The following is a 140,382-nucleotide window of genomic DNA, read 5'->3' as shown; positions in this document are numbered from 1 at the left end:
ACCAGTAGCACAGACTAGTGGTTAGCATATATGCTTTCGAACATAGTGGTCATGGGTTATATAATCATGGGTCCCACTGGTTGCTGCTGGCCAGATCTTATGAGTTATGACTCCGGTTCAATCGTCTCCTATCAGTGTTTGTCAGTTTATCTGGTTTTATAGAAACGTTTCCAACAAATTGGCAACCTTTACCAATTTTCGAGTTTTCAGCATCTCGAATTTCGCTGATTCGTATAAATATGCTGCAAATTTGTCCATAAATGTCTCGCAAATTTAAAGTTTTTCAATTTCTCGAAATTTGACGATTTATATAAAAGAAATATTTATCAATAGATGTCTCTATGATGCTTTGTTAAAATTATTCCAAAAATTGTATATCGATATTTGCAAAAAATTGCCAGGATTAGGCCATATGGATATCTGGTATATATGGATATCATCATAATTAGACACCGGATAGACACATTGCGTTTTCCAGGAATTGGGGCGGTTTAGCTCTATTTACAAAGCTAGAGTCCAAAAAAAAAAAACGTTCGGTGAACCTTTAACAATGCAATGAACAATACGCAGCACCTTATGGCTCCGTTTTTTTTCAAGACGGCACCTTGGTTATCCGGCCTTAAATCATAATCTACAGCCATTCACCATTCATTGCTGGATGAAGGCCTCTCCAACAGGCTTCCACTCGTCTCTGTTTTGCGCAACTCTCATCCATCTCACCTCACAAATTTTTTCCTAATTTCGTCTACCCATCTGTCCATCTTCCCTGCGGTCTTCCTTTTACCCTTTTGCATTCTCTCGGGTACCATTCAAGCACTTTTTTGTCCACCTTTCGTCCATTCTTCTAGCCACGTGGCCCTTCCATTGCCATTTCAATCTCTTTACTCTATCCACTATGTCCACTACCTTTGTCATATGTACTTCTCACCCACGTATTCCGCTTCCTGTCTTTCCTCGTTATGCCGAGCATACAGTGTTCCGTGCTTCTTTGAATACATTGGACTTTGTGTAGCATCTTGGTGTTCAGTGCCCAAGTTTCACATCCATACGTCATCATTAGACTGCGGATAGAGACCGTGCTTTTTCCAGGAATTGGGGCGGTTTGGCTCTATTTACAAAGCTAGAGTACAAAAAAAAGGTTGGGCGAACCTTTTACAACAATTGAACAATAGCATTTACAACAATTGAACAATAAACGGCGCGCTGTGGATCCGGCTCATCACTAGAGCCCGGATAACCAAGGTGCCGTTTATTGTTCAAATGTTGTAAATGCATTGTTAAAGGTTTGCCGAACCTTTTTTACAAAGCATTTACAACAATTGAACAATAAGCGGCACCTTGGCTATCCGTACTCTACTCATCACTGACAAAACAATGTGTTTTGCCAGTGATCGATAAGAATTTCAGTAAGTGTATCGATAAGAATTTCAGTAACCGATACTAAGTTTCAGTTCGATAGGAATAACGGTGTTCAAAAAATGTCCAAAATACACAAACACACACATAAACATTTTTTCTAGACCATGAAAACGTGATCAGTGATCAATACTGAGTTCGAATCATTCAAAATCTCGAGTTTGAATTTTTGCATGATCACAAAACTTCATCTATTGTTACTACGTACATAGATAAAGTAAAAAAATAAAGTACAAACGATGTGCGTTGTTTGCCATCTGATGGCAAATAGGCAAGCTTATGATGATCTGCTGTGAATTTCAGCTCTTTGTGACGAAGGCCACCAGGAAATTCCTTCAAGTTGAGGGTCACTGTTGCACATTATATACTATATTATTTATTGGTTTTCGGTTTCCGAATTTCGGTTCAATTGAAATCGCATTGTAACGGCACACCTGTCTGGACGCATTAGACGCTCATCAACGGTCGAAGTCAGTATGCGCCGGTTTCTTCGCCGAAGCAGCAGCTGGTCTGGAGTGGGCTGGTTGAGGACGTCCAGCACTGGATGCCGAAGCCAACATCGGAACAACTTTTTTTGGTTGGCGACCATCTCCGGCGCGGGCTGTCGACCGGACCACTTTAATTGTTTCGACTGCCGATTCTACAGCCACGGCTGCCTATTCGATTGCACTCTCATCCCTCGGACCGGACTGCTTGATTAATTATCGTTTTGAGATATGCGTGAGGAGCTGTGAGGAGTGCCCCCATTGTTGGGTGGCCTCACACGCCAGTTACCGCTGATTATCACATCACTCGCTCATATGTATGTACTCATACTCGTACCCCGAGGCAAATGTCAGCTTCGTATCAAAACATTTACTAGCTCCGATTGCCTTTTATACATTTGTCTCTTACATTAAGGTTAGTTAGTTAGACCATAACTTTTCATTGTTATAAACTTATAATTAAAAAAAAATCCCCTTTGTGCTTAAGAGGGCTGTACAGCCGAAACCTTAATTTTGTTACCGTTCTTTTCTTCGATATATACATATATTGAGTGTATATATATATTGAGTGAATGCGACAATATATATCAATATATATATTGAGTGAATGCGACAGTTGCCCTTCGACCAGATAAAACGTATTTAAAATTGAAAAAATCGAGGTTTTGTATTCTCCTATTTTCTCCTCCAAAACTGGACCAATTTTTAAAAAAATTTCATCATCGGTATGAGAAAGATACTTTCTGTGCATCTATTGGCGTATTTTTTTTTAAATCAACCGTTAAATAAGCACGCTGGACTCGTTTCGTGGTTGTAAAAAAGAGGCGATTTTATAGATTTTTGGCGGCTCCTAGCTCCTATAAAAAATAATTAATCAGAAAAATAAAACGATAGATGCACCCCAATGGTGGATATCCATAGCATATTAAAAAATAATTTCTCTAGTGCCATAATTGAGGAAGGGAGAAGTATAGTACGTTTGTATGGACAAGGCGCTGCTGTCCAGCCCTCTTAAGATTTCACGTAGAAGTGAAAAAATCATTTATTTCGTTGTCAAAATTGCGTTGTGAATATCATTATAATTCGTTTTGTTCTCCAGCTTCTACGTGATGCCCTTCGTTGCTGGAACAGTTGGGACTTTATGTCCCTAATGTGTGTGGTAGACATCATCATAAAATGGTACCAAACCATTGATAACACTGTTCGACATATGACGACTTTTTTTTTTTGGTTCAGAGACGAAATATGATTTTCCTTGTAGATCTATGCCCAGTGAACACGAATCTGTTAATAAAATTTGTTGATTGGCTCGAGATTCGGATATATGTATATGTGTTTTTTAAATCGTGCGATTTTTCTATATCTTGGTGTTGTTCGGTCGATGTCTCAAAATTTGTCAATTTCTTGTTCAAAATGAATATTGGAATTTATAGTCGGGTATTTTATCTTTCATTTGTAGTACTTTTCAGCTTTTAAATCTCTCTAAGTAGTCGTTCAGTTCAAACCAAAAGTCAGAAGTACGTATTTTTTCCCTTTGTTAATACTATTTCATACATACATATATGAAAAAATATAATAAATAGTTTTAAATTTAAACTTAAAAAATTCTTAATTAAACATGTTTGCGTACTACCTCTAGCTACGGCTGATTATATCGTCATTAAAGTCATTAAAATAAAACAATAATTGTATATTATTTCGTCGTGTCACGGATTCTGGGAATCCCGGAAATGATACAGAGCTGTGGGACTCCCACGAATTGAAAAGATCCAGGTATTCAGAATCATAATTTACATATTTACATTTAGCCAGGAGTATGGCTCAATGGTAGCGTGTATTTTTAGCACCAAGTGATCAGTGGGTTCGATCCGCCATACTGCTGGTTAGATAGGGGGTATTTGTGACTCCAAATCGATCTTTTCTTATCAGAGTTTGCCAATATTTTATCTGATCATTGTTGAAACGGTTCCTCAAAATTGGCAAAAAATCTGTTGTCAGACAAATCTTCAGTATGTATTGTGTGTATAATTTGTAAAAATTATGTACAAATCTAAATCCATAGATGTCTCAATGGATTAATTCTATAATTAATTAATTAATTAATTGCTATTTCGTGTTCTTCAGCTTCTGGAAATACAGTGATTTATGTAATAATAAAATGCTGTATTGTTTGTAATTAATTGTCCAGGAAGGCCTGTCAAGCCTTCCTGGTATATATGTATATACATATATAAAAATAAAAAAATAAATTTAAGTAGAACCATTATGGCATTACAGTACACGGATACTACAGTAGGCACAGGCAAAAAATACATTTATTTTATTTTTTTTATTTTACATTGTACATATTTTCACATACATAGATACAAATATACCAGGAAGGCTTAACAGGTAAACCCCAAATGCGCCATCCTGGTCCACATAATTATTACATAGATACATGTAAATCTAAATATCTGACATCTATGGTCAGTATACATATATTACAAACATCGTATTAATACGATAAATAACGATGAATAACTTTCATGTAACAATACGAATTTTATATTCGATAAACAACCACAGAGACATCTATGGTGAGCAATATGGCGAAACCTAAGATATAACAATAACTAAAGGTTCGCAACAGAAAATTGGGAAGGAAACGCCAATTTTACAGGAATCGTTTCAATGAAAATCAGAAAAATTGGCAAATTCTGATAAGAAACGATCGACCTAGACAAATCAAGGTCTGGCCAACAACGACACTTAGCGGAAAATCGAACTCGTAACATCAAGTACGAAATAATTCAACCACTAGACCACGCTGCTGGTTAATTATATACATTAATACATAATCATAAGAAACAATAGCATTATAATATAATAATAGGAGATAAAGTAAAATTATCAAATAATAAAACACAAAGTAGGGAATGTCCGCAAAAACAAAACATGGAAGAGAGAAGATCAAATTCAAAGCCCGCTTTAAAGGTCAAATAATTCTACGCCTAAAGCCTTCAACATGAGGTGACCACCCCACCAGCAAATACAGTCTAAAAGACCCTTTCAAATATAAATATATAGAAGATCAAACATAAAGTAATAAAAAAAAGATAAAATGGTTAAGGAGCTTAATGCCTCTAATAAATAACAGTGACGAAACCATCAAATTGGTACGTGCCCCAGGAGAAGAGATCATTTTTATATACATATCTAAAGTGACAGATTAAAAATAAAAAAAACGTAATTATGAACATACGTATTTGATTCGATCCCTCGTTATGTGTAGTTAATTTGTTCAGTAACAATCCAGCGAAAAGGTCACGTTTGATCAATGACACAAATCAGATCAAAATCAGTCCATGGAACAGTCATCGATGATGACATAATCAACAAGCCAGTTTGCCGGTGAAAACACCCCATTAGGGCGACACTAACAATTGCAAATTACACGGCGCTTCATTAACAAAATGCTACCGCTTAACGCTTTTTAATTTGATGATCGTTTTAATGATTGTTTTTACTCTTTCGAGCAGATCATTATTTAAATGTGGGACGCGCGCACGGGAGCCGCGTATTAAGCGACCAATGATTGATGGATGCGCCCGCTAACAAAGACCCGGCGCATTATTATACACGGTAAATAAACATGTTGAGATGAAGATTAATTAACTGTTTAATGAACGAGGGAAGGGGGGGGGGGAGTGTGACAGGCCAGAGCTGGTCAACCATGGGCGGTTTGCGATCCCTGACCGGTGAATAATGTCTTTTTGTATACCGACTTCCTATTCATTTGCGAGCAATAACCATAAATGTTTTACAACCCGCCAGTTTCCGATTCAATGAAGCTTTGAGGCTCTTATATTTTGTTTTAATTCCTTTTTTCCCTGCATAAGTATGTATGTATACTCGGGTAGTGTTCGATCTTCGTGGCGACGCTTCTCAAATGGTGTGATTTGTTGAATCTTAAATTTTATATTCACATATCGTCTTATTCCTAATCTACTTATTTTTTAATACCGTCATGATTTTTCCGTTTATCGTAAAATGGTTTTGGAAAATCAATTATAATTAATTGAATATGTATGTATGGGAAGGTGACCGGAAAAATGCACTCGAGATAGTTGCACTCCCGAGACATCCAAACTTTCAAAGATGCTCACGGAGCACTAAGGGCCGGGCCGCACCGTGCAACTTTGTCGGCCGACTAGTCGCGCGACACGAAAAAATGTATGGAAATGTGTGCGACAAACAAGTTGACGGGTGCGGCATGTCCCATCTACCTGCATGCATTGGTCTGGTCGCACTCAACCAAGTTGTTCGCGAGTTGAGCGGTGCGGCCCGGCCCTAACGCAATAGAATTGCACAAAAAATCGTCGAAGGGTATTTGTATGTTATCTGAGGGTGCTAACCTTTTTTTGTGGAATTCTTTTTTTGATTTTGAAATGATTTTTATTGTTCATAAACAATGTTCACAGAACAACTTGGATTTTTTTTTACATAGATATATGCCTTCTTAGATAATTGTTCACAAACATTGCAGCATTTTCTATTGCATAAATCGCTGTGTTTCGAGAGGCTGACGAACACGAAATTAGCTATTAATTAATTAATGAATTAATCCATAGAGACATCTATGGATCTATACTTGTAAATTTTTTTTTACATATTGTACATGAATCAAATTCAGATATTTGTAATATAGCGGGTAGGATGGTTTTTACAATTTGATGGAGGAACCGTTTCAACAATGGAATCAGATAAATTGGCAAACTCAGATAGGAAAAGATCAATTTGTAGTCACAAATATCCAAGTCTTACCAGTAGCATTAAAGATTAGCATGGGATCGAACCCGGTAACTTCTCGGTGTTAAACATAAACGCAACCACCGAGCCATATTTTAATAGATAATGATCTAGTGACCATTTTCTATTATACAATTTTTTTTTGTAGTTTTTATTATACTAAAAAAAAGTCAAAAAGTCATTGATAACACTGTTCGACAAATGCCGACTTTTTTTGGTTCAGAGACGAGATATGACTTTTCTTATAGATCAATGCCCAGTAAATACGAATCTGGTAATAAAAAATGTTGATTGGCTCGAGATTCGGAGATATATGTGCTTTTCTCTTTGTTTTTGTCACACAGCCTTACTTACGTGTGCGCGAGTAGGATACAAGGGGACTCGGTATGACGTCACCTATTCCCTTGTATTCTGCTTGCGCACACGGAAGTAAGGCTGTGCGACAAAAACAGGGAGTATGGAAATGAGTAGTCACGCCAGCAAGAATATGATTTGACGATACTGAGACACGAAAACGTAGGGAGGCTGCTCTCATCCTGAGAATGGTCTCAAAGTGAGGTACGTGCCCTTACACAAACATCTGTCATAGCATGAAGTGTAATTGATAAGTACATATTGATTTTTTCAGTGACAGTTACGATAGAAATGAGAAAAATTATTGTAGTTAAAAAAATGTATTTAATGAGGCCAATTTTGTATGGAACAACCTCAAAAAAGTTTTATATGAAACAAGTTTGAATTAGCAATTCCACTTCTGACACCAATTGTGTTTTAATGTAAATCCTACACACATTTTGCGCAAGCAATATTTTACCTGATAAACGTCGATGTAAAAGTAATTTAATAAAACATCTTAGACAAGATTACTTCGATGGTTTTCCATCGCCTTTTAAAGGAAAAGTAAATTTAATACACTTTCATACTATTACTAGGGTTTGAATCATAATAAACATTTCAAACAAAAAAGCATGCACTTTGCCGACCACGTTATACTTGTCGTTTTGATAAATTTGTAGTTTTACATTCTGGCATATAAATATTCAAAGTAGGCGACTTGTCTTTTTTTTTTGCTCAGTTCGCTTTTCAGCTTGCTATCTCTCTATTGATAGACCGAGAGTGTTATGCAAAAATAAAATAAAGCATTAAAACAGTCTCTCGCTCCGAATTGTTATTTGTCACAAAGTGACTGATTTATTAAGGCTTAGTTATACTATTATAAAGATTTGTACGTCGAGTCGCAGTGTCAAGAATGCCATTAACATTTGAAAATTTTTCGTAAATCGTTTCATAAAAAAAAAAACATTAGTTCGATTTTTCAAATTCTAGTAGCTTGTAAAAATTAACTCGTATTTTTAAGCTAATATTTTATGTTTAATTCAGTTATTTTAATTAAAATTTATACATCTTATTTCAGCTTTGTTTTTGTACCTATCAATTACTATAAATAGTATAGGTACAATTGATGTTTGTACCTATCAATTACTATAAATAGGTACATACATATGTATAAACATAATACATAAAGATGGGATGTGAATACATATTAAATGAAACTACCACTAAAATTTTACTAAATTTATTTACATCCATAAAACGACACTAGTTAAAGTCCTTCCGTAAGATTTATATTTGTAGTTATTTCTAAGAAACTGTAATTTTATTCTCTCTGAGTTAAGATCAATTAAAATTAAAGTATCATATTTTAACATAAGAATTTTCGCTGTAACATCCTTTTGATGAAATCAATTTTAATTTTTGACATTAACATTAAATACACTATCAACTAACAAACAGTAAAGATTAAATTTTTAAAAAAGGAATAAATTCATCTCGATTTGAACAGGAAATGAATGTACATACATATTTATGCAAAATTGCATCACCAGAAAATCATAAAATCAGAAATAGCTCAATATAAATAAAGAGAGTATATGAATATCCTTTTTTTTGTTTTTTTTATATATATATAATGTACATACAATTATCTTATTTATCTCTCTAAAATTCGAGTTTATAAGCATCTCGAATTTGCTGATATTATAAAATGCTACTCACTCTGTTTCTATGATACTGTATAATTGTTTGTAATTAGCCAGGAAAGTGCAACAGAGTTTACCTGCTAGGCTTTCCTGGTATGAATAAAATAATAAATAAATAAATTTAAATAGATATTTACATATCTATATGAAAAACAATGAAAAAAAAATTAACAATGGGGAAATTTCAAGTTTTCATGCTTTCTGATGGTCTGCTTCTTATCTAAACTAATTTACATAAATTCTTAAAAATGTTTACAATAAAGTAATAAAGATATAGCACGAATTTAAATATAGATAAAGGAAAAATGCAGATCCTTTACAATACGGAGTGATATAAATCAATCGCCATTTCAAACATGACGTAGTATTATAACCACAATGCTTTTTATCTAGGCCGAGATAATGATATCCAAATACTCTTTTTATTATTATTGATGAGACCGGAAGTGGTACATTTACATATAATATACACCATCGATGATCGCTTTACAACGTGTACAATGACAATGCAAGACTCGTACATATGTAGGTACATATAATAGTACATACCGGCTACTATTCGTATGGAAAAGAATAGCAGATGTTCGCGGTGTAAACCTACTGTTTGACTAATCTTGATTAAGACACTGTTGTGATCATCAATCATCCTCCAATGACCGGCAAACAGTTCTGAGCGATAGATATTATCAAATTATCAACTTCGGTTGCACGTATTGCTCAACGTATCGGATCAATGGATGCAAAATGTCATGCTATTAGTAGTGTATAAGGATGAAATTTCAAATGTCAACCAGTGTACGTAATATTATATATAGGATACGGACGCTACGTGATATTTATAAGGTCGTTTATATAATTTAATTTATCGTATGGCAACATCCTACGACTTTCTATCGATTCCATATATGCATACATATGTACTTATCTACTTGTAAGTATTTTTTTTCAAATGTTTGCAGTGGTTTGAGAAGCGCTTTACCTGTAAGCAACGACACTTCATTATCTAATTTGTCAAACAGAAAACTGTCACTTGACAAAAGCATTAGCGAAACGTAAAGGCTTCAACATGTCATAAATATTGTAGTGCTTTTTATCTCGTCAACGGAAATATTCAAGCGATTTGGTTTGTTCTCACCAAAATGCAGATACTTGTTCTTAGAATACTGTTGTCAAGCTTCAAGCCTAGGTACGAATGCAGATTATAATGTTGTTTGTTTGTTTTTCTTAGTACAAACTGTTACAATACAATCCGCAAATTCCTATTATACTTTATATATATACAGATGAAACTACTGCAAATTCGATTGTTACATTCCATAATAAGTTCTGGGACAGGTATTCAACCCCCATTAGTAATATTTTGACAACTGTACTTCATAAGTCTTTTTTGTAGTTGACTTGGTTCAATTTTTCTTTCATTTGCGAAAAATCTACATATGTACGTATAGATATAAATATATAATCGAAATGTTACTCAGTGACTTTTTTTAATATATATATATGTAAATACGCCTATATTCGTATGTAATGCGATTTTTTTTAATATTTATAAAAAACATATTCTTATTGAAATAAGTGTAATACAAAATATTTTTTTATAAATTTTATTTCAATTGTTTATAAATATATACATAGGTATACATAAATGTAAATAGAATTTATACATGTGTATGTACATATATGTATACAAAAAATCGTTTTATAATGGTAAATAAACAGTTGTAGATTAAATAATTCTTAATATAATCAGACTTTTTGAGTCTTAAAATTCCTACGTTAATACTGAATGAGAAAAAAATAGTTTTACTAAGGGTTTGGGTTTCTTTATAACCGTTCGTTGAAGTCTCCAATGCATTTTAAGGAAAAACGTAGAAAATTCGAATCCATTTAATTCATAATATACAAATACGAATAAAAAACAATTTAAAATTTATTTATTTAATTAAAATATTCATTTACATTGTATGGAATTGAACATATTATATATAATATGTAAGTATTATGTTAAATATAATATTGTATTCATTATTTCCGTATACCTAATCCTAATCTACATATTCTATATACATTCTCCTCTAGATTTGAAAATGTATTTTAGATCCAATGAAAATATAAAAGTATATCTTTAGATCCTAGAGATATACTTACATTCCAAAGAATTTGTTTGCTCGCTTTTATCCTCCCCGAGGGTACACATCGCATACCCGTATATGAGACTTTTCCTGTATTTATTTTCGTATTTTATTACACACGGAACTTGTAAAATGTCAGTTTGCGTTCGGCCTTCCCGTCAAAATTCACATCTAAATTTTTATTGTGTGTATTCTCGTATATACACGGGGCACACGGTAAATATTGATATTAATCACGGATCACCGCTCCACAATGGCTCCACAATCCACGGTCTCTCGCGGGTGTGTTTCTTCTCGGAACTGTTTGCCATGCAAACGAGACGCCGAGGCACAGTCCGATGACCAAATAGACATATTAGTGGTGTTGCCGTATACTGCGTATACACATAATGTATACCTGTTTCAAAAAATGTGAAAAAAATGTTACCATTGAAATATTTGTGAGCAGAGATAAAATCGGTCGTAAATCTCGGACTCGGTGGCCTTTGTGGCTTAGCAGGACTCCAACGGCTTCATTTCTGGACAAGTCCTTTGTCTGACTAATAACGCATACTGTTATAAATTTACCTCGTGTTGTACGTGAGGGCACATCCAACGTCGTATTTATTTTAATCTCACCTTCGTCCTACCTGTAATAATAATACGAAATCAATATGCGCGTGCAATTGATTCATTAGACGCGAAATGGTATCCTTGTCGTATGCGATCTTCAGGCGGCTCTTATGGCTACCGGACTTTGTCAGATGGTATTATATGATATGTGCAATTCATTTAAAATTAAATACATACTTACATATGCGTACATACATAAGTTTTCCAATTAAATTATCAATATATCGATTAACATATATACACACATTTACATACACACATTTGTATATGTAATATACACATTATATTTACAGCAACATATTTACATACATATGTAGATAATGCTGATCAATCATGGATCTTGGCAGTTGGAAACCCTATCCAGCAAAAACTCGTAAGATAAGTTTCTGTGAATCATACCGATAAAAGGACAAATTTAAATGCAAATACTTATCTTGTTAGTACTGCATGAGATTTTAAAATATACTTATACATTTTTACTTAACAATTCAAAGCTTTTTATCACATTTCAGTAACTTTTGCATTTTATTTAGAAAATAAAGACGCACACACATAGCTGCTTTTTTTTTATAATACGTAAAAAATAATATAGAAATTCATACGTTTCTATAATATAAAGTTTCAAACTCACAATGTTTTGTTTTTGTTATTAAATATGTATGTATTATATTTAAAAATACATATGAACGAAAAGTATTTGTAACATTTTAAAATAAATATGATAAATACGAAAACTTCATAATACAAACCTGTTATTTATTTAATAAGTCATTTTAGTTAAAAATAATTGAAAGGCGTTTGAAAAATTAGCCGCAAAATAGATGCGAAAATCACGTATCTCTTGATAAACTGATATAACCGAAATTCGACACACGTAAGATGTTTTAATAAAAGGTTCTCTCAGTCCAAAATCAATTAAAAAAGTCAAAATCAGAGAGTTGAAAACAAAGATATATAAATGAGAAAAATATACATCAAACAAGCGTAAACGAGAACGCCTTGGCCAAATAACATAGATATAGAATACATCTATGCTGTGGATAATGGATATAGAATATTTTACATCTATGCCAAAGAACGAATGAAGCATCAGCCACTTCAATTTAATAAAAACGTATTTTTATTATTCATAAGATAACCTATTAGTGAAGTAAAAATATATGTATATGAGATATAATGAGAGCCTATAATGCAAATTTTATAAGATATAATGAGAAAAGGATAAATTAAAACTTATAAGCGTTCAAACAATTAAAATCTGACAAAACGAGTAGGGGGTGGGAAGTCAAACAAACAAGGCTACTTACTGGCTTATTATTGGCAATGGGTGAGCTGTCACCTTCTCCAAATTTTTTGGATTCTTAAACGTGTTTAGTACGATTATATTTCACGATCGACTTAGTGAACCCAATTAAAATCTGTATCGGCGGTCAAATCTCGCAAAATGGCAAAGTTTCAAAGCAATTGGAAGAATGTAGGAAGTTTGTCAGACCAATAGGGGAAACTAATAAAAACTGTATAATAAGAAGAGGTTAGTAAAAATGATTAATTTATGTAAAATAGTACGAATACCAAGAAGGGGAGAAGTTAGGGTTAATGTTTCAGGGCCCGAACTATTTGATGGGGCCCCGTTTTGGGACGTTCGACTGATGGATATTGATATTTTATATTATTCTACATAAAAATTCATATATGTATATCTTTAATGCTAAATGTTTATTATTTTTCGATCCGGGCATTATTTGTATCCATGTGAAATCGTACCTCTTATACCATACTTTCTTATTCGGTTACTTCAAACAAATTTTATAAAATATAGAGTGAAAACAGAAAAAGTTATAGGCGTTTAAACAATTAAAAGCTGAGATGGTGACGAAAAGTAAGAAGAGGCTAAAAAAACGATCAATAGCCGTCAGGCAGAAATACGAGTGAGTATTTTCAAACGTGTCTAATACGATATTTTTTCACCATGGTAATGGCGAATGACACTTCCACTTTTTATTGATGACCAAACTGAGCAAAATGGCAAAATATGAAAACGATCGGATAAGAGCCAAAATTTTTTTTGACTAGCGATCGTAAATGAAAGTAAGAAGAGGTTAGTAAAAATAGCATTTAATAGGTATTTTTCTAATATTTTGATAGATTTTTCGCATATTTAAAATATAAGTATAAGGTTTTTTTTTTTGGTTTGTCATAGGGTATGGAATTATTTTTCCAGGGTCCGGGATTCCACTCGCTGGCCCTGCTGATTTATTTAATACCTCAGCAATGTAATCTTGGACAGGATTCTAATAACTTATTAGTGCATCTTTCCGGGATCCCTTATTAGTAGTCACCGGACCCAGAAGGTGCCGCGTATTGTTCAAAGGTTATAAATGCATTGTTAAAAGTTTGCTTTTTTACAAACAATTTACAACAATGGAACAATGGATAGCACTGTGACTATCCTACCTCTACTTATTAGTAATAAGTAGTCACCGGAGCCTGAGGGGGCCGTCTATTGTTCAAAGGTTGTAAATGCATTGTTAAAGGTTTGCCGAACAATGGATAGCACTGTGACTATCCTACCTCTAGTAATAAGGGATCCCGGAAAGATGCACTAAATTGCACTGAATAGTAGCGCAGTTTCGAGAAGTCCTAATTTTAAAAGGCGCTCAAAAACAACTCGGATAACATACAACTACCCCTTGACGCTTTTTTGTGTAATTCTATTGCGTTACTTCTCCTTCAGCTTCTTTGAAAGTTTGGATGTCTTTTTTTTTTGTTTTGAAAATTGTCAAGAAAATCCACCGTTGGAAAATTCGGTTTAAATATAATTCCAATAAATATATGATAGTTGGTTTTAAATTATTATTAAAGGCCGGATAACCAAGGTGCCATCTTGAAAAAAACAGACCCAGAGGGTGCTGTGTATTGTTCTTTGCATTGTTAAAGGTTCGCCGAACGTTTTTTTTTTTTACTCTAGCTTTGTAAATAGAGCTAAACCACCCCGATTCCTGGAAAAAACACGGTGTCTAATTATTATAATAATTAGAAAGGGGACGATTTCTTTGTATAATTATAAAATCTGATTGTAGTGAGATTGGTTTCTATCTGGGACGTGCTTTGCCCGCTTGAGAAAAAAGCCATCGTCGTAATGTGTTGGAACACAATGGAGTGTGCGGGCGAAAGGCTCGATAAAGGGCGAAGGGGAGAAGAAGGGAGGAAGATAAAGCAGTTTATGGTCGGATTAGGAAACATTCAGTTTCTGTCCTTGCGTGACATTAAATATGAAATACGAGCACGCTTTTGTGTCCAAAGTGAACAACACAACATTTGGTAGTTTGTATTTATGGCCACCACCGCCTCGGTCGGCTCTAAATTTCGAATTAAACAAATGCACGCATAAATCAAACGGGGAGAGAATCTTGGAGACAAAGCTTCGGCGCCTCCTTATGCTCCGTTCACACCGGCGAACGCAATTGTGTGTGGACCTTAAAATGGAATGGTTAAATTGGAACGACGTTGCGTAACAGAGAGTCCTTGAAAAATTTCATTTGAATTTATTCTGTAGTATTATAATTGGGTAACTCGTACCTGTATGTATGTACGCATAGAAGGCATAAGGGCGAAATCATATAGCGTGGGATGTGGGACGTGGGTTTTATTTTATTTATTTATATATATTATCTTAACTATCAAGCTAATTTAAAAATACATCTTAATTACTTAACTCTAAAATTTATAATTAACTTATATGTACTGTCCCTCACAGAGGTCTCTCTTCGCACCTCGCAAGAATGCATCCATGGTCTTAGCAGACCTGATGCACTCAGGGAGGACATTATACATGAGCACACCCCTGTGAAAAACACCCCCAGCTGTCTTGTTTTTTATTATTCTACTTACAACTACTTTGTCCTTATTTCTAGTATAAAAACAAAGTATATCTCTATTCCTTATTATATAATCATTAAAGTACTTAGGCAATAACTTATGATCTAACTTATAAACAAAAGACAATGTACTAATATTTAGACCAATTCTAATACTCATCCATCCCAATTCATCTAACATAATTCCAATATTCTTAAATCTACTCACATTCAAAATACCTCTCATAGCTTTGTTCTGTATTTTTTGCATTTTTTCTAAATCTTGGCCACTAAACAAATTAAGCACAGTGGCACAATAAACCACATGTGGCAAGACAATTGAATTATATATTAAAATTTTACTTTTTTTACTTAAAATATTTTTTAAACTACATAATATACCAACTTTTCTAGCCATTTTTTTTATTATATAGTCAGTGTGCATCTTAATATTTAGTCCTGAGTCTATGTATATTCCCAAGTATTTTATATTTTCAACTTTTTCAATTAAATTATCATCAATTCTAATTTCATTCAATATATTTTTATTTTTACCATTCAACTACATCATTTTTGTTTCATTCACATTCAGCTTTAATTTGTTTTCACACAACCAGTCATTCACATAATTTAATTCTATATTTAAAATCTCAGACATTGCATCAACATTCTTTCCAATTATATATATCAATGCATCATCTGCAAACAGATTTAAACATATAGAAAAAAATATGGCGTTCATGGTACCATACCTGGTACCGTTTTCTCAAAACGAAACATTTGTGCTGTTTCGTTGAAATTCTATAGTAGTGTTTAACCTTGCTTGACAGTGATCGATAACGGTGTTTGAAGAACTTGTCGATATTTTACCGAAAATGGTCCAAAGGGTCGTTTTGGTATATATCACTAGAGGTAGGATAGTCACAGTGCTATCTATTGTTCCATTGTTGTAAATCCTTTGTAAAAAAGGTTCGGCAAACCTTTAACAATGCATTTACAATTTTTGAACAATAAACAGCCCCTTCAGATTCCGGGCTCTAATATCACTGTCAGTCTTTAAAGAGAGTCTTTAATTAATATTATGTATTAGATGTATTATGAACATTTATAAGGATTGTAAATAGGTTTTTGAGCTCTTTTTCCTATTATGCTTTAGATTAACATTAGAATAATATAATACTGTGATTACTAACCAAATTAAATTAAAATTGTAAAATAGAAAATGATCAGTAGATTAGTAGCTATTAAAATATATATAAGATGTATTGTGAACATAATTTCGTAATAATAAAAAGCATTTAAAAATCAAAAAAATTAAGCAAATATTCAAAAAATTATTTTTGCAAATTTTTAATAAAGAAACGCTCACTTCATTTTAAGAGATATGTACATTTCATCGTAAAAGGAGTTTCATGCAATGTAACGAAAGTTAAATTTCAAAGTAACGATAATTGCTAGAGTTGCATTTGAATACAAAGCCGGTAGTTCAATTGTCAGACGCTCGCAAGCAAATAACACGTGTTCTTTTAACTGATGTTTTTTAATTCTTCGGTCAAACTGAATATGTTTTGAAGATATCTAGCGAGTGTGTTGCAACAGAGTCGTTAGTTTTATGAAAGTCGCTAATACTTTTTGCTTTTTATTGCATTTGCAGTTGAACACCATTATTGAACAAAGAACATTTCCTCGATACACCCGTTATTCGTAATACCAGTAATTTTATATATTTCTTTAATTGAAAAATCAAATCAAATCAAAACAGATGTAGAAATGCATAAAAATAAAGGGAAGCAAAATAGCATCTGAGAGATTTTTACAGATAATATAATATAATATACATAAAGAAGGACGTATGTACGTAGATATAAAAACTAGATATGAAATTTCAGTTCAATTAACCAAAAGGTTTCTGAGAAATAAATAAAAAAACCTCCAGCTCAGATAAAAATATTTAAAAAATATAAAGTTATAAAGATTTCTAATACAAGTAAAAAAATTTCTGTCCGATTCAGCTATTATTTTGGGGGATAATTGAATTCAAAAACTTAAAAATAGAGGATACCTATAAGGGGAGGTACCATTTCCGGTCAACTTTAAAATTTGAAAAAAATTTACTTCGTGTCCATAAGAATTTCAGTAACCAATACAAAGTTTCAGTTCGATAGGACTAATGGTGTTCAAAAAATCCCCAAAATACACAGACACACACACACCTTTTATAGATTATGAAAACGTAATCAGTGATCGATTCTGAGTTCGAATCAGTCAAAATCTCGAGTTCGAATTTTCGCATGATCACAAAACTTCATCTATTGTTACTACGACATTCGTAGATAAAGTAATAACAAGTACCTATACAATATAGTGTATCAATATTTAAGAAAAAAAAGAAGAAAATAATTATCATGAATATGTATAATTATAAATAATATATGTAATATATTGATAATTATAAAATAGAAATATAAATGGATCAATCAATCGAAATCTCCCAATGGCAATCCTGAATCGATGCAAGGAAACACCGATTAGATCAACCTCGTTTAGTTCCCCGTTAAATATACGATAAACATGCTGTAGATAGGAATATATTAGGAAATTAGTATTGAAAGAATTAAGAGAAAAGAGTGCAGCGTTTCTATTAAACCTAACTGGGATCCTGAAAACAATCTCACTCAGTAAATCGAGACAATCGAGGAAACCATTTAGGAGCTTAAAAAGGAATGTAGCATCAGTGAGTCGTCTGAAAAATTGTTAAAGGATAGGAGTTTTGAAATATTGGGAATAGTTGCAGGGGTGTAGAGAGGAAAACGGTAGCGTAAGGATTTGATAAATTTTAGTTGGAGTACTTTTTCAATACAATTAATATGGGATATATAAAAAGTGACCAGATAATTGAGGGTAAATTCAAGGTGAGACCTTACAAGGGAAAAATAAAGTAATTTAAGTACATGAGGATCATTAAAGGGTTTAGTTGAGCGGAGTAGAAATATAAGAGATTTATATGCATTATTAATAATACATAATTATTACATACATACACATATAAATGGTCAGATATTACAAACATCGTATAAATACGATTAATAACATTTTTAATGTAACAATACGAATGTTTACATTCGATAAACAACCACAGAGACATCTATGTACATATGGTGAGAAATCTGGCGAAAACCTGAGATATAACAATAACTCAAGGTTTGAAACAGAAAATTGGGAAGGAAAAGCCAACTTTCTGTTTCAAACCTTGCCAAGCCAAGAAACGATCAACCTCGACAAACCAAGGTCTGGCCAACAACGAGACTCTAGTGGGAATCGAACCCGTGACACCTTGCACGAAATAATAAAACACTCACCACTAGACCACGCTGCTGGTTGGTATTTACATATGCATATTGATTGTAGCTATTCATTCTGCAGCCGTGTTCAACTGTAAATATTTTAGATATCTTGTAGATAGAAGACAACTAAATAAGTAGATGCTCGATAAAGTGACTGGCAAACACCTGGGTAGGAATATTCATTGACTCGTTTTTAACATCTGTTGAATTCTTTACGCACAAAATATTGAAAATAATACGGCAAATCAAGTAAAAAGCACAAAGTCGCGGTCACAATAGCCATGCGTGTCCCAACCGCGCGTTTGTCCATTTGACACGCTTCGATTTTATACAGTTTTGACAAAAAGGTACCCAGTCCAAACGCGACTCGAATCGAAAGTTCTCTCAACCAGACGATTGGAATGGGTTTTCATTATTCCATTTTATGAGTGCGACACGTATGAAAGCGAAATCTCACGATTTGTGTATTCCACGGCGATGGCTCAGCCTGCGGAAGGTTTGTTTGTAAACTAAAAGGCTTCAAATTTGTCAAAACCTGATGAAAGTCTAGAGAAATTTATTCAATTTTGTTTCAATGCGACTTTATTTAAATTCAAAATTATTTAACCTTTGAAGGACGGAGCGTCGAGATCGAACGAGTGTCCCGAACCGGAGTCGCGTAAGACCCCAGTATTTTTTAATCAAAATACAGCTTTTATCAATACAAATGGGTTCAATATATGTAAGCTATTGTTTTCGTCGCTTTTGGCGCGTAGCTATTTAGTCATGCAGTCGCCTGTTGGCCTTACTTATGTGCGTTTGCATGTTGATGTTAAGAGGGCTGGACAGCAGTGCGTTGTCCATACAAACGTACTATACTTCTCCCTACCTCAATTATGGCACTAGAGAAATTATTTTTTAATATGCTATGGATATCCACCATTGGGGTGCATCTATCGTTTTATTTTTTTGATTAATTATTTTTTATAGGAGCTAGGAGCCGCCAAACATCTATAAAATCGCCTCTTTTTTACACCCACGAAAAGAGTCTAGTGTGGTTATTTAACGGTCGATTTAAAAAAAAATACGCCGATAGATGCACAGAAAATATCTTTCTCATACCGATGATGAAATTTTTTTAAAAATTGGTCCAGTTTTGGAGGAGAAAATAGTAGAATACGAAACCTCGATTTTGTCAATTTAAAACACGTTTTATCTGGTCGAAGCGCAACTGTCGCATTCAATCAATATATATATTGATATATATTGTCACATTCACTCAATATATACATACACTCAATATATATATCGAAGAAAGGAACGGTAACAAAATTAAGGTTTCGGGTGTACAGCCCTCTTAATATTAATCATTTTATACATCAACATAAAAAAGTTTTAATCCCATAGCATGCTTTTGACTATTTTTGTATTAAAAAATAACGACAAGCATCAACATGCAAACGCACATAGGTAAAGCCAACAGGCGACTGCATGACTCAATAGCCACGCGCAAAAAGCGACGAAAACAATAGCTTACCAAAATATAGTTGTCTTTTTCTCTCGCATTCATTCATCGATCAACAAGAATATGAAAGCGAACAGTCAAAAACATGACTTATCGCTACCGCCTTTAAATCATACTTTGGAACGTAGAAATGTATAAATGTATTGTTTTACGATGTACCCTTTTCTAAATCGTACAAAATCTATTAAAATAAATTTCTTATACTTCATTCTAGGAATACAAGAAATATAGGGTGTATAGCTTTGAAAACCACATAGTTATTACGAAAAACGTAAAAATTGGGGCACTTGCATATCCCACTTCGGTGAGGGAGGTTTAAAGTTGATTTGTATGTATAGATTTCTATAAATAGTTTCATACAAAATTGCAATCGCTAAATGTTAATCAACTATTTCTTTTCTAGACCAAATATAAAACTTTTTTTGAAATATACTATGAGAACATTTCATAGCAAATTATATGCTTTACAAGTAAGGATAGCAATATGGTGAAATAATGTCAAAAATCATACCAACAATTGAGCTGTTATATTTCAAAAACACTACATATTTCTGTTTGACTTAAATCACAAATTGTTCACTTCTTTTAATTCAATATGTCCAGAATCTCTAAAAAATTGTCTCAAGTTTCGTGATAAAACCCCGTTCAACCCCGTGATATAAATGTGTTATTAAAACCAATATTTTCAAAATTTAACCTTTTTTCTCAAATTTTATATAAATATATAAGGATGTTAACATATTAAAAATAAAACATACCTTAATTTTACTAAATATTTTAATAAAATTAATAAACATAAAAAAAATTGTGTGATTTTGGTTCTTTAATATTTTTCGATAACAAATATATCCTAGGTTTTATTGAATTCAAAACAGCCAAACGCATACATTTGATTGATTATTGCCATCACAGAAAAACCAGTTTCGCATAAATATGTACGTTGACGAGAACTGAATTAAAATTCACAACGCCTTTGCACTTTACCAATTTACATATGCATCATTTTACAAGGGATTCAAAATCCAAAATCTAATTATTTTCACAAATTTTATTTACTTAATAAAAATATAGTGAAAATATGTACAAAATCTAAATCCATAGATGTCTCAATGAATTAATTCTGTAATTAATGAATTAATTAATTGTTATTTCGTGTTCTTCAACTTCTGGAAATACAGGGATTTATGTAATAATAAAAATGCTGCATTGTTTATAATTAATTGTCCAGGAAGGCGCATTGGGGTCTTCCTATCAAGCCTTCCTGGTATATATCTATGTAAAAATAAATAAATAAATATACCCCATCTCTTTCAAGCACATGGTGTGAGAAAATATAGTCCTACGCCTATACCTACATATGTATGTATGTATGTAGATACTATCATAAGCATCATTTGATGTTGATCATCACTCGCCTTTCAATATGAAGTAGAAGATCTTTAAATGTGTTGTAGTGTATAAAACCTTTCCAAATTGTCCTATTCAGGTTTAGCGGAACACTGGTGTTCCGAGGAACATAGTTTGGGAAACCCTGCAGTATAGGCGATGAAATACTATTCAATAATAGACAGATGAACAGTGAAAGATAATGATCAAAATCTAGCGTACGTATTATATGACGAAAAATATGCAATCATTCATTTCTGAGACGTTTTCAGCGCTAGTTTACCTGGCCGTTTGCACGTCCCATTATTGATAATTGGAATGGACGGTAAATCGAGATTTTATTTTGTGCGTGGCTCTGTATTTTTCTAGTGAAAAATATCCGATACGCATCTTGAAAGGCCATTGTATGCGCTCGGCGTCTTTTCATCGGTCTGGTGCATCGTTTTCTACATGCTTTTGACCATTTTGCGACTCAGCTATCCACAATAGTCCAGGTGACATAAGCCGCTCGGGTGACAAATGTGTTCCGGTGGACGAGAAGTGCGTGAAACGTCAACAAAGACGGGCAGCCATCGTCAACTGGATGTAACGAGAACCGATTATAGCAATGTCCATTATAACATCAACCAGCAGCGTGGTCTAGTGGTGCGTATTGAATTATTTCGTGCTCGATGTCACGGGTTCGATTCCCACTACGAGTCTCGTTGTTGGCCAGTCCTTGGTTTGTCGAGGTCGATCGTTTCTTATCAGAATTTGTCAATTTTTACTGATTTTCATCGAAACGGTTCCTGTAAAATTGGCTTTTTCTTCCCCAATTTTCTGTTGCAAACCTTGAGCTATTGTTATATCTCAGGTTTTGCCAGATTTCTCACCATAGATGTCTCTGTGGTTGTTAATTGAATGTCAAATTCGTATTGTTACATGAATAATGTCATTAATCGTATTTATACGATGTTTGTAATATCTGATCATAGATATCGGGTATTGTTTCGATTTACATGTGTATGTATGTAATAATTATGTATTTATATGTCTCGTTAATTATGAGTTTTCAATGTCTTGTAATAAATTGGCCATAGTGACAACCTGGAGCTAATCTGTAATGCCACTATGGCGAAATTGCAAAAAAATAAGCCAGCAGCATGGCTCGGCGGTTGCGTTGATACTAAGCACCGAGAGGTCACCAGGTTCGATCCAGTGAGCTGACCGCGGTTGAAAAGAATTTATTCCGAGTATAATCTTTAAAGCTGCTGGTCAGACTTGGATGTTTGTGACTCCAAGTCGATCGTTTCCTATCAGAGCTTGCCAATCTATCTGATTTCATTATGGAAACGGTTCCTCCATCAAATTGGCAAAAACATTCCTACCCACTATGTCATCAATATCTGAATTTGATTTATGTACAATATGTACATAAAAAAATATGTACAGTTCTAAATCCATAGATTTCACTGTGCATTAATTCAAGTTTAAATGAATATAAAAGAAATGGTATGTAACTCTCCACATACCTTTTCGAGATGAAGAATTAGCAGTTCTGTCTAGCGAAAAATTCATTACTATTTATGATAGAAATGAAGAATTAATATTACAACGTTGTAAAGAGTTCGAATCAGGTTTAGATATACAAAAATAATTCAAATATTCAAGGACCTATGGCGCACAGACAAACATGAGGCTTGTGGTGACGTGACATGAACAATGAAATCAGATAAATTGGCAAACTCTGATAGGAAAGGATCGACTTGGAGTCACAAATATCCAAATCTGACCAGCAGCATTAACGATTAGTACGGGATCAAACCCGGTAACCTCTCGGTGCTTAACATAAACGCAACCACCAAGCCATACTGCTGGCTAAATAAAAAAAAAACAAATGTAGATGTCATTCATTTGTGACAGTACAGAAAGTATAAAACAAAGAAGAATCAATCATGTGAGTCTCCAAATATGCCGCAATCGTTTATTTATCATGAAATATTATACTCGGTATATTTCTATCAGATAAAATCTAAACAAAAATGTGTCCCTATACTACCTTTAATACCTTTTCCCTCACCCGAATAAATTCCGACTCTCAAACCACCATCTCACTCCAATTTTCCGAACACCGGGACAAGTGTCACTTCCTCTACCTGAGACTCCATTGACGCATTCGCCTTCCTCCATTGTCCTTTTCATCCGAGGGGTTGAAACGCATTCGAGCGTGCAGAATCCTCTGATCCGGCAGCAGGGGATGTTTTTGCCACCGTGTGTATCCATTCACACGCGTTTACAAAGAAAATATTTGCCAAATACGCGCAGCTTTTGTGCCCAGCACGAAACAGCGGAAAGATCAAGGCCTCTGAAAGGACTGGACTGGCCTTTGTGCGTTTCTTCGAATTGCAAAATAAAACCCTCCGAGTGATGATAGATCGATAGGAAGTGGGTGAGTCACGAGATTCCACAAGTTTTGAATGATTTGCGAGTAGTCCTGATAAATGGGTCCTTCGAGTTCGTGACTGCGACGAGAGACATTTTTCCGCGCTATCGTTTCGTTCGCATACACGAAATTCTACTATACGTCGTTGTGTGTTGATTAAGATTTTAAATCATTTACTGTGTAACGTTAAACGAACGATGATGTGGAATTTTTTTCGTCTACATAGTTCTGTTTTAAATTTTGACCACCCGCGATCTTCTCGCAGGTTTCAACGATCTGACTCACGGTTCAATGAATGAATGAATGACATTTGCTAATGTTTAATTCTTTAATATTTGCGAAATTGAATGTGTCGTGAGCGTCAAATGACTGATATTACTCATCGCTAGGAAACAAATAAATAAATTGCTAGCACGAAACAAGAGAACGAATTTCCAAATAAAATTCAAATTTATTTATTGCGATGATATGTAATAAAGTTCGATTGTTTTGTTTTTTTTTTTACCCTTTTAGTGAGACAAACACGATATAATTTGTGCAACTAATCATCATGTAGAAATAAACAGAAAAGGAAACGGGACATACTTTTCGACTTCCATCTAATCTGAATGATTAATTACGAGGTATTTAAGAAATTGGCAATATTAAATACATTCGAAAATAGCAGGACGACATTCCAATCGGTCCATTAAAATACTCATTTTCAACAACGTATACACAAATTAGAAAATTGCTCATTTTTTTACTTACATATATCTACATACATAGACAGTTGATCAAATGGAAACGTTTCCAACTTATCTCAATAAATTACTACGACTCATTTTGATTATTAGTCATTTATGATCACGATACATCTTATATCTATTTTAATAGCTACTGATCTACTGATCATTTTCTATTTTACAATTTTAATTTAATTTTGTTAGTAATTATAGTATTATATTATTCTAATGTTAATGTACAGCATACTAGGAAAAAGAGCTCAAAAACCTATTTACAATTCTTATAAATGCTCATAATACATCTAATACATAATATTAATCAAAGACTCTCTAAAGTCGATGACCTAAAGCAGATTGTGTTTAGGTAATCTGTGTGTTATACCGGAAGGGTATAGACATTTTGTTTTAATCACCGCGACTCTTCACAAGTGTGTTAGTATGGTTGTTAGTGATTCTGTGATATAATCTACTGGTTAGTTTGTTAGTAATGTCTGTAACAAACGGAATATTATTTATGGAATGCAGTTTTTTCAAGTTATTTTTAATTACGACTTATAAAGTACTGCCTTCTACATATTTTAAAGGATCGAAGTCATTCTTTTTCGGTTTAAGACATTGATATATTATATTTTTAAAAGATTTGATTGACACATTTTTACGTTAGCTATCATATCTATAATATATGTTACAGTCGTATTTGTATTTTCAGTTGTAATATATGCCAACTGGCATTTTAGATCATTCGTATTCGAATACAATTCAACAAGTAAATCATAGCTCTTCGAGCCCAAATACACTTTTAACAATGTGCTCCAGTTATAATATAACAATTATTGAGTTTTGACAGTTCTGATATTTTTACAAATGCTTTAGAATTCAATAATGCGTTAATGTTTGCTTGGTATTACGAATTATGGTAATGAGTATCGTATTACGATAGCTCTAAGAATGTGTTAAAAACAAAAATGTGACTTTCCAACCCAATTTACTAGTCGAGTGACGTTTTCACTAAAATCTAACCGCTCCATGTAAACTGGTACCAGCTTATAGTTGAACTGTATTTTCATTTTTCATATATTTCGACAAGTTGGGAAGTATTTCGTCATATGAATCAACTTACGTGGGTGAGATGGAATTTATTTCAACTAGCCAAAATATATCACAACTGAAAATACTCTTCCAACTATAACGGTAGTTGGTACCAGATTAGAAGGAATATATTCCAACTAATCAAAATATATTACAACTTTAACTATACTCGGCTTCGTTCGGTATTTGTAAAATAAACCGCTTAAACATGGCCAATCTAATAGTAAACATTTTATTAAATTTATTTGAATAGTTTCATTTTATTTAAATTTATTTGAATATTATTTTTTTCGATGATGTCACGGATTTATGAAACAACAATAGTTACATACATATGTAGTTACAAAGTCTCTTTCGAAATAATATATTAGATTAGATTTTAACTCAAACTCAAATAGATGAAGTTTTGTGATCAGGCGAAAATTCGAACTCGAAATTTTTTAAGATATGTATGTAGTTTTAAATATATAGAAAAAAATATAGCGTTCATGGGACGCGTATATGGGATAGTCCTTTCAAAACGATACATTCGACCTATGTCCCTTTGGACCATTTTCGGTAAGATTGTATCCTTGCTCGACAGTGATCGATAACGAATATGGGATACGCCGTTAGCGATCACTTTCAAGCAAGTGGTCGAAAATGGTCGAAAATCATTGATGTATAATACACTAGATCCGCCCTCACGTGTTATACTGGTCTCACTTTTGTCGCATGCAAAATACATGGCGCATGCACAGTTTCTCTTAGTAGGTAGGTAGGTACCGCTGCGTCGTAGGGAAAAAAAACCTTCCCCGCTAGTTAAACCCCCCGCACCTCTAGACCAAAATCACACGTCAGGGCCCATCTATGTGTATTATACATCCATGTCGAAAATGGTCGAAGGGGTCGTTTTGGTATATGTAGATAACTGTCAACAAGGATAAATACTACCATACAATTTCAATAGGTCGAATGTATCGTTTTGAAAAGACTATCCGATGCACGCGTCCCATGAACGCCACATTCACCGCTGTCTGATTTCGCCCCCCCGACCGGTGTGTACCAAAAGGGAGACTGCATGCGCCTGAAATGCATGCAACATTTGAATTTGGCGGTCTCGTTCTCGATGTCGTTGTCGCATTTTAATAAAGTGTTCGCCGCGATATCGTTTCGGGCGGATCGGACTGTTGCCAATATGCATTTGCGCATGTGCAGGGTTCAATTTGCTGCCGGTTTTACACGTTTTTTGCCGGCGACACGAGGAATACCTCGAGACGGACGATCGAAGGAACGAGGGAACGGACGGACGGACGGATGGATGGACACACGAGGAAACGGCCAGCCGCTAAATGGCGACGCCAATCGCATACTAATCGCGACACGACCGCAGACATATCTTCATACCAGGACGGGGAGGACGGGGAGGCGGCGCGGCTCCACTCTCCTTCGACTTCGCTCCACTCCACTCTCTCTCCCCCCGTCCCAATTTATTTCTTTATTTGTGATTACGAGACGTTTGGCCATAGCAAATATGAGTTGGAGGAGGCGGTGGAGGAGGGGGAGGAGGAGGAGGAGGAGGAGGAGGAGGAGGAGAAGAAGCCCCGTTCGGTCGGGGTGCGTTTTTGCCGCCCGCTTCGCCGACCTCGATATTTTATTAATGCGACCCGTTTCCAAAACTGTCGCCGGATCGACCGGAGGGTCAACGTTCCTGTGATTGTTAAAATTTTGCAAATATTAAATCGCCTTTGTCGGTGCGATTTTATGGCCGTCAACTTGTACGTGTGCGATAGCTCTTATATGTATATGTACATAATATGTACACATAGGCGTTCGTTCGGCTCTCGCTGTAAAGTTCCCGCTAGGGATTGCATTTTAGCAAATTGTCAATTGTAAACGGTTAATGATTTCATCTATTATCGGTGTACCGGAAGTTGCCGATTAATTAATAATCGTTGATTACATAACTGTGCGTGGTTACTTTGCCTAAAAACGTTAGGCTAGATTGAATCGTAAATATGTAATTAAACAGTGGCGTAGCAAAGTCATGCAAAGCACGAGGGCCTAACTTGACAGGGGGTCCAAATTTATATACATAAATATACTAGTGTTGTACCCGATGAGTCTAGAGGTAGGACAGTCACAGTGCTATCCATTGTTCGGCAAACCTTTAACAATGCATTTACAACCTTTGAACAATACACGGCCCCCTCAGGCTCCGGTGACTTAATTGACATATCATCGCATGGGTGTTGGTATATTAATTTATTAAATAAATAAAAAATTAAAAGAATTGTGTCGTCGGTCATGTGTTCGATCGTCATGCCGTCGAATTTTTTTCAAATACCTTTTAAATATATTTCATTTAATATTTATATGTAATTGTTTAATATTTAAAAAAAATGGTAAAAACTATCTACATATAAACAATAAAAAACACCGATAGAAAAATTGGTTAGTTAATTAATTAAATAAATTAATTTTCAATAGATGGCGGTAAATTCTCTGCCAAGCGGAAACATTAGTAGCGATCAGTAAATATATAATTTTTTTCATTTGTTATTGTATTCGTATATCCATTTTGGTAGTGGTTTAGCTGTGACGTACATATGTATGTACATATGTCAAATCAAAACGACTAGTATAGTACGGTGATCGTCTTCTCAGACAGACACATAGAATAGCGATGTTATATACATATATGATGATATGATAAATCAAAATTTTCGAAACAAAATGAAGACGCATGGAAAAGGACTATGGATTGAACGGTAATGGAATGGTATTATTAGCATGGTCGCTCGGACATATTAAAAGAAAAAATAACTACCCATATTGCTAAAGGGTATAATTTTCGATCGATTATTCGAATATTCGTATAGACGAAAATCAGGCGAATATTCAATTGAGAACCCAAATCCTGTCCAACTTAATACTATCGAAAGTAATAAAAATGACTCGAGTCATACACTTGACCACTTCTTCACCTTTATTTTACGAAAATAAAATAAATGTGAAAGGTCACACACAACTATTTGAACTTATATCGTTGCAGACCATAAAAAACTATTTGGGTTCAAGTGGGATTAATTTATCACGTAATGTCATTATTAAAAAAAAACACTTTCTTGGAATATATTTTGCAAGCCTTAAATCGAGATTATATTATTATAAGTTCATCTAATAGTCTTTTGTAAATATGTCTCAGTGAACAATTTGAATTATTTCGTCTTATATTTTTTTAAATCACGTTAAGGAGGAATGATGGGCGTGGGTTTGGATACTATAATTAAGTATAAATCTCAGGTGAATAATTTCATAATTTTTCCACCTATTGTTAGTTTCATTTAAGTATTTTGATTTTTTAACGGATGTTGTGTTTCAAATTTATGAAAAAAAAATGTAAGAAAATCAATAACGAACCCATCAAAAATTTGAGATGCTTTAATTTTATTTTATTACCTAAGTTTATGCGTTCTGCTGTGCAAATATGATCTTCTATCGATTACATACAATTTGGTAGACTTATAGCCATAGCGCACCTCATTGGTCAAGCAATTGTTTACCAGTAAAAGGTTATAGGCTAAAATACCGACCGGAATCGAAAAATTTACTCGATTTGTCTTGCAAATTCGGTTAGTCGATCGTTGCAAGCTATACTTTGTAATTAATATCTGCATACCTAATTCTTATAATGTGCTTAAATATGTAGAATATTTTCCATAATATCGATTTTGGGTGACCTGTCTGGGAACTGTGGCATAAATGAAAGAATAAATAAAACAAACATGAATTAAATCGAATCATAAAATTAGTGTTCTTTTTTAAATATCGGAAAAAATATTAATAGTGTCAGAAAGGTTTTTTTTAACATACATACATGTGTATGGATTTTAATCAAACTAATCAACAGGAAGTGCACATATGTACATATAATTAGCACACGTCAAACGTGAAAATGGAGTAGATCTATCTGAACTGTTGCACGTTTTTTTCACACAAAGGCGGAGGCATAATACTGTTTAATTTATTTGCATAAATTAACTGACACACCGATATCAATCATGAGAATAATGAATTCAAAATGTCTGCCGCGAATGCAATTAAATAATTATCTAACGACCCCCTTTCCGCTTAAATTGATCAAAACGACAGACGCCCATCCGAATGACAACTTCATGCGATATTTTTTTAATTCGAATGTGCGCGCGAGCCTCGAATGTAGATTAGGATCACCAAACGCGCTTAACAAATTTAATCCGAGGAAAATGTACAGATAAAATGACACATTCTTTCGGAAAATCGCCGGTGAAACTGCAGGCGACCAATTAAAAACTCGACGAAAGCATCCGATATTGGAATTCCACGTCTTTGGCGGCGATGCATATAATAATCATTGTAATTATCGACGATAACTTGCGCAATTCGACAATTTACGATATTCTTTGTCTCGTGTACCAATGTATGTACATATGTATGTATACGATGTTTGCTGTTGATTTTTCTTGTTCTTTGCAAATGCATATGTACATACATAACATTCGAAATACTCGATGACTCGATGAAATTGAATATTTTTGAGAAAATGCATAAAATTAGTTCCTTAATATTTCGACTGGTCAATGGTGGCGTCTTTCAATAAACTCATATGTTGAAGTTTTTCTTAACATATGAACGAATGGGTTTTGTTTATGGTATTGTTTGCTTAGTCAATTTTAAGGGTTGAGGTTCTATTACTATAAATATTTGCTTCGTGTATCGAAGGATATGTTAATTGCATGGTACTAATTTACAAACAGTATACTTCAATAGAAATCATCAAATTATGATGGAAAAGAGATAATAGGAATAATTGAGGTGTTGACAAATCTTGTCAATAAATAAGCTATTATATTCAAAAGTGGCAGCAGTCAAATTTTTAGTTCAAAAACATTATTTCTGTTTGATTGACATTCACAAATTTTTATCTTTGCTTTTAATTCGGTATGTTCAGAATCCCCGAAATGCAAAATAAACGTATTACAGGCCACCAGTATTTTTGAATATAGATAAAGGTAAAACATTATATTTATTGTTTTGTGAAATATTTAACGAAATGAAGAAAAGTGGACTTTTGCCACTTTCAAATATAGCGGCTCAAATATCAATAAGAATCATTCTATCAAACATATTTTTTGTAACTACATATATGCATAGATCAGTGGTAAACATGAAATGCGTTCAACCGAGTGGATACGAGTTCAATATCTGTCTGATGTTGCTGGCCAGATCTTGGTTATGTGACTCCAGGTCGAGCATTTCTTATCAGAGTTTGGCAAATAATCTGATTTCATTGAAACCGTTCCAACAAATTGGCAAGCTTGTCCTATTTCTCACGAAATTTGAGTTTTCAGTATCTTAAATTTGCTGATTTATAAAATTCTGCAAAAATTCTTTTATCAAATTATCCATAGATGTCTCTATGATGCTCTGTATAATTACTGTAAAAAGTGTTTATCGATGTTTATAATTGGCCAGGAAGACGAAGAAGCATTGGGGTTTATCTGTTAGACTTTCCTGATAAATATGTATGTATACATATATTTATGCGACGTATGAACTTAGGATGGAATGCATTTGGAAATGCCATTCTTTCTGAAGGAAAATATCTTCAATCAATGCGTTTTGCTAGTGATGACGTGTGGATGTAAAGACTTTCTACGCAAAGTCCAATGTACTCGAAGAACGTTGCATGCTTGGCATAACGAGGAAAGACAGGAAACGGAATACTTGGGTAAGAAGTATGATAAGGGTAGTGGGTATAGTGGATAGAGTGAAGAGATTGAAATGGCAACGGGCGGGTCACGTGGCTATAAGAATGGATGAAAGGCGGACAAAAGAAGTGCTATAATGGTACCCGAGACAATGCAAAAGGGTAAAAGTAAGACCGCAGGGTCAGGACCAAGATAGGTCGACGAAATTAGGAAAATGTATGGGGGGTGAGATAAATGAGAGCTGCGCAAAATAGAGACGAGTGGAAGAATGATCGACAGGCTTTCATCCAGCAGTGGGATAGTGAATGGCTGTAGATGATGATGATTTTTATGTATAAAAATAAATAAAAGCATATACATTGGCAAAGTCGATTAGGAAACGATCGATTTGGAGTCACAAATGTCCATGTCAGGACCGCAAATCATTCTATTCGATCGAGATCTAACCAAGGCTCGATCCCGGGACATTTCAGTCAATTTACAATACTGAGCTATATGGGATTATATACTTGAAAACCATTGATTAAATTTACTTCCAGAATTTTCAGTTTATATTAGTACTACATACATATAAATGTCGTAGTGATTGACGTGTTTCTACATATGTATGTATGTAGCTTGAGCCAAAATACCAGACAACAAATCGTACCTATGTATAGCTATCGTACGTATATTGTACGTACAATAGATACAATAAAAATGCCGAATGTGTATTATGTATATCTATGTATGTGAAGAAATCCAATGGGATTTTCTCACACGGTTCTTCCTAGAAGTGTCCGCGATGATTTTGATGACGATGTTGAAAATCTTTCATCAGCATTGTCGGTGGCAAATTTGGCAGATCTCCCCGCGTCCGGCTGGTACGGGCCCCATCCATACGAGCCGAGCGGCCCTCAGCAAAAACTTGCTGTCAACTGTTGTAGAATGCATTTACCTGTGTATTTGAATGACTATGGGAGAACAGCAGCCGGAGAGCCACTAACAACACCACCACCACCACCACCACCATCATCAACGTCCACCATCACCATCACTATCGACCGCGAATTTATTCCGGCCGCGCGCGCACTCTGTCGACCACTCATATCCGAAGTGTGCTTTTATTTGACAATTTCCGATTTATCAGCCCATCATAATGTTCATGGGCTGAGCATTGTGTTTCAATTTGGTGATAAAAGTTATGCACTATTGTCATTGGGGCATTTGATGTAACCATTGTCTAGGAATTCTACAAAACATTTTGGTCACATTCGACGTCTCATGTAGTCATGTGTATGTACGTTTCCTGTATTTTTTGGATAGGATGTAAACCATAATATTGAACATCAAATATACTTGTTGAATATGAATTGTTGAAATGTGTTCATGAGTGTCTGTGTAGGTATGTATGTATATGTGTTTGATCAATTGCGTGTGGTGAAAATGAATACTGATTGGTGTATGAATTGAGAGGTATTTGACTCCATTTTTGTCATTATTTCGAATAACATCGTTCGAGGAATGCGCTATGTAGATTTATACTCCGTTAAAAAAGTATTTTGAAGAATTGTAGCATATCTATATTTGGCCGTTCCTTTTTAATTTATTGAAATATATTCAACGACTTTCAACGAATGAGATATCTCAATATGTGTTATTTTTTGGTGTATGTAGAAGAAACGAAAACTGTTGGAAAATTATTCCTATTTGATTCTGTGGAAAATTTTATATTATGCGATGAATTTTTTTTTAGAATCGCAAATAAATTCAGTTTTTTTGTTCAAAATAACTTACAGTGGTTTATTCGAATATAAATCATCAGATAGGTGTAACCTATATATTATATAAGATATGATAATTATGTGAATATTATGACATCACTATTCAAATGGCATTTGAACTTGAACTTTTCTAGTATTAAATAATAATTCATATTATTAACATTTATTTGCTAAATTTTCAATACATACGAATATACATACATAAATCTTTATATGATACAACTTATTTTTTAGCGGATTTCTTAATGATTTATTTAATACTGTACCAAATTTTTATATCATACTTACTACTCTGCTGCACATCTCATTTAATTGCGGCCATTCAAAAAAAAAAAAAACGATTAATTCGCGATTGATATATTATGTCGATCACGTCCTGACAACGATTAAGCTTCGTCGTCGATAATTTCGAACGTTTCAAGCATTTGTCCTTGGTAAAGAAGTTTGAGGGCGCAAAAGCTTAACGATTTGAAGCAGCCTTACGCTTTATATATTATATATGTATGTATACCTATTTTCCGGTGAAAATTCAAAGTTTTCAACCGACAAATATGCACGGGCTTACAATAGTGGCATCGGAAGGCTTCGAAAGCCGTCGATGGACGTCTCGGAGACGTCTAAAAAAATGGGTCGGAGAATCCGCAGATGAAATTCCCTCATTTTTAATTACTCGCTTCTTGTGGAACACGAACCATTCAAAATATGCTGTCGGGCAGGCCGGTGTCCTTTGAGACAGGGGCGGATTCCTGACGTGCTGCCCCGCGGGCCCCCACTGCCCAACCACCCGATAATTTCTTCGGTTGAACAGCAATCAGGGGGACGCTAAAGGCATTCCTGGGAGGATGTGCGCTATGACAGATATTTTATGTGAAAATTGATGTGCGTCCCCCGGGACGGAGGGGACGTTTCGCGAGAAAAACTTTCGGGCATGCTTGTAAATTCGAATGCGACAAATCGAACCGAATCGGAAAAAATGTCGTCGATGGCCAACGTACGGCTTCATATAGTCATATCGTTTACCAGGAAGGACTTTTTAAAACAGGAAAAACGGTAATGGAATGAAGTTTCGTTATCGGTGGTTAATGAAAATTTTTCAATCAAGTTCTTCTTATTATTTTTCTTGGAGAAAAACGCATATGCATGTGTATATATTTTGTAATAAATTCATTAGTTGGTGTACTTTGTGGGTTTTGATTTTGATTTTTAAATGCTTTTTATTATTACTAAAATTATGTTCACAATACATCTTATATATGTATATTTTAATAGCTGCTGATCTACTGATAATTTTCTATTTTACATTTGTTATTTATTTATTAATAGTTTTGGACCATTGTGGCATTACAGGAAGAACCTAATGCGCCACAATGGCCTACATTTAACAAAGATATAAATACAAGTAAAGTTAGTAAAAAACAGAAAAATTAAAAAGAAGAAAACATGGTAAAATAAAATAATAATAAAAAAGTAACAAAAGGAAAATCATAATACAATTAAAATAGTACATAAAAATGTACAAAGGAGATAGAAAAAGTAAAATAAATGAAACAAAATATGAATAAAAAATAAAATCACAGCGAGGCCCAAATCGAAGAGAGTAGATTCTCTTGTATAGGAGTCATTCGAAAGTAGTAGCTCTTGGTATAGGAGTCATTCGAAAAAGAACTGTGAGAGCAGGAGGTACAACTATTAAATTATGATATCTACCACGCACATAACTATTAGGTACATAGGGTCCCAACTGTTCCAGAAACAATGGGCATGACGTATTACCACGCAGTAGCTGGAGAACGAAACGAATTAGCGAGAAGTTTCTCCGAAGTTCAAGGGAATTATACCCAAGCATGCCCAAAAGGAAAGGAGTAGGATAGAGATATGGGTAATACCCAAACTCTTTCTTATATAGAAAACGAAGAAATGCTTTTTGCACTTTTTCGATAATAAGAGAGTAGTTTGCTTCATGCGGATTCCACACAATCGCATTATACTCTAGCTTACTTCTAACAAGCGAGTTGAAAAGCAAGCGAGAAGACATGGGGTTGGAGATTTTTAATTTAATTTTGTTAGTAATCATAGTATTATATTATTATAATGTTAATATGTACAGCGTAATAGGAAAAAGAGCTCAAAAACCTATTTACAATTCTTATAAATGCTCATAATACATCTAATACATAATATGAATTAAAGACTCTCTAAAGTCGATGACCTAAATAAAGCAGATTGTGTTTAGGTAATCTGTGTGTTATACCTGAAGGGTATAAACATTTTGTTGTAATCACCGAGAGTCTTCACAAGTGTGTTAGTATGGTTATTAGTGATTCTCTCATAGAATCTACTGGTTAGTTTGTTAGTAATGTTTGTAACAAACGGAATATTATTTATGGCATGCCGTTTTTTCAAGTTAGTATATATGGGTGTATTATAAATTAATTTTAGGGATTTATTTTGTATTATTTGGAGTTTGGAAAGGTATACTTTGTGGGTTAAGAAATTTATTAAGTATAAAAAGTGTAGGTTTTTGAGCTCTTTTTCCTATTATGCTGTACAATAACATTAGAATAATATAATACTATGATTACTAACCAAATTAAATTATAATTGTAAAATAGAAAATGATCAGTAAATCAGTAGCTATTAAAATAGATGTATTGTGAACATAATTTCGTAATAATAAAAAGCATTTAAAAATCAAGTATAAAAAGTAAAATATTAATATATAATTGTATTGTACGGCCTCATACTGAATATTGCGCTACAGTGCTCAATCTATTTAGTGGATTGTGTATTGATAAGCTGCAGAACGTGGAGAATAGAGCAATGCGTGCAATTTTGAACGTGAGGAAACGTAAGAATGGGTGCTACTTTTGTATGTGGTCTACCTTCACATATCTATGTACTTTAGTATGCGATCTACCTTCACGTTTTTACTTTAATATGCGGTCTCACTGTCTCAGTTCTCGCGTGTGACACTGAGACTGAATAATATCGACCCTAACAACCTAATCTTAAATGAATAGGGCCAACCTTAACTCAACCTAACCTTTCCTGACCTTAAACAAATAGTTGTTCGCTTCTAAGATATCTTTTTTTTTTAGTTTTATTTCATCAATATTTTCACAAAAAACATATCTTAGCAGCCAACACCTATTTATTTAAGGGTCAGGATAGGCTAGGTTAAGTTAAGGTTGGCCCTGTTCACTTAAGATTTGGTTAAGAGATATGTATCTGGTGACGTATTTTGATAGAAATGCTTCGACAACATTATGTAAAATGTAAAATGAAAATGAAAAAACAAAAATTGTAATAAACATTTCGTTGCTACGATACAAATAAAAAAAATAATCAACTGCGATTCAAAGGTAGATCGCACGTTAAGGTAAACCGCATACTAAAGTAGCACCTAAGAATGTTAGAAGTTTGTTAAATGAATTGAAATAATTGGATAATAGAAATAGTCTTAAATTAAGCAGTTTAAAACTTGTATATAAGCTAGATAAAAATCTATTACCCAAATATTTTTATAATCATATAGTTAGGAATAGAGATATACATAATTATAAAACTAGAAATAGGAATAAATTGATTATATGTAGGTAGAGTTAAGAAAGCAAAAACTGCAGGTGTTTTCCACAGAGGTGTTCAAATATACAATGCCCTTCCTGAGAGCATTAGAGGTGTTAGTAACATTGGTGCTTTTTTGACGGGTGTTAATGGAAACCTCTGTGGAAGATGACGTAATTATATATGTAAGTTTAATAAAATGCTATGTTTGGAATTATATTATATTATTTTAGGGTTACTAATTATAGTTTTGTTAATTTAACTATGTTATATTATAGTTGTTAGTTTTAGTTAAAAATTGTTAATTGTAAAATAATTCATTAGCAATTTGCTATTTAATATAATAAATAAATAAATAAGTTGAAATAAATTGTATCACTCGCAAATATTGTCACGTGTGAAGAATATTAATTGATTCATATACTGATTGATATGATTCGTATGTTTTCTTACATATCTTTTGTAAGGAAAAAAATATGAATATAACATTTATTCTTATTGGTTTCATTGTGTAATATTTAAAAAGTTGCCCAGTTAATAAATCAATCAGATCAGATCTAAACTGAAGATTTATGGTTCAAAGTTTGGTAGAAAATGAAAAATATACTAAATTCTTTAGACGATTTTCAAGTATTTCCAACTGTTAATGGGTTTTTGCGTTTTTTCCTATGAAGCATGAAATAATATTATATTATAAATAATAACGAAAAAAATAACGTTCAAAATTGATCATGATCACAGGATCAGTAGCTATCAGATGTACATATTATTAACAATAAAATGCTTTAAAAAATATGGTCTTATATATTTTTTTAAATAAATGTTGATTTTAAGATTATGACCACATTTATATGTATAGGTATATTATATAACGCACTTAACTAATGATAATATATAAGATTATCCCTATAAAAAATTAATTAAATGTACCAATTATTGAATAATTTAAATCGTATTCATTTCACGAACATTTTCTTTTACATCATCGTTTAAATATTAGTGTACATATTTTGATAACCTTAAAAAGCGAACTTTAAATCTTCAGAAATATATTTTTAAAAATTTCACATATACTTAAATAAATAAAGCGTGACGCTAATACATAATGTATCTTTGCTCGGTAGTGGATATTTAGTAAATATCATATATATTAAACTTTACTGATTTTGATGTACCTCCTTATTTGATGTGATTAATGTTTGCATATTTAGCATAACTTGTAATAATACCAAATATATTTAAATTAAGAAAAAACTCTCGCGAATTTTACATACATATGTAGAATGAATTATAGATTTAGCAATGGAAATGTGTCCAGGAATGCGACTCACACGTTGAAAAACGCTGATGGATGTATGTAAGCTCATTCCTATTGCATGTTTACGTCGGTGAAACTAAAAGACAATAAAAGAAGAGTAAAAAAAAAAGCACCGTTTCGATCGAATCTGTCTTCTCTTAATTTCGACCGCGCCAAATTAACATTCATTTCAGCAGCGATTAATAAAAGAGCTTGGAAGCTCGCGTCGAAAACAACCTTGAATAAATTTATTTAATTATGCTCTTTGTTTTAGACGATAAATCTCTCTATTCAAAACACTCTTTACCAATTTGTTAATGAGAAAAAAAATCCAACGTATAGATATATACTAATTAAGCGCGCGAGATAAAACAAAACGCGAAGCGTAACGTAACGTATTGAATTTTAAATTAAAGCCTCGCATTGAATTTGTATTTAATCGATGAGATCCATTAAAACGGTAAGATCCCGACGAGATACAGTACAATGTATGGGCGAACCGTGGCCTTAAAATCTATTATGCGCGGTCGCTATTAACACTTGCAGATTTTATTGCCGGAGCGGTTTTGCAAAGCTGTGAAAAGTGTATTTATTATGAGGCGAGTGCGCGATAAAAAAGTGTGCGAAGCCGGGCTTGCGTTCCGTTGAAGTTTCTAGTTTTTGCTATAAATGTGTGGTGTATAAGCGATCGACGCATTTTACCAGGAAATCGAGTGCAATGGTGTATGTGGAGACGTTTTCTAGGTAAGGCAGACCAAGGAGACCCTTATTTGACGCGGCGGAATCTCATCAGCGGCCATTGTCTTCTAATGAAGTTAATTCCCGCAGCGTGTGCACCCTCAGAAGGACGACAACTTGTCTTCTTTCTCCATTGCGAGACTCGTTTCGCTACCGTGTGTCCGTTCGAAATATTGAAATGTAATGAAATTGAAAACATCATTTATGTATAAACGTACTACTTACATATTGATTAGATTTAGTTTTGATCGATAATTTTTGTGTAATGTTTTTCATTATTTAAACATTTCCATGTTTTTATTACAAGGTTTCAAGTTTTATAATAAAATTATTATTGAATTATACACTAATTATAAGACTCATCAATATTTTTTATGGTAAATTCACAAACTACATAAATATGGGTTTCGTGTTTATTCACTCGTTGAAGTCTCTGTATTTATTTTCTTCGAAGCATTTAACCGGCAGTGTGGACTAGTAGTTGGCATATATGTATTTATTTATTTTATTTTCAATTAATTATGCACAATCGCCTAAAAGATTGCTTCAAAGCGGCGACTGTGCTGAACAGATTAACACTCGAGAAATTATATATTACATATATTAAATACATAATTATTATATACAAACATACACATGTAAATCGAAACAATACCGGACATCTATGGTTAGACATTACAAACATCGTATACAATACGATCAATAATATTTTTCATGTAACAATACGAATTTTTATACATTCAATAAACATCCACAGAGACATCTATGGAGACAAATCTGGCGAAAACTGAGATAAAACAATAACTCAAGGTTTGCAATAAAAAATTGGAGAGGAAAAGCCAATTTTTACGGGAACTGTTTCAATGAAAATCAGAAAAATTGGCAAATTCTGATAAGAAACGATCGACCTCGACAAACCAAGGTCTGGCCAACAACGAGACTCTAGTGGGAATCGAACCCGTGACACCTTGCACGAAATAATACAACACTCACCACTAGACCACGCTGCTGGTTGCTTTTAAACATACATACGTATATAGGGTTTGAGTCCCACCGGTTGGTGCTGGTCAGAAATTTGGTTTGGGACTCCAGGTCGATCGTTTCCTATGAGAGTTTGCTAATTTTTCTGATTTTAATTGAAACGGTTTCAAAAACTTGGCAAACTTACCCATTCTCTCGCAAATCTCGGTGGGTGTTAATTTATATGTATTTATTTAAATAATACTCAAATGTACAATGAAATGTTCTGGCCAGGAAGGCGTATTGGAGTTACCTGTTAGGCCTTCCAGGTATAAATTAAAAGTATAACTGAATTGCACACCATTGTGAATCCAGGTCGATCGTTTCCTATCAGAGTTCCAATATATTGACAACCTTTACCCATTTCTCGCAATTTTTGAGTTTTCAGCATCTCGAATTTCGCCGATTCAAATTTGTCCATAAATATCTAGAAAATTTCGAGTTCTACAGCATTTTGAAATTTGATGATTAATATAAAAAAATGCTCCAAAAATGTAAGTTTATCAAAAATTTATCCAAATACATATCTTTGTGTATGTATATTCTAAAAAAAAATTATATATTACATCTATGTATGTAAATATTCTAAAAAAAATTGTATGTCGTTTGTATGCAATTGACCTTTAAAGTGCATTGGGATTAACTCGCTAAGCCTTCCTGGTAAAATAAAATAAAATTAGCGTTATTTAAGATTTATCATTATTTTGCAAGGAAAGTATTTTGCATGCATTATTTTTGAAACAAAATATACTGGGTTTCGTGAGTATTCACGCGTTGAAGTTACTGTATTTATTTTCTTTGAAGCATTCATAAAAATAATAAGCATAATGAAAACTACATATACAAGATTTTTATATGCATATTATAAAAAATAATTCCTTATAGTTTAATTCGAAACATTTTTTTTATTTAGTTAGTACCTATCTTGTGAACCTTTATGTTTTTCCTTTTAAAATTTTCTTTTAACAAGAATAATTATTTGGTATTATTATGTACATGTATATTTACATAAAAGCCGCTGATGTGTTTATGGTAATATGGTTTTCTTTGAAGTACATACTCATCCACACTTGAACAAGTCCAACACGCTTTTCGAAATTAACTAAGTGTGACTAATGTCGAAAAGGCTGGGTACTTTAAAATGGAAAATTATACAATTAAACTTAGCAAATTTTAAACAGTCAGACAAGCAGTAAGAAAGGAACAAGATAATTGATTCAGAATGGTGAGAATTTATGTGTAATTTTTTTAGTAAAGGCGAAATTTAATTGATGTTTTTCACTCATTTCCATGTAATCATATACATACGCATATTTGATAACAATAAAAACATAAATGGTTACCATTGCGTTAAATTTGAAAGTCGTCCTCGTTTAGCGTACACATGTACATACATACATATGTACATATCGATCGTGAAAGAAAATCTACCCACGCTTTTTCTGCAACACAATTTAGATATAGAATTTGAACTTTAGTATTATATTCTTTTTTTTCGGCGTCGATGATCACGATGTTACGGTTGAGTATTCGCAGTAATGTATTTTGGCAGTAGCTCGTATTGGTCAATGAAAAATGTTCGCGTTTTCCGGCAACGGTGTGTCGCGTGGGAGACGCGCCACCGACCGAGACGGACAGGGGCGCTCAAGCAGAAGCGGACCGAGGGCCCGTATTCCGGTTCTAAGAAAACCGTCCTCCGGTAATTGTCGCAGGTTCAATTGAAATTGTCGTTTCTTGCCGCGCTGCTTTTCGCGGAACGAGTCGCTCTTTACCGTCTTCTTGCACGCAATCCACCTCGTACTGAAAATTTTTCTACACATTCCCGACGAGGATGCTGACCAAAGTCGGAGCGGATGCTTCTGAGACTAATCTGTGGCGTAATTACACAACCTATACGTCTTTCTAGAATCGAATCACCCATTTAATATGTACATATGTGCATGAGAATGATTTTTCATAATAATTCTTATATGTATGAAAAATCGAAATTTTATTATTTTACTAGCTGAACCCGGCATGCATTACAATGTCACAGTAACGCGTGCAATTCCCGTTACCGTTCCCGTTCTCATTCCCGTTCCCGTTTCCGTAGTAGTGCGAAGTAGGCGCGGCGCGATTATTGTTACACTCGCGGCGTGATGCGTTGAAGGCGGTAGGATAGCGTTACTTTCGCCTCAGTAAAATCGTAATTACGAATATTTTTTTTCACAGTAATCTTCCCAGATATGCATACAACAAATCCTGAAAGTTCCATCGTAATCGGTTCAGTGGCTTAGGAGCCTATTCGAGACACACAGACAGACATTTATTTTTATATACATAGATTATATTTTATACCAGGAAGGCCTTACGATGCGCCTTCCTGGCCAATTACAAACAATACAGCATCTTTATTATACAAGTCGCTGAATTACGAGACACTCAAAACTTGCAAATTTACGAGACATCTACGAATTGTACATACATTTTATTGTACATTAATCATACTCAAATAGTGGTGACATAGTAGGTAGGAAGGTTTCTTTAGCCGTTTTTTAATCGGGAACCGTTTCAACAATGAAATCAGAGAAAATTGGCAAACTCTGACAGGAAACGATCGATCTGGATCACAAATATCCAGGTCTGATCAGCAGCACTACAGATATACTCAGAAAAATTATTTTCAATCGAGGTTAGCTCATGGGATCGAACCCGGCGCCTCTCGGTGTTAGGCAGAAGCTTAACGACCGAGCTATGCTGCTGGCTAATATAAGACGAATCAATCTGCACAGCTTATTAAAATTTTTAGAAAAAAAAATCAGCTGTAAAACTGTATATAAAAAATTGCATCATTGTACGACTAGTTAAAAATTAAACTCAATATAATATGTATAATATGAACACACAAGATCTAATCAATATAAACGTATCGTTGCGTATGGGTGGGTGGAGGATCAAAATAAAAGGCCAAAGTCACTTCACAGCATTTATTGGGTGATTAAGGAGATCCACGAACTGCCAGTGCTCCGTCCAGAATGTCTTCATATGGCCTAAGTACCTGCTTATAAAGGGCAAGTCGCTCACTGCATCTTCGACGTCCGTTCACTTCCCCATTGTTTAGGCACGTACACGAATATGCAGTCCCACGGTCCAATGCACTCAGTCCCATGCTTTCGCGCTGTCAGTTCTGATAACTCTAGTGGGAAGCGACTGAGTGCCGTTACCGACCACTTAGTCAATTCGGAGGTCTCTATTGTTAGCCGACTTGCACTTAAGCCTAGAGATAATCCTCGAAAACCAATTAAAACGGCGGCTTCTTTTAGTATATGCAACAGTATTATCACTATTTTATTTTAAATACGTATGTTCCTAAACACGAGGGACGTCATTCGGAGGGGCGGGGGTATATGAAGGGGAGGAATTTGCCTCACCTTGATTTGGCCAGGTCAGGAATATGCATGTCAGCTGATGAGATACCATGAATCTTAATCAAATTGACTATTCCTTACTAAAAATTAAGGCCAGCCGACACTGTATCAAATTGATCAGTTTCTGAAAAAAAAAAGTTTTATGATTGCGAAATGTATTTTCGTATTTTACAACCACAAACTGACTAACATTTGCCATTCTCCCCCCCCTATCCCTCTGGAAAAAGCTGCAATGCGTGACATGTGCTCAAATTTGTTTATCGATTCTGTTAAAGTAGTAAATTATGACTCATGATAGTTCAAAATTCAGTCATCGATATGGTTGTGATATTTATTTAATGTTATTAAAATTGTCAATCTGATTTAACTCCCGACAATATTAGTTCTATTTATAAGCTCTTTATTAACTTCACTCTATTAGTTCTTTGGAATTCCTGTCTTCAGACAGTTGTGATCTGATTTTGAACCACTTTCATTCTTCAGATCGCTTTGATACTTTACCGACGTAAATTATCAAATTGGTTAGTTAAGATAGATATGGTCTCCGACATGAAGCTAGAGTTAAATCAATAAATAACTCTTAATGAGTTATTTATTACATCGAAATTTTGTGTCGGATTGAAGCGAAGGCAGCTAGCTATTCAAACGCGGCTTTATATCACCATTTTTTGCCATTTTTGATGGAGGAACCGTTTCAATGAAATCAGATAAATGGGCAAAATCTGAAAGGAAACGATCGACTTGGAGTCACAAATATCCATGTCTGACCGGCAGCATTACAGATTATATTCGGAATAAATTATTTTCAACCACGGTCAGCCGACTGGATCGAACCCGACGACCTCTCGGTGCTTAGTATCAACGCAACCGCCGAGCCATGCTGCTGGCTTATGTTATTTTTATCATTGCAATGGAAAAATACGCTTTGAAGAGACGTTAGTTGAGCTCCAACCATCACTCGAAACGGGAATTGCATACGTTATTGTGACATTACAACGCCTGCCAGAGGTTCAGGTAGTAGTGAATAAAAATTTGACTGCAAGCATCCTTCTCTATTGAAATACACAATTGTCGAGTTAAATAAAACCATGTAATAAACTTAGGAACAAAAAAAGGTAGTATATTTATAATTTTTTGATTTTGAAATGCTTTTAATTATTATGAAATTATGTTCACAATACATCTTTATCTATTTTAATAGCTACTGATCTACTGATCATTTTCTATTTTACAATTGTAATTTAATTTGGTTAGTAATCATAGTATTATATTATTCTAATGTTAATGTACAGCATAATAGGAAAAAGAGCTCAAAAACCTATTTACAATCCTTATAAATGCTCATAATACATCTAATACATAATATTAATTAAAGACTCTCTAAAGTCGATGACCTAAAGCAGATTGTGTTTAGGTAATCTGTGTGTTATACCTGAAGGGTATAGACATTTTGTTGTAATCACCGAGACTCTTCACAAGTGTGTTAGTATGGTTGTTAGTGATTCTGTCATAGAATCTACCGGTTAGTTTGTTAGTAATGTCTGCAACAAACGGAATATTATATATGGCATGCAGATATATACGGGTGTATTATAAATTATTTTTAGGGATTCATTTTGTATTAGCTGGAGCTTGGAAAGGTTAGTATTCGAGGCGTTATTCCATACAGGTGGAAGTATATTTATTTGAAAGTCGCTGGTCGCCAGCGATTCGGTCCTCTTATTAACCCGGGCGATAAAACGATCCTATTTGTACCGTATGATTATTCGTGTATACAACCAATTTACTCTCCTGATTATACACCTTATAAAAGTCACTGAAAACCGAAATTTACTAATGCCCCCACCAAATTACTGTAATAAAGTCGCATTATCGCCCCGATCGTCACACACACACACACACACACACACGCTAATTCGTTACCAATACCTATCAATAGACACGTATCAAAACCATTATATCAATACCAGTAATTTTCTATTCGATTATTTACACTGGAGATGCTATATCTATCTATGTATGTATATGCGTGCCTGTTTGTTTTTTTTTCCTCTTCTGTCATACATACACCTGTGTGTGTGTGTGTATAATGTTTATAAAACGGATGTCTTTGTAAAAGAGACGCGGTCCACAATTAATCTTCGCCGAACAGATGTCAATGTGTGTAAGTGGCCGCGTCTGCCCTACCAATCTACCAATCCTACCTATTTCACCCATTTCATCTACCTGTGTCCCGACCTCCTGCCCGCTATACAGCCACCGACAACTAACACCGGCATTTTTCATATGCGCTCGTTTATATATTAATAAATAAACAAAAATGACCAGCGCCGTTTAAAAATAAAACACAAATAATAGTAACGACGAAAAGGACGAGTACTGCTCCTCACCCTCCCACGCGTCCGGTCCTCGTTTCGTGTTTGACCTTCCCCGCGTGGTTGGTTGGTTGTAAATCGTAATCGTTCACCCTCGACATAATCGTCGGGTAATTTAAAATAATCGTGTCGATCGATTAATGCAATTAAAGGTGCGTTATTTTCGTGCCGCCGTATACAAAAGGCTCGGTCACACACACAGAAATTCCGGTATATTGTCAAAAAGTCAGTCCATTTAAGCGTGGATTAGGAGAGCCCGTAAAAAAGTAATTAATCATTATATGGACCCCGGCCAGCGGTCGACAACCATTCCGCGGATATTTCGAATGGCTGTATACGTTCAGCATTCCGGGTATATTTACATAGCATAATATATGCAGTATGAATTTAATACACCCAGTGTTGTTCGGATAAAAAAGACGTATGTATTTCTATCAAACTGGATATGTATATTAGAGTGGCTCTCAATTTGCTGAAAAGTTTTATGCTCTGGTTGTTTTTTTTTTTATATAACGATACGATTTCTATAATGTACGATTTTTACGAAATATCTACATATGTATCATCATCAAATATCGACGTTTGATGGATGCTTTTAGCACAAAAAATTGTTCACTATTGTCAATTTCTTGGAAAAACCATGCTTTTTTGCTCTCTTGCTTTGGACACAAATGGAGCGGTCTATTTTTATTTTTATTACATTTTACACCAGGAAGGCCTTACCTCAATGCGCCTTCCTGGCCAATTACAAACAATGCAGCATTTTTAATATACAAGTCGCTGAATTACGAGACACTGAAAACTCGCAAATTAACAAGACATCTATGAATTGTACATACATTTTATTGTGCATTAATCATACTCAAATAGTGGTGACATAGTAGGTAGGAAGGTTTTTAGCCAATTTTTGACCGGGAACAGTTTCAACAATGAAATCAGAGAAAATTGGCAAACTCTGATAGGAAACGATTGACTTGGAGTCACAGATATCTAGGTCTGACCAGCAGCACTACAGATATACTCAGAAAAAATCTACCTTATAAAAATCAAGCTTAACGACTGAACTATGCTGCTTGCTCATTTATTTGAAAAGCATCCATCCAACGACGATCTTTGATCATCGTACAGTCATTCACTAACCCCTGTTGAATAAGGGCCTCCTCAACATACATACTTCCATTCGTCTTTGTTTCGACCAATTATTCACACCTTTGAGCCCATCTTCCTTGCAACCTTTTAAATTCCCTCGGGTATCATTCCAGCAGTTATTTTATCCATTTTTCTGGCTCATTGTCATTTCAGTCTTTTCACTCTATAACTATGTATATCCACTTGTCATACTTATCATGCACGTATTTTGTTTACTATATCTCGTTGTTATGCTGAGCATACAGCGTTCCATACTATATTGATTGCATTGAACTTTACGTAAAATTTTGGCGTTCAATGTCCAAGTTTCACAATCATACGTCATCACTGGCTAAACACATTGATCAACCAGACGCATCCCATTAGAAAACTGTTAAAAAAACATAAAAACTTAAATAAAATGTTTATGTGATAAATAGGAAATATCCTTATTGTTTTGAAGGTGCTAATCTATATATGTATATAAATCAGCTTTTTATTATTTATAATGAACTATTATACATTATTTAATAAGCAGCATAGACTTTCGAACAAAGTGGTCACGGGTTCAATCCCACCAATCGCTGCTGGCCAGACCTTAAATAAGTGACTCCAGATCGATCGTTTCCTATCAGATTTAGCAATTGGCAATTGGCAATCTTTAGAATTTTTTCGCAAAAGTCTATGAAAATGAATTTCATTGAATAAAAATAATTTGTATAAATTTTGCGAATTTGTCCATAGTTGTATCTGTGGATTGAATTGTATTTGCCTTGTATAACACTTACTTGTATAATAGATGTCGTGTTTAATGTAAATATATAATAAATAATTCTTAACCTGTATACCACACTCGTTGTTTTGGAGCACTATGTTAAGACGAGTGTGCATGATTGATTGAACTGAAATAAAATTAAAATTAATTTTATTCCAGACGGGTGAGTGTGCTGTGAAATCCTTTGATATTGTTTGTTTAAAAATGGAATGAATTATTTGGAAATTGAATATAGCACGAAACGATTGTCGACAACTCTCGACATCGCTTCTATGGTCCATTGTGTTATATTTTTTTGCCGCGAGTTATTCGTCGAGCCTACCATCGAGTAGACCGATTCGACCGACTGATTCAGAGCTTTTTTGTGTAAGCTCTTTCTCTCGCCACTATTTATAGTAAAACCCATTCTTCGGATGCTGCCATCTAGTCGGAGTCGTTCTCCTTCTTCTCCTACCGCACTGGGGCGGATTCATCGTCAACACACCGAACAGATTATTTCATCAGTCAATATTGAATTTTTTACAGTGAAATAATGGGAGGAATACGAATAATGCGATTACTGCTGTTCAGATAGCTATAGCCAAAGGGGACGTATTTTGCTTCTGAGGATTTATTTCCCAGACTGAAATTTTGTGGTGCATTCATATGACACATGTCATATGTGTACATTTAAAAGATATGTAATATCCCGCTCCTGATGAAATATTCCTATTCATATGGCTTTGAAATCAACAGAGGCTTATGCTTTGTTTTTTTGACTGCTGGAAATGACCAAACCGATTATCATCTATACAGTTATAAAATTTAATTTCTGATTATTTTGAGCATCTTCTGTCATCAAGCCAGGAGCATGGCTCGGTAGTTGCATTGATATTAAGCAACGAGAGGTCACCTGATTCGATTCCGTGAGCTGATCTCGATTGAAAAGAATTTATTCCGAGTATAATCTTTAATGCTGCTGGTCAGACTTGGATATTTGTGACTTCAAGTCGATCGTTTCCTATCAGAGTTTGCCAATTTATCTGCTTTCTGTTCCTACATCAAATTGGTAAAAAATTTCCTACTCACTATGTCACCATTATTTGAATATGATTTCGAAAATTTATTATCTATTACATACATAGATGTCTCGATAATTTTAGTATAGGTATATAGTATTTGTATTATGCTTATGTGTCTAGTCACAGTGACGCGTTAGAATATTTTGTAATGTCACTGTGGCTAATATGTAAATAAATAAATCAAGTTATCCATTTATCCAATTCTGCATTCAATCGGCTTTCCTTACTTTCTTCCGGATCCTCTTTGATACCACTGAAAAACTTTTTTAAACAGTTCATAAATATGTATTTTAGCCGTGTAGATCTGTAATATTTTCTAACTGCTTTCAATATATATTTACTTTATCTATGTAAGTAGTAACAATGGATAAAGTTTTGTGATCATGCGAAAATTCGAACTCGAGATTTTGACTCAGAATCGATTACTGATCACGTTTTCATGATCTAGAAAAAAATGTTTCTTATCGACATGACGTAAGATTTTCTCAAATTTTTAAATTGACAATGGAAATGGTACCTCCCCTTATAGTTATCCTCTTTTTTTTTTAAGTTTTTGAATCCAATTAACTCCCAAACCGCTAACTGAATCGGACTGAATTTTTTTTACATGTGAAATATTAATCTATATAACTTTATTTTAATTTGATGTTATAATTTTTAACTCAAAATTCAAATCCGATAATATTACAAAAATCAGAATGCATTGATTGAATTTTTCTTGAAACTATATTAAATGAAAATACCTACATATTTACATACATATGTATATACATATATAGATCATGATTAAATACCTTTCTGCTTCACTTCCTACAGCCCCTTCAAAAGACAACGGGAGACCATCTCCTCCTGGATACTTACACAACTACAGCATTCATGGTGAGGAATCTTTCAACAAAAAACAGTTAAATCTTGTCATCATCAAGGCTATCCTGCTGCACCCTTTCCAGACAAAACCGCGACAATAGAACTCGAGGAATAGGAGCGGGCGAAAAGTGAGCCCCGGCCGGCAAACGGTTCTTTTGACCTTTGTCGATCGAGGCCGGCATTAATTTTGGACATACGGTGGTTATAATATAATGTGTGAGGATGTTTTTTGCGAGCCGTATACCCAAATTTTTACCCAAGTCGATATGCATATTTTTGGGTCGCCGAGCGGCCCCGGGACCGTCTGCGACCGAGTCAAAAGTACCACCTGCCGTGATCCACCGAGCGATTTATTTTATTGCTATTCATATTATATTGATGTGGCGCAGGGACGGCGCGCGACAACCGCACTTTATAATAATATATTATATTCTCCGTCTCTGTGTGTGTGTGTATTTATTTAAATATTATTTATCGAAGCCATTTGTGCAAGCGGTCGACAAAGCCCGACTTGAGTGAAATCTTCTTTCTCTGTAGGTTTGTTTTGAGTGTTTAATTCTTGGGGTTTTGTTTGGCAAAATTACAAATTTAATACCGAATATCGATTGCGTATTACACTGTTCGACACGAAAAGTGGTTCAGAGACGAGGTATGACTTTTCTTATAGATCTATGCCCAGTGAACACGAATCTGGTAATAAAAAATGTTGATTGGCTCGAGATTCGGAGATACATGTGTGTTTTTTAAATCGCGCGATTTTTCTATATCTTGGTGTTGTTCGGTCGATGTCTCAAAATCTGTCAATTTCCTGTTCAACATGAATATTGGAATCTATAGTCGGGTATTTTATCTTTTATTTGTAGTACTTTTCAGCTTTGAAATATCTTTAAGTAGTCGTCCAGTTCAAATCAAAAGTCAAAAGTACGTATTTTCACATGGGATTTTTTCCCACTGTTAATACTATTTTATATTGAGTTTTTTCTATTGAAACATGTTTATTGGAATAATGTTCTGGCTACACTATTTTTTGTTTTCGTTTAGAAGGGTTAATTGGAAGTGTGCTGAATTTTAAATCGGTAAAATTGCGCGCTAAAAGCTCGTACTAGTATTTGTTGAACAGTGTTATTTAAGAATTTATATTATTCATTGAATTTGTTGTACGTACCTAATCGTTTTTATGATTGATTCAACGGTTTTATTTTATTTTTTATACATATATACCAGGAAGGCCTTAAAGGTAAACTCTAATGCGCCTTTCTGGAAAATTACAAACAATGCAGCATTTTTATTACACAAGTCTTTGAATTACGAGATACTGAAAACTCGAAAATTAACGCGACATCTATGAATTGTACATACATTTTATTGTACATTAATCATACTCAAATAGTGGTGACATAGCAGGTAGGAAGGTTTTTCAGCCAATTTTAATCGAGATCCGTTTCAACAATGAAATCAGAAAAATTGGCAAACTCTGATAGGAAACGATCGACCCGGAGTCACAAATATCCAAGTTTGACCAGCAGCACTACAGATATACTTAGAAAAATTCTTTTCAATCCAGGTCAACTCACAGGATCGAATCCGGCACCTCTCGGTGATAGGCGGAAGTTTAACGATCGATCTATGCTGCTGGCTGTTTTATTGTTTTGATACTGAATTGATGAATGGTTTTTAATATATAATTAAACAATTTAGCCTCGAGATTTTAATTTCTATAAACTGCATATGTTTACAGTACATTTCATGGTGCATTCTAAGTTGGCTTTTGATTGGTCCCAATATTTAATGTTTATTAATTCTTACAGCGATTAAAAAAAGCTAGAGCTTAAAGATATTTTTATTCTCAATAGCCATAGCGTGGCTCACTGGTTGAATACATTGTTTGACAGTAGAGAGGCTGTGAGTTGAAATCCCGGCTGGTACGCTGCTGAAGAGATCTGAATTTTTAATTAATCCAGATCGGCCGTCTCCTGTTAGAGCCTACGATTTTTAACTAACTTAATTAATTGGAATTCTTCCCATTAGTTTGTCGCAAATTTGATGTATTGAATTTGTTGTAGTTTAAAATATGATTACCTCCGTGTACATTTGAAGAATGTTTCAATTTTAATTAATATAATAATATTTCTAATCGCACCATATTTAAAAGCTTTTTATTTGTTTCACTTCGCCAATCGGTCTGACAAACTTCCTAAATTCTTCCGATCGCTTTGAAACTTTGCTATTTTGCGAGGTTTGGCCACCGATAGAGATTTCAATTGCTTCCGCTAGTTCGGTGAAATATAATCGTAATAAACACGCTTAAGAATCCAAACATTTTGGAGACGGTGACTCTTTGCCACTAGCCGTATTTATTTGACTTTCCATCCCCCACTCATTTTATCAGATTTTAATTGCTTGAACGCCTATAAATTTATCTTTTTCACACTATATCTTATTAAATTTGTATTATAGGCTCTCATTATCTCTCATACATATTTTTACTTCACTAACAAGGCTATTTTGTCATTAGGTACTTTGTTCGATAATACTGGCTTTTTCTTTAGATCTATTTATATTCCAGTTACGATGAGAAGGTCAGCCAGATTTTAAGATATTTAAACTATTTATTATAATTTTTATTTATTATATGTCCAATGATGTATTTTATTTACTATTTTTTTACTTGAGTGGTTTTTTTATACTTATGGAAATATGTATATGTATATTTAAACACTGTGAAGCAATGGGGTAACATGTTAAGTCACTGTGAAGATATGTAATTAATATATAAGCTTTCAATTAGACATAAGTCAATAGGTTGTCATCATCATTTGTGTATCAATACAATTAGATGAATTTCAAAAAAATATTGTAACAAGAAGTAAAATATGTTGTTGCGGGTATGTTTCATCTTCTGGAGTTCAAAGTCAAATATTAAATTTGTCCAAATTTCAACTGAAATTATATTTTACAAGGCGCTTTTGTTCGTATATTATATGATATTTCCATCAGACAAAATCCAAACTTATCTCAGCGCAACAATAGATAAACAACAACCATTAGTGCGTCAGTTTAACGTCAAAACCTTCATCGGACACACGCTCGAAATAAAGTACAAAATGTACACCCATAGAAATAATAAAAAATGGGCACAGAGATAAATATGAACGGTTGCGCGACGCTGTGCGATTAGTCGGAATAATATGGCGTTACCTGCATATGACGCCACATTAACATTCCACTTGTGTTTGTGTTATAACGCAAATAGAATTAGTCTTGTTAATATAATCGACTATAAAATTATAATTAATGGCAATGGGAACATTCGCAGACCAGAACGCCAAACTCGTGCATCTCGGGCCGGGGGAACCGAACCAGCGTTTTATTAATTTATACCGCGGCAACACGGACAACAAAAACGAACGAACCGACCGTATTTACGCTGTTTATGGACTGTCCTAAAAATTAAATAAATAACCGACCCACGCGCGCGAAATCGTTATTTTCATTTTTATTATTAAAATATTACTATTGTACGTATGTGTGTGTTTAGTCGATATTTGTTCCGATTTGCCGTTGGTTTGCGCGTACATTAAAAGTATACATTTGAAAACCGCTCCGTTTCGTTTTGTTCGCGCCAAATGAATGGATCGAATCGAAAACGTGAACGTTAGTTTGCCTTTTGAATGAGAAACTATGTATGAATTGGTGCGTGTGTGCTACCAGCAATGTGTACAATGACGACGACTAATAAAATGCCTAGAAAATCTAAAGAGAAACTACTCATAAGTACTATGTATAATGCTTACTACATTTCTATATAATTGCAACTCAATGCATGATTGACTAGATTGTACACAAATATTTCCTTATAATTTTCTCAAAGCTAAATTGAAATGTCAAGGATAGTTAATAAGTGGAGAGAGAGAAGAGATTTAAATGGAAATGTGTGGGTCTTGTTACATATGTACACTCATATAGGCAGAAGATTGGACGAAAGAAGTGCTGGAATAGTACCCGAGAGTAGATGGTGGCAAAAATGGAAAATAAGTCTTGCCTTAATTTGAAATATAAAATAAACGTCGAAAACCAGCACGTTTGCGTTTAAGGAATTAAAAATCTGTTTATAGTTAATAAGTGGAGAGAGTGAAGAGATTTAAATGGAAATGGGTGGGTCATGTTACATACACTCATGTAGGCAGAAGATTGGACGAAATAAGTGCTGGAATAGTACCCGAGAGAATGTAAATGCGTGAAATGAAGATGTGTGGATGAAATTAAAAAAAATGTGTGAGATGAGATGGATGAGAGTTGCACTAAATAGAGACTAAGGGCCGGGCCGCACCGCTCAACTTGCGAACAACTTGGCTGAGGGCGACCAGACCAATGCATGCAGGTAGATGGGACATGCCACACCCGACAACTTGTTTGTCGCACACATTTCCATACATTTTTTCGTGTCGCGCGACAAAGTTGCACGGTGCGGCCCGGCCCTAATGGAAGCGTGTTTGTGAGGCTATCGCGCAGCAGTGGATGATGGCAAAGATGGAAAATAAGACTTGACGTCATTTGGAATATATTATAAACCTCAAAAATCAGCGCGCTCGCGTTTAAATAACTGAAAATCTGTTTATAAATTGACTAGTATGATGTTAAAGTCATTGATTTTACGATGGCTTATTTTCGCTCATGAAAAAAAGTGCGCAAAAGCAATGATCAGTATATGATTCCAGCGTGCGCATCTTTTCCATAGAGTGGGGGTGGGCCTTCTTAAATTGAATGGCTTGTACTAGTGTTGTAATAATATCAGTGTGGATTTCATTTGGAATCTATCCGCGATGAATTTGTTTAAATCTGAAATATGGTGTAAAGTTCAAAGTAAAACTTAAAGGAATGTAGAGTGTGTGATAAGATATATCGTTTCTACGCCGCGGAGCATTATTTCCGTGCCTTGCATATTATGACGGTGGGAAAAATCAAATGGATAATTGAAAGGTAACAATGAATAGACAAAATCCGTTTTGTTCTCCAGCTTTTACGTGGTAGTACGTATAGTGAAACAGTTGGGACTTTATGTCCATAGTAATTATTCGCGTGGTAGGCATCATCATTTGATAGTTCTACCTCCTGCTCGCACAGTTCTTTATCGAATGGCTCCTATTCCAAAAGGTATCCGACTTCTCAACGAAATCGTTGCTGCTGAGCCTGAATGTGATATTTTCACCTCAGTGAGCGTAGATTATTTTAACCTACTTGTCTGGTAGTCTGCTCTCATCATTGTTTTTATAATTGAATGTGATGTATGGGTAGAATTTTGATCTTCTCTCTTCCATTTGGGCCTCGCAGGGAAGTTTTGTACTTGCAGCTGGTTCTTATATATTGGTGCTATCTATAGGTGCAAGATATTCCTTACTTTGTATGTTATTATTAGATATTTTTATTTAATCCGCTATTATTAAAATGCTATGATTTTTTAAAAATTATGTATAAATTTAATTTATTTGTGTATATATGTATATGAATATATTTTCTCATCTATTTGTATTTTTTCGACCATTTTGGCGCATTAGGGACTCCTGTAATTCCACAATGGTCCAAGCTTAACCTTTTTATTTTAAATAAAACATAATTATGAGATTAACTTCGCGTTTACTCTACTATAATATTTGTCGAATTCACACCTGGCAGACTCTCAAACCTCCACGTTCATGCTTTATAAATGTTTATCATTATGATTTGATTACATTTGTGGCTTAATGGTGTGTGTATGTTATAAGTCACACACCATTATGTATGTATGTATAATATATGCCAGCAGTGTGGCTTAATGGTAGCGTGTATATTTAGCACCAAGTGATCAGTGGGTTCGATCCGCTATACTGCTGATTAGATTTGGCGGTATTTGTGACTCCAAATCGATCGTTTCTTATCAGAGTTTGGCAATTTTATCTAATCATTGTTGAAACAGGTCCTCAAAATTGGCTAAAAATCATCTTTCCTGTTGTCACAAATCTTCTGTATTTATTGTGTGTATAGTTTGTAAAAATTATGTACAAAATCTATATCCATAGATGTCTCAATGGATTAATTTTGTAATTAATTAATTAATTAATTATTATTTCGTGTTCTTCAGCTTCTGGAAATACAGTGATTTATGTAATAATAAAATGCTGCATTGTTTGTAATTAATTGTCTAGGAAGGCGCATTGGGGTCTTCCTGTCAAGCCTCCTGGTATATATCTATCGAAAAATAATTTGTGTGTCTAGTCATAAGGATTTAAACACATCGCCGCTAACATATGCAGATGGTTACCTATACGTGTGTGTTTTTAACGTTTTTTTAGACGAGACTCCATTAAAAACGCATCAAGATTGGCTCCTTCCTCTTTATCTCGCTTTTTCGACAATGTCGGCCCGTGCGGTAATGGGTCAACATGGCGAGTGCTTTACTCGTTGTCTCCTCCGCTTCGATCGCGGTTTTTTTTTTCATCGACGTAAAACGAATTCATAGTTGCGAATAAGCCATTTGTTTGTTTTGTCCGGGATGCTGTTATATCTATGTATACCTGTATTATTTTTTTCTCGTCGGATAAATGTGTTTTGATTGAGACGATCGAACGAGCGACCGAGAAATGTCAGTGCATTTTTGTATACTTATACAATGTATAAAGTGAGTGTGTGTGTGTTGGTATGTATGCCTTGATAGTAGATAGAGAATCGTCGTTGTTCTTGCTCTGCTCGAAGGCAAAAGCAACGGTGGTATGATGATGAATAAAGCAGTGTTTGCCGTCGACAACTGGAAACTGCCATATTCTGCTGAGGCAGCTCGCACTCTTATCGCAATATATTGCTTTATTATAAATCGTCGGTCGGTAGTCGGCGCGAAAAGGGTTAAATCGCCGGCTAAATTGATGTCAATAGTGGTATTGTTTGTATGGTGATTTTATATAGCAGTTAGTCTTTGCATATATTGATTTTTTTCCGTACGAAAGTTTGCTTAAAAAAATCAAATTTTCATATAAAGTGGTTCATATAAATAATTTGAAGCACGTATTTGAATATATTTTAGGAGTTAAATTTACATTATGTATAAATTTACTTATGATTATAAAATATCATACGTTTGTTTTGAGTCTTTCATATGTTATGCATAGCTTTATTTTCGTACGTAGTTCTGCATAAAGAATTCAACTCACATTTCGTGAATGATTTTTTATACAATCAAATATGTACGTTAACTGTGTCAAAAAGATCTTGAATTTCAATTAGTTTTATACATTCACGGTGTATTTCTAAACCTTGTGCCTACATATATGTACGTATATACGTTGATCCATATATAGAGAGAAGTTTTGCTTTATTGGTACATATTTATTTTTGCTCTTCTCATTCCTACCCTAATAATTTAGATCGACTCATTTACATTTTTGATATGAATATATCACATTGTTTTTATTTCATCTGAATAGGAATTTTATTCATAAACATTTCACAGTTTAAACGCACCGTCTGATAATATATAATATAAAATTTGACCCATTTTCAAAATGTTATATATTACCCATCGGTAAAAGTCGAACAAGTTTATCAACTAAAGCAAATATGAAAAAGTTCTCGTTTCAAATACGTACGGAATGAATCATAACACGATTTACATATATCGTGAATAAATCATACGAAATATAATATCGATAATAATGGGTACGTTCAAAAAGTTCCGACGATCCAGTGCGAAAGAATTTGCTTGCTATGTACATACATACATACCTATATATACATATGTATGTACATACGTGTGCATCGTGACGGCAATCATTGAACGAAAGTATAATATTGGTAACGTTTCCCATGCGCGATAAGGGTCAACGTTAAATAAAGTCGACGCATAATCTTGTCTAGCGCGCTATAAAAACACGACAGGGATCGATAACTGATGGACTTCGAAACTGGAAAATACATCAATATACTGAAAAATGTAATTTTTTGAATCGATATATGATTTTTCTGTATTTTAAATGCGCTTGTATAATTAACGTTCAATTATCAATCTGTATGATATACGAATTTGTGTGTAAAATAAACTAAATTAACTATAGAAGTCTTAGTAGCATTAAAAGGTTGTCTGGAGAACGGAAACGATTTAATAATATTATGAATTATTCACACATGACATAATAGTGGCGAGTGCACGCGTGCTAATGAAAGTGCTGCTGTGTGCATATAAATATTTTCGGAAACGTCATATCTATGACAATATTGACTCGACGATACGATGCAAGCAATATTGCGCCGTATCGTCGCGCTTTGTGATATATATGTAAGTCGGTTTTGCCTTGAACTCGTCCAAAACAAGTATGAACGTACCGAAAACCGGCGTTGCTGTATAACATGAATAGAAGTAGTCTTTTCCGTGCAGTGCTGTGCCTAGCTGTTGACGTGTAGCTTTTATGCGTATAATATTCGAATGGTGGTGTATATATTCATCATGAACAGTAGCTGTAATAATTTGTTTTATTGTTTGAAAAAGTAGATCGAATATTATGTGTAGATATAGTAAATAGTTTGAAAACACTACATCATTTCGTAATGTACATATGAAAGTAATTAAAAATAAAATGTTTCATTGTGAAGCTTTTGGAAAATGAAAGTTGATATATATATATAAGTAATACGGATATAATAAAGTGATTTAATAGTTATATTTAAATGTAAAGTTAATAATATGGTTTATATGTAGGTCTGAATATGATACGATGATTGATAACTATACTGAGTAAAAAAATAGTTATCTACATACATATATGGTGTAGAATATAAATCATCCGATACATGTTGTATTATTTAATTTAACGTATTGTAATAAACAGCGGGAGCTAGCTAAATTGTTGGTTTTTAATAATTCATTAGTGGTAGCAAATGAAAAGTAATGTTTATGTATGATTGTACAATCATATGTAATTATAGTGTACCGTTTAAATACCTCAGTAGTGATGGTATGCAATTGTATTACATTCTTATTATTCAATATGTTTCCTTTTATGTGGCAAAGTAATCACTTTTAAAATTTTATGTTGAATATTCATACAATGCACCATTAAAATTTGTCTCGAGGGTTCCCGCATTGGGTTCTTTGTTTAGCCGCGCGTCGAAGTCTCTTAAACATGCAACACATACATAGTACAGGTTTTCCAATACATTTTGAGTAATTTTCGTTTTTTTTTCAGATATATCGATTCTATGCTACTATAAATGTACCATTATGAGTTATGGACGTGCGAATTCGCTCTATTGTCACGGATATTCCATCGGATCCGTATAGTTGAAGCGTGTGGAGTCTATGGTCGACTTGGGTATCACTTTTGATCCTCAATTCACCTTTCACAACCACATCAAAACAGTCGCTGACGTTTCCTTTCGTCGACTTGGATTTGTCTTGAGATATGCTAGGCTATTCTCCAACCCCTTGTCTTCTCGCTTGCTTTTCAACTCGCTTGTTAGAAGTAAGCTAGAGTATAATGCGTTTGTGTGGAATCCGCATGAAGCAAACTACTCTCTTATTATCGAAAAAGTGCAAAAAGCATTTCTTCGTTTTCTTTATAAGGAAGAGTATGGGTACTACCCATATCTCTATCACACTCCTTTCCTTTTGGGCATGCTTGGGTATAATTCCCTTGAACTTCGGAGAAACTTCTCGTTAATTCGTTTCGTTCTCCAGCTATTGCGTGGTAATACGTCATGCCTGTGGTTGCTTGAACAGTTGGGACTTTATGTCCCTAATAATTATGTGCGTGGTAGACATCATCATTTGATGGTTGTACCTGCTGCTCGCACAGTTCTTTTTCGAATGGCTCCTATTCCAAGAGCTATTCGACTTCTCAATGAAATCGTTGCTGCCGTCCCTGAATGTGATATTTTCCACCTTGGGGAGCGTAGATTATCGGATGTTATTTTAACATATTTATCTGGTAACCTGCGCTCATCATTACTTTCTTAATTTAAATGTGATGTGTGGATGAGTGGAATCTTAATCTACTCTCTTCCATTTGGGCCTCGCTATGATTTTATTTTTATTTGTATATTGTTTTATTTTATGTTACTTTTTCTTTTCTCCTTATGTACATTTTTATGTACTATATTTATTTTGTTAATATGAAACTAAGAATGTGATTTTTTTGATTTCATTTTTGATTTTTACACTTATTCTTTTTCTTATGTATTATTTTTCTTTTGTTTTCTGTTTTTTTTTACTATTTATTTTATCATGTTTTTTCTGCTTTTGCATTTTTGCTTTTTATTTTATGTATTTTATTTTTTATTTTTCTGTTTTTCTTAATCAAATGTAGGCCATTGTGGCGCATTAGGTTCTTCCTGTAAAGCCACAATGGTCCAAAACTACTATAAATAAATATATATATATATATATATATATATATATATATATATATATATATATATATACATATATATTTATATATATATATACACATACACATATATTACAAAAATAATTTTAATAATAATTACATTTCCGATAGGCAAATTCTTGTAAACTTTAAAAATATAATATTTTCAGTATTTATTATTTAGTTTGCAGCGGCAAACTCGTCCGGCATAAAACTTTTGAATTTTGAAAAGATAATAATTGAAATGAAATATTTTCAACGGAGGTTAGGCGAAATTATTTACAAGCGGCGTGTGCGTACTGTGCAAACAAATAAATCACACGTGCCCAATAGTGCGCGCGATTGAGATGAGAAATTTTAAATGAATAACGGCTCGCATGCCGAGCGTTGCCGACGGCCACGTTTAGACGTTTATATTTCTTTTTTGTTGAATTAATGGAGTCAGGCGGCCGTCTCCTTCAGACACATTTTTTAATCCTTCGGGTTGTGTTTTTTTTTATTCTTTCTTTTTATTTCCTTTTTTTGGCCTCGTTGTATTTATGGATTCAAACCATGTTAAACGTACATTTTTTATGCCCAAACATTTAGAACATTTTGTGGATACATGTGTCGTCCGATCCTTTTTTTTCCTCCTCCGATTCCGCTCCCCCCCTCGTCTCGGACGAAACCTAACGTCCCGCGAAATTATTCGATAGCCCCGTATCACTCATCCGAAACATATACATAACAATAAAAAAAGAAACACAGGTATACCTATATAATTTAGTGTTTAAGGACATTGACTGATCTGTATCACAAGTATCACATATTGTCTTCTGAGAACGGTTTTGTTATATCGGCGTATCTATAGACATACATACATACATGCATTTACCTACAAGATATCGACAAATATGCAAATGCAAAGTCTACAAAATTGCCGAGCGGAGTTTTGATCAAATGAATATGTTTATTTATTGATACGATCAATGCGAGTATTGCTAGATCCGATAACGAATGTTAATGTGTAAGGATTTCTTTAAATTTATATATGATTTAATATAATGTGGAAAATTCAAACGTAATCTGGTCAAAATTGACCATCCGCATGCCGAGATCGTTATAATTGTCGATAAATAAAGATTATTTCGATTGTACATACATAGATGTTGGTGTTTTTTTTTTTCACTTGTGATACGTATTTTTTTCTGGGATTCCGTTTCTTCGAATTATCGTAGGCGAAGAAAGCAGCGATAATGATTGTGTGTAAACTGTGTGATTTTATCAATTTTAATAAAACGAATATCTGTGATTTTTTTGGAATATATTGGTGTATAAATTAAATAAACTAAACGTATGAATGTCTCCCGGTGGCTCTCAATATTCAGTGAAAAGTAGACACTTATTGAAATTGATGAAAATGGCAACTATTTCAAAAAGAAATACCCGAACACTCAGCTATAGCTGTCAGAATCACATTTCATACAAAAGCGTATTAAACAATCTGTGAAAATATTGAAAAGCTTTGCCTATATTAGTTCAGAATGATTCAAATTTATTTCGAGAAATTAGTTACATGGTAGGGGAGGTTTCTGACATATCAGCACTGGCTTATTATGAAGTAGCAAAATTGGTGTCAGAAGTAGGATGTGAATGACATAAGATATTCTGATCGATTCAACCTGTTTTGTTAATGTTCGACGAACAGAACTCGAACCTAATAGCCTGAATCGCATTAATTCAACGAGACAGCTATGAGGAAGTGAACTTAAATGGGACGAGGAGAGGAAGTGAGTATATCAAGGAACGAGAAAATTGTGTTGTTAATAGTGGGATATGTAGAACGACATCTTTAGCTTTGAATGACAAGATGACACGGAGCTTTTGGATTATATTTGCTACTGTGATTTAAGATTACAGGTGTGTACATTGGAAATATGTAGCAATAATTTCTAATAGGTATATAATATAATGAAACAACATTTTCTAACGCCAATTCGGAGAAGAATTGATGTGGAATTGAATGATTGGTACTAGAAGTATGACTTGGAACTGATTTAACTTATTTCATTCACGTACATTGAATGGAACGTTTCCAATAACTCACCTAATGAAAAAAGTGAGCTTAAACGCGTAGAAGCAGTAGTCGGCATTTAAAGAGACAAAATATCCATAAAATCATGTATGAAAAATTCAAAAAAAGGGTCCACATTTCAACTACGTGCTACAGTATTTCGGCATTGTTGAAGTTCAATATGTATATTGCAACAGACACACATATGAGCCGTTATATTTGAAAGTGGCAGAAGTCCAATTTTCAGTTCCAAAAACACTATTTCTGTTTGGCTTAATTAACAAATTGTTATCACTTCTTTCAATTCGATATGTACAGAATCTCAGAAAAGCAGAATAAACGTATTACAAGCTATCAATATTATCAATCGCAAAACATTATATTTAATGCTTTGCGAAATATTTCTCGAAATGTAGAAAAGTGGACTCAAAAGCCACTTTAAATTATAACGATTCAATTAGTATCTAAAAAGGGCATTTAAATAGTTGATTTGAAGAATAACAACGTCAGCTATTGCTAGCTCTTGTTATTAGATTCTATCACATTCAGAAAGAAATAATTTTACCATTTTGGCCTTTGGTGACGAAGATACGTATGTACATTCCTGTTTTTGACACAAAATCAAAATAAAAAAAAATACTTCCAATTTAGTAACAAAAAACGAATTGTTATTTATTATTTATTTATTTATTAATAGTTTTGGACCATTGTGGCATTACAGGAAAAACCTAATGCGCCACAATGGCCTACATTTAACAAAGATATAAATACAAGTAAAATTAGTAAAAAACAGAAAAATGAAAAAGCAGAAAACATGGTAAAATAAAATAATAATAAAAAAGTAACAAAAGGAAAATAATAATACAATTAAAATAGTACATAAAAATGTACAAAGGAGAAAGAAAAAGTAAAATAAATGAAACAAAATATGAATAAAAATAAATAAAATGCCAAATGGAAGAGAGTAGATTAAGATTTTGATTAAGATAATATTTGAGATGATGCCAGATGATTTCATAAACAAATTAAGAATAATTGAAATTTGGCTGAAAGAGAGGGGATCGTCGTCGTAATTGGTGTCAGAAGTGGGATATTAGACAGGAAGTTCTGGAGCGTATTCCGATAGCACTCATAGAACGGGACTTCGTAGATGAGATGAAATTTGACTAGAAGAGGAAGTGAAGATACGGGGGGGTGGAGCAGGGGGTAGTGATGATATCGTTGGTGTGTGATATATGTCGTGTTGTAGAGAGGAGAAGGCACGGTGACCCTCACGTTAATTTGAATAGGGTTCGGATATCGAGTGTCGGGGACCAGTTGAATGAGAGTGGGAGCCGACGGGGGGGCCCCGGTGGTAGGGGCCGAATTCCCCCGGCGTCCGTGGGAGCGCCGGGGGCCCGCGGGGGCTCCGCCGGCATTCCTCAAGGGGCCCCCGGGCGGCCGCGGGGACAGATGCACGTCACTGATTGCCGCCGCTCGCCACCACGACATCATCTATCATAGCGGGTGGCATCCACAACCACATCCACGACAACCGGCTACTACTACTACCATACCGTGCTGCCACTTCAACCCCACCCTCCTCCTCCTCCTCCTCCTTTGACATTATTATATTTCAATTATTTACAATTACAACTGTAGTAGAAACGATCTATGTAGTATGAGACGCGTAAAATGTACATGCTATCGCATTCACCCCCCACTCAACCCGCGATAGCCAATTACATTTCGTTTCAGTTTCGCATTGCATTTTGGTCAAGAAATACAACATTGTTCGTGCGTTTGTTCAGTGGTCGGTAGAATTTGACTTTTATTTTTTGTTTGTTTTGAGTTCGTGTTTCATATTTTGAAATATTTACATAAATAAAATTTTAATATAAAATAATACATATTATTAATTTATTTTTTAGGTGATAAAAGTAATTGTCAACGTCATTTTATGGACAGTAAAACTCACAGTAGTGTTATTGAAGACCTTGCATTGAATTATTATTATTTTTTTTTTATTTTACAAATATACCAGGAAGGCTTAACAGGTAAACCCCAAATGCGCCTTCCTGGTCCACATAATTATTACATAGATACATATAAATCTAACAATATCTGACATCTATGGTCAGTATACATATATTACAAAAATCGTATTAATACGATAAATAACGATGAATAACTTTCATGTAACAATACGAATTTTATATTCGATAAACAACCACAGAGACATCTATGGTGAGCAATATGGCGAAACCTAAGATATAACAATAACTAAAAGTTCGCAACAGAAAATTGGGAAGGAAACGCCAAATTCTGATAAGAAACGATCGACCTAGACAAATCAAAGTCTGGCCAACAGCGAGACTTAGCGGGGAATCGAAGTCGTAACATCAAGTACGTAATAGTTCAACATTCACCACTAGACCATGCTGCTGGTTGTATATTGTAATAATATTATATAGTTAAATAAGAAATAATTAAAAAAAAGACATTATTTTACGTCTTTACAATGTTACAACACATTGCACGAATGCGACAGCATTCTTGGTTCTCGTAAGTCTCACGCTACATCGGATCGAAGTTTAGTCAAAGTGTATGCAAATTTGTGTGCTGTAGTACAATATTCGCATGTCAAATTCTGCCAAGGAAATCAAAAGGAGTAATCGATTAGAATTTCAATATTTCGGCTTCATCTTAGTAATTGATTTGTTAGTAAATTGTAATATTATCATTGTGACAATACGGACATTGTCATTAATGATTAGGTGACACTTTTAATGAATGTTCTATTTAGTGACGTTCCTAAAATATGATATATGTTTATACAGTGGCATCAAAAGACAGGTGCGGGGGGTGCGGAGCACCTCGCGTATAACTATCCAGGGGGTGATACCAAATTAAAAATACATATAACTATAGTTATGTAATACTACAGATCTTAAATTAATGTATGCGCAGTCGAAACGACTCGTTCGACTGGTGATATGTTTGTTTACCTGAATATCGAGAAACACTATGCAAAAAAATAAATAAATGAAAGGGCATTCCAACTCAAGGGTGGCTAAGGGTGCTATTATTATCATTAATAGAAGCTAGGAGATAGAGAAGCGCGGTCACCTAGTGGAACACGCATAGGGACAATATCTAGGGTTAAAAATAAGTTGGCAGGAGCGCAAACAAGAGGGTGATGTTTGAATGCATTGACCGTTTTCATTCTGAACTCCAGATCAGACCAATAACCATTATTAAGGAAGCAGCAGCCATTTTTCAGGGTATCCTAGCCAACATTCTAATATCTGCATCTCAAAATGAGTGACTTACTTGCCAATGCCCTCGGATCTATTGATTGACTGTTTAATCCAACTTTTGCAGAAATGGCATATTAAAATAGCTTATTCTATACCTTCTTATTGAATACAAAGATTGTATAATAGCGATTAATATGTTTTCTTAAAGAAAAAAAATAATTTCTGAACATGTAAAATGCAAATTATTCTTCTTTCTGTTATTATATCTTTGTATCTGTTCTGAAAGGCAATGGAAGACTGCTTTTAGGTATATTTTAACTGAAATTTTATCTCATTTCAGTGTTAAAGCTTTCAGGATTGTTAGTGTTTGTGACAAATTTTCACATTGTGTGTTTAAAAAAAATGAATAAATCGGTTTTTGTCATCTTTTGGAAGATGTTTCTTTCGAATGTCTGCTTATAAATGTATTTATGTAGGTTTTTATTCCAATGACTTTTTTCTGAGCGAGATTTTTATTTAGATAAGAATCCTTATATTGATTGAAAATATTTTGAATGCTAATTCTTCGACTAATAATAATCGAATTATGTAAGTTAAAATATATCTATTCAATTTTGATTGTATTTTATTATATTGTAACAGATTATAAAGATTGAATTAATAAGTAAATGTGGAAAAAACTCCAACAGAAAATACTATCAAAAATTGTATGCCATTTCAACAACCAAAATTGAATAGGCACGTATGTATTCATTTTGTGAAAAAAAAATGTGAATAATATTAATGAAAAAAATCGATATTAATAAACGAGTTTTGGTATACATATAAATATTAAATTTTGCATATGTAATTTCTTTAAGACTTTTTAAAAAAATAAATACGGTTTCCATTTGTTTAAAGACATTTTAGTGGGTGCATAAATATTGTTTATGTTGCATTTAAAATTTAAAATCAGTTTGAAATGAAATATTCATTTGTTTGTTTCACAGACAATTTAAACGGATGCATAAATTAAAAATGCATATAAATACGTGCATTAACGAAAACGAGAGAAAGTGTTATTTATATTATTGTATTATGTGCATTTTTTTTCCTTCAAAGAATCCGTTTAGAGAATGAATTGATGTTAATTTAACGATATCTTGTTTTATAACATTACCATAAAAACAATATTAAATTTCAACTCAAGCCGTCTACCGACTTGAACGTATTAAAATCGTATTTATTTATTTTTATTATTATATGGTACATTTACATACACACGTGCACAATTCCGAGATTCGTGTGTGTGTGTGTGTGTGTATTTTGATTTAATAATAATAATAATAATAAACGGTCGCAATATTGGAAATATTCAAATTCGGGAATCGGCGAATATAAATGCTGATTTAAAACGATCAAACACGGCATTGTCATAAATTCTTTGGTTTTATGACATCATTGGATAATATTATATATACGCGACAATGAAACAAGACAACAGAATGATTATAATAAATAAATAAATGAACAAAAATACGATGTAAACGAACTCGGAAAACTTCTTCAGTGGCGTAACATAATATTTTTTTACTTTCACCGTATTTGAAAAATACACCAGTGTTTATTACGAATGCGACAAAAATCAGGAATTTTTTGAAATTTACATTTTCTTCTTATGTTAAAAAAAACAATAGCGTAGGTAACTCATTTATATTATAATTTGGATCGCCTATAATTCAATGCTTCTATTTAAACATACATATTATGCATACGAAATGTCAAGACAATCGTATTATAACTGCTTGAGAACTTATGTATGTATATGCGTTGAGCTTTAAATTTTTAAAAATACTCTAATGACAATTATTGAGAAGGTTAAATGTAGACATGATGGTTTTTGTAAAATGAAACCAAATCATTGATAATGAGCAACAGTATCTTTATACTGTTTTAGCACCATTTTATACATTTTATACTTTTTGCCGTTACCTTTTTATACATTTGCTTAAACCATTACCTCATGCTCGCACAGTTCTTTGTCGAATGGCTCCTATTCCAAGAGCTATCCGACTTCTCAATGAAACTTCTCATTAATTCGTTTTGCTATCCAGCTTCTACGTGGTGATTCGTAATGCCTGCTGTTGCTGGAACAGTTGTCCGTAATAATCATGTGCATGGTAGACATCATCATTTCATGGCTGTACTTCCTGATGATCACACAGTACTATATCGGATGGCTCCTATTCCAAGAGCTATCACACTTCCTAATCAAATCGTTGCTGCTGAGCCTGAATGTGATATTTTCCACCTCGGTGAGCGTAGATTATATTAATCTTTTTATCCGGTAGCCTGCGCTCATAATTATTTTCATAATTGAATGTGATGTATTAGTGGAATTTTGATCTTCTCTCTTCCATTTGGGTCTCACAGGGATATTTTGTATTTTCGGCTGGTTGTTATATATGTACATACATAGGTTGGCTATAGATGCAAGACATTCCCTACTTTGTATTTCATTATTTTATATTTTTACTTTATCTGCAATTATTATAATGCTTTAGTTTTTTTCATAATTATATATAAATGTATTTTTTGTCTGTGTATATATGTATGTATGTAAATATTTTTTTTATTTTTCTCGTCTCTCTGTATTTTTTCGACCATTGCGGCGCATTAGGGACTCCTAAAATGCCACAGTGGTCCAAACTTAAACTTAAAATAAAATAATAAATTACACGATTTCATATGTTTGTTCATAACTTTGGGTTGGTTTAATTGCACAAAAATTCCTCCATGCACTAAAATACATTCAATGGTTCAATCATATCTGTATGGTTCGGTGATTATTGGTCACAAAGCGCTCGCCCAAAAGTCACTAAAATCTCTATAACGGAACATATGGAAGCCGAAAAGTCTATCATACTAACGATAACTATCATGCTAATGAGAACCCGAGTGCCAAATATTCCATATTCGCGATTTTCATGGCAAAAATTGTCTTTCGGCGATCGTAATGCGACTAATAATCCAATTACCATTTGTATATTCCATACGTCACAAAGCTGGGTTTAATAATTCGATTCAATTTGCCATATGAATTTCACAGTTTAACAATTTTATTTGCATATATTCACCTATGTATGTAGATATTTAGACTATTTTGTCACAAGATATATTGAAAATGTTTCTCTATAACAAGACACGATTTTTCAAAATATGTTTTGTCTGTAATTTTGGTCAATTTGCAATTTCTCTTCAAATAAGTGTTGTATGTCATACTTTTCAGAATCAATATAGCTATTTCATTTACAAATAAGTACTCAAATATGAATGAAAAACATATACTTGTCTTTATTTTAATAAATTAAAATAATGTTAGATATATAAAAAAAATAATAAGTAAATACACTTTCCGAAACATCAAGGATACATAGCATACAAAATACCTTAAATTAGTTCAAAATAACATAAATAAAGATCAGGATTTTTATCGGAAATTCCATCAGACCCTTTTGAGGTATGCGCAATATTCCATCACCCACCTGAGTACTGTGCATATTTGAAACGAATTCGAAAATAGTTCGTGACATTTAATGCGCATCATCTACGATGCAAAATTTCCATTGAAACTCACAGGAAATAGAAACCATAAAAAATAAAAATCCCATGCAGAAAATCGGAAAACTGCCAGCTCGCCATCATAACGGTCCAATATTCAAAATTCCAACATCGCGATAGTACTTCTCCGTGGGATATATTGAGCATACACGATCGATGTCCGCTTTTGTGAAGATGGTCACGGCAAAACGCGGATAAAAATAATAAAGAATGGCCTGTCAAATCGGTAACTATTATACGACGCCACAGACCAGATAAGCGAAATGCGCGCAACGTCCTCACGCCAACTGTTACAATGCTATTTACCTATATAAACATACCTCTAAAACGGGCGGCAAATATGAATGATGATACTCAACATATATATATCTGTATATTTATATTTTTTATACGTATAATATATGTAGGATTCTATTATTTGCACGACTCCGTTTACGGGCCCACTGAGTGGCAGGTCTACGATAATGCGAATTTAATAGAAGCAAATCTGCTTACATTTGCATAATTTCGGTGTAAATCTTCCACCGCCAATTGGCCTTCCGTTTGACGTATTGCGTCATCAATTAAAAATGTCAACTTCCACTTTACAATACGCTTTTTTATTGTATTATATGCGCAGACGTGTATATAGTTGAATGCTTGGAGGTTTGTAAAAGGTCAGGACTTGACAATTGGATAGGATACACGATGCACGAAGACACTGATAGGTATATGTATCGTTTTGATTTATTGTATACTACACAAACTGATCTCAATTATACAATGCTCCAATATGTTATATTAAACTGCCATGCAATAGTACAATGTGTGTACGACTATTGGCCAAATATGATTCGAAGTGATGTCTTGTCGTAAAGCTATTCTTGTGTGAATTGATATGCTTTCAGTCATATTTAAAATTCATAAATAAACATTTTGTATTAGGTACTAAAAAAAAGTTCGATAAGTTCATATAGTGTTCTATTAAGCATCACGAGATAAGAAATGGCCAGAACGAGTATTGGAAAAAAGATATTAATTTGTATGCACATATGTATGTACCTACGTGTTGAGACTTGTATGCACTTTTGTTCAATCTGAAATTTATACAATAAGTAAATCTACATATAATTATGTGAAAATAAAAAGAAATTAAACGCTTTTAGTAAACTGATAAGGTACATTTTTCAAATGTTTAAAGAAGCAATGAAAAAATAATTTTAAATGTTTAAATTAGTATTAGTACATATATAGATTTTTTGAAATTAAAATTCATACACTTAAATAAATAATTATACAAAACTAAAAAATATATAATGCACAAACAGAATCGTCTCGACATAAAACCCAGACCGAATAAAGTGATAAAAGGCACAAAAAAAAAATAATACAAAACTTCTTATACTTGCCTTTATAATTTTGTATACTACTTAAGGTTTTCCTTTAAGAGGATTATTTGGAATGACTTTATTTTGCAAAATATAAACATCATCATCATAATAAAAATGCACCATTTACTAATGGATGTTTGTATAGTTAACAGGAAGAAAAATACCATCAATCATCATCGTTTAGAACCATTCACCATCCACTGCTGGATGAAAGAATAATTGAACAAATGCATCAAAGATACCAACTAAAATCAGTAAGTATATAAATACAACACTAGTAAAAGTCATTCCATTTAAGAAAGCCCACCTCCGCTCCAGGGAAAAGATGCCCACGCCGGAATTATGTACTGAGCATTGCTTTTGCACAATTATGTAATGACCTTTACATCATACTAGTCAATTTATAAACAGATTTTTAGTTATTGAAACGCAAGCGCGCTGGTTTTTGAGGTTTAAATTATATTTAAAATGAAGTAAAGTCTTATTTTCCATCTTTGCCATCATCCACTGCTGGGCGATAACCTCACAAACACGCTTCCATTAGTCTTTATTTAGTGCAACTGTCATCCATCTCATCTCACACATTTTTTTACATACCTCTTATTTAATTTCATCCACACATCTTCCTTTCACGCATTTATGTACATTCCCTTGGGTACTATTCCAGCACTTCTTTCGTCCAATCTTCTGCCTACATGATTGTATGTAACATGACCCACCCATTTCCATTTAAATCTCTCCACTTATTAACTATAAACAGATTTTTAATTATTTAAACGCAAACGCGCTGTTTTCGAGGTTTATTTTATATTTCAAATTAAGGCAAGACTTATTTTCCATCTTTGCCACCATCTACATACTACCGGGTGATGGCCTTTCCATTCGTCTTTGTTTTAACCCCAGCTTACACCCCCCCCCCCCTATAAAAATATATAAAAACGCCTATAGTTAAGCAGATGTGTGGCCGTTAGTATCTACTGTTGCCAAAATACAAAAAAAATCTAGTCAACCAGCCAGAGGAAGCATTGAAGTTGTCTACTAATCCTAATTTTTCATGGAAAAACTTGGCTGTTTCCATACACATTTGACTGCTAATTGGTATTCCTTCTGTTCATTATTGATTTAACTATATGAGTATAGTTGCTACCAAATCTTCGTATCTTGACATTTTCATACTTTTTCGTTTCGAAGGACCTGCAGAACTATCACAATCTCTCGCGAACGCCTCTAACTTATTTTTATGTTTAACTATATTTCGAACAGGTGTGTAAATCTGAAATATTTTCGAGTTAATAGCAAAGAAAATAATTTCACACACAAAGTATTATAATTGATAATATAATTAAACATACATACATATGTTCGAAAACATCTGCTCTGATTACACGCACTTGTTACCTCTTCGATGATCAAAAGCGAATGAAAGAATTGACTCAATAGTAAAAGACATTTAATAAAAAGGGAACGAAAAACATTTCTGTGTGACATCATTTGTTTCAAATAACACGCATGTTTACGGTCGCAATCAATCGGTGCGTCTCATCATCATATAAGAACAAAATTTAATTCATTTAAAAAAAATAATTAATATTTTTCAAGCACGGATAATCCGCACCCGGATAATCGAGAGTACACTGTATTAGCGTAAAAGTCATCCACACGTTCAGCACGAATCCAAGCCTCCAGGAAAGCATCTCACACATCATATCGATTCAGCGGTGACCCAGTATTGAGTGGGTTCGCAGATTCGATCGTCGTAAAAGCTGTCCAGCTCTTAACATTAAAAGCTCGTCGAAGATCTCAAATCGACCTTCACCTCTGGCCAAAGGCGAAATGTGATGATGCCGGAGTGTTTAGTCTCCAACATATGAGTGTGTGTGTGTGTGTGTTTGTGTCACGACAAAGAAGGCCAAGCCACGCACACCCAATATTTATGTTTATTAATTGGCTGTGTCTAATTCTCTCAGCGAGTCTATTTGTCTTGCCCCACCCGGCCGCTTGCTTCGCATCATCTCATCCAATTATGTGAATATATCTCGGCCACGTTACGCCATATAAATTATATTACGTGTGTGTCTACTCATATATTTTTTCTTTAAGTTTTGTGAGAAAATCGATGGATGCCAATTTTTTTTGTATCAAAAACAATTGACCGATCTGGTCAAAGAGCCAATTATTTTTGACCCCCAATATACGAGCGTGCACTCCCAAAGTGATTGTGTGTGTGTGTGTGTGTGTAAAATCGATGGTTTCAGTTCTACGGGTCGTATGTATATGTACATACATACATATACATATATATGTATAAAGTGTTTCTATTGTTTTCTTAAGAAATGTTTGGTTTATATTTATGCGATTTCAAAGCATCCGTTTCACTGGTAACAACCGTTTGTTCCAATTGAGGAGTAATTTTAGCGGCGGTAAACTTCATGTACACATATACATACATACATACATACATATGTACATATGTATGTATGTCTTACCACATCAAGACAGTCGCTGACGTTTCCTTTCGTCGACTTGGATTTGTCTTGAGATATGCTAGATTATTCTCCAACCCCTTGTCTTCTCGCTTGCTTTTCAACTCGCTTGTTAGAAGTAAGCTAGAGTATAATGCGATTGTGTGGAATCCGCATGAAGCAAACTACTCCCTTATTATCGAAAGAGTGCAAAAAGCATTTCTTCGTTTTCTTTATAAGAAAGAGTATGGGTACTACCCATATCTCTATCCCACTCCTTTCCTTTTGGGCATGCTTGGGTATAATTCCCTTGAACTTCGGAGAAACTTCTCGTTAGTTCGTTTCGTTCTCCAGCTATTTCGTGGTAATACGTCATGCCCGTGGTTGCTTGAACAGTTGGGACTTTATGTCCCTAATAATTATGTGCGTGGTAGACATCATCATTTAATGGTTGTACCTCCTGCTCGCACAGTTCTTTTTCGAATGGCTCCTATTTCAAGAGCTATTCGACTTCTCAATGAAATCGTTGCTGCCGTCCCTGAATGTGATATTTTCCACCTTGGAGAGCGTAGATTATCGGATGTTATTTTAACATATTTATCTGGTAACCTGCGCTCATCATTACTTTCTTAATTTTAATGTGATGTATAAGTGGTATCTTAATCTACTCTCTTCCATTTGGGCCTCGCTGTGTTTTTATATTGATTTTATTTATTTTTATTCATATTTTGTTTGATTTATTTTACTTTTTCTTTCTCCTTTGTACATTTTTATGTACTATTTTAATTGTATTATTATTTTCCTTTTGTTACTTTTTTATTATTATTTTATTTTACCATGTTTTCTGCTTTCTAATTTTTCAGTTTTTTACTTGTATTACCTTTTTTAAATGTAGGCCATTGTGGCGCATTAGGTTCTTCCTGTAATGCCACAATGGTTCAAAACTATAAATAAATAAATAATAAATGTCTTAACAATTGACGGGCTTTAATTTTTAAATTTAGCCTCCAGTTTGTAAGTACGTACTGGATATTGTGGAGAGTTTATATTTCATATTTCTCTCGGAATTTAAGTACACATAGCACATGAACATGAAATTACTTACATATATTTATTACATTGGTATTTTCAATCTATTTTCTGATTTTGGTATTGTACATATATTGTATGTACGTAAAGTTTAATGTTAATAATGAATTTTATTGTTATTTTATGTTTGTATGCAGCAATTAAAATGCATCTCAATACTGCTAATCAATTTTATTATCTCTTTGCATACCTTAACTCGGCAATATATAATATATACAAGTCGGAAGTGTGTCGAATTGACTAATCGTTTACTCTAAAAGCCGTGAAATTGTACCGATTTATGCAAGGTTTTCAATTATTTCAATCTATTGCAGATTGCAAAACCGTTTCATTAGTTTATCCCGTTTTAAAATTTGCAAACCTTTTAAAGATGAACCTGCTAGCTCCAGTCAACGCAAGTTGGGATGACACGGTTTTATTTTTTTGCATACTCGTTGACAATATTACCTATGTATGTATGTATTTCTTCAACTAGAATTTTATATAGCCTTGTTTCTGGTATCGTTTTATTTTAATGAAGGCCCTTCTTTGGAGGTTACTTCATTACTTCATTCACTAGTATGTATGTACATACATATATGTACTTGATTACAATATTTTTTTGATTTTGATTTTTAAATGCTTTTTTTTATTACGAAATTATGTTCACAATACATCTTATATATATTTTAATAGCTACTGATCTACTGATCATTTTCTATTTTACAATTTAATTTAATTTGGTTAGTAATCATAGTATTATATTATTCTAATGTTAATCTACAGCATAATAGGAAAAAGAGCTCAAAAACCTCTTTACAATCCTTATAAATGCTCATAATACATCTAATACATAATATTAATTAAAGACTCACTAAAGTCGATGACCTAAAGCAGATTGTGTTTAGGTAATCTGTGTGTTATACCTGAAGGGTATAGACATTTTGTTGTAATCGCCGAGACTCTTCACAAGTGTTTTAGTATGGCTATTAGTGATTCTGTCATATAATCTACTGGTTAGTTTGTTAGTACAATATATGTATTATGTACAGTGCTAAATATTAATAGTGCGGGATTTGAAGGAAAGGAACAATTATTAAATTGTTAACTTAAAAACTAAAGACATCGCCAAGACCGTCACGAGATGACCGAAATGTGACACCCAACATATCAAATCTTGCATCTTATTATCCAAAGGAATATCTGTGGAAGGAGAGGCTTCGGAAGAAGGATGTCCTTGCTGAAGAACATGAGGCAATCGAGTACACTGTTAAAATTATCGAACTGCACTGCTAAAATCATCATCGCAAACATGATTGCCGACGTCCGGTAACGTATAGGAGAAGAAAAGTTTATTTATTTTTTTAGAATGCCAATTTTTGTATATATGAGGAGTGCTAAAACCATAATGTTTCAAGTGCCAGAAAAAAAACAATTTTCAGCAAAGAATTAAAACTGTTTAAATTAATAAATAATGCATACATACATTTTTGCAAATTTTATTATTACACTACGTATAATACTTCTGCGAGGTATTGTGATCATTTAATGAGCAATCAATAAATCCTAGATATAAGAAAAAAAAATAAAAAGAACAAAAGGTTTTAAATGCCATCATTTGTGTCATAATTAAGTGCCATAATAACGTTGTATGTACCACTGTCGTAATAATAAATAGGCAACTTCTATAGCGTCGTCTCTCTCAAGTCTCAGATGTTGCTCTGAGTATGGTGTCTGAAGATATCTTCGGCTTTTTGGTGTTAATCATCTATTTAGCAATATTGATCCAGTTAAAGAATGTCATAGGACTCACTAAATATTCTGATATATGTACATATTTACATGTCAGTGGTGCAACCCTAATGGCTTCCATAGGTTTCCGGAAACCCGTTATCAAAAATCAAAAGTTTCCGGAAAACCGTTGTTAGAGATCTAAAAATTCATATAATTTTTGTAAAAAATTATACACATCAATGAACTCGTACATTTCTCAATTTCGTTTAACGATTTCCGGGACTATGTCGAGGATCGAGATTTATCAATAAAGCAAATTCTGAAGTATCCAAGAAGGTAAGAAAATAGTTAGAATTATTGCTGTGAGTTCTGCAGAAGTTTGAAGAATAATATTGCTAATGATCAAATAAATTATTTAACTGTTGAACACCTTTTGAAAGCCACTTTATGGATTCGACGTAAAGTCATTTGTTGAAACGTGGTTACGTCAGGGGCATCATTCTATGATACTATGTAGAATAAGAAAATACCCACTGCCTGTGTATTAAAATAACCAAAAAGGTATATGGGGCTTGTTTTAATAGTATTTACTCTTGTAGTTTTATCAATACAGATTTTTTTATTTATTTACTATATTGCTTTTATTTTAATTTACTATATCTATATAAAAAAAAGTAACTTAGATACTAATGGACCTTCCTCAAACTAACATTCCTACTCAAATCATTTCCCTGGTGAGGGGATGAGCTTCAACCTTCTACAGTATTGTTAAAAATCGAATTTGAAGTAGGAACATACATACATACAGTATTTTCTTATTGAAAATTTGATTTCTTAACGTTACTTACAAAGAAAAGCTTCATAAAAAAATTGATGTACATTTAAACCAAGTAATTAATATAATTCATAAATTAGATATTATATAAATATTTGAAATTAATCAATTCATTAATTAATTAAAAATATTAATATTGTCGAGTACTAGCTGAACCCGGCATGCGTTGCAATTCCACAATAACGCACGCAATTCCCGTTCCCGTTCCCATTCCCGCTCTCGTTCCCGTCCCCGTTCCCGTTTCCGTTCTCGTTCCCGTTCCCATTTGTCGGAAAAACGCAGACAGCGAACACATTTGAAATGATTCAATTATTTTTTTTTATTTTACCCTGACAACGCACCTCGCGACGCGAAAACATTTAAAATTATTGCGTTGCAATGCCACTCATTCCCGTTTTTGGCCGATTTTTTTTCACAGTAAGCTTCCCGGACATGCATATAATAAATCCTGAAAGTTCAATCGTTCCATCGTACAATAACGCATGCAATTCCCATTCCCGTTCCCGTTTCTCGATGCGTTTCGATAAGTGAATTTTTCAGTTTCAAATTAATACTTAATATATATGTAGGATTGTTATGAGTGGTACGTAATGTAAGTTGGTCACCAAATCCAGATGAAAAAAAGAATCAAATCCAGAAAGAACCAAATCCAGAAGAACCCTATCCAGATGAATAAAAGTTTTATATGACTACAAATGAGATTAATATAATTTTCAGTATTCTATTTAATTAACTGGGATAACGTTAAATATGCGGTATTGGAAATGAGTCGTGACCATTTTAATGATATCACGGTTGAAAATTTTCGTCGAAGATATACGTATATGTACATATGTATATGTACGTTGACCAAGAATCAAGTCAATTCAAATTGTCAACAATTACTTTATTAATTTTGTCGATTTTTCTTACAACTGTATTCAGTGTAATGCACTTCATAAAAAATGAATATTGAAACAAACTGACAGGTGTAAACTTAGAAGCAGCCATGCAGCTCGCATTGGAAGATACGAGTTTTGGCGAATTTCCATTTGCATTATTTTTAAATTAATTGAATGTACTAAAATTTTCAAATATCTTTCATTTAATGAACTTACATATCAATTGATCCATTTATTTAGTAATAAAAAATTAGTTTTAATTTTTTGAAATTTGTTGCGGCCACCAGACGTTTCCATAGAACTGTCAATGTCAACTATGCGGCAACAGTAAAATTTCACGTGAGAACCACTGTTCTAAGATTTCTTTTATATATGGAATGCAGTGCCGTAGCGAGGCTATGGCAAATGGGCGAGTGCCAAGGGCGCTCGATGCGAGGGGCGCCAAATTTACAAATTTCTTAGTAAAACATTTAAATTTCAGATGAATTCTGTGTTTTTGAAATATACATTTGTATATATATACGTATATTTTAAGTGTCAATTGTGTACACATTTTGTTCGAGACAGCATACTTTTATTACTTTTGGATTCTGAGAAATTGTACCAAGGAATGGAAACAAACAATGGGATGATGAAACTGCTTCCAAAAAATACATAAAGACTGGATACGGTTTACTTAGTTTTATGTTCTTTAAATTCCTGGTATGGATTGCAATTCCAATTTATTTAAAATTCAAATTATGTTTTAAAACTTCAGCGTGTGCACATCGAGTTCCATCATCATATCTGCTTTTATTCTATGTAAATGTTTGTTTTTATTACTCTATTGATTTTATTTGAACAAAATTTGGAAAAAAAGGGAAATACTCAGTGGTATCACCCTAATGGTTTCTATGGGTTTCCGGAAACCCGGTGTTAAAAATCAAAAGTTTCTGGAAACCCGTTATTTAATCTAAAAATTCTTAGATTTCGATAATATAATAAGTGAGTCACTTATTATATTATCGAAATTTATATAAATAACAGACTGCTAACACCAAACCACAGAAAATTCGTTGTTGTTAAAAATGTAATTGGTTTCTGGTCTAAGACAGATAAAGATACATTTATTTGAAACAAACATTAGTAAAAATAAAAATATATTGTGTTTTAAGCGCACTGATTCCTTTCATAATATGACATGTACTTTTTTCAAAATTATCAATGTGGGACATTTATAATATAAAAAATAATCCTGTTTTTTTTTTAATTTAATTTTAAAATGTGTGATTTATATATTTCAATAAATACATATATATTTTTTAATGAAATTATTTTAACCTAATAAAAAAATAATAAAGGGGCGACAGATTTATTAATATTTGCCAAGGGCACCAAAAACATTGCTACGGCTCTGATGGTATTATTTTGTTTTGAAAATTCATTTTACTTTAGTTTTGAGATATTAAAATTTCAAGCTTTGCAAGGCAGACTGCGAACAGCTTACTTGAAGAGTGTCAAAAATAAACCACATCTTCCTAATTTCGTCTACCCATCTTCCCTACGGCCTTCCTGTTTCTGTTTGACTTAATTCTCAAATTGTTATCACTTATTTTAATTCGATATGTCCAGAATCTTGGAAAAGCAGAATAAACGTATTACAAGCCTCCGGTATTTTATAATATTGTTAAATATTATGTATTCTAATGTAAAATGAAGAAAAGTGGACTTACATATGACGGGCTGAAAACCAAACTGGTACAAGTGAAATAAAAAAAGCTGGTTTAAGTGCTAAAATAATAGCATATATGAAATGCTATTATTTTAGCATTTAAACCAGCTTTTTTTTAAATGTCACTAGTACCAGTCTGGTTTTCAGCCCATCATATGTCACTTTAATTTATAACGGCTCATATATTGAAAATCATCATCATCTACAGCCACTCACCATCCACTGCTGGATGAAGGCCTCTGTTTTGCACAACACTCATCCATCTCACCCAGCACATTTTTCTAATTTCGTTCACCCATCTTCCTTGCGGTCTTCCTTTCACCCTTTTGCATTCTCTCGGGTACCATTCAAGCACTTATTTTGTCCACCTTTCGTCCATCCTCCTAGCTACGTGACCCGCCCATTGCCATTTCAATCTCTTCACTCTATCCACTATGTCCACTACTCTTGTCATACTTCTCACCCACGTGTTCCGCTTTCTGTCTTTCCTCGTAATGCCAAGCATACAGCGTTCCATACTTCTTTGAGTGCATTGGATTTTATGTAGCATCTTGGCGTTCAGTGTCCAAGTTTCACATCCATACGTCATCACTGGCAAAACGCATTGATCAAAGATCTTTTTCTTCAGACAGAGCGGCATTTTTGATTTAAAAACAGCGTTCATCCGTCCAAATGCACTCCATCCTAATTTCATACGTTTCTTTATCTTTTCATCTTTACTAGCAGATATGTCAATTCTTCTTCTTGTTAATGCCTTGTCCGCATCCGGACGTTGGCGACCACCTCGTCGATTGTTTGAATATATCCGCATCGGTCTTCAGCGGCTCGGAACAGCTCTTCGGCGCTCATATCGGTCCACATACGCATGTTTCGAAGCCAAGATAACTTTTTCCTGCCAATCCGTTTTTTTCCTTCTATTTTCCCCATGGTTATCAAACGGAGAAATTCGTATTTTGGACCCCGTATCATGTGTCCGAGGTACTCCATCTTTCTCCGCTTGATGACAGAAACAAGTTCCCTGCCTCTCCCCATCATGCCGAGGACAGCTTCGTTTGATATCTTTTTGGTCCACGGAATCTTCAGCATACGCCTATAGACCCACATCTCAAAAGCTTCAATGCGGCTGAACATCTTAGTTTTCAGAGTCCACGTCTCACATCCGTGTAGTAATACTGTCCAGACCTAGTAGCTCTTCGCGAATCTCAACCGCGTATGAAGATTGAGATGCTTGTTATATGTCAATTATTTGACCTAAATATAAATAATTATTTACTACTTCTACTGGTTTATCATCTAATGGGATGCTATCAGGCATGCAATAACTATTGAACATTAGTTTGGTTTTATCTACGTTAATCTATTTTTAATTTAATCATACTTTTCTACTTTCCCTGTCCAGCTATATTTTATTTTATTTATTTTATTGTTACAAATCAATATACACTCGCCATTACAGATTTGCTCCAATGTGACGGGGGTACGTTAACGAAATACAGAATACATAAACATACATATATAGAAATCAGAAATACAGTAATACATACATATACAATCAGAATATATAGCATATAACAATTAATCAGAAATAATAATCATAGAGACATCTATGGATTATTTTTAGATTTTTTTTGTATACAATTTTTTTTATACATAAATAAATACGAAATTATAGAGATGTCTATAGAGACATCTATAGATTTCAGATTACTGTGTATAATTATTACAAATTATACACAGGCAGATTTTGTGACAACAGGATTAGATCTAATACCAATTTTCAGGAACCGTTTCAGCAATGATCAGATAAAATTGGCAAACTCTGATAGAGAAACGATCGATTTGGAGTCACAAAACCCCCAAATCTAACCAGCAGTGGCGAGGACTCGAACCTTTGACCTCAGTGGTGCTAAATATATACGCTACCACTAAGCCAAACTGCTGGCTATATATTATATGAAAAATAAAATGCTTTTTCTTGGCTGATTCGTATTGTGTTGTGAGTTCATCAGTTGTTCGTCGTTAAAATCAGTCTACGAAATATGGCAATTTGTTAGGCAACAACTTGAAAAAAAAATGCTGGTCGAGTGTTTCCTCTTTAACAGTTCCAAAGGTTGCGGAAGGTGTCAGACCGCCTCGTTACAGAGAAACATCACACCTTACCAGTCACGGCACTTAACTCCCGGAGTTGAATAAGCAGCACACAGGTACGTAATAAATCGGGCCCCGCTTTTTACAACCCTTTCGACAATCATCTCGGTCGAGAGAATCGTCATCGATCGGCAAACGGCGCTCGCTTTTGTCTCATGCTTGAGATGGTATCAGCGGTGACCCGATTTTAAGAACGGTGACACACAGCGAAATAAATATCGTTCGACGTGGTTGCATTAAAGGCCCCTTATCTGCGGGGGATGCACATTCCATTTCGAATTATATCTTGCAATTCATTTGAATGGCTGGGGACCTCGGGTCCCGGGCCGCATACCGCGATGTGACATATGCACCGCGCGGCCACTTAAACCCATCACTTAGCCGCACGCATTATTTATTTTTAGTTTTATTTTTATTATTATATATGTGTGTGTATGTATACGTATGATTTTTGTTTGTTTTATGTGTCATGTTTGGGCTTGGGAGTCGTGACCGTCGAGCTTTTTATCTGCGGCACCCACGAGCTTTTATTAATCAACGTATTCATACGTCACATTTTGTATCGTTTACCGGCCCGCGAGCAGATTTATTCACTTCGTATGCAACGTTGCGTAGATAAAGAGCGTTTGGAAAATTTCGTGTAATATCACCTCGCATTTTTTCCTCCACCACCATCTCCTCGTCATCTCACGCGTTTTTTCACCTTCTCGCTCAAAATAAAAATGAATATATTATTATTTATTTTTTTTGTTGTTTGGAGTTGAAATAACTTGAAGACCTCATGCGGTTGTCAAGTCTCAGTCTTGTATAAACACTCACCACATTTCCATGGCGCGTCTCTCTTTCGAGGAAGTCGTCGCTCTTCCACTTATGTGCTTGTTGTACGCTCTTTTCAAAATGTGATTCGTACGAAAACTGGAAATCTCCAAGATAACGCTCGGATGTTGACGCGCACGAAGAAATACATACATTGTTCACACAATGTATACTTTTATAATTAAAATAAATCATAATGTTATTTCTAGTAGCATTTCCGGAGCTTTGATAATCGATTCGATTAATTAGAATGTGTATTATAAGCGGGTGCACCTCACGGGATCGAATGTGAAATGCACGACAAACCAAATATCGGAAGGCAAAGATCGAAAATCGAAAGATCTTAAGTCGAAAGATCAAAAAAAAAAGGGTGAATGTTAAAGGGTACATACTCACTTAATTTGCGCGAGCAGGATACAACAGGAACAAGAGGAACAGGCTTTTTCTCCCGTATTCTGCGCGCGCACATTAATACGGAAGGAAAAGCCTGTTCCTCTTGTTCCTGTTGTATCCTGCTTGCGCAAATTAAGTGAGGATGTACGTGAGTATGTACCGTTTACCATGCATCCTTTTTTTTTTATCTTTCGACCTAAGATCTTTCGATTTTCGATCTTTGCCTTCCGATATTTGGTTTTTCGTGCATTTCATATTCGATCCCGTGGGGTAGACCCATTATAAGCATGGGGAAGTGTCAATCATTTTTTAAAGTTTCATTATTGTACTTACCTTAGTGGTGTCACCCTAATGGTTTCCACGGGTTTCCGGAAATCCGTTGTTCAAAATCAAAAGTTTCCGGAAACCCGTTATGTAAATAGTAAAAAATTATACAAATCTTCAAAATTTAATGACCTTTCATGTAATAGTGCCTTGGACGAAAACAAAATGTATATATTTTTTCAAAAATTGAGGTTGTTCTAAAATTGATGTGACACCACTGCGGCTACCTACACTGTGTCACTTTAAATGATTGTAGCCAGTAATATGTATGGCTCGGTGGTTGCATTTATGTTAAGCACTGAGAGGTTACCGGGTTCAATCCCGTGCTAGACTTTAATGCTGCTGGTCAGACTTGGATATTTGTGAAGTCGATCGTTTCCTATCAATCAGACTTTGCCAACTTATCTGATTTCATTGTTGAAATGGTTCCTCCATCAAATTGGCAAAAAATATTCTACCAATTATGTCACCAATATCTGAATTTGATTTATGTATAATATGTACAAGTCTAAATCCATAGATGGATTAATTAATTAATTACTAATTTCAATTAATTAATTTAATAAATAATTAATTAATTTCGTGTTCTTCAGCCTCTCAAAATACAGCGATTTATCTAACAAAAAATGCTGCAATGTTTGTAATTAATTATCTAGGAAGGTGTATTGGGGTTTACCTGTTAGGTCTTCTTGGTATATACATATGTGTGATATGTTACGATAAGAAACGAACTTATGCATATATAATTGGTATTCAAGTTGTATTTTTTTTAAAACTTTGATCTGATTTGTGTCGAAGATTTCTTTTACATATAAAATGCATTAATTGAATGGTAATATTTTTTTTTATTTAAGCTACACGTCTACATATATAGATAGTATTATTTTGGTAAGGTTATTGCGTGTGTATATTTGGTGTTCAATTTTTTCACATTAAGGAAGTCTTGTGTATTTATAGTCAGTGTTGGCTTAATAGACCAAAAATTTTAATAGTGTATGTGTGTGTTATTTTATTTTAAATTTTAGGACGCGTATTTCATCAAAATGCTTTTATTTTGTGATAATAAAAATAATCAAATACATTGACGTTGAGAGTCGTTAAAACAAACATTAAAAACACTATTGAAAATATTGTCTTTTTTTACGATCTTGTCATAATTTCAACATGTACAATAAAAACACGTCTTTTTCTTTATCTTTAATTTTTATTACAAAAAGAACAAAGTTCAGACACATCTGTACATAAATATCTCAAACTTAAGACGTTTAATTTTATTTACATTACATACGACATTTACAATAGGTACACTAAAGACATAAAACATATAAATACATAAAATATCATCACAATAAGCAAATTTCAAAATATACAATTGAACAAAGACATACAGTGCAATCTAATAATGAACTTTTCACTGTTTAAAAATCGAAAACAATACCAACAACTGTGTAAATGCTGCGATAATGATCATGTTACTACGTACTCGATCATCAAACAGTGTTTTTTTTTTCATCCCATTGAGACAACTTTATGTAACGTAGGCAGGTGTAAAAAAATGATGTACAAACAATGTGCAATCGTTTCGAACGAGGAACATAAGTACTTTATACACCACACTTCTTGTTTTAATGGCAAGATATAATATTTAATAATACACAAGAGTGACGTCATGGTGGTCGCATGCTGAGCTTGGTCTCCGATTTTTATTACGATCCCATGCAAATGTCCAACGTTTTAGAGAATATTTATTTTTTATTAATTTATCGCACACAAGCCGAGTGTAAAATAATCCCACATTCGCCGTATCGAATGCGCAAGTCTGTTACGTTGTATTATTAATTTAATTAATCGTTACATTTATTGTCAACGCGTCCTTAATCGATATTGAAAAATAATTTAGACAATAGAAAATTTTCATATTTAATTATTATATCACACGCATTTCGGTTAAATTATAAACGAATTAAAACGAAAGGACTAGAAACCTAACCGAAGCATTAAAGCGACAATTGACTCGTTAAATTTTACAATTGGCAATTGTTTAATGACAATATAATCTATTTCTATAAAAATAAGCAAGGAGTTTTAAATTATAACAGCAGGCTACGGAAAAATTAAATACAAATGAAATATGTATATTGTAGGTTTCTTGTGAAACCACGCGTTGAAGTCTCCGAAATTATCACTGAAAATATTTCAAGCAGATTTTTTATAACAAAAATTCATACTGAATTTACACAATGAAAATCACAATATTTAATATATACGTCATGATTTGATACACTTTTTACATACATATATTTCAACTAGCTACTTTTTTTACAATAATAAACACCATTTCAATCAAATAACACTCAATGTTTTTACAATTTTACAACATATGTAAGTACTGACAAGATTTTATTACGCGTACAAACATTTCAATTACGGTACATCAGTGTTTCTTAACCCATGCTTGCTATTTAAAATGTACTATAAATACTGTGCAATACTAACATTTTGATTCATCATACAAATGACAATTATTTAGAACTGGCAACTGATTGAAAAGGTCAAAGATTCGAATGATTTCGAAATTGAATAAAAGCCGTCTAATTAAAAATATTATAAAAGTAATTCTCAACAGTGCTATAGAAACTTTTTAGTCCTTTGAAGAATAGTGTTCGAAGAAGCCAATGAATTCAAATGAAATATCAGAAGTTGACCGACAGCCATGACTGGTAAGTGCATGTCTCAATATATGCTATCAATAGTGCCAGTATTTTTTTAAACACAAAGGCAGATCATCTGCATTACAATTTTAAATTAAAAAAACATATGTAATGAAAGCTAAGAAACACTGTTTAAGTAAAAAAAAATTGTTTCAGTACAAGTTTTTATATTTATTAAATAATTCTATCTACATGGCGATCGGTGACTAGTGCATTACGGACATTAAATACAATTACGCGTTGAATTTATTCACATATCAATTTTATTAATAATAAAACTCGACGCGAAATTTACACCTCGGCGCTGAAACACACAATTATTTGTCGACAATCCATCACACGATAATGAAGCAAACATCATACCAGTGTCATAACATAATTTACGTTGCACAATATTTACACCGAGCGATCATTATCTGGCTGCAAATTGCTCCTGGCACTTTTTGATCTGAGAGGCGACCCTGGAAATCCTCTCGTTCAATATTTTGACACTCTTCTCGGGCAACGGAGGCAACACGTCCTGCACTGCCATGTCGTTGTTCGCCTTGAACATCTCGTTCAAGATATCACCAACGTTGGAGGACTTCTGCAAAGTCTGCACGGCATCCGCGGTCGACTTCCGGAACAGGCACAAGTTGTCCAACAACAGGGAGTGGTATATCTCGTATTTGTGCAACAGCCGATAGCCATGCAAGAGGCCCGATTCGTTATCCAAAAAGAGCAGCAGATTCGAGTCAACCTTTCTCGCGAGATTGTGGGCAGGTGCGTCCATTATGTTTACGTTCCACTGATAATTGTACAAATTGTTGACGATCCGGTCCAAGTTGGCCGTCAAATAGTCGAATATGATCAAATCGGACCACTGAGCCAACTCCACGAGCCTGTCCAATGTGTCCCCTCCTACTTTTTCGCTTATGCTTTCAAAAAATGCCTCTCGATTCGCACTCTCGTTTTGGGCCTCTTCTACGCCGTTGTTGATGGTGTTGTTGTAAGTTAAACTTTCCGCTATTTTTTTCAGCAGGAATCCATCCTCTTTGGACGTCTCCTCGCCACTCGTATCCCTCTTGATCATCCTCAGTATGTCGTGCTTGTTCAAGTGCCTCTCAGTCGGCTTGAACTGTTCTGGTATATGCGCCGATTCGATATTCGATATGTATTTCGTCATCACGACTGGTCTGTTCGAGTTCCATTGAGCAGATCCGATATCGGTCGCAACGTTTTGCCACAAAGAATCAGTCAGATTGACCAAGCTGACCAAGGACGGTACTAAATTTGGCAAATTCAACAGTTGCGCCAAGTAAAAGCTGAACAATTCGCCTTGGATTTGATCTGTGTTCTGCCTGTAGCGAACGCACGCTTGTCTACCGTCTAAAAAAGTCACCAGCCGATTCTGCATCCTTCCACAACCCGTTTCCATTTTGATTGCAGAAGTCTTTTGCATGTAATCAGTCCACTCGTGATTGCTGTGCGAGCCGAAACCGGCAGGCAAAGCCTTCTCGATCTTTGGACCCCAAAAAACGTTCCTGTACAATATGTTATCTTCATCTATAGGATTATCAGCATTGTCATCAACGTCTGTCATGTTGAGAACATCGCTTTTCTTCGCATCGAAACTTTGCCTGTCATTTGTTTGCATCTTTTCTAAATCATCAACGAAGGATACGCTTGAAAATTTCTTTGGTCTATTCAACTTAATCGACTTTTTTCTTTGATTGGCCGCCTTCTTGCGCACCGTTTTAATACTGTCAACGAAATTACTCTTGCTGTCGTACGGCAGGAATGTCCTCTCGTACGTAGTGTTCAATGCAGCATTTAAAGAACTAGCTGTGGATAAGTCTGTGAAATTTACACTTTGGTTTAACAATAACAACGTAACATTGTCCGATTGGGCACTGTTTAAATTTTTAACGTCTTTGGTCACGTAATTGTAACTGAACGGAATAAATATACCTAACAATAGGCCTAGAGCGAACGCGAACAGCACGCTGATCAAACACAGGTGTTTGTAGGAAACAAGCGACGATTTTCTCTTCAATCCCAGCATTAAATTTAACAGAGCGTACGAATCGGCGTCGAAGTTCACTTTCTGAAATCTCCTGCTGAAACTCTCCCGGCAGTAGGCTCGGTGGAACATGGCCTTCCTCCTGGTGTCTTCTTCTGTTTCCTCCGAGCAGTTTTTCACGCGGAATCCCTGGCCGGCGTGCATTTGGATTTGAAGATCTTTGTAATCGACGTCGTCTTCGATTAAGATGCTCCGATAGCAGTTTCCGACGTTCAAATTGTCTAAAGCGCTACTGGATCCCGCTTCGATGGAATTTTCCATGTTTTGTCTTAAAACTTTTATCGTGCGTTTATTGCATTCATTGTCGATTTGATTGTTATCGCCATCCATCGATTCATTCTTGTCCTTCTTGCTCATCGTAAGTCTGATTTAATGCGATTGACGAATTTTTTACACGGCTTTGATGACATCCATTTAATCGTCTGAATATCTGAAACAAATTAAAATTTATTATTATTTTATGTTCGTTTTATTTTTCTGTTTTTTTTTTATTACACACTACAACCGACTATCGACTGATGTTTTTTTAATGAAATTTTTATTCACCATAATTTTTCAAGCATTCTTCACTCGGTCGTTTCCTTCATTGAAACGACAGCGTCATAAAAACAATTTTAATGTTATTATATAAATATAGACATTCAACTATACATTTCATACAAAAAAATCACCCTACATCTTTACAAATATATAATAATAATATCATCATGTACAGCATTTACCATTCACTGCTGGATGAAATGCTACCATTCAACTTTGTTTTGGGCAACTCTCATCCATCTCATCCCACACATTTTTTCTAATTTCATTCACCCATCTCTCCTGTGTCCTACCTTGTACCCTTTTACATTATCTCGGGTACCATTCCAGCACTTCTTTAGTCCATTCTTCTGGCTACGTGACCCGCTGATTTCAATTTCAATCTCTTCACTCTCTCCATCATATCAACTACGCTTGACATACTTCTCACCCACGTATTACATTTCCTATCTCTACTTGTTATGCCCAGCATACAGCGTTCCACACTTCTTTAAATACATTAAAATTTTGTCGTTAAATGTCCAGGTTTCACATCAAAACATATTGATCGAAGATCTTTTTCTTCAGACAAAGATTAAATTTTGATTTAAAAATGGCGTTCATTCAAACAAATGCACTCCATCTTAATTTCATTCGTCCTATTTGCTTTTTTTGCTACTGGAAATGTCTATAATTTTCCCTTTATATATATAATTACTAAGTACGTCTACTGTATGGTATGCCTAATGTATGTTTATAGATGCAAATCGATTGATTTTAAACATTTGAGGCAATTAATATCAAAATACAGATTTAAATCTATCAATGTGTGTGTACTTTTTATGTCAAAAGGTACTTATTTGTATTGCTTAGGTTATAAATTTAAATCTCTTAAATATTTAGGAAAACATTAGTGTTGATGGGAATTATAAAATATAAAATATATGACATCTTAGTATGATTTTATCAATGAAAATTTGTTATAAAAGTGTGTTTTTACTGCCAAGGAATACTAATGGAAAATTTTATTCAAATTAGCATTGAAAGCAAAAATCCAAAACACTTCGGTTCAATAGAGTTTTCAGAGATTTTAATAATAAAAATAAATTAAGAACTAATCCGCGCCATAAATTAAAACGTCCAAATATGCAAACGGTCAAAAATTAGCAGATTTAGCATCGCTAAAATATCGGTAACGAGCCACACGCTTTTAGTGCACAATCAATAATTGCTTGTAGGACATCGACATGTTAACTACGTGCTAAGTTAAAATTTATGCCGTAAAGTAAACATGTTACACAAAAGAAAATCCAACGACCGACACACACACACACCTGTAAAAAAAATACAACGGAGGCTGTTGTATTATATCTCGACATTATATTACACATAAGCATGTATAATATAGGAACCATCTCAAAAGAAAACCGGTTTCTTCCAAATCTAAAATGTATTCTATTATTTTATAGGCTAGGTTTTTGGAGAGCGTTTCGAAAAATTTTAAGAGTCGTCGAATTTTCACGGCTTTGGAGAGCAAACACAGATCGGGGCATAAATTTTTCCCCAATAAAAATCCGTGTTGCCGTCAAACGTCGACGCTTCTAAGAAACGCGCTCGCCAAGATTTACAACTCGTGGAGATGCGCGATTTTCGTTCAAAATAAAATAAACAATAAAAAATAATAAATAAATAAATAAAAAACACACTAAAACGTACGACGCGTACATATCAAAGGAATTAATATCGAAAAAAAGTCGATCGATCAGTCCGACTATTTTCCCATAGTCTAAATAAAATTAAGACATAAAAAGCAACGCTCTTAAAATAATACATAAACACGTTCTTGGACCCGTACGTTGTTGTCGAAGAAGAAGAAGTCGTCTCTATAATTCAACGTTTCCCACATAAATGCCATCGGGACTCGTTAAAAAAAATAAACGAACGGCACACACACAGCATCTCTCGCGCGGCACACGCTCGCCAACAATACCGAATAAATTTTCAGATCACAATGGGGAAACGCTGGACACATTTGCCAGTGGGTGATGTATCTACTATACCAGGGGTGCCCATAAAGTCGATCGAGATCGAACGGTAGATCGCGCGCGCCAAATTTATGGGGGGCAGCCCTAGATGGTCCAGTCGAAGCTCGAGATTGATCGGAATCAAATCAACGTTACCGACCACTTTGTAACTAATATTTACATGAAGAAGCACTGGAAATGGACACTTATTAATTACAACTATAGAAATTATGGTAACTTAGTCAACAAAACTCACATAGAACATATCGCTCCGCTACAAATCCATGCAAACGACGCGGCTGCATGCTCATTTCATATCTTTGTCTCGATTTTTGCCTTTTTAAACTTGCCAGAAAGATCCAACTCCATTTTTAATAATTGCCAATCATCAATGCACATCGAAATGTCATCTGCGCAACCCAATGAATATCTCGTCTTTCGTACATGCTTAAATTAAAACAGTCGCGAATTTCGTCGAGACGTCAAACCCAGAACATATCATTGCCTTATCGAAAGCTTCTAAGTAAAATTTTGTAAATATTGAGCTTACGTAATTGTCTGGTATGAATTTTTGATGTTTAAACTCAACTCTAACTCATTAGTTAATATGATAATTTCAACTTTCCAATACTTCTACATACAAAGAAGAATCTTTCGACGCATCTTGTTTGCTATATAGATCAATTTTGTGCTGAAAATTAAAATTAATCGGATGCTTCTTTGTTAAAAAGTTCCAAATTGTATGTAAAGATAAAGTGGGTAGAATCTTCTTATAGAAAATTTAATTCAAATTGATCTTTCAATACATCAATTGCCTTATTTGGTAGATACACATCAACCATCTCAAAGTATGTTTTAAATAGACCGTTGCAATTTATCCAGAGCAATAAAAACACATAAAACGTAGTAAATATGATTAGTTCCTAATACTATTTACATTTGTTTGCGAATTAAAATTAACCGTAGTGCTCTATTTGTGCATTAGGAGAAAAGCCTCTGATTAACTGGTGGAATGGAACTTTCTTTATATTGATTTTTTATTGTTTTAAAATACTTATAATTAATTATCTAGCGAAGTTTAAAAGTCAAAAATATACAGATCAATACAGCAACATTTGTTTTGCTTCTGTAGAATGAAATAATTACTTTTGGTAGATGTAAAAATATTTAAAAAAAAATATCAATGTATGAAATTCACCGGCTTTGTGACAATTTCGCACACGTCTCGATAATCTCGAGCACGCAATTTTTGGCACTGGAAAAATCCACCCAGTCACACACGTAAACGAAAATTCAAGTGCCAAATACTCCGTATTCTTGATTCATCATAAATGTCAAAAAAAATTCAGCCCAATCCGTTGAACGGTTTCGGAGATAACTGAATTGAAAAACTTATAAAAAAGAGGATACCTATAAGTGGAAGTACCACTTCCGATAAAAGATAAATATTTCAGGACTAACGGTATTCAAATTATCTCCGAAATACACAGACACACATACTAAAACCCACATCTATATATACATACATATATAAATGAATGTCTCTTTGTCTGTCTGTCTCGTATAGGCTCCTAAACAACTCAACCGATTACGATAGAACTTTCAGGATTTGTTGTATGCATGTTCGGGAAGCTTACTGTGAAGAAAAATGGGAAAAAACCGCTTAATAATAATATAACTAATATTATAATAAGTAATTACGATTTTACCGACGCGAAAGTTTGAAACGCCATTGTGTAGTCGAGGAAATGTGTTTGTTGGTAACCATGATACCAGTTGGTTTGAAGAGACGTTTGTAGAGCTCCAACCATCACTTGAAACGGGAACGGGAACGCAACGGGAACTAGAACGGGAACGGGAATTGCATGCCTTATTCTGGAATTGCAACGCATGCCAGCAGTAGAGGTAGGACCGGAAGCGTGCTGTTTATTGTTCAATTGTTGTAAATCCTTTGTAAAAAAGGTTCGGCAAAACTTTAACAATGCATTTACAACATTTTAACAATAAACAGCCCCCTCGGGGTCCGGGCTCTAGTGATAAGTGATCGATTGAGTTCAAATCAACCAAAATCTCCATGTCGAATTTCCACATGATCACAAATCTTCATTTATCGTTACTAATAGTAGAAAATTTCATATTAAAAAAATATTCAAGTGAGTAAGTTGGTTACATATGTATGCAAAACTATGGGCGTTCATCTAGAGATAGAAAGCTATATTAAAATTCTGTTATAAATAGTGGTAATTGATTCAAAGTTGTGAGATATACATATGTATAAGGAACATATTAAGTCGTGTTACATGTAATTATTGGGCATCCTGCACTATCTTCGTATATTATATAGGTATATACACTGAGGCCGGGGTGTGAGGATGGGCGGGCGTGATCTTTAATGGCCAGTGTTTTACTTAATTATAAACAAACGGGCTGACGAGCACTAATGGGTGACCACGCCCAGGGGCGCGCGACCAGCGATACGCGAGCTCCAAATAAGAACAACACAAAAAAAAACCAAAAGAAAAAACTACATCGTCATTAACGGCGAGCGAGCCTTCCTCAAAGCGTATCTATCATTGGCCGGTTGAGCCGAGGTAATCTTGGGAATCTTTATTGGGTCAAAGGAATTTCATACGACGGCTAATGGGACGGGTTAAGGTGTGAAAGTTTAATCCTAAGTGGTGCTAAGATGACTCATACTCAAATACGCACATTCGTTTATGCTGCCCTTCAACTGTTAAGTGCAAGATTATCATTCTCAATCGATCAATAATGTCCTGAAAGTGACTACAGATTGGATCGTAGTCACTTTCAGGACTTTTGGAGTGCTGCATTGGAGTTATTAAAATGTTGTATTCTCATTGATTTTAATATACTTATTGATTTCTTAGCAATAATCTTCTTAGTGAAAGAAGTTGCCATACGTAAATAAAGAAAAAAATAGCAAACTCTGATAAGAAACGATCGACTTGGAGTCATAAACTAAAGTCTAGCCAGCAGTGGGACTCCAATGGGACTCGAATCCGAGGCCACTCTGCTCGAAAGCATAATATGCTAATCACTAGTCCACGCCGCTGGTTAATGTTCGTAGCTGGACACAAAACTTTTTTGATGATTTTGATGAAAGGAAACGGACTGCTGAGATTACGGAATTATCTTTATTAATGGAAAGCAAACCTAATACAATACAATACAAGAAAGGTTCATCTGCAGTGCTTGGTCTCAAATCTTTAGCAACCAGACTAATTAGGATGAGGCAAAGAAGAAGAATAGAAAGATGATTTGAAGGAGTCGAGTCTTCGTCAATACTAGTATAGGATTAAACTTTTGCCTGAATTGTCTCAAATTTGACGTACATAAGAACTAAATTCGCCAAGTTGCGTTGATCAGCATTCAAAAGGTTAAGTCTACATTGATGATAACCTAATACAATACAATACACGAAAGGTTCATCTGCAGTGCTTGGTCTCAAATCTTTAGCAACCAGACTAATTAGGATGAGGCAAAGAAGAAGAATAGAAAGATGATTTGAAGGAATCGAGTCTTCGTCAATACTAGTATAGGATTAAACTTTTGCCTGAATTGTCTCAAATTTGACGTACATAAGAACTATATTCGCCAAGTTGCGTTGATCAGCATTCAAAGGGTTAATCTACATTGATGATAACCTAATACAATACAATACAAGATAGGTTCATCTGCAGTGCTTGGTCTCAAATCTTTAGCAACCAGACTAATTAGGATGAGGCAAAGAAGAAGAATAGAAAGATGATTTGAAGGAGTCGAGTCTTCGTCAATACTAGTATAGGATTAAACTTTTGCCTGAATTGTCTCAAATTTGACGTACATAAGAACTAAATTCGCCAAGTTGCGTTGATCAGCATTCAAAAGGTTAAGTCTACATTGATGATAACCTAATACAATACAATACACGAAAGGTTCATCTGCAGTGCTTGGTCTCAAATCTTTAGCAACCAGACTAATTAGGATGAGGCAAAGAAGAAGAATAGAAAGATGATTTGAAGGAATCGAGTCTTCGTCAATACTAGTATAGGATTAAACTTTTGCCTGAATTGTCTCAAATTTGACGTACATAAGAACTATATTCGCCAAGTTGCGTTGATCAGCATTCAAAGGGTTAATCTACATTGATGATAACCTAATACAATACAATACAAGATAGGTTCATCTGCAGTGCTTGGTCTCAAATCTTTAGCAACCAGACTAATTAGGATGAGGCAAAGAAGAAGAATAAAAAGATGATTTGAAGGAATCGAGTCTTCGTCAATACTAGTATAGGATTAATTTTTGCCTGAATTGTCTCAAATTTGACGTACATAAGAACTATATTCGCCAAGTTGCGTTGATCAGCATTCAAAGGGTTAAGTCTACATTGATGATAAACTAATACAATACAATACACGAAAGGTTCATCTGCAGTGCTTGGTCTCAAATCTTTAGCAACCAGACTAATTAGGATGAGGCAAAGAAGAAGAATAAAAAGATGATTTGAAGGAATCGAGTCTTCGTCAATACTAGTATAGGATTAAACTTTTGCCTGAATTGTCTCAATTTTGACGTACATAAGAACTATATTCGCCAAGTTGCGTTGATCAGCATTCAAAGGGTTAATCTACATTGATGATAACCTAATACAATACAATACAAGATAGGTTCATCTGCAGTGCTTGGTCTCAAATCTTTAGCAACCAGACTAATTAGGATGAGGCAAAGAAGAAGAATAAAAAGATGATTTGAAGGAATCGAGTCTTCGTCAATACTAGTATAGGATTAAACTTTTGCCTGAATTGTCTCAATTTTGACGTACATAAGAACTATATTCGCCAAGTTGCGTTGATCAGCATTCAAAGGGTTAATCTACATTGATGATAACCTAATACAATACAATACAAGATAGGTTCATCTGCAGTGCTTGGTCTCAAATCTTTAGCAACCAGACTAATTAGGATGAGGCAAAGAAGAAGAATAAAAAGATGATTTGAAGGAATCGAGTCTTCGTCAATACTAGTATAGGATTAAACTTTTGCCTGAATTGTCTCAATTTTGACGTACATAAGAACTATATTCGCCAAGTTGCGTTGATCAGCATTCAAAGGGTTAATCTACATTGATGATAACCTAATACAATACAATACAAGATAGGTTCATCTGCAGTGCTTGGTCTCAAATCTTTAGCAACCAGACTAATTAGGATGAGGCAAAGAAGAAGAATAAAAAGATGATTTGAAGGAATCGAGTCTTCGTCAATACTAGTATAGGATTAAACTTTTGCCTGAATTGTCTCAAATTTGACGTACATAAGAACTATATTCGCCAAGTTGCGTTGATCAGCATTCAAAGGGTTAATCTACATTGATGATAACCTAATACAATACAATACAAGATAGGTTCATCTTCAGTGCTTGGTCTCAAATCTTAAACAACCAGACTAATTAGGATGGGGCAAAGAAGAAGAATAGAAAGATGATTTGAAGGAATCGAGTCTTCGTCAATACTAGTATAGGATTAAACTTTTGCCTGAATTGTCTCAAATTTGACGTACATAAGAACTATATTCGCCAAATTGCGTTGATCAGCATTCAAAGGGTTAAGTCTACATTGATGATAACCTAATACAATACAATACAAGAAAGGTTCATCTGCAGTGCTTGGTCTCAAATCTTAAACAACCAGACTAATTAGGATGAGGCAAAGAAGAAGAATAGAAAGATGATTTGAAGGAATCGAGTCTTCGTCAATACTAGTATAGGATTAAACTTTTGCCTGAATTGTCTCAAATTTGACGTACATAAGAACTATATTCACCAAGTTGCGTTGATCAGCATTCAAAGGGTTAAGTCTACATTGATGATCTTTATAATCAAAACTGATTTTGTCTTTCTAAGAAGGTATTTTTAGCCTGAGATGCTCCGTCTGACAATACTTATTTTTCCTTTTATTATTAAACACACAAATGTACTACCAAGCCTGAAGACAAAGATCTTCGATCAATGTGTTTTGCCAGTGATGACGTATGGATGTGAAGCTTGTACACTGAACGCCAAACTGCTACACAAAGTCCAATGCATTCAAATAAGTAAGGAACTTTGAATGAAAGGCATAACGAGGAAAGACAGGAAACGGAATACGTGGGTGAGAAGTATGACAAGGGTTGTGGATATAGTGGATAGAGTGAAGAGATTGAAATGGCAATGGGCGGGCCATGTGGCTAGAAGAATGGACGAAAGGTGGAGGAAATAAATGCTAGAATGGTACCCGAAACAATGCAAAAGAGTAAAAGGAAGACCGCAGGGAAGATGAGTAGATGAAATTAGGAAAATGTATGGAGTGAGATGGATGAGAGTTGCGCAAAACAGAGACCAGTTGAAACGTGACGGAGAGGCCTTCATCCAGCAGTGGATGGCGAATGACTAGAAGATGATGATGAAGAGCTAGATTATATCCCATATTGTGAATTTACATATAATATTATATCCACATCAATTTAATTCTCCACAACTTTTAACTACATACAATGTGGAGTCATTGAGTATTTAAACTTAGTTTTAGGGTCAATTTTATATGTTTACAGTCGAGTTAAAGCCCTTTGTAAAGCGCGAGTAGAATAATAATATAAAAAATAAGTATATATTATTTAAAATACAATGCCTGTTTGTGCATTGTTGAACTTGCGCAAACTGGTGTTTGAAGCGTAAATAATTTAATGCCCATCATGCTGATGTTGCATTTTGCAAATACGCCAATTTAAACGGTTTTGATCACTTTTTCATTTGGCGTTTAAGAATACAAAAAGATCCGTATTCGCTACGGAAATAAATGTTGTAATTTGCGGTTAATGATTGATCTGTAGTCGGTTCCATTAGAATTTTGTTATAATGAAACCGAATATACATATAATGAAAACGGCTTTTTTTTTTAATGTTTTCCCTTATACTTGTTCCAAATCAAGACATTTCATTTAATTATTATGTGATAATCCAAAAATCTAGATTTTTAATTTAATGATTATTACTTTTACATTATTATGTGATATTAGTGTTGTGCCCGTTGATATTTAAATGGGTGGTTTTGGAAAGGAATTGATAATAAAGAATTTCTATGTATGTAAGTGTTCACGACGCGATCTGTTACATTCTTATACACTTTTGACAATTGTAATATTTATTTTTTGATATCTCTATACTTTTCCAATCAAAAACACACACATACATATCTACATACAAACATTCCTTCCATTTTTATATAGATACATATATTATATACAAAATATACGTCATATGATAAATATTACTTTTCTTAATATCTCGCAATATTTCACAATAATATTTTCTTTTCGAAATATCTAAAACATTAAATATAATGTTTTGCATTTAACAATATTTAAAAAAACTTGTGGCCTGTAATACGTTTATTCTGCTTTTCCGAGATTCTGGATATATCGAATTAAAATAAGTGATACCAATTTGTGGATTAAATCAAACAGAAATAGTGTTTTTGCAACTGAAAATTGGATTTCCGCCACTTTTAAATATAACGACTCATTTAAACAAACTCATTTAATTTCATATTAGTAAACAACAGTATATTGTAGCAACTGTTATCAGAATTTGTTAGTATACTTTTACATTGTACGAATAAAGGTGAATGAAAGTCAAAAATATTACTCACATAAAATAAGACATAGATATCTACGTCCACTTTATGTTGTTTTATTATGAATGGATTTCAGTTGTATTATCTTAAATATTTTCATAGTTGAATAAATGTATGTATATATTAAAATATGAGGTCAACGTTTCTAGCAGATACGTTTATAAATAATCTTTACGATGTTGGAGAAGCATTTAATATATAACAAATACCTACGCTTAAGGAATGTTTCACACATAATTCATAATGAAACAGTTTAGGCCACAACTTGTACCAATAAAAGAGTGTCCAGATCGCATCTATCCCCGAAAAATTCCAACGGCCAAAATTTATTTAAAATAAATTGCGACAAGTATTGTCTATCCGTCGAAGAGAAGCCAATAATTCACCGCGGTTCAAAATAATTAATTTTTATTTATAAAATGTGTCAAATTTATAATAAATAAAGTTGGTCGGACAAAACGCAAATGATTTACGATTCGAGACCGGTTTATAATTGTGTGACCGCGTATATATGTATGTATGTTTATTTTCATTTTATTTCGAAAAAAGTTTACACTCACACATTATATTATAGTAGGTATAAAACGTACCTTACATAGGTATATACATACATAGTATGTAAAATGTAACATTCTTATACAAATTCGATAAGATTTATGCTTGTAGCGTTTATGCTCGATTTGTAGGAATATTTTTTATGCGAAATATATGTATACGATGCGCCGGTTAATGTGATCGCCGGACCGCTTTTTATACGCTTTGATTCCATTATTAATTGTCTTTTCGATGCGGCGTAAAAACGGTACGAGACAACACCATAAAATTCACACATTCGCCGAGAATATTTTGAACCAGTTTCGATCGCGACAATATATATATTTATTTAGGCATTTTTTTTCCCCCCGTCTTCTTTTTAAGTGCGTTCCACGTCTTATTCGCTAGATACCAATAAAGCCATCACGTCGATTCTGGCGATCGTTAAAAACGTTCTGAAATAATAAAATAAATAATAATAATACTAAAAAGAAGACAGACGGACAAACAAACATGTCGTTGAAGCGATGGAGTGATGACCCGAGAGCTTCGCATATTTCAGTCGGACGCACTGCACGGATCCTCATTACCTCTTTGTGGTTGTACTACACCTTTATAGCAGGTGTTAACATTTAAATGGTCACTTTGCCGCGGTGAGCCGCAAAAGACCGAGATGGGAAAAAAAGAGGATCAGCCGACAAACAACCCCGCGTATGAGCAAATGTTAACTCGTATCGTGGGCTGGCCCTTAATTAATTTCACCCAAAGTCACTCTGCCGAGAGAGAGGTGATATACCTGTTTTGACTCGGGTCTCCAATATGGAAATGAGGTGAGGAGTCGTGTGTGCCTTTGCGTTGATTTTTACCTGAAATAATTGGGAGCAAATGAGGAATGGTATCGCGCAAATTGTATGCATATGCAGATACGCTATCGACGCTGTCTCGGAGGTCAGATACTCTCCTACATGCATATATCATACTATATTATATATGGATATCCTCGCTTGAATATCATCGTCGTCCTTTATTACAAACGCTGACAAATTTATGTCCATATATGTAAATAAACATACAAATGGAACATCAAAAATCGACATAGTGAGGAATTTCACAATAGATGGCAGCACTGAATTGAATTTTTAAACATATGTACATACAAATAATGATGATAGAAAAGAATAGATCGATTAAATTAGATTACATTCTGACAAGAACATTATAATTCGAGCTTAAATTTTGACTATATCTATTCCAACTATGTAGAGCCAAAACGTACAGATGACTCATATTTTCAGAATCCTTTCTACACACAATCATAACATTGTTATTTATTTATTTATACCAGGAAGGTTAATTTATAAGGTTTTATTTATACAGGTAACCCAAATGCGTCTTCCAGGCCAGAAATATTGTTATTAAAATTATACAAAGTAAATACATATTAGCATCCGTAGAGCTATATATGGTAAAATTTGTAAATTTGCAACATTTAATACAATTAAGCGAAACTCGAGATTGCTGAAAACTTGAGATTTGCCAGAAAATGGGTAAGGTTGCCTATTTGTTGGAGCCGTTTCAATGACAATCAGATAAATTGGCAAATTCTGATAGGAAACGATCGACATGGAGTCACAAATCCAAAGTCTGGCCAGCAGAAACCAGTGGGAATTGAACCCGTGACCACTTTGCTCAAAGCATTATATGCTAACCGCTAGTCTATTCTGCTAGTTATGTTTAATTTTAGTAATTTTTAGCATACCAAATAATTAGGAATAAAAATAGATGAATATAGGAATGATTTTTAAACGAGCCGTATGTGTGGTTGGCCAAACTGCTAGGGATAAAGTATGTGTGGTATGCCGGATGCGTGTTGCTATGGTCACTTGTTGGAGAACAAGCCGGACGACATGGTGATAATAAATAGATCTGACTGAATCTGCGCTTTTCACTTGGAATCCTTCACATCCGGATCCTATATGAATAAACGGAAAAATAAATTGTAACGTAGGGATTAGTGCTCGTCGACTACTGGTTTACTAGCGCTGGTCACCTGATCTTGTGCCAAAAAGGCCTTAGCGTATAAACGAGTCGTATATAATAGTAAATAAGGTCTCGCAACCCATCGACCAATGATCTCTCTGTGCGGAGAGTACCCTATGGGTATAACTATTTGACGGTTTTGGTCTGTGTTTACTTCGGATGTGGCAGGTTGACGGATCAAGAACTATAAACTATCTCTACCGCAACTGCTGCGTCTTTCGCTCCGATCTCGGAAACTCGTATTCTAAATATCATATTCTAAAATATGGTTATCTTTTTTTAGGAAGAACATATGCATATATAGCATTAAATAGGTTAGAAATAAAGTCACTATGCCATTTTTTCAACATTAACAAATTTAGAAAAATCAATAGATATTTAGATGAAATAAAAAGCTTGTAAAAAGGGTTGAAATGTGGAAAAACCTACAGCATCTTTTGTAAATGAAAAAAATCATTTTCAAACCCAATTAATTTATACTCTCTATATTATAATATATTGAAATAAGACTCGTTGACTTTATTTGGTTAATATTATGTATAAAATGTTTTATGAGCATTTATATTATAAGAAATGTAAATAAGTTTTTGAGCTTCTTTTCCTATTATGTATTAAAATAATATAATATTACATATAATTAATAACTAAAAAATAGAATAAAATTGTATAATAGAAAATGATCAGTACATAGTTGAGTGGCTGTTAAAATAGATATAAGATGTATTGTGAACATAACTTAAAAATCAAAATCAAATAGTATGTAGTATGTAAGTAGGTATAGATAAATAAATATGTAATGATTTTTTACTTATAGTAAGAATGAATGAAATGAAATGAATTGAATGAAATTACGAATCATCGACTTGATAAAATTAGTGAATTCTGGTAAGATACACATGCAGAATTTAAAACTCTAGTTTAATCAATATTCAAAGCAAAACACCAGATAAATATTTTAAAAGTATCGAAAGACGGAATAAATAAAGACGAAACCTGAATATTTTAATTCGTTCTTTGGCCTAATCCTTATCAGGAATACGACTTCCAATTAAGTTAGCAATATTTGCTCGAAAGCTTGCAATAAGATATTTCAATATTTTATGACGAGATGTTCAATTAATACAGAAGTTTACGATATTCAAACCTTTCCTGTCGAAAGATGGGTCGCATATGATACAAGTTTTTTTGCAATATTTCAGCTAAATTTTAAATGTATTTTGACATTGAACAAATCTGGCTATGCCTCGTTTTAGACATTTGTATTTAGCGCGTCGAAATACATACATAGATACATATTTGCTATGTGACTTAATCACAGTACACAGCTAATAAGGTAGCCTTTGATTATTTTAAAGAATTTCACTGGAATTGACTGAGCATGACGTGTTAGACATTAATTAATATCATATAAATTCCATGCAATAAATACCAGTTTGAATTGAATTTGGGAAGGCGTTGCAGAATGCGTTATACAACCTGTGAAAACTTCAATAAAAGAAAATTAACGGTTTCCTCACTGCTTCCAGATATGCGAACGCTTTTAAGAAAATTAAATCAAACCAGAATTTGTTCGGCGTTTGTTCCTCTTGTGCGACCATAAAAGATCGCTATCCTCGGTCTCAGGCCCGCGAGAGAGCACGAATGTGTGAAGATAATAAAAAAATACCGGTTGTGTAATAATTGTAAAAGTTGGTTTTTCGGTGGACACTTCTAAGACCGCTCTAAAGAGAGAAAGACATGTTTATCTACTTAATGCTAATTTATGTCCAACGGGCACAAAGAAGTCCATAAATCATGGCGAGCTTAAACACGCACAGTTTAACTGTCACAGCTTTATTGCTGTGCGCGACAAAAAGAGTGAACATCAAAAAACAGGGAAAAAAAGTAACGGCTCCAGGTGACCACCTGCGTGTAAAAATGGAAAAATGTCAATTTGCCTGCGTGAGCTTTGGACCTCTCACCAAGACCGTGACTCAAGTCGCACACGAAGAATAAAAACCCGGACTCCAAAGGTGCACTTGTTCCAAGGAAAACGGGGATAAATGGAATGACCCAAAACTACCAGATAAAAAGTACACAATAAACACCCTTGAAAGTTTGGTGCACAAAAAAAATGTATTACATTCCTAAAAATTTCAAGAAGGTTATCTACAGATCATACAAATTACATTTCTACTTTCCAAAGTATGATTTTCTTGTTGATCGATGAGGCAATGCGAGAGAAAGAGATAGCTATTGTTTTCGTCGCTTTTGGCGCGTGGCTATAAAGTCATGCAGTCGCCTGTTGGCATTACCTATTGTACGGATGCGGTGCATCCGCTCTAAAATCGCCAGATAAACGAATGACAGATCAACAGAACGGCAGCTTTAAACGTAATTCTCGTTTTCTCGAATGATAGATTGCACATCAGATGACGAGTAACCTTTCGATGTGCACAGATGCAATTATTAAAATTGAGTTGGATCTCTCTGGCGAGTTTAATAAGGCAAGATTCGGAACTTATCGAATCTTGCCTTATTAAACTCGCCCGAAAGATCCAACTCAATTTTAATAATTGCATCTGTGCACATCGAAAGGTTACCCGTCATCTGATGTGCAATCTATCATTCGAGAAGACGAGAATTGCATTTAAAGCAGCCGTCTGTTAATCTGTCGTTCAATTTGTCTGGCGATTTTAGAGCGGATGCTCCGCATCCCTACAGATCTTGAATTGTCTTATATTCAACAAATCAAACAATAATAATACGCACAAATAATAAACAATGGTCGTCATATATAATATTATATAAAGCAATTCAATATGGAGTCATTCTATGACAGAAACCGAAAAAAAACAAACCACGTCACATTTAATATGCACGATCAAATGAAAAGCTTTACTCTCTTTAAGTAATATACAATGATTCATTCAAATAAAATGAAAAAAAAGACAAAATTGAAATTAAATAAGTTTGAATGGTAGATCAAACCTCAATAGAGTAGTCTATCATTTATCGTTATAACAAATATTAGCATACAATGTTGGCAGGATTATGAATAATCACTTTGAAAAGTTTACTGCCATTATATATTATTATTTATTATATTATATAATTTAAAATGGTAAATATTTTTTCAAATTTAAAAAAAAACAAATGAAAAAGTATCAAATTTTACATACGTAATTATTATAAACGAAATCATTGATATTTGAATTCAGTAAATGGTACCTAAAGTCATACGTAAGGTCTACAGATTTTGTTGCAAATAATAGAGCATATTATGAAAAATTTTCTAACAAAACTTCTATTTAATACGCTTGTGATTTTAACTCTGTATTTAACCCAACAAGCCTGTGATACATGGCATATTATAAGTACAGTAAAATTTTTGATAATAATATATGCACATATATACAAACGGAAAGGATGTATTATGTTTTATCATATGGACAAGTATTAAGATTTCAAATAAAAAGTTTTAAGTGCCATAATAACGTTGTCCATACATATGTACTACTTTCATGATAATAAATGGGCAACTTCTATGCCGTCGTCTCTCTCAAGTCTCAAATATTAATTATCCTGATCATGGTGGCTGGAGATATCGTCAGCTTTTTGGTTTTAATCATCTCTTTAGCAATATTCACTCTGGTGAAGAATGTCGTAGGACTCACTAAATATACAGATAGACATACATACATTCATTCACCTTTACGATACTGACAGTAGAAGTGACATTGTAACTAATACTTGCAACGTTATGATCAGAGGTAGGCGTTCGGTCGATGCTTTTATTTTATTTTATTTATTTATTATTAAATAGCAAATTGCTAATTTTTTAGCACAAAGAATGGTTCACTATTGTCAACCATGCTATTTACTCTCTTGTTTTGTAGTGGTTCATTGCTATTTGACGAGCACCAAGCCAACGAGGAAGTCTGCTCATAAGTATACTTTACTGTATAAAGCGAGAGATCAAAAAAGCATGGTTGACAATAGTGAATCATTTTTTGTGCCAAAACCATCGTACCAACGACGATATTTGCTCATAAGAATGACACGTGCTCATTTGTACATGGACAACCGGGCGAGCGTGCGGGGATGGAATGAGGGAGCAGCGTGGAGGGTAGAGCGATTCTAATTACCCTCAAGGACTGTGTATGCTGGAACCGTTAGCGATAATAGCCTCGGTTGTGGTTCATGTATCGATTCCATTCTAAAACTACCCGTTTAAATATCAACGGGCACAAAATTAGTATTTTTATATTATGTAATCACTTTTAGTTGTCTTTTAATCTATTATAATATCCAATATTCATATGCCAGGAACACACATATTGTAGGTATATACAAAGCTACATACAAACACATGCTCATTTATATGTGGAAGGCCGGGAAAGTCGTGGAGATGGAGTGAAGGAATGATGCGAATTGACCTCAAGGGCTGTTCATGCTGAAACAGCTAGCGAAAGTAGCCTCGGATGTGGTTCATGTATCGATTCCATTCCAAAACCAACGGATGAAATTTCAACGGGTTATTTCACTAGTATTTTTATATTATGAACCAAACATTTGTAGTTGTTGCATAATCTTATATCTAATATCTATGTATGTAGTATATCCCAAGAACAAATTGCACACATGTACATGCTCATTTGTGTGTGGAAGGCCGGGAAAATCACGGGGATGGAGTGAAGGGATGATGTAAATTGGCTTCAAGGGTTGAATATGATTGAAGTTCAGCGACAATAACCTCGGGTGTGGTTCATGTGCCGATTCATGTCCAATCCCACCCGTTGAAATATCAACGGGCACAACACTAGTGTATTAAATTTTGTAAGTTCAATGTATCGTCAAATTTATTTTGAATAATATAAATTTTTCCTCATATTTATTCGCGACAAATCAATAAATATAATTTACAACAATAAGTAATACTAAGACTGTGCGTGGAGACGATTCCGTACACATTTTTATGAATAATAAATTTGTCAAAAAATAAGACAAAAACTCTCCGACAATATTTTAGTATTAAATTGCTCAACGGTCCTGTCGACTTTTTATTGTGTTCGCATATTTTCATCTTTTAGTATGAAATATGACGTCACGTCGTTTAATTTGGGTTCGACTATATGTGTTTTCGAGTGAGGCATGAGTAATTTTCGACGCTGAGAGAAACTGCAAGTCGTTCCGATGCTATTTCATATGAATTTATAGTCTCCATAAGTTCCATAGATCACGAGGAAGAGAAACGCCGTGGTGTGCCTCGGTTTCAAAACTGCCGAGATTATAAAACAACAACAACAAAAAAAATGAATGAAGAACGAAATAAAAAAAAAATATGACGTTCATCGATTATAATTATGTTTCCATAGAATTTGTACAACGAAAGCGGCGACATAAATACGTCTAAATTATACATATACGAAAAATCGCATAAATTAATCGAAAAGCACATTATCTATTACTCACATACTCGAAACGAAATCCCACACTCGAGTATCACGTGAAAATAGAATGGACAGACACGTAGGTAAGTCTACTTACTCGATACATGTATAATATATACATAATATTACAGGTTGGCTTACCCCTCGCAAATGCCATATCGTAAACTCTCAACGTTTCGATTGCTCAATGGTTATGAGTTAGGATCGAAAAGCAACCCATCGTAATTGTCAGTTGAAATGCTGATAAGACGATTAACGGAATAATTCAATCGGATTATCGTATAATTCGACGCTAAACGAATTAAACAATTACGATTTAAATATTATAATATGATTGCTGCGACGCGCCGGTCGTTGAGTGCATTCTAATGAGTCTGCAGAAACGTTTCGCAACACCGCTATACGATCGCTGGACAATCTGAAAGTACCGCGTGTCACCTTTTGCTAGTTTGAATTGATAACGTGTGCCAAGTGGTTATTATCGGTGTACTTTTCAGAAATTGAAACGTAGCTTAAATCGCATTGTGAAGCAATTGTGACATATTAGTAAGAAATACTGTTTCTAAAAATAACTCATTTTATAATATAGGAAATGGAATAATTGGATGTCAATTTCTCAAATCTTTCAAATTTGTCGAAGATCCGTTAGTCTGTTAAACCATTCAGTTTATAAAGCAAATGCTTTCTGACTAAGTCGGGGATCTCCAAATGACGATTAGGACGAGTGTCTATTTAAAGTACCATAAGTAAGTTTTTGTAATGATCCTTGGTGGCCAAACACAGTGGTTGTGGGTCACATTTTGTACCCCTGAATTAAGCTATCGTTCTTTCTGAATTTTAACAATGAAACACAATAGAAGACCACATGTATTAGAAAACAAACGTATACAAATCATTTAGTACAATTTAACAGAATTCCACGGTTCCATTTCCCATAGTAAATATGCAGTCTTATTGTGAACAAACGGTGATTGGCTTTTTTATATGTATTTCGTAATGCATGAGTCGTAATGTACTCGAATAGAGCTAAATTTCAATATAAAACGAATCGAGTTCGTGCTTTAAATTTGTTATGTTACAAACTCTTGACTTTTTATACATACATATATTCCATATTCCAAACACTCTGATTCAATACATTAGCGAACATTTATACTTAAATATATAGTCAACAATTAATGACTATTATTCAGATCACAAGCATTACACACTGTTGGGTTTCACGCTTACTCGCTCGTCGAGGTCTCCGAAGCTGTAAACTTTCTCGATACATTTTCCGTCAAATTTCAAACGGTGCTTTTTTCTTTCGTTGAATTTATACGTTCTTTTTAGGCAATAATCGATCGATTTTTAATTTGTCGTCTGATTTTGAAAGCACACGCAGCAGCAATATAGCGGCGAGAAGCGGTCCTCGGGCACGCTCCGGCGACGTAAAGTGCCGTGTCATGGCCGCGAGTGTTCGGGTTCAAATCTCGATTAAGCGAGGCATTTCTTAAATAAACGGCTTCAACATCTTTTGGGCTTACATCACCGACAACCACAAGCGTCATCGAAATAATGCTCGATCATCAATATCGACGTCTCGAGGACATTTCCAGCATGCATCCTTACATTCATGAACATTATTATTCTTTCCAAGTATTATCTTCCACCCTTTTTTTCAAACGCTTTTTGTTCGTTCATTATATTTTAAATCAATAAAAGATCACCCATCTACCCACTTGAGCATCGGCGTAAAAAGGCGTTGACAAAATAAAACTCATCGCGCCACGAAATATGTAAAATTATTCGTGTGTACCCTCTACTTATGCTAGATAAATATTTTTGATTGATTAAGTATCCATGTCGTTGCTAAAAATTTACAAGCACTTAAACGTGTTGACTTTATAATGCTAAATAAACCCATACAGATTCTAATTGAGCGTTTTCAAATATAAATTTGCATAACATTATTATTTTTAACGAAAATTTAAAAATCATTTCTGAAATCACCGGTTATGCCGCACTGGTTAAGTGGCTTTTACATAAAAGTTTATTATTACATATTCTGACAGTTTTAATATTCCAATCTGTTAATATCAATGTACTTGAACGTAACGATCCATCATTAATCCCAGAATACTTTCGTGTTATAATACGACAGTTTCTTTTATCAACGACTGTCGGTGAAAATTCTTTCGTGCTGGTACATATTATAACATGACCGATTATATAGTATTAAATTAGCTACGGTATGACTAAAATGATTCATAAAGTCAAAGAGCAATAATTCTAATACATATGTATATACCTAATTCAATACATATAATATTTGATTTTTTCCGTATATTTTAATATATTGACATTTCCAGAATAGCTATTAACAAGTAGTGTAATATCTTATAAGAAATTTTTGACTATCTAATATATAAAATGTTATGAAAGCATTCCTAATTGATATTTGCATTAACTATAGTAATACACTAGTCTAGCTTAATAATAGTAATTAGAATTTTAGGTTTATACGCGTTTTATTTATTTCCCTACCAAACAATTAGACTAGAGAGTACTAAGAATTCTCAGGACGATCTATTTGCTTACATATAACACGTGTATTCTCGTACATTAGAGTTGCTTTCTTTGCCAAAAATAAAATTGGATTTTGTATCATATTCCAAGTGTTAAATCCATACAATCGAAATTTAATTTTAGAGAAGATTTTTAAGAAGGAAAACCAAGTAATGTTTACATACATATGTATGTGAGTGCTTACACTGTAGTACGAAAAATCACACACAACAGCTCATACACTCGGATGACAGTTAAAAATCAATTTTGTGAAATCAGCATCTCGAACGAGCGAGTGAGAAAGAGAGCTCACAGAAAAAACAATAGGTAGAACCGAAGAAAAAAAGCAAAAAGATAACAAAAAGAAAAAAACTTAAACCCGACAACGACGACGACGACGAAGCACACACACGCGCGCGCTCGCGCGAGACATAAAGAAGAATTTAGAACCAACAAAAGAAGCTTGTAAGTACAACTGGTAGACATATATTATCTAATGTCACATTTTGTATATACGTCCAGGAAAGGACAGACAGACGGAGAACAGACAAATAATGAGCCGAGCAGGTATAGATGTTATCGCTGTCGGCAGTAGTGGTTGCCCCGGTCGGTCGGCTGGTGGGTTCTGGTACAACATAATCAGCTCCTGAGGACACAGCGCATGGCCCCGATAAATTATACGAGGACACTTGATGCCGATAGCGGCCAAATTTGGCGTGAGAATGCGTCCTCGTGTCGTCGACAACAATGCGCCAAAAGCGACGTTAAACGAGACAAGAAACAAACGACCGACAACACCACATTCGAACAAAGGGTTCTCCACCGACGGGAGAAAATTGCGTGCGAAAATAATTACGCAAACGGGCCCGCCAGAGTAGACGTCAATCGCGGGGGCCGACGTTCGATGTGCACGAAAGTGTGATGCTGACATCCTCTATTCGACGATCGGTGTCGTGGAAAAATTCACGCCGATCCGCGTTGTGCTGTGAAACCGAAATAGACACGGATACGTGCGATTTCGATGTACATACATACGTGTATAATAATCCAACGTCTCGGTGTTCGTCGATGTGTGATAATTTTTGGCGCTATGTACATACATTTGTACGTCTCGTTTTTTAATGTTTGTATCCGGAGTCGGTTACAAGCTTACATAAGCTCAATTTCAGTTTTAAATAATATTAGTCTACGATTGACTTCACCAGCAGATCTTATCTGGAAGATCAAATACCTTGAAATCAAGATATCACAAATTGAACTTTCCAAAGCCTCAATTCACAGTGTTTGATAACTATGGTACACAAAAATACAGTATTGAGCCCCCAGCCAGCTTTATTGAAACCTCGCAATAAGGAGGTTTTTTTTTATTTTATTTAAATTGGCACACATCTAATATATAATTTCGAAAGAGACTTTGTATATATGTATGTAAACTTTGTTTGTTGGTTCGTAGACGACACGTTCGATTTTTTTTTTCAATTCAAAGGATTCGAAGTCCCCGGGGGCGAAGGCGCCGAGGGCAAAGCCTTCGGGAGCGAAGCCCTAGGGAATCGAACACTCCGGGGGCGCAGGCGCCGGTTTCTGGTATACATATAATTTCGAAAGAGACAGTATACATCGGTGGCGTCCGGTGAAATTCTCTCTCTTTTTGTCGTACAACCTTACTTAATGTGCACGGGCAGGATACAAGAGGAACAGCCTGTTCCTCTTGTAGCCTGCTCGCGCACATTAAATAAGGCTGTACGACAAAAAGAGAGGGAATTTTACCGCACGCCACTGGTATACATATATGTTTGTTTGTTCGTGAGAGTCAATTTGATAAAAAAAAACAAATGAGTATTCAAATAAATTTAATAAAATGTTTATTATTAGATTAGTCATGTTTAAGCGGTTTATATTACAAATATCGAGCGAAGCCGGGTAAAACCATTAGTAAAGAATAAAATATTAAAAAAGAAAGCAGTACAGTGAGACAAAAAATATACAAATATAAATGAAAATATTATTTTCCATGTATAGTGAGCACCACATGGTAATATACAGCAAACAAAAAAAGAAAAATTACAAAAACATATTAAAACTAGATCATGACAACGTGATCAGTAATCGTTCGAATCAGTCAAAATCTCGAGTTCAAATTTTCGCATGATCACAAAACTTCATCTATTGTTTAAATAGATAAAGTAGTGAATAAACAATGAATGACAATGAAGATGAAGAAGCAAATCAACCACAGATTTGCACCTTCACCTTAGCCCTAAAAGTACTGAAAGAGTCAGCAAAAAGGTCGGAACAATCATCCATACTATCGTAAAGACAGTATATACGTGCGATTGTACTATTAAATGACAAATTGGTGGTTAGAACAGATTTCTACATCTGGTGAATCGGGCATTAACTTTAAAATTAATTCCGTTCAGAACAGATGTGTCAAGGATACCATTAGCAATCTTGTATAAAAGTAACAAATCAGAAACCCTTCTGCGATGAGACAAACTTGCGATTTTGAAAAAAGAGAGTCTGTCATTATGATTGACCATACTATTTTAAGTCATACGTAATAATTCCTTTGAAACTTCTCATTAATTCGTTTTGTTCTCCAGCTTCTACGTGGTAATACGTCATGCCCGTCGTTGCTGCAACAGTTGGGACTTTATGTCACTAATAATTATGTGCGTGGTAGACATCATCATTTGATGATTGTACCTCCTGCTCGAATGTCTCCTATTCCGACTTCTCAATGAAATCGTTGCTGCTGAGCCTGAATGTGATATTTTGATATTTTTATTATATAGAGAATCGATCACTGATCAAGCTTTAAAAAAAATGTATATCCCTGAAAATAATTTATAATACACCCATATATACTAACTTGAAAAAACTGCATGCCCTAAATAATATTCCGTTTGTTACTAAAAAACTAACTAGTAGATTCTATGACAGAATCACTAATAACTAGAGCCCGGAATCTGAAGGGGCTGTTTATTGTTCAATGATTGTAAATGCATTTTTAAAGGTTTGCCGAACGTTTTTTACAAAGCATTTACAACAATTGAACCTCTACTAATAACTACAGGTAGGATAGTCAGATTCCGACCTCTACTAATAACTAGAGGTAGGATAGTCACAGTGCTATCCATTGTTATAAATCCGTTGTAAAAAAGGTTCGGCAAACCTTTAACAATGCATTTACAACCTTTGAACAATACGCGGCACCTTCTGGGTCCGGTGACTACTAATAACTAAAGCCCGGACCCTGAGGGGGCTGTGAACATAATTTCGTAATAATAAAAAGTGTTTATGTGTGAATACCGTTAATCATATTTCACTGAAAATTAGTATCAGTCATTAAACTGTTTATCGTTACTATGCAAGTATTTAGTATGGTTTTATTCATTTGCAGAACTTCCACCATTTCGTATAGTTTCGAGAGTAGAGGAAACGTCAAGGCGATTATTAAAATCGGTCGTCGTGTCTACGAAACATTTTAAAAAGTTAATTCGAACACGAATTCGGTCGTGGATTAAATAAAATGTTAATGACGCCTGATGTGAGGCATTGTCTGTCGAATTCCTCACGATGCCCACGTGGTCACGAACCGGGAATCTCATCTCGCCGCGATTAATCAAACGTTTACCCTCATAATATTTATACATCCATTATACTTCCGCCGTTGTATTGTTATCGAATCGTATTTTTTCCACCACGAACAACAAAAATCGAAAACACTACCCATGTAGGTACCTGAGGAGAAAATAACTCGAAACGATAAAAATTGACATTTTATATACACATATAATTCGTAAATACAAATTTTAATATACATATTATGCGTACATTTTATGTAGGTGCGTTCAGACTCTATATAGTTTTATGGTATATACTAAATCTAGATACTTGCTGTAATACACCATACAAGAACAAGACTATCAAAAGCTCTTCATATTTAATTACTGTATAAAATTGTACACTGTTCGTAAATTTATAGGCATGCTTGTATAGATTTATGTACACTTATTAGTTATTAGCAAACATTTTCATGTTTCATTTTAGCATTTTGTAGCGAATGGAGTAGTGTTCAGTTTTAGCACATATGTATATATGTATTTCTCTTGGATATTATTGTCAAAATAAATTTGCTTAATATGCTTTTTCAATTTATCATATCATAATAAGGCGGTTCTAAATATATTAGATATCCAATCAAACGTATGTACATATATGTATATAGCCAGCAGTTTGGCTTAGTGGTAGCGTATATATTTAGCACCACTGAGGTCAAAGGTTCAAATCCTCGCCTTCTGTTGGTTAGATTTGGGGGTTTTGTGACTCCAAATCGATCGCTTCTCTATCAGAGTTTGCCAATTTTATCTGATCATTGCTGAAACGGTTCCTGAAAATTGGTATTAGATCTAAACCTGTTGTCACAAAAATCTGCCTGTGTATAATTTGTAATAATTATACACAGTAATCCGAAATCTATAGATATCTCTATAGACATCTCTAATTTCGTATATGTATAAAAATTGTACTAAAAAAAAAAATCCAAAAATAATCCATAGATGTCTCTATGATTATTATTTCTGATTAATTGTTATATGCTATATATTCTGATTGTATATGTATTACTGTATTTCTGATTGTTTATGTATTCTGTATTTCGTTAACGTACACCCGTCGCATTGGAGCAAATCTGTAATGACGAGTGGATATTGATTTGTAACAATAAAAAATAAAAATAAATAAAAATATATTAGATGAGACAGTAATCTTATATATAATTTCGAAAGAGACTTTGTATGTATGTAAGTATTTTTGGTTGGGAACTTCAAAACAAAACAAAGTTTCTATGATGACAATTCATTTAATAATAAATTTAATAAAAAAAAAACAAATGAATATTTACTATTATATTCGCCATGCTTAAGCTGTTTATATTACAAATACTGAGCATAACACACAGATTGCCTAAACACCACAATCTGCTTTAGATCGTCGACTTTAGAGTCTTTAATTAATATTATGTATTAGATGTATTATGAGCATTTATAAGAATTGTAAATAGGTTTTTGAGCTCTTTTTCCTATTATGCTGTACATCAACATTAGAATAATATAATACTGTGATTACTAACCAAATTAAATTAAATTGTAAAATTGAAAATGATCAGTAGATCAGCAGCTATTAAAATAGATATAAGATGTATTGTGAACATAATTTCGTAATAATAAAAAGCATTTAAAAATAAAAATAAAAATGCTAAGCTATGGATGCAAGTACGTATGGAAAATTTTAAAGGACTTCATGACATAGTTTATGTTTAAATAAAAAAAAAAATACGACCAATGTTCGAGACTTTTTTACACCTATTCATTGTCTGTAGTTGGTCATAAAAATGCACATCGAGCTGAAATCTATGACTCAATTCACACACTAGAAACCGAGATTTATTTGACCCTTGAAGCAATTAAGCGGTGAGATCAAAGCTCACAACACGCTCGACGCATTGATCGATATTATTTTCGCGCGAATAATTCGTTTATCCGGAATCCACTCATTGTTCCACATCGTCGCTTCGGAAATCGTCACGATATTTAACCGAGTTCAATTTATCCGAATTTTTTTCCCCACCGGCCGACCGGCCACTCCTTTTACTCCTATTATTATTTTCATCAATCAAAACCGTGATTTCGTAAGCGAAATAGGTGGGAAAAAAGGCGTGAATTGTCGCCGTCGACTTTTTATTTCACGTATTGAACTGTTTTATTTTTTTTATTTTTTTTAGAGTGCTCCGAGAGCGGTCACGATTTCGTCGAGAGAGCCAGGCGTGTCCTAGGCGAGACATCGGACGATTTTCAGCCCATCAATCGCGACTGCAGGAAACGGACAAATTCAAAGAGAATAATAATATCCACGAACGGTTGTTCTCTTTTGACCCGAATCTCGAAATTTCCAAACCGAAACGAATTTCGAATTCTTGGCTAGAGCGGCGTTAACGGTTTCGCAAAACTCCACAAACGGAGAGCTCTTCTTGAATGAGCGACATTTAACAGTATTTATCGATTTAAAAGAATACGTATACGTAACGGTGCAAATTTACCAAAATCAACCAGACATAATTATATCCATTGAATTTCCATATCCAAAATGACAGATTTATTTTTCAATCCTTTATCTACATATTAGATCTACGGTTGACTTGGATATTTGTGACTCCAAGTCGATCGTTTCCTATCAGAGTTTGGCAATTTATCTGATTTCATTGTTGAAACGGTTCCTCTATCAAATTGGCAAAACCTATCCTGCCCGCTATGTTTGTGACATGAATTGTCGTGACAAAAATGTCACAAATATCTGAATTTGATTTATGTATAATATGTTAAAAATTATGTACAAGTCTAATTCCATATGGATTAGTTAATTAATTAATTAATTATTAATTTCGTGTTCTTCAGCCTCTGGAAATATAGCGATGTATGTAATAAAAATTTTTTGTTTGTAATTAATAGTCTAGGAAGGCGCATTGGGGTTTACCTGTTAGACCTTTCTGGTATATCTATGTAAAAAATAAATATATTATTTTTGAAAACTGATAAGACGCCTATACACATGTATATATGTAAGTACAAATCTACGTATACTAAAATAAGCCATGTTGAGGAATAAAAAATACTAAAAGATGGCCCAAATTAGCTCAGTCAATTCTTCAGATCAAAATTTTCCCAAGTAATGTAATATTGTATTGTCAGTGCGATTCTGAAAAAAGTTCTTGAAAGGTATCTATTAAATCCTATGTACATTTATGTAGCTAATAATATTAATAGTCCTCTTCTTTCTCGTTTTTTCAATGCTGAGTGTCATTTCTTGTTATATGGGATCAAGTGGACGATTCTATTCCTCTATCCTCTATTCTTCCTGGTCCTGTGCCAAGTTAAATGCAGTATTTAGGGACCATCTCTTTGATTAGATCTGACCATTTTGTGGGAGACTGTCCTCTCTAGTGTTCCAGTAACTACTAGCTTCTCAGACTCTAAATTCTTCCTGGCAATAAGACCAAATTATGAAATAATCATTTTTCTAAATGTTGTGGAGAGTTTCTATGAAACTGCTAGATCTTTGAGGATGGAGATGTTCATGGGACTTGCGGTCCAATGGAATGAACAACCAGCACCACATTTCAAAGACATTAACGTGTCTTGACTCCATACAATGCAATGAGGATCACCAGAAATCGTACCAAACGGATTTTCATCTTCCTCATTATATAATACATAGAACGGTACCTCCTTATCTTATACAGATTCCTATTTTTCTGTGGATTTCTAATTGGCATCCTCCTTCTCTTGAGATCAATACCCCATGTTAATAAAATCGTTAACTTTCTCGTAGTTTTTTAAAGATTGGATTTTATGTGAGACTTGAATATGTCATTGAAGAGGTTTATGTTTTGTTTATGTTTATCTTTAGACCCAGGTGTTAACTTTCTATTTCTATTCTACGAAGTAGTTGAGACATTTTATCCTTATTGCTGGACATTAACGTAATGTCGTTCGCGAATCTTATATCGGAAACCTTTCTGCCGCCTATTGTTATGCCATTACTTCTCTCATTATATATTCCCTATATTTGTATATTAAAAAAAAGACTATGCATCCCTGTCATAAATATTATTAGCCAAAGGTTTTGTTTAAGACTAATATTAAATGAAAAACCATTAAATATTGATGTTCTTTTATCTTTCTTAGAACAATTTGGAAACAAAGAGTCGTCAAATCAAATGAATATGAAAAGGAAACTTGAAAATACAACAAATAACTAAACAATATGCACTTCATATAAAAATAAGAAGTAATATATACAGAATATACAGATGAGAGAATTATGGTGTTTGGACTGAAGGAGTATATTTATTCATTATTAATTTGAAAAGTTTTATTATTTATATTGGCAATGCGCGTATAAATTCAACGAAATGCGCCAATGTTTAAATATATGCAAATGAGTGGCGCGAAAAAGGGGAAGACGGGTTTGAAGAATTTACCGCATCTAATATTGGATTTATGCGATGCACCATTAACACTTCGTCTTAAATTTGTCCCAGCAGGAGTGGGACTCCAAAAACAATATTTGACCGTCTCGAAAAATTACATTATGCGTATTCGAAGAACTTCGAGCGTCGAAAACGCATCTACATTCTGCATACAAACACGTATAAAATCCATCGGAATAATAAAAAAAAAAATTGAATCTCTCACGCGCGTGTGTGTGTGCGGTAAACGTTCATTTTGGCATCCTCTATGCATATGCAGAGCGAGTGTATGTGAAAATTTTTATATTTTAAATTATAAAACAGCAACGTGGTATAAAATATCTGGAGGCGATCGATCACCTGCGAGTCCTGAGCGAATTTGCAACCTGCAAAAGGGATCGTTTTAGATGGATTATACATCGATCGTTTCGAGGGCCGTTGCATAAATTTTCGATGACTCTCCCCAAAGATACCTTTCTTGTGTATAATAATATAAAAAATCGAACATTCTGGGTGTTATAAATATGGGGCTAGTTGATTCATTCGACTTGTACTCTTGTATTGAATATCATCATTATAATTATCACGTTAAATTTAAAAAATCGACTCGTAAGGATGCGTTTAAGCTACATATATGTAGTATTATATACACATCTACTTTCATTATGTAGAATTAATTTATAAAAATATGAGAAATGATTTCAAAATAGTTATAAAATCAATATTATAACTATCCATAGATCAATGATTGTGTATAAAATGATTGTGTATATAAATTGATTGCATTGTATCTGCATAAGTGCACTCGTCGCTTTGGAGCGATCTGTAAAGACGAGTGTTCATGTTCTATGAAATAAAATAAAATAAATCACAAACAAACGAATATTCATAGTCGCCATTTTATATGCAATCGTTTGAAATTTAAATAGTGATTTTTTATCATTACATATACTCCGTTTTGTAAACTTTGATCTCAATTGCTAAACAGGTATTGAAATATACATATGCAAATAATATTTAACTGCATACATAAGACATTTTAGATACTTATTTGCTAAATTGTAAATAGGTTTTTGAGCTCTTTTTCCTATAATGCTATACATTGACATTAGAATAATATAATACTATGATTACTAACAAAATTAAATTAAAATTGTAAAATAGAAAATGATCAGTAGCTATTAAAATATATATAAGATGTATTGTGAACATAATTTAGTAATAATAAAAAGCATTTAACCTTTGAAGGACGGAGCGTCGAGATCGAACGAGTGTCCCGAACCGGGGTCAAGTAAGACCCCAGTATTTTTTAATCAAAATACAACTTCTCTCAATACAAATGGGTTCAATATATATCTTATTAATCATTTTATAAAAAAGTTTTAGTCTTATAGCATGTTTTTACCTATTTTTGTATTAAAAAATAACGACTAGGATCAACATGCAAACGAACATAGGCAAGGCCAACAGGCAACTGCATGACTCAATAGCCACGCGCCAAAAGCGACGAAAACAATAGCTTAGGAAAATTTTGTCTCGCATTGATTCATCGATCAACAAGAATATGCAAGCGAACAGTCAAACACATGACTTAATGCTATAGCATTTAAATCATACTTTGGAACGTAGAAATGTATTTTTTTTACGATGTACCCCTTTTCTAAAGCATACAAAATCTATGAAAATAAATTTCTTGTAGTTCATTCTAGAAATACAAGAAATATAGGGTGTATAGCTTTGAAAACCACATAGTTATTACGAAAAACGTAAAAATTGGGGCACTTGCATACCCCACTTCGGTGAGGGAGGGTTAAAAATCAAAAAATAATATGAATTCAAGCATTTTAATACAGCACGAGGATCTCAACCGCACAATAAATAAACTATACAAATTTAGATAAAAATCCACAAAATATACGACAGGCAGGTTAAAAAAAAAATTCGGATGGATAATATGCAAATTTGATCCGATTCTGAACCGAATTACATTCCAACGGTTGATACCAGAGCCTTAAAAATCCCTACACACGATACATATCACACTCGCAATCGATCGTATGTATCTTAATTATTATGAACAAGGTGTTTTCGGTGTTGTAACTCGATAGGGTTTATATAGATCGGTGTCGCGTTAACGCCCGATTTGCGCGCACGATGTCCGAGAATTTCTCGAGAGACGACCCTTCTTCGTCCTTTATTCGGCAGCAGCAGCATCAGCAGCCCGATATATAACTGGTAAAGAGAGGAGAGAGAGAGATCCGCCTCTGGATATGAAGGTACGAGTATCGACAATACTGTTAAGCGCCGCTGAAGCGGCAACACCGCGCCTCAAACAAATTACATATACCTCTATACATACATCGGACCGGGTTTTCGGTTTAAAACTTTGCAAATATTCGCCATTTTCTTTCATAAGGATGTTCGCGAGATGTCTTTCTACAGGTCTGATCAAAAACATGACCGTTTTATGCATCGTGGCGCTTTTGTCCGATCGACTTCTCGCCCGGACGAGTATTACGCCTACATATATATTGTGGGGTAATAATTGGTGTAATGAAATGTTTTGTTTGGTTGTTTGCGGATCATTTCAGATTGTGTGTGTCTTTGAAGAGCAAAATCGACCGTGTAAACTGATTTTCCGTTGTCGGTAAATCAATTCGTATTATAAACGTCAAGCTTGTGACTTATGGACGATGTTTCTTGCTCGCTTTGTACTGTTTAAAGTGAAAGTGATTTAATGTTCTATTTGATTTGTAGGGAGAGTTTCAATTTGAATGAATTCATATATTGGATAATTTTGAGATGTGTATGTACATATATAATCAAATGTGCTTATTGTTGAACCGTTTTGGTCAAAGCTTTTATGGGTACTTCAAATCAGCGTCTTCCACGTGGTGTTGCACAAACTGTTTGATCCCAAAATGGCGAGTTATATTATAAATCATTCCAATATTCAAATCAAATCGGACTTAATTTTAATCTATCGGTATATATGTACATATCCGTATTTGATTAGTGTTAAAAAGCTTGTATGTATAGACAGAAATACACTTAATCTAATCTAATATATAATTTCGAAAAAGACTTTGTATGTATGTTTGTTGGTTCGTAGAATCCGTGACGTTCAATTTAATAAAAAAAAACAAATAAAATAAAACTATTCAAATATTTAATTTTATCAAATGTTTCTATTAGATTAGTCATGTTTAAGCGGTTTATATTACAAATACCGAGCGAAACCGGGTAAAGGCACCAGTACTAAATATAATTATAATTAAGAAATTAGGAAAATGTGACAGAGACGAGTGGAAGCGTGTTGGAGAGGCCTTCATCCAGCAGTGGATGGTGAATGGCTGTAGATGATGATGATGATGACTAAATCCCGGACCCTGAGGGGGCCGTTTATTGTTCAAATGTTGTAAATGAAGGTTTGCCGAACCTTTTTTACAAAGCATTTACAACAATTGAATAATAAACGGCACGCTTCCGGTCCTACCTCTAATGATGACTATTACAAGTAGAGGTAGAGCCGGAAGCGTGCCGTTCTTTTTTTATTGTTCATTTTTATGATGAACCTTTTTTTTGCACTCTAGCTTTGTAGTTTGCTCTATTTCCTGGAAAATAGACCCAAAACGCACTGTTTTCTGGGAAAAGCACGCTTCCTGTCCTCCCTCTAATTATACGTAGGGTAGGACTGGAAGCGTGATTTTTTCAGGAAACAGGGCAAACTACAAAGCTAGAGAGCATAAAAGAGGTTCATCATAAAAATGGGTTTGGTGCATCCGCTCTAAAATCGCCAGATTAACAGAACGGCAGCTTTAAACGTAATTCTCGTTTCCTCGAATGATAGATTGCACATCAGATGACGAGTAACCTTTCGATGTGCACATATGCAATTATTAAAATTGAGTTGGATCTTTCTGGCAAGATTCGGAACATATCGAATCTTGCCTTATTAAACTCGCCTGAAAGATCCAACTCAATTTTAATCATTGCATCTGTGCACATCGAAAGGGTTACCCGTCATCTGATGTGCAATCTATCATTCGAGAAGACGAGAATTGCATTTAAAGCAGCCGTACGTTAATCTGTCGTTCAATTTGTCTGGCGATTTTAGAGCGGATGCATAAAAATGAACAAAGAACAATGAACGGCGCAATGTTTGTCCGCTCCTTAATTATAAGCTTAACGAATATACGAATCTTTGAAGCTCTATTGCAGTATATGTATGTAGTAGCACCCTAAACAGACATGAAAGGTAGATTGCCGACGATTTTTGAACTGCATCGCGTGCTCTTCGCCTTTTGATATGGATCTAAGAAGCAAAGCAAGGAGTACTCGAGGAGTGCAGTTTCGCCAACGGGTCGGAGCCCCGGCGGGGGCCCAAGAGGGGCAAGGCCGGTGGAGACAGGGGGCCCTACGGGGGCCAAGGGGGCCTCCGACATGTCACCAGAGGTCAGAGAGCCGCGGCCGCATAACTGCGACGAATTCCTCAGCAGCCACATGCTGCGCGCGCGCATCACGAGCGCCAGGACTCGACTCGGACCTCGCCTCCCACCTCCCCCTAATCGTCGTACCGGCTTTCTGGTTCCCCTTTAAAAGTCGCCTTCTTTTTATTTCGTCGTCGACGCATTTTTTCGCCGTCGAGCTTTTTGCATACACACACACACTCGCGGTATAAAGAGAGAGAGACGGTACCGGTGCTCCCGCTGCGTGGCCTCCGCCGTCTACCATTAATGGTGGCCGGAGGGTGGGTGGCGGACACCACTCCCCCCAGGCCATCTGTGTCAATGGGTATAAACAAACACACACTGGCATACCTCTCTTGCAATGTTTCAAATCGGCAACGTGCTCTAAGCACGATTCAGTCAGAGTGGACATAGCTTACGAGTAGCTTTGGGTCGGTAAATTATTGCACTTGCACTAAAGAATAGTAGTGGATGGTAAAATTTCAACTGAAAGCAACCTTTTTTGGTATCGCGGATCGCTAAAAATTTGTCTCAAATTTCGTGATAAAAATGTGTTATTAAAATCAATCTTTTTAAAATCTAAACTTTTTTCTCAAATTGCATATGTAGTATGGTAATTGGACTATTCGTCACATTGGGGTGGTCACAAAGACAATTTTTGTCATGAAAATCGCGAATAAACAATATTTGGCACTCAAGTTCTCGTAACTATGATAGTTATCGTTAGTATGATGGACTTTTCGGCTGCCAGATGTTCCGTTATAGAGATTTTAGTGACTTTGTGACGAGTAATTTGTGACCAGTAATCACCGAACCATGTAGTATATGTAAATACGGGTCTACGTGACGAGCCAGAATGTTAAATTACAGAAAACACAAATATCGGAAGGCAAAGATCGAAAATTGAAAGATCAAAAAAAAGGGCGCATGGTAAACGGTACATACTCACTTAATTTGCGAGAGCAGGGTACAACGGGAACAAGAGGAACAGGCTTTTCCTACCGTATTCTGCGCGCGCAAATTAATACGGGAGGAAAAGCCTGTTCCTCTTGTTCCTGTTGTATCCTGCTGGCGCAAATTAAGTGAGTATCTACCGTTTACCATGCACCCTTTTTTTTGATCTTTCGACTTAAGATCTTTCGATTTTCGATCTTTGCCTTCCGATATTTGTGTTTTCTGTAATTTAACATTCTGGCTCGTCACGGAGACCGATGTAAATACATATACATATAGGGATGTTAACATATTAAAAATAAAATATACTAAATCTAATATATAATTTGGAAAGAGACTTTGTATGTATGTATGTATGTATTCTTTGTTCGTTGGGTCGTAAATCCGTGACGTCATCGAACAAATAATTCAATTTTTTTGCGATTCAAAGGAATTTAAGTCCTCGGGGGCAAAGGCGCTGAGGGCGAAGCCCTAGGGGGTGCAGACGCCAGGGGCAAAGTCCTAGAGGGCGCAGACGCCAAGAACGAAGCCCTATGGGGCACAGCCGCGGGGGTGCAGGCGCCGGATTATATATTTTGGCATACATATAATTTTTTATAAAATACTTACTATATAATATGTTTGTTTGTTCGAGACAATCGATTTAATAAAAAAAAACAAATGAATATTCAAATGAATGGTAATTGGATTATTACGCACATTGCGATCGCCCAAAAGACAATTTTTGCTATGAAAATCGCGAATATGGAATATTTTGCACTCGAGTTATCGTTAGTATGATAGTTATCGATAGTATGATGGACTTTTCGACTGCCAGGACTTTTGGGCGAGCGCTTTGTGGGCATGTATGTCCATATATGCTTCAAAAGCATTCCGAAGTAAATTTTTTTTATAATTTTGATTATTGCCACCACAGAAAATCCAGATTCGCATAAATACGTTGACGAGAACTGAATTGAAAGTCACAACGCCTTTGCACTTAATGCAAGATACCCAGATCTAATGTTTATCCAAAATTCCATTTTTTCTTTAAATAATATCTTCAAATTGCTGTCATTAAATGATTCAATTAGTTTATATTTTTTCATGGGTGAAAGCTATTTATTATTGGATTAATTCACAAATTGATTCAAAATCCATAAGTTATTTTAACAAAAAATATTTTTTTTAAATACCTTGCAAGTTTTTTTTAAATCTAAATATGTTTCTATTAGATTATCTGTTTTCTTTTTGAATCAAAAATTAAAGTTTTATCCTTTTATCACAAACATTTCGCAAATGCCTTTATTAAGCCTTTCAGACCAAATCCTCGTTTTATACTTAAAAGCAGTGATTTTGTCTTTCATTACAAATACGTTACTTTGTGAACCTTGTAGGGAAAGATTGGGATAATTCATAATGGAATATATGTATGTACATATATCACCGAGATAGTGAGATTTGCTACCTAATCAGCATTCACAAAAAGTTGATTTATTCTCTTTTAAAAACGTCTTCTTTCATCTCTATTTGTATATTTCGATAAGGCGAGGACTCTCCCGGACCCCTGAGATAAAACCCAATCTAAAGATAAAACCAAGGATTCCAATCAAAACACCATAGATACATATAATGAAGCAAACAATACTGCTACAATTTAATATGCCAATATATATGTACTATCCGATGTGTTTGAACGGCGTCAAACTTCGCCAGACGATTTTTTCAATAATTAAATCAGCCATTTTTCATTGAATTCACCGACGAATGAATGAACTAGCAGCCGCAAAAACCCAGGAAGTGTATCGGCCTTTCTTCTACTCATAATTGATTTAAATTCACCATCAAATTACCAGTCAACACTGTTCGAATCGAGACGAACGCTTCTTTTATACGCACATAATGCCGAACTTGAACCAAGTATTCAATTTCGCGTCTCAAAGAATTAATCGACGACGAGAGAAAAAAAAACCGACATCGTTCGATGACAAATTTTTCGATTAAATAATAATTAAACCGCAAATTTGTCGGCAGATCGTGTCAAGTTCGATCCTGTGAGTTTGACAAACTTAAAAAACACACTCAATTGTAATAAACTTGGCAATTAATCGTAATATATTTCACTGTCTAAAGTTCTTGGTCTGATTGTAATCAAATTCAACCTCCATTTTGCACTTCAGATAAAATCAATAGTGAGATTCTTTCGGCAAATCTCTAAACAACATATTCTACGGTCACTATTTCAAGAATATATAGGATACCAATTAGGGCAATCCCAAATAACAATACAATAATCTTAATGCTGCTGATCCAAGTAGATCGTTTCCTATCAGAGTTTGCCAATTTATCTGACGTCAGTGTTGAAGCGGTTCCTCCATCTAATTGGCAAGAACCATCCTACCCACTGTTACAACTACTTGAATATGATTTCAAAAAATTATTATATATAACATATAGTCAGCAGCATAGCTCGGTCGTTAAGCTTCTGCCTAACACCGAGAGGCACCGGGTTCGATCCCATGTAGTACCAGTTAGTACCATTCCCATGTAGTACCATTCGATACCAGTAGCGTGGTCTAGTGGTGAATGTTGAATTATCTAGTACTTGATGTTACGAGTTCGATTCCCGTTAAGTCTCGCTATTGGCCAGACCTAGGTTTGTCAAGGTCGATCGTTTCTTATCAGAATTTGCCAATTTTTCTGATTTTCATTGAAACGATTCTTGTAAAATAGGCGTTTCCTTCCCAATTTTCTGTTGCGAACCTTTAGTTATTGTTATATCTTAGTTTTCGCCATATTGCTCATATTGGTTGTTTTTCGAATATAAAATTCGTATTGTTACATGAAAGTTATTCATCGTTATTTATCGCATTAATACGATATTTGTAATATCTGACGATAGATGTCAGATATTGTTTAGATTTACATGTATCTATGTAATAATGATGTGGACCAGGAAGACCCATTTGGGGTTTACCTGTTAAGCCTTCCTGGTATATTTGTATATACATATGTATGTATGAGCTGACCTCGATTGAAAATAATTTTTCTGAGTATATATGTAGTGCAGCTGGTCAGACCTGTATATTTGTGACTCCTGGTCGATCGTTTCCTATCAGAGTTTGACAAATTTCTCTGATTTCATTGTTGAAACGGTTCCCGATTAAAAATTGGCTATAATCCTTCCTACCTACTATGTCACCACTATTTGAGTATGATTAATGTACATACAATTCATAGATGTCTCGTTAATTTGAGAGTTTTCAGTGTCTCGTACTTCAGCGACTTGTATAATAAAAATATAAAAAAGGAAGGCGCATTGGGGTTTACCTGTAAGGCCTTCCTGGTATAAAAATATAATAAAAAAAAATGTAGATGTCTCGCTAATTTTCTTATATATAGTATTTGTATTATGCTTAGATGTCTGGTCACATTGACGCGTTAAAGTATTTTGTAATGTCACTGTGGCTAATATGTAAAATAAATAAATAAATTATGGCATACATGGAAGATAAAAGACTGCTACTAAGAAACACTAAAACAGGGATTTAAGGGAATTGAGACGATCCTAATTTAGTCCTTATGTCAAAATATTGTATGTTATAATATTTGACCGCTATAGTTGAATGAGGCCCACAGTGAGATACGTTCCTGTGTTTTTTTTTTAATAAAACAAAATTAAATATAAAAAATAAGTATGTACTAATTCAATTAGTACTTACAACTGTCGAAACATTAAAGTTTTAATTAAGATGCATCTTATTTGCCGCGAGTGGTTTATGTTTACGAGGAGCATGAATCATTTGGTGTAACAGGCCGCGTCCGAGAACACCTTATCATTTTTATTTTGGCATAACCGATACCTGGAGAAGTTACGCGACTCGTAAAATTTCGACAGGTAGAAAAAATTCGATCTGACGGACCGCCACCGAGTGCGTCATTGGCTCTACGCTATAAAAGTCGCTCGCAAAACCCGGGCATAAATGTGTTGATAATATCTTTAGCACGACCGCTCTGCTTCGCTGTCTCCATATGCATCGTAACGTGTAAAATCTTTATTAAAAATCATAAAAAAATGGCAACATCTACTATGTATGTAGTTTACGGCCGAGTCAACCGATTGTTCTTGACCATCAAATTTAGATTATCTCCCGTGAGAAAAGTTATATTTACTGTCAAACGTTAGCGCAATAAGAATCTCATGCGCAATAAAAAAAAAAAAAAAAAAATGAAACAATGATTTGTATATTATAATATTCAAATTTTTAATATATTAATTTGTTTACCGTTATTCGTATGTGTATTATATTATATATATATTTTGACGTTATGCGATTCGATAGCCGAGTATAAAATGTAATATACGATGGATCGATCGACGGTCTTCAAACTGTTTTATAATATATATGTACGTATGTATTTTGAATGATTTTTGGAAGCGTAGATGACGTTCTTAGCATATTAAGAGCTGTCGAGTTTTGATATAATTAATGATGGTTCTTTAGTCGAGCACATTTTTCCGTTGATGTTCTCGCATTAAAATTGTCAACCGGTTCGCTGCTAATATGCTCCAAGATTATGTACACTTTTATTACTACCATAATATTATGCGGAAAAGGTTTAGTGATCCATAACTTTTTTATTGATCATTTTTACGTATCCATTTCCAGTACCGAATCTAGTTCTTTATAAGCCCTGTGCATTTTTATTTTAGATATTTTAATTAGATTGGACAACTGTATATAAAACATCTCCTACATAAACCAGTATAAACGAAAATATTCGAAGACATGGATGAATTCCCTTTATTTAATTTTAGTTTATATAATATTTACCATTTCCATCGTCAACTCCGAATCAAGCTACTTTCTTCTTGGAATCTGTGCATCGTTTGCAACACTCTAGTTATAATTTTTATCAAATATTTTAATCAAAGCATTTTTGACCGTATTTTAGACACTGCAAATATTATAGTTAACAATAAATTAAAATTTACAAATAAATTAACACAAAGCTAAAATTGAAAATTATGACAGTCATACAAGTCTCATGTTAAATTCGACAACGAAAAGCATTACATGGAACATGGTAGAATTAACGTTGACAAAATCACTTCAAAAAAGCATTTTTATTTAAATAAAACTATCATCATCATCATTTACAGCGTCAACTTCTACTACTACTACCTTTCCAACACGCTTTTATTTGACTTTGTTTTGGGAAACTCTCAAGGTGCAAAAACACATAGAATCGTACGGCATAGACTTGCTCATGGCTTCCAACTGATAAGGGCGTTGCATCATGTCACTATTAATTCGTATGATTTTATTATTTCGACGAGTTTCTCCTACATTTATAAATAAAGTTAATCTATTGTAGTTTCTCTTGCTTATTTTATTTTCGTATATTTTGCGTAGTTGATATTTTCTTTTAGATTTTATTTTTGCTATCTTATTTGATTTTTGTATTTCTGTACTATCAAACCTCTGTTATTATCAAAATTATTATAATATAATATAATACTCTGTAATATCAAAACTCTTAGGTTAATCGGCTTTACCGCTTTTCCCAAATATTCTTAAATAAATAATATAAATCAATTTCTTCATACATATATGGGAATCACCGTTCATTTACATTGATAAAATATCACCGAAAACATTCCAATGGGTGAGTTTTGGGAAGATCGCGACGGCACAAACTAAGCATGCCAGCGTTTTTTTTACATTTATGAAACCATCTAAAAAAAACACGTACCGCATACGGTTCTGTATGTCTGAACCTTCATCCATCTCCTTCCTCGAATTTTTCGAATTTTATCCACCCAATTCCTGGCCTTCCTTGCACCATTCTACAATCTTTCTGGTACCATTCAAGCGCTTCTTTCATCCGTATATCATCTTTTCTTTTACATAGCTATGCGACCCACCCATTGCCGTTTTAGTCTCTTATCCATTATATCCACTACTATTTACTAAAAATTATTATATTTTATAAAAATTAGTGTATTGATATAATTAAGTGACATTTTATACAGCAAAATGCATGACATATATGACAGCAAAATGCAATGATTTAAAATCTGAATGGAAATTGCAAGTTTATCATTTACGATATTTCAAATACAAACATACCATTGCAAACGATAACATTTAAGAATTGTAAATAGGTTTTTGAGCTCTTTTTCCTATTACGCTGTATATGTATATTAACATTATAATAATATAATACTATGATTACTAACAAAATTAAATTAAAATTGTAAAATAGAAAATGATCAGTAGACCAGTAGCTATTAAAATAGATATAAGATGTATTGTGAACATAATTTAGTAATAATATAAAGCATTTAAAAATCAAAATCAAACGATAACTTGAACCGATGCAACTTTTTGATCGTATCCAACCACTTTGAGAGCCTCTACCTGTTATTGTGGTAGAGTCTACCACTAACAATGCGTCGATTAAGATTGGACAGGTATGCAAAAATGTCATCAAAAGACACATTCCTAACAAACGCACGTACATATAAGTTCATAGATACATACGATTTCTCCGAATGCGTAATCCGTCGCACGAAGAGAAGATCGACGAATCGATCGAATACTTACTTACCGACACGAAAAAAGCGACATAAAAAACACGCACACACATATGAGAAGTACGTATGTAGGTATACACGATCGTATCGATCTTTAACATCGCGAAGATTATCCAAAAAGGAATGGTCCTCGGCCGTGTACGTGTACAGAATTGAGTCTCGAGGGCCGCATCAACGTCCATCTCATTATTGTCGATGCGACATGTGACAGGGGATACGGATATTTCAATCGAACATCGAATATATACAATATAATACAATACACATGTGTTCATGAGTGACGGACGCTCTTTCACGCGGATTTACCATTTTATTTATAACCGTGTGTGTATGCCGGGTTGGTTTTTGGGTAGTCGGTGAGACGTGCAGTCTATGCTGAAGATATTTATTTAGTCTCTTTGAATGGTATGTGGGGTCAAAAATGAAAGGTATTGTCCTTGTATGCCTAAAAGGAAACCAACCAAATTGACAATGTATAGGTAAATAAGAATAAATGATGTCTAATCTAGAGATATCATGTTCTGGTTTTGTTAGAAGGGAATGAAGTAAATGATAAATACATATTTAATGATGTAACAGAGATGGATCCAGAAATTTTGAAACAAAAATTACAATACAAACTTTATATCTACATACTGAATGGGCCAAATGTCATGAGGAGTCAATATTTTTTTTAATTAATTAACTTATTTCAATGGTATTCTATACAATGAATGTAGAACGTATGGAGATTTGTTTCATAAGATATAAAAGATGATACCTTTTAAATGAGGTCCATTCCTGTTGCCTTCTCCCAAAGCAAGAGCATTCTTCATGACTTAAGCTAATTTTTGATGAATTTCTGTACAAATTTTCTTTTTAAAGTGCTCGATGAGAACGTGCATATATTATTTGCGCTTTCAGATATCCTCACAGGAATAAATCGAAAGCTGAAATATCGAGAAATTGATTGCCCCTATTGCTTCCCAGTATGAGACTGTCTAATAAAATTTCGAACTTAAAGTGCTTATATGTAGCACAGTTCTTCTCCTGATAAAATAGACTTAAATTATAAATATAAATAATGGTGTTTTTATACACTGTTAATCATAATATATGACAGTGAAGCTTTCAATCAGTGAATGACATGCTAATCGTTACGTTATAAATTTTTCGGTTTTTCTTCTATTTTTTTCGACCCTTTTAAAAAGTGCGCTCTTCACAAGAAAATTTCAGTATAATTATTGTATCAATATCATGTAAATAAAAAAAAATTAACAAGTTTAATTAACCAGAAGTGGGATTTTTTTTCGTTCAGTAAAGTCTTAATTTGGATAAAATTCGTCAACTGAAAGTAGCAATTTTTGAAAACTTTTTGTGTGCTCTTCACTAAAAAATTCAAGTATAATTCTTGTATCAATGTAATGAAAATAAAAAAATCACTAATTTTAGTAAACCGGAAGTGGGATTTTTTCCTCTTAGAAAAGTCAAAAATATTGTGACCACGATTCTTTCCACACCCCTGAACGTATCAGACTGAAAATTTATAATTGTATTCTTTACGTACTAACTTAGAACTAATAAGGTTTTGGTCAGAATTCGTAAATCGGAAGTAGTATTTTTTTTAAAACAGTTTTTAATCATTTGATTTTGACCTTTTCAATTACTTCTATCTTCTTGATATTTTATGATTATACTATTTATAATAATATTAATTAACGAAAATATTTTGAAGAAAATCCGACAACCTGAAGTAGAACTTTTGTCTTGTATAAGTTTGCCGTTACATTAGAGCTCAATCTTATATAGAAAAACTACGAATTGTAAATAGGTTTTTGAGCTCTTTTTCCTATTACGTTGTACATATTAACATTAAAATAATATAATACTATCATTACTAACAAAATTATTTTAAAATTGTAACATAGAAAATGATCAATAGATCAGTAGCTATTAAAATAGATATAAGATGTATTGTTAACATAATTTAGTAACAATAAAAAGCATTTAAAAATCAAAATTATATGGAAAATGTTCTCATAGTCGATATGCGTGAATGTTTACGTGTGCGTCATTTTCTAATTTTGTTTTTTTTTATACTTCTTTTTACCTTAAATATATAGATAAAGTCATGGGTTGGTCACATCCGATTTTTTTTTTAAATAAGTAAGATGACGTCAGAAATTGTAAAATTTTCCTACAGCTTTATATTTACCTTACGTTCTATTAAAAAATGTACAAAAACATAAGTATTCGATTTGAAATAAATAAAGTATGAAACAAAAAAAACGATACGGAAAAAAAAACAATATATTTTCTGTGCATATTACGTATATATTCCAAAATGGCGTCAATTATAAGAATTGTAAATAGGTTTTTGAGCTCTTTTTCCTATTATGCTGTACATTAGCATTAGAATAATATAATACTATGATTACTAACCAAATTAAATTAAATTGTAAAATAGAAAATGATCAGTAGATCAGTAGCTATTAAAATAGATATAAGATGTATTGTGAACATAATTTCGTAATAATAAAAAGCATTTAAAAATTTAAAAAAGCCTAAAAAAAATCGTAAGTTCCACAAGACTCTCAATATCATAAGGGCCAATCTTCAAAGCAAAACCCAGATTAATCAAAGACCGTGAGAACTTCCATATAAAAAACAGACAGACAGGAATCAATTTAACACGCTTACGAACGTACATATAGGGAGTAGTAAGTAGGCAGGGAGAAAGACAAACACGAATCCGATAATGACAAATCGGCGCAATTAGGCCTGTCTCGCCTTCCCAGCCAATTAACATGCAAATATATTTGTAAACGTGTAATAAATAGCCTAGCTTAAGACGTGTGACAAATTGGTGAGGCGTCGTTTACCGCTGACGGCGATGTTAATTAATTCCTCATTGGACATTCCTCGGTTTAACACGCTCTCGAATGCGATCTCGTATTAATTTCATATCCCCCCACCTCATATTCAATGTAATGCGTACAAATTGTGGCTATATAATATATATATATACATACATATACACGGTGTGTATGTTTGTTTGTACACGCCCATCGATGAGCCGATAAACCAATACCATAAAAGAAATTAGCATGGGTTTTGATGGGTGTTTGATAGTGTCATATCTTCATTCGAGACTTGTCGGAGGGGTGTGGTGTTGAATTTGTACCATCGGGTTATTAAAAGTGATGTTTGGTCGATCAATTTTGAATAAATACATATCTCGGAACAGATGTGAACAGCTGATCGGTCGAATTGAATCAAAATTAGACTATTAAAAGCCTTCCTGTTAGATCAGCGGTTACCAAACTGGGAGGCGCGGACTATTGCCAGGGGAGGCGCCAAAACTTTTTAATAAAAAAATAATTTTCATACCATAATATCTACAAATAAATAAAACTTCATATCGTAGCTTAACAGTAAAAATTCAATGCATGAATGTTTATTTTTATTTTTATTTCATTTTTATATACACATTTAATTAGCAACCTTTCTCGAAGATAACCTCTCGATAATTTTATTGTTAAACTTGCCTATTTGGTTGAAATTTTTGGAAAATTGAGGGGTTTCAATAAATAAATGCAGGGATCAAAAATACATCCACTTGTTCAAAAAGACAAAGTAAAAGCTTTCATTAAAAAGTTGATGTTATGGAAATTAAATTTACAAAAGAATGAATTGGATATGTTTTCACTTTCCAAAGATTTCTGGGCCACAGCCAATATTGAAGCAAGTAAAAATCTTTTTATTGACCTCTTGGATGGTTTAGTGCTGCATTTTTCCAATTATTTCAAAGACCTTGATTTCTCAAAGTTTTTGTGTATACAGAATCCATTAAACTACAATGAAGAAGACGAATTCGAACTGACAACTATCGAAAAAGAAAAATTGATAGAATTATCATGCGATAGCTCACTAAAAAAAGTTTCAAAATGAAACCATAATTCAATTTTGGATGAATCTTAGTGGAGAGTATGACTCTTTGTATTGCAAAGCAATGCAAGTGTTTCTACCGTTTGTAACGTCTCATTTATGCGAAACGGGCTTTTCGGCACTAGCTGCAATGAAAACCAAATATCGAGCCAGGTCAATAGTCGAAAAGGAGTTACGAGTGGCACTCTTCATATTGCCCCCAAGATTTGATAAACTTTGTGCCAATAAACAACAACATCATTCGCATTAAATTTTGATGTGTTAGATGTAGTTTAATTAGTAATTTAATATAATAATAAATATACGTGTTCGTAAAAATTTATGATATAGCAAAACCTTTTTATTATTCTGTCTATTGTAGTGTTCAGTATTTTTTTTAATAAAGGTTTATTATTTAAAACGTGTCTATATTATTATATATATTAAAAAATAAAAGGTAGGGAGGCGCGGAAAAAAAAATTTTTTTTAGGGAGGCGTAGTAGCATAAAGTTTGGAAATCGCTGTGTTAGATGATTGGAATAAGTTCATGCCCGATTTTAATACATTGTCTAAAATAAAACGGGCACGAACTTATGCAATAATCCAATATATATTAGGGTTATTATTTTTATAGATATACATACATATACCAGGAAGGCTTGACAGGAAGACTCCAATGCGCCTTCCTAGACAATTAATTAGAAACAATGCAGCATTTTATTATGACATAAATCACTGTATTTCCAGAAGCTGAAGAACACGAAATAACAATTAATTAATTACAGAATTAATCCATTGAAACATCTATGGATTTAGATTTTGTACGTAATTTTTACAAATTATACACACAATAAATACAGAAGATTTGTGACAACAGGAATGGTGATTTTTTGCCAATTTTGAGGAACCTTTTCAACAATGATCAGATAAAATTGGCAAACTCTGATAAGAAACGATCGATTTGGAGTCACAGATACCCCCAAATCTAACCATTATGTAAATGATGAGGAATTAAGATGCATACAAGTGCATTTGGGCGAATGGTCACCGTTTTTATATAAAAAATGCTACTTTGTCTGAAGTTTTGCATTGAAGTATGGATGTAACTTGGACATTGAGCGACAAAATGTTTCACGAAGACCAATCCAATCAAAGAAGTATGGAACGGTGTATGCTCTGCATAAAGAAGTGAGATAGGAGACGGAATACGTATGTAAGAAGTATGACAAGTGGATCTAGTGAGAAATAAGAGATTGAAATGGCAACGAACGGGTTACGTAGCCAAAAAAATGGACGAAATAAGTGCTAGAATGATACCCAAGAGCATGTAAAAGAGTAAAAGGAAGGCTGCAAGGAAGATGGATAGACGAAATTAGAAAAATGTGTTGTCAGATGGGTGAGAGTTGCGCAAAACAAAGACGAATGGAATAGAAAAGGCCTTCATCCAGCAGTGGATGGTTAATGGTTGTATGTAAATGATGATGTAAATTACAGTATGAAATACTACTAGTCATTGAAAGACGGTTTATTAAGTAATTAAATATGCAAGATGGCTTTATCATCATAGTCAGTCGGTTATGATTATTAAAAAAAAAAAATGGTAGTTATATTATGTCTGTATTTATTTATTTATAACTATTTGACATTTTTTGCATGACTTGCCGATTGATGCGTGTTTTGCCACGGGTCTGATTGCAAAGTGTGAGCCTAATTGAGGTAAAAAAGGTGTGGTAAATACATACATAGTTCTAACCAAGTAGGTACATAAGTGTTAATAATTAAACTTCTAACCACAATATATCGTATATCGTATAAAAAAATATATCTATGTTTATTCAATTCATTTTGTAATGGATTGCGACACATGACAGTTGTAAAATCCAAAAGTATGAATTGCGAAATAAATCTTATGAGAGAAATAAATAAATAAAAGTCGGTATTATGTTCGCATTGTATTGAAGCGTGCGATATTTTCGTACTATAAAATGATTATGTTGTGCAAACGTTCCCCAATCCCTTTTATAGCGAGACATCAAATAAATTTCGTACTAAAATATTATATATGGCCGGCGCTTTGTTACAAAAATAAATACATAATATATTATCGAACGACACATTTCAAATTAGGCGGCGATCACACTTTTGAAACACGAGAAAATACAATAAAATAAAAACGACTCACAAACAAACACACACATACAGAAACTCGTAAGTACACTATTTTATGCTGTCGTTAAAAAAAGTCCGCTCTAAAAAGTTCTTATAAATATATCATTGGTTCATTTGAGCGTGTCAATTAGCGGTATATTTTATGTATCAGTTTCCCTGTAAGAGAGTTAACGAGTCAGAAATATACATATTTATATGCATACGTACAATTTCAAGTTGGGTATATTTTAAAGTGGGGATCGAAAAATGCACATTAAAATATTTACGCCTCCCATGTTATATAAATAATAATAATTACATGTAATAAGATATTTTACGAGCCGAGTTTCGAAGTTTGGGAAGTTCACGATGTTCATATAAATAAATAAACACACGGTCACTACCGTTAGCGTTGCATTCCGTTCCATATTCGCAAGAGATTACATATTATGCACAATTAATTTTATTGCGCCAGTTCTACACGAAAGTTGCAAATTTAAATGTGTCCAATGACATTTTCAGATGATGGAAAAAATTAATAGGAATGTTTCAATGTTGCAAAAGTGATCTCGTGGAACTAAATACGATATCAAACACATCACGCCAAATATGTACCATTTCGAAAAGTTATATATTAGTGTCAGTAAATTGATCTATATATATATATAAAGCTCAAATACTTACTACAATAAGAAACCAATCGGAGTTATTATTTGTTATGTTTAATATACAAAGAATGATGATCAAATATAATTTGACTTTCAAACTTTTTATATAGGAAATATGACATTTGTATATAAAATTTATATAATCTGAATAGTGTTTCAAAGAATACTCAAATCATAATTTAATTTTGATTTGTCACAGTTGGTAAAAAATGTATGGAAAGCTTTTAGATGAAAAATTGTTCAAGTACTTAGTACTCAACTAACAGGGCGATGAATAGAAAGTTAAGATTTTTTCGATTATGTCAAATACTTAATAACGTAACCTTTGAAAAATATACACCTTGATGAGTTAAACTCAATCCTAACTGTTTAAGTAATGGTTGTATTCTCTTGTAGTAAATGTTTTAGTATATATTTAGCATATATTGGTATCATTTTTTAATCACGTAAAAAGCAACGTAATGAAATATAAATGTTTTAATACATATTTAACACGTAGACATATGCAAAACCATTACTAAAGTAAATATACCATTATATAGTAAGTAACTAATTCAACTAATAAGTTTTCAAATCTATAGATTAAGCTTAACTAACATATGGCACTCAAATATTAATGGAATTTATAAGTGCATATTCAACATTTAGATATATCTATATGTATATTAGTAATATTTTTTGATAACGTGAAAAGCAACGTAAATGTTTTAATACATATTTAACACGTAAACATATGCAAAACCATAACCAAAGTAAATATACCATTATAGTAAATAACTAATTCAACGAACAAGCATTCAAATCTTTGCTAACTATGGCACTTAAAAAAAGCTTTGCTAACTATGGTACTCATATATTAATAAAATTGAATTGCACATTTGACAGTTAAAAAACACACAAAAATTCAATATGTATATTTATGTACATATATAAGAACATCTGTAAGCTTTTGCATACATATTGGCAACATTTTTTGATCATACGAAAAACAACGTAAACGTCTAAGTATATATTTGACACGTAAACATATTGTCAACATGTGAAAATCAATTATTAAAGTAAAGATGCAATTAATGTCATACTTATTCAACTGAGAAACTGATGTCAACACATGTTACTAATATATCAATTGCATTTTATTTTATATATCTACATATTCTACATATCTAATATATAATTTCGAAAGAGACTGTATAATTGGTTCGTAGGATCCGTGACGTTCAATTTAATGAATATTCAAATAAATTTAATCAAATGTTCACTATTAAATTGGCCATGTTTAAGCGGTTTATATTTTACAAATACCGAGCGAAGCCGGGTAAAACCACTAGTATGTAATACATTTCAGTGACCGGAAAAATGCACTCGAGATAGTTGCACTCTCGAGACATCCAAACTTTCAAAGATGCTCAAAGAGAACTGACGCAATAGAATTCCACAAAAAAAACGTCAAGGGGGTATTTGTACGTTATCCAGTGGCGGCTCGTGAGAATTCATAGTATAATCGGTCTGTAGTAGCTTGTTAACCATACCGGTGATCAAATACAGACAAAAATAGCATGCATATGTACTATACTGGGAGGTCTGCAGCCCTACAGACCATATGTACGCCAAAAATAGCATGCATTTGTACTATACTGGGAGGGCTGCAGCCCCGCAGCCCATATAGACAACCCGCCACTGATGTTATCCGAGGGTGTTAAACTTTTTTTTTGTGGAATTATATTGCGTAAGTTCTTTTTGGGCGACTTTGAAAATTATGACTATTCAGGGCATCTTTCCGGGAGCCTAAATTTCAACCACAAGTCATTATGTATATGAGAATTTGTAATGTTTTTTTTTTTAAATGACTTAATTGATAAGGGGCCGTTCAAGTATTACGTAAGCACTATAGGGGGGCGGGGGGGTCTTTGCTTTGCTTATTTTTGATGACATGGGGGATGGGGGGGTCGAGATGGTGATTACTAAAGCCCGGACCCTGAGGGGGCTGTATATTGTTCAAATGTTGTAAATGCATTGTTAAAGGTTTGCCGAACCTTTTTTACAAAGCATTTACAACAATTGAACAATAAACGGCACGCTTCCGGTCCTACCTCTAGTGATTACATCAGCAGTAGTTATTTTTTTTTACACATTGGCAACACAGAATACATTAAAAGAAAAATGCATATAGGTACCAATGTTTACGTAAGCTTACGTAACTTTTGCTGACAAGGGGGAGGAGGGGGTAAATAATTGTAATAAATCTGCTTACGTAATACTTGAACGGCCCCTAAGTATTGTTTGGGCGCCTTTGAAAATTATGACTATTCAGTGCATCTTTCCGGGAGCCTAAATTTCAGCCACAAGTCATTATGTATATGAGAATTTGTAATGTTTTTTTTTTTTTTTTTAATATGACTTAATTAATAAGTATTGTTAGTGAAAAAAAAAATACTCACATTTCCATGTATCAGTCTGATGAGAGAGTCGTCCAAAACTTTCAACACTCAGAAATCCTCAACACACAGAAGAAAAAAAACCATTCAAAATAGTCCCAGAATCACACAGGCCGTGTCCGAGCACGCACCGAATTCACAATAACAATCGGCGAAACCACTGAAAAGTTTCACTCGCGACGCACACGCGGACAGCGAAAAGTTCACGACGACTGGTGAGTGAGTGGAGACGGGAGAGTCCATTCGCGACACGCGTGCCAATATGAGTGACACGATGTGACATTCCAGTGACGCGTCACACCCAAAGACACGTCCGTCTGCGGCGAAAACCGGCCGCACTCTGACACAGCTCCGAGCCGACTCTGCCTGCACAGAAACATGTTTGAGCAAATACTTTGAGCCGGGGGCGGTGCTTGACGCTCGACGCTGATTGGCCGAGGGGGCGGACTTACGACTGTAGCCGAGCGCTGGCGAGTCCGCACGAAGCGTGCACCCCCTCGTTTGAACTCGTTAGCAGGGTGTGCCAAATCTTCGCGAGTCTTTTTTTTTCGCCGATAATTAATTCTGGTGTTAATTAACCCTCCCTTACCAAAGTGGGGTATGCAAGTGCCTATGTGGTTTTAACTATGTGGTTTTCAAAGCTATACACAGTGGCGGACTGGCCATACAAGCGAACATGCCCGATGGCATGTGGGCCCCACATGCCATCGGGCCCTCAGTAAAATTAAATAACTTTGTAACTATTTCATGTGTGTAAAAATTTATAGGATATTGCACTTTGGGACCTAAAGTTTGGGTAGTTCAACAAAACAAATTTCTTACGATATACACAAACAACTAATACATGCTTTAACATACCAAGGATCGGTTAACTTTTTTTATTAGGCTCGAAATGTAAGTTTCAATATTTGCGTGGGCCCTTTTGCTGGGCCCATTTTCAACCTCAAGATTATGTATATATTACCTATGTAACAAGTACCTACTGAAATTAAAATGGGAATAAACAAATTTCCGTGAATAGTATAAACTGAATTGCTTAAAACAATTTTGATAGGACGATTCATCATCAACCTTCGATTTAAATTTACTACATACTTTCAAAATAACATTTGATTATACTTCGACGATATAGTAAGATTTAAATACACAATTTTAAGCAGTTTCCGAATATAAAATCTATTCCTAATCTATGTAGACACATCCATGTATAAAGAAATATACGATAGGGGCCCCCTCCCCAAAATCCAGATTTTCGATTAACATTAATTGAAAATATTATGCATTGTTTTCAGGGACGTAATTTGGGGGGGGGGAATTCCTAAATTAAGGAATAGTGTGAATTTAGAAAATATTATGAATTTAATGATTAATTATATACTACGAATCTATGAATGCTACGTTTATTTCTTATGTATGTTACTTTTGGGTAAACTAATAAAATAATCGCTGCTATGTGCTTTGAAAAAAAAAAGATTTTATTATTTCGAAGCAAGTATATTTTGGTTTTTAAGTGGTATGCCTCGGGTAAAATTCTTAGAAATTGTTCATCCTATGGAGCGAATCGTTAGAAAGGTCCCCTTTACTTTATTTTGTCTCAAAAACAGATGTATAACGTTTATTTTTCCGAAACTATATTTTTTTTTTCAGGAAAGGTTTTAAATTAATATTTTACTTTATCGGTTCAATAACAAATGATTTTATTTCTCGTATTTTTATTTTATTTGCAGACGTCCATTCTCTCCCTAAACAACGAATGAGATGGATTTAAACTTCATGTGTAACGAATTCGGTCCAAAAAAAGTTTTAGTTATTTAATAAAATTGCTTTCTGACCAAAACCTTATCAAATTTAGTACATAAAGAATACAAATATAAATTTTCAGCTTGATACGTTCTGGGGTGTGGATGGGTGTGGGTGCGAACCGAAAATTTAAAGAATGTAGCCAAACTCCCAAAATTAGTACGCCAATATGGGAGTATTTTTTGCGTGAAACATCGGGAAAGTTTGCAAAATGCAATAGAACGTTTTTGAAATATGAAAACATGCAAATTGAACTTTTTTTTCTTATACATTTGAAATCCCGGTGATAGCACTGGGATCCCTGGATCGGAAATTCCCAGCACCGCAATTCCGGTGCTGAAGTAACCTTCCAGGATTGGAAGCACTAATATACATATATAAAATAATAAAAAAACACACAGAAACACACACTCAGGCACACAAAGCCACACACATTTTTCTATATTATGTACACGTGATCAGTGGTCGATTCCGAGTTAGAATTATCGCATGATCCCAAAAACTTTATTTATTGTTATACGTTATAACTTATAACGTACATTATGTACATAGATAGTCGGTAGAAATTAAGTTAATTGATAGTTTTTTAGTGACACAGTTTAATGGTCGATTTTTGTTGACCATGTGAAGATTTTTGGAAAAAAATTTTCGCCTGCAGCGCTTTTTTGACTTTTTACATAATATATTTTTAAAAATAAGCTTATTTTTTTCATATTTTATAACTCAATAAAGTGTACAAAGAATATTTTCCATTTTTATTACGATATAAAAAAGATTTTTTGAAAAAAAACTCAATTTGACCAATCTTTGCCTGCCCCCCCAAGAAAAAGCTGAAATGACGTCTCTGATTGTTTTCTACCGAAATTAAAAGCCGCTTTTATGCCGCATTCTTTTATGATGCATTCTATTTACCTAGGCCAAGGGTTAAAACGAAATATACAATGTAATTTATGGATCTATTTTGCTTTTACCATTTTTCTTGTACCTAAATTTGTTTATTCTCATTTTTGAAAATTTAATTTATTTTTTACCCTTGATTTTTAGCGTGATGGAAAGAAGAAAATTTTGATATTTGGGGGGGGGGGGGGACAAATTTTTTTAACCCTGGGTCAAAGTCAAAGGGGGCCCCCCTTTGACTCCTGGCATGCACTAATTTCAGTCCCAGTCCGCCACTGGCTATACACCCTATATTTCGTGTATTCCTAGAATGAACTACAAGAAATTTATTATAATAGATTTTGTATGATTTAGAAAAGGGGTATATCGTAAAAAAATACATTTATACATTTGTACGTTCCA

At 34.0% G+C, this 140,382-nt stretch overlaps 1 protein-coding gene across 1 annotated transcript; it reads right to left on the bottom strand.

Moving 5' to 3' along the window:
- Positions 1-83,760: 83,760 nt before the first annotated feature.
- Positions 83,761-137,626, bottom strand: fj (four-jointed box kinase). Its single transcript, XM_077436354.1, has 2 exons — positions 137,287-137,626; positions 83,761-87,754 (listed from the first exon to the last, which is right to left on the bottom strand). The coding sequence occupies exon 2, from the start codon at positions 87,679-87,681 to the stop codon at positions 85,675-85,677; it is 2,007 nt and encodes a 668-aa protein (XP_077292480.1). The 5' UTR covers positions 87,682-87,754; positions 137,287-137,626; the 3' UTR covers positions 83,761-85,674.
- Positions 137,627-140,382: the final 2,756 nt, after the last annotated feature.

The sequence above is a fragment of the Arctopsyche grandis genome, chromosome 8, assembly GCF_051622035.1.
Source record: "Arctopsyche grandis isolate Sample6627 chromosome 8, ASM5162203v2, whole genome shotgun sequence".
NCBI lineage: Eukaryota > Metazoa > Arthropoda > Insecta > Trichoptera > Hydropsychidae > Arctopsyche > Arctopsyche grandis.
Note: the sequence above shows the minus strand (reverse complement) of the source record. Positions and strands in the feature narration are given on the sequence as shown.

Bases quoted from the DNA above. Each gene is read 5' to 3' on its own strand.
- fj (XM_077436354.1), bottom strand. From the start codon at position 87,681: ATGAGCAAGAAGGACAAGAATGAATCGATGGATGGCGATAACAATCAA.